The sequence below is a fragment of the Euwallacea fornicatus genome, chromosome 17 (assembly GCF_040115645.1).
Source record: "Euwallacea fornicatus isolate EFF26 chromosome 17, ASM4011564v1, whole genome shotgun sequence".
Classification (NCBI taxonomy): Eukaryota; Metazoa; Arthropoda; class Insecta; order Coleoptera; family Curculionidae; genus Euwallacea; species Euwallacea fornicatus.
This window is the reverse complement of record NC_089557.1, coordinates 2,822,153-2,966,331: the sequence shown is the minus strand read 5'-3', so window position 1 is coordinate 2,966,331 and position 144,179 is coordinate 2,822,153. Positions and strand designations below refer to the sequence as shown.

The 144,179-nt window shown below is 37.6% G+C and overlaps 2 protein-coding genes and 2 long non-coding RNA genes across 4 annotated transcripts in view; 1 reads left to right on the top strand and 3 right to left on the bottom strand.

The window, feature by feature from the left end:
* Positions 1–23,224: 23,224 nt before the first annotated feature.
* Positions 23,225–100,570, bottom strand: LOC136344394 (cell adhesion molecule 2-like). Its single transcript, XM_066291813.1, has 7 exons — positions 100,294–100,570; positions 59,075–59,367; positions 55,937–56,154; positions 50,806–50,941; positions 25,870–26,003; positions 25,592–25,814; positions 23,225–24,184 (listed from the first exon to the last, which is right to left on the bottom strand). Exons 2-7 carry the CDS (start codon positions 59,133–59,135, stop codon positions 24,099–24,101), a joined length of 858 nt encoding a protein of 285 aa, XP_066147910.1. The 5' UTR covers positions 59,136–59,367; positions 100,294–100,570; the 3' UTR covers positions 23,225–24,098.
* On the bottom strand, positions 72,860–77,509 carry LOC136344443 (uncharacterized). Its single transcript, XR_010732961.1, has 3 exons — positions 77,174–77,509; positions 74,176–74,318; positions 72,860–74,120 (listed from the first exon to the last, which is right to left on the bottom strand). It is a non-coding gene; the product is annotated as an uncharacterized lncRNA (long non-coding RNA).
* LOC136344522 (uncharacterized) lies at positions 79,471–80,327 on the top strand. The gene is made up of 3 exons (XR_010732976.1): positions 79,471–79,777; positions 79,832–80,037; positions 80,092–80,327. It is a non-coding gene; the product is annotated as an uncharacterized lncRNA (long non-coding RNA).
* A 5,244-nt stretch (positions 100,571–105,814) lies between the features above and the next one.
* Positions 105,815–144,179, bottom strand: part of LOC136344391 (titin homolog) — a 40,254-nt gene continuing 1,889 nt past the window's right edge. Inside the window, exons 1-8 of the mRNA XM_066291810.1 lie at positions 139,937–144,179; positions 136,608–136,679; positions 118,105–134,307; positions 109,029–116,279; positions 108,665–108,718; positions 108,361–108,465; positions 107,529–107,574; positions 105,815–106,939 (exon numbers count right to left, since the gene is read on the bottom strand). The exon at positions 139,937–144,179 is cut by the window's right edge and continues 1,889 nt beyond it. Of these exons, the coding sequence (XP_066147907.1) occupies positions 106,861–106,939; positions 107,529–107,574; positions 108,361–108,465; positions 108,665–108,718; positions 109,029–116,279; positions 118,105–134,307; positions 136,608–136,679; positions 139,937–142,304 (26,178 nt within the window). The 5' untranslated portion in view covers positions 142,305–144,179 and the 3' untranslated portion in view covers positions 105,815–106,860. The remainder of the gene's footprint in view (positions 106,940–107,528; positions 107,575–108,360; positions 108,466–108,664; positions 108,719–109,028; positions 116,280–118,104; positions 134,308–136,607; positions 136,680–139,936) is intronic.

Genomic DNA, 144,179 nt, shown 5'->3' with positions numbered 1-144,179 from the left:
AGAAGAGTCGTGGGAATCCATCGAAACTGACATGATTTTGAAATTAGTAGAATCAGTGTCAAAGTGATGCCAAGAAGTTATAGCTAAAAAAAGGTTTTTGACTCATTACTAATTTAAGTTTAAAATTTTCAACAATTTCGCGTCTTATTTTAGAGTTTTTCTACTTTTGTTCCGATTTATTATTTATATTTTGGATATATCCTTTACGTCGGGTCGGTATCTGTTAAAAATATCTCATGCATTTACATATGTAAATTGTATGCGTAATAATTTCCAGATTCAGTTCGGTGCAACGAACTAAATTTTAAATTAATAAAGTTTCTCTGCTCTTGTCCAGTCGTGTAAATTATTAACACTTTTACAGGGTCTCTCAGTATCAATAGCACAAAGGAGTATTGGCTGTTGTAGGGAACAATAGAGTAATTCGCAGCGTTTTTTCAGCTCACTATATGTTTTTTTCTTACAGAAAAAACCTGTTTTCCATTAATTTTCAAAGCCATTTTGAAAAAAATGAGGTTGAAATTTGGATTTTTATGTCAAGAAAACAAAATACACTCTGTAACTTACCTCGACAGCCGTGTAAAAACACAGCACGCAAAGCGAGCTTTGTGAAACAGTTCATATGTGCATATACAATTTGTTGATAGCAAATAAAAAAACCTGATAGCGGTTGCTAAAAATTGACTTTACGACTGTTTCGAAATTTTTTTTATGAGCTTTTCAGTAATAAATTTTAGGCCACATTCCAAATATTCCAATTTACCGACACGGAAATGGTAAATATGCATTTTGTCTACGGAATGGCTCACGGTAATGCTCAACTTGCAAGACGAATGTATCCAGAGCGGTTTCCCCCACTAAGTGTCTGCAAACGTCCAAACTTTTATTAATATTCACCCGAGACTTTGTGAAACTGGCAGTTTCAAGTGAACAATACATATTCCTGGAAGTGTACGATAGTCCGGACAGTTGAAATTTAAGAATTGTTCAGGAATAAAATAGGAAAAGGGCCTCAACTTAGTGCATGCAAGGGAACCGACTACTACTCCTATGACTGCGTCGAAAATTTTAAAAACTTAGCAACTTTAGCTGTTTTCATATACCACGCGTGATGGTTGTCATTTAAAGATATTTCTCTCGCAGTAGATTTTTGCTCTTAGTTAGGTATCTACCTAATTAGAAGTCACCCGGATTTGCTAAGTAATGTATTTTGCACAAATAAAGCTCTGTTTCCGGATAACGCGATCGCAAATTTAGTTAAAGAGAAAGCACTGACTAGATGCAAATGCGCACTTGTGGAATGTGATTTTAAGTTCACTGTGTTTAAAAATTAGTAAATAAGTCGGTAAAACCTCTCCAGATTTCGAGAATAAGACGTTTTAACTTTGTGGTAATTTTAAGAAATTTTTACAAAAAATTTACGCAAAATTTTACTCTGGACATATTGGCGAAATTGCAACTAGAAGCGAACTCTATTTTCGAGTGTTTTGTGAAATTTTGGACAATTTTTGTATTTGGTGCTTTTCGCATTTCTATTTTCGATCACTCCAAGGTGGAATTTGCTTATAGTTTCAAATAAAATTTTTCTCACCTCTGGGGATTTAGCAAATCGTTCTTGTCTGAAGACCGGAGCGTAATGGATGTTGATTTCATATGGCTTGGAACTGAATGATTTGTTTTTCCCCGATATAGACATCTTTCGCATAATGCTTCTTCCTCGGAGTTTGCTGCTTGCAAGGTCTGTTTTAAGTTTCTGAGATGGTCGCTCATGCGAGGAGTATTTTCTAACCCAGGTAAGCAGCGTGCCTCGCCTGCCAACGACGGAGGAGGCTTCGTAATTGGGTCTCCTTCACACCATCGGCCTAGGATGGTGAGATTTGGCAGCAGCGGCCCCATTAGGAGTACCACTTGAAAATTTTCTTGCAACTAATGGCCGTCTGGTACGACTTAATGACAACATTGCTGCCACTGGCACTTGGGGTTATAAACAATTATATAATTCCAGTTACGCTAATCCATTAGATGTTCGGTTCATTAGATGCGTCTCCTTGCAGTTATTAAACGAGGTGTCTATCAATATTTTAAACGAGATCGTAATAAGGTTTAATATAATACCTCAAGGTCTTTGTTTTACCATTGTTACGTGTTAAGTTAACGGGGCCTGGCATTTTTGGGACGTATTATGTCGGCAACAAAGGGCCGAACGAGTAGCTGGGTGCTAATAATGAAGTTCTTTTACCCTTTCTATTACACTGTCACAGTCTTTTAATTTCTCTTTTGAGCTAATGAATATCCAGGGCCCGGCTTTAAAATGATTTATTTTTGCAGATAGACAGGGTAATCTTATCTGAAGGACAAGGTTCCCGGAAAAATTAATTAAAACATGAAATAACTACCTACCGTGCAAGTCAAAGGATTGAGATTAATATTGCCGCGCTGAAGGCGTTAAGCCCTATTTGCATTTTATTATGACTTTAAAAATTAGCCTTTGGAGTCCGTTTAGGGTGGGGGCTTCAGTGATGAATCTGGTGCCATAAATAACGTTTATTAATAATCCAACGGGCTCCTATTTAACAGTAACTAATTACTCGTGCTCCCGAAAACGCCATTTTCAATAAACGATTATCGCTTCGTCCCCGGAAAATTATAAAGCTAATGATTTTCTCGTAAACTCCATTCAACGAATCAATTTATTTTCATTCTGTTATCGGAAAAGGATTTATGAATATCAGCTGCCTGTTTCCTGGCATTAAATGGTTATTATCAGGGGTTTGCTAATATATCACCTCTAATAAAAAATGATGGCCGTGCATTTTATTCGCACTAGAAATACCGAATGGAGTTTTATATTTTGCTCGAGCTTAAATTCCCCACGCTCAAGAACTTAGCATCTTTTATAGATCAATTTCCTTGTGAAAGTGTGCGCATAAATATTTTACGATGGTGGCCTCATCATTAATCAATGATGAGGCCACAAATAGAAGTATAATAGCCACAAACGATGCACCACAACATTATAAGCAATAACAACTGCAATTCACAAGATGTTGTATCGTCCCCTGGATACTTCACCAAGCGCACTGGAAAGATCGAGTTCGCCACATACACGACACGGGGGAAGTACTATTACCATTTCATCGGACGTATCACGAGAAGACCTAATTTCCAACCCATTTTTTTATGAAATTTTTTTACATTTACAGTCACACAAAAAAGTATCTGTACAACCGGGAAAAAATTCTGTAAACCGTAACTTTTGACTGATTTTGTTCAAATTTTGTATAATGAAAATTCAAGCCGAAACTCAATTTGCGTAATTGAGCAACTTTTGAAAATTAAACTTTTAGAGTGCTTTCCAGCGTTTAAAAAACTCCGTTTTGAAAACTTCTTGTGCGGTGGAAATTTTTCAATGTGGTTTTAACATTCTTGCAGAGAGGATTTTTCTTCATATATCCTGAAAATTTGATCAAAATCTAACAACAAATAAGGGAGTTGCAGCTTTTTAAAGTCGTCAAAAATGTCAAAGTTTCGCCATTTTGCGTGAAAATCGTCATTCTTTGGCGTTTTTGAAAGGCTGCAACTCCCTTATTTGTTGTTAGATTTTGATCAAATTTTCAGGATATATGAAGAAAAATCCTCTCTGCAAGAATGTTAAAACCACATTGAAAAATTTCCACCGCACAAGAAGTTGTCAAAACGGAGTTTTTTTAACCGCTGGAAAGCACTCTAAAAGTTAAATTTTCAAAAGTTGCTCAATTACGCAAATTGAGTTTCGGTTTGAATTCTCATTATACAAAATTTGAACAAAATCAGTCAAAGGTTACGGTTTACAGAATTTTTTTCCGGCTGTAGGGATACTTTTTTGAGTGACTGTAGGTACATCCAAAAGCTCACAATAACCCGAACACGAGGCGAAGAAAGTTTACAATCGTTCGGGCGTCGTTGATCGTCATACTTAGAAAAACAGATTTATTGCTCAAAACCGAGGTTTTTTCGATTTAAAATAATTTCGAAATTTTGTTGTAGGTTACAGGGCTGGTGTCGCTTTTCAGTTCTGTTGAGCCACATTCTATGGACATTGTGACCGTCACTGGGATCTTTTTGATTGATCATGCGGGACGCCGCACTGCCCATAGTTTCCGAGTTCCTGAGCTGTTTCTATGAGGCAAAAATAACTAACAAACATCCACCTTAGACCTCAACAATAAAACGTCATTCGAACTCGATTTGCATTGCAAATGTCCATTCTGATTATTTTACATTCCAACTAATTTTATTACGGTTCCCGAAAAGTCGGATTGTTTGGCTCCCTCTTAATTGCGTGTTAAGTGAAATATGATGATGATTTTCTCCACTCGCCCCTGAGTAATAAACGTAAATAAATAAGAACAACGTCTCGCAGCTAAATGAATTTTCAAAGTTTCATTTGAAAGCATTTACTTGCGGATGCCGTATTTTAAGGGTAAAAATTGTTGCTTGATCGTGAATCAAGTATGAGCATTAAAGTTGAAACCAGTTTTCGAAACACCCACAAATTAATATGAGGCATTTATAATAGGACCATTTGAATATGACAATTTCGAATTGGAATATATGGCCCAATCCGGCGTTGATGGAGGTTTTTATTTTATAATTCCACACAGTATTGTCGAATAAACTCACTAAATATTGACGAAAATCGGTTTTGATCCAGTCGCACACACTGGAAATATTGAGCACAATAACTGAATACTAAGTTGTGATAAATAGGATTTGGTGCATCATAGTTTTTTTGGTTTGGTCGTGTGTACTCTGGCCAGTAACGATGCCAAAGCTAAAACGAGTAACTTAACGTATTTTCGGTCCAGAATTTTTCAAAGAGTGAATCGGAAAATTTGGAAAGTGGTGAAAACCTCGGCGACAAGTAACGAAATATTTTTGCAGCCCTAACTTCCTCGTACGATAAATGTTCTAATACGGAACTTTAAAAAGTCATTTGGAACTCAAATATAGGCTTTATTGATTTAGATATATTGCCGGAACGATCGGGGAATAACATCATATTTTACTTACGAGAAAAAGAACGATTTAACTACATTGTTGTGGAAGCGATAACAGGGATATGGCTTTAAATTAATCAGCGTATGGAATTTTTAAATGGAAATTTTGATGTGCACGTTTTTTATGGCCTCAACTTCAAAGGAATATTAATTTTTATTAACCACAATCACAAAAACTCATCAACTCACTCAACAAATTCTGTTTGAATGGCCAACATAAAGTGAACTGAAAACGTGCGTCAAACCTATTTTTTTAGGAGAAAATGCATTTTTTATTAGAAATTCAATATTCAGCAAGCTCTCTCGGCTATTTCCCCGTTTCAAATTAAATAAAAACCATTCTACTTCCATATTTAGCTGGATGATTGTGGCATTATGGACAGCCATGTTCAATTTTATATTGATAGGCAGCTCAAATTTAAGTATTAGCGCGATAGTTAAATATTCTGATTGACTTTATTCCAATTATTCCATTGAATTTATTCCACGTTTTTTAGTAGAACGGTCAAATTTGCCAAAAATGTAGGACATTTTGTGGCCAAAAATGTGTTGCTCTGTCTTTTTTTTTTATTAAGAATTCGAGAAAGTAATAACGTCGAAGTTGTAAATACACTAACTTTCAAAAAAACCGCAACACCAAGAAGAACACATCGTACACGTTTGAAATTCTGGCATTACGTTGGGTCGGGCAATAGATAAAAACGATCAAAATATCAAAAGAAAATTATTGTGAATAATTGAAAAAATTTAATAATAATTTAATAATGGGTGGTATCTCCTCTTAAATTAATACATTCCTGTAAGCGACGTGGCGTGCTTAAAATTAAATTGTCAATATCTTCCTGTGGTATTGTATCCCAGGCAATCTGCACCTGCTCGCGGAGTTCATCTATGGTCTCTGGAAGGCGAGCTAAACGTTGAAGTCTCCGACCCACTATATCCCATACATGCTCTATTGGGGACGAATCTGGAGACCGAGCTGGCCAAGGCAAAGTATCCAAATTTTCAACTTCAAAATACCTCAAAGTATCGTTGGCTACATGTGGTCGCGCATTTTCCTGTTGAAATGTGCTTCCAGGATGGTCGTGCATGTATGGTACAAGAACCGGTTCTAAGATACTATTAATGTACCTCCGAGCATTTAATCTATCATAAATGAAAACAAGAGGAGACCGACTACCATACTGGATGGCACCCCAAACCATGACACCTGGTGTTAAACCAGAAGACGCCTTTCCAAAAAGTCCAAATTTAATCGCTTCCCTCTGCGCCTTCTAACACGTAACCGTTCATCAGATCGCCCTAAACAAAATCGGCTCTCATCACTGAACACGATTCTTCTCCACTCATCCACCCATTGCACTCTCAGATGACACCACTCCAGTTGGGCCACCCTGTGGTTTCGTGATAATGGAAACCGACGCATAGGATGATATGAATTTGGTCCAAAACTTCGAATTCTGCGATACATCGTACTAAGGGAGACCCTTCGATTTAGGGTGGCTACCCAGTCAGCACCAAGAGACGGAATTGTTTCAAACGGGGTGCCTGTCGCTGAACGACGAAGTCGCCGATCTTCGCGTCGGTTCGTCATTCTTGGACGGCCACTACCACGATGACGATTTACTGACCCTTCGCTGGATCAATCTTCTCCAAGCTCTTAGCACTGTTGATGCGTTTCGATCCAATCTACGTGCAATTTCGCGGAAAGGTAAACCTGCCTCATGTACACCAACAATTCTTCCCCTTTCGAAGGGAGTTAACTGCCCATAAACTGCATTTTGGCGTACACGAGGCATTTTGCACTACCACACATCCAATATGGTACTAACAATAATACCTTTATCGCTATCCGCCTGTAAAAAAATTTGCAAAAAGAACGATCGTCACAGATGAAAAAGTAAAGAAAAACTTCATATCGCATTAAAATACGAACTTGAAATTTTTATCATTTTTTCCTCTTTACAAGTTTAAAATCATACCAAAATTTCAGATACATACAATGCGTTCTTCTTGGTGTTGCGGTTTTTTTGAAAGTCAGTGTATGTAAAGTATATATTGGAATATAGTCGAAATTTCGAAGTAAAAATTTGTTAGCGGAACATCGCTGATACGTCCATTTAGTCCCGTTTAAGGGAATATTTTGAAACGTTAAAATTGTGGAGGGCGGGACAAAAAGTAACATACCGCGAGGACAAAAAATTGTACAATATTTTCACGGCGAATTTGTCGAGCTTTTCAAATCTGCCAGATACCATTGTAACCATATATAACCAATAGTCTTTAACCTACTGGTACTACCGTGATTATCCACCTTCCCTGTTTGAAACCGGTTGGCCATATCAGGTGCTCATTGCAATGATATCGTGAAAACTCGTGATAAAATTGAACCAGATAGAAACTTTTTGGCCGAATTCACAAGTCGGGGGACCTGATTCATGCCTGACTTTTCAATGTTCTGTCCTTTCGTCTTTTTAGGCTACACTCACATATGCACATGTCTTCGGGCACGCGCAGCACGATCTCGGCATGCTTGCGACGTACACACTCATCCCTGACGAAGCCAGTAAATAGAAACCTCCCTTTATTAAGCCCGAAGTTTAATACTGACGTTAAATTTGAAGCTATTTCACTCAGTGCAGTATGGAACTAAATTAATGACGATCGTTTTCAAAATGCGACTATTCATCATTAGGTCTACAAAATTATAATCTAGAGAGACAAAAACATTGCATGACATCGAGCAACTACTTTCATATGCATTTTAAGTCACGAGGAGGTTGTTTATAAATAGTAATAGGAAACTTTCATAACCGTTATTTAAATAATAATTAAAGAAAAGCATGATATTTTGTATGTGGGATATCGAACTCCGTTAAATTTCTATGCATATCGTATCGTTCAATTTTCTTTCGGTTTAATACACCAGGTGCTTAACGAAAATACGGTGTTTTTTCAAGGAATGCAGGTGAAATGGGATAGTGAAAGAGACCTTATTGCAACTTTTTTGAAAGTGTCGTTTGCGAAGATATGGTTCGCTTAAGTCGGAGCCTCAGAGTATAGAAAACACATTTTTAGTCGTGCCTGGGCAGTGGCTTACCTACCACTACGTCACTGAGCAATTTAAAAGGAAAAAGCTGCGGACCCCTATTTTTTCTCACAGTAAAACTTACTCTTCATGCTTTTCGTCATCAAAGAATGAATGAATGTATAACGAATTAGGCAAAAATTCTACAACTGATGGTAAGCACTTTGATGTGAAAACTAAACTTTCAAAGTAACCCCCTGTCCTCACAATAACAGTTTGAGAAATAGGCACTTCGCACACAGTTATTTTCACTTCGCGCACTCACCATGGGAAACGTGAACGAATGGAAATAATGAAACAAAAATCGTCGCTTTAGAATGAAAAAGTCATTTTGGGGCCCTGCTTTACGGCGCATTAGCTCCTTAACGGCACTTCAGGAAAAAGTTGTAATAAGGTTTTATGATAATTTGACTTGTGTGTACATACAATCAAAATGGAACCACCTTGCGAATTTGTGTCCCAAGGATACGTTCAAGTCTTCCAGAAAGTAATCAAAATCAGATTTTTTTATTTTATTTTTTTTTCACACCCGGCGTTCCGGATCGAAGCGGCTCCGTGCTTTATTTAGAGAAAACCTTTTTCTGACTTTGACCTAAGATATATTCGCTTTTCCGTTGCAGCTCGGGGAAACACCTTGTATGTGTCGGTAGCTAAATAATTATTGCGCTTCTGTGCAACGTCCGGAAGCGGGCACATAAATTAGTTGTGTGCTGGCCGGGAAATATGCGCAATTAGTTATGTGAAAAACAGTGAATCTTTCTAAGAATCTAGCCACTTATTTACCCCTTTTGACTTCAATATGCGCGCTTGACTTATTTTTCATATAAAAAATATTCAAGTCGGCATGCTATGCTATTTACGATATTAGCGCTTTTTATGCGCCAGTCGCATGGGTTCTTATACGTAAAGTCGAAGGAACGAACGATCCACTGCTGACGTGTAGACGACATTTAATGTTAGTCTGGGAGAAGCGATCAGCAACACTGAATTCGTCGTCGATACTCGAAACTGATAAACCTTAAATTACAATAATCAATTTCAACAAATATAGTCGAAATTGCTGGACGCCCAGAACGTACAGCTTAAACGTTCCGCAGGTGACTACGAAACGTTTAAATATTTAAACACTCCTTAATGAAGATAATTTTCAGTCTTCGACGTTCCTTTTTGAATAATTTATAAATTTTCATTATTTACAGTCCACAAATAGAGAAATATAATTCCTGTCGGCCGATTTGAACAATCCAGATAACGAAATTGCTCGCGTGACTCGAAGACACTCATTAAACGAACGCAGCCCAGGTTCATTTACGTCCGAATTCAGGGATTTATTTATTGCATTGCATTTCAGAGAGGGCTAAATTAAGTCATTCTTTACCATTTTGATGCCCCAAGGTGCGATCTAACTATAGGTAGAACGAACTCCGGAAGTAATCCCATTGTCTTGCCTAGATAAGATTTATATTACAACTTTCTTTCTTGTAATTAACTTTTTTACTCGCGCCCCAAGTTAAACGGCGCAGCATAAAGCAAGTTCCCTTACCTGCCCTGATATTTTTCCATTTATTATTATTCATGTTTCGCGAGCGACTTAATAGCGTCTGGCTTTTTCTGCCATTTTTCCCCCACGTCAAACACTGTTTACATGAAATTCAACGTCATCTCATTTGTCACGTATCGGAAAAGTGGCTGCTAAAAAGAACCATCTGTTTTTGACAGAGAGCTTTTCCAAGCTCCACGATCCGTGGATTTTAGGAGTGATCTTAAGGAAACTTGTGGATAATATATTATCGCCCCTAGCTGTTATAAATGAGCGAATGTTATGCGTTGCATAGTGTTTGAGTAATGAGCTACGATGTTGGGCTTTGCTCGTCGGACTTCACGTCATAGAAATGGAGATCCGAATATGTTTTCCATGTTTCTCGGAATTGGATTTGGAGTAGAGAAAGTGGTTCGCTGGGCTATCTATCATTGGTCTGAATGGGACCAAATTGAAATGCTCGTGGAAGGAAATCTATCTTTGATCCTTCATTTTACTACTTCAATTTTTAACCAATTTACATACACTTTGAGACGATTTTTCTTCCCGCGGCTTCATTTGGAGTCTCGCAATAGCCCGCAATGATAGTCGTTGTCTTCGACGTTCGCGTTTATGGTATTTTTTTAATTTCAGGAATTCCATTTGAAGTCGACGTCCTCACGTCAGCTGTACTACGTCTAGGAAATTAAGAAATGAGTCATCACGACACGTCCCGCAAAAAAAGGGCCAGAGATGCACATGCGGGCGACAACAGCGTTCACAATGTCGCTGAATGGTCAAAATCAAAACTTGGTGTCCAGGCAGGCCCTGGACGTAGGACATTAACGTGAGAAGTCGGTTTTTATTTTCTTGCCCGTGCACGGATTATCCAATTGAAAAACTTTTACGTGGTACTCAAGACCCGCTATCATTCCGCAGTGTTTTCACTTTTCCAGTTACAGCCGCTTCAGCTCAAAACCCTTAGAAATTTCAAAAATTTTGATGTCCCGCGTGACGGCCAGAGGCCACGATTGTTCAGAGTCAAGAATTTATATTTGTTTAGTTCTGGCCTGGGCTCTGACCAATCGTGGCCGCGAACGGTTACACGGGACATTCAAATTTTTGAAATTTTCAAAATCCGCTCTAGTTGAAAGATTGAAAAAATTCTGAAAAAATTACCTGTCTTGTGTTTTATAATCCCCAATCAAAAGTTTTTTAATTGGCTAATCAGTGTCGGCGTAAAAAAATTAAAATTAGCAAAAACTAACATTAACCTTTAGTCGTAGACAATTCTATGTGCGAGGAGTCGCATCGTCGGATCGATAATAGGAAAATCCATGTAAATTTCAAAATAATCTAATATAATATTATCGTCCTCGTTCGTTTACGGGAAAAATTTTATCTGATTTTTTTCAAGGTTCTTTTATGAGAGATTTGCTCGTAAAATGTGAAAAATGGTTTTGCACCATTTGCGAGATTTTTTGAAGAAAGTTCTTCTAAAATCTGTATACTTATAATGCTGCCCAGATTTCTTCCTCAATTAAATCACTAGCAATCGTCACCTTATCGTCTAGAGTGACGTTATATAAACGAGTTTTGCCAAAACGATTCTATCTTTATTAAAGTTTCTTAAAAAATGTTCTACACAACAGCAGAGAAAGTAAACATCATTCATTGGTACTACTTTAAAAACAGTTGCGATTATTTGAATATTTACTAATTTAGAAACAGACTTAGGAATTTTATGTAATGTTTACTAACATTATTATACAATGCATTATTTTGTTGATGTTGGTTTAATTAAAGAAAATATCAGGGCAGTATTATAAGTTTGCAGAGTTTAGGAAAGCTTTTTCAAAATATCTCGCAAAGTGTGCGAAGACCCTTTTTCCTATTTTACATGCGAGTCCTTTATAAAAAGAGCTTCAAAAACGTCTAATACAATTTTGCCATAAAACGAACAAGAAAGATAATATTAAATGGTATATAAAATTACATGGGTTTGTCCTACGATCGGTCTAGTGATGCAACGCTCTATATAATATTATATATAATTAGATACTTTAACATTTTCAACATATTTAGTCACTAGATGGTTTCTCGAGCGTCAAGACATTTCTCGCTCCCTTTTATGAAGGACCTGTCGTAATGGCCCATTTCGTCATTTCATAGACTTCGTATACCGATGAGGTTTCTCGCACCTCGAATTTCGGATGCATGGGACATGGTGACATGTTTAGTTTTCGAATTTTTGTCTTCCGCGTAGGAGCAGACACAATATCATGAAAATACAAATTATGAAGCAAATCTGCTTGCAAAACTTACTCTTTTTTGATAGAGCGATGGGAAACTGCAGGTCGAGAGTGCGTTTGCTTCATCAGCGTCTTTTCTCTAACTAAATTTGGATGATAAAATTTTAATTTATGTTTGACTTTGATTCATCTTTCAGAGCAATCAAAGTTGTCATAGGCAAAAGATAAAATACGACAACTTTGATTGCTCTGAAAGACGAATCAAAGTCAAATAGAATTTAAAATTTTATTATTCAAATTTGGTAAGCGAAAAGACGCTGACGAAGCAGACGCATTTTCGCATTTGCAGACAGCGATTTTCAGGTCAACCTGTCCAAAAATATTTTTCTATCCATTTATCCCTTATCCTGTTCTTATTTACGGCTAGTCCAGGATTTTTTAGGGAAAAGTCTTGGAATGTCAATCTACGCTACTCTAAAGTAGGTGGAGTATTCAGTAACTTTTTATGTCGTCTCTCAGATTAAGAGTTCTTTACAAATCCCCTCTAAAAGTCAGTGCACATTCCAGAAATTTACGACGAATTTTCGTGCTTTAACAATGAATTCTTCTGCATTAAAAAATTGGAGAAAATTCCGGTTTAAAGCAAGCCCAGAACTTACTAATTTTAGGAGCATATCATAAAATCTCGCCATGGAGCATTTTGGTTGAGTGAATTGATGACATCCGCATTTTGAATTTCTTTAAGACTCAAAATCGTAAGAAAATTATTTTTAAAAGTGATTACTGTTTGCTAGAACTTTTGGCTTTTCCGTACCTGAAACTTTTCTGTACACACGGATTAAAGATTTAAATCGTGAAGTTCTCACTGTTTTTAAAACTTCGTGAACCAGCAGACACGTTGTCCTTCGTTGACTTTGAAAGCTTAGAGAATTCGCTACACAATTCAAGACTTGAAAAGCTGTATGTGGAGATTCCCTCGTGACCAAGAGAGGGACTTAAAAAAGCTAAACTTTAAGCAAAAAATAACTGTCTTCTCTTGGATGTGACAACTCAAAAACTGACTGATTTTGAGCCGCGGAGCTACATGAAATAATGGACATAAATATATTAAATTTCGTCTGTAAATTCGCCTGTATTTGCAAATATTACCTGAACCATGTTGAAATTTCCGTAATTAGTAGTAATACTGAGATTTGCTGTATTGTAAATTACGGCATAAATACAAGAAAACGTTTTCGCTAGACTGAATCATCTTTTCATAACCATCCACACAATTAAACCATTGTGCAGCAAAACTGAAATAACCAAGAATTTGTGCTCAAAAAAGAGGACTGTAACAATGACAAACTTGGAAAAAGCATAATAACTCAGTCGCATTGTTAAGGAAAATTTCTGTCAATCCCTAAGGCTACGAATACGTTCCCCAAACAAGCATAAATCCCAATTAAGAGCCGTATTTTGCAAAAGTAATATTTATCAACTGCAGTTCCGAGTTTTCTCCTCGGAGAATCCGCTCAAATTATAAATTATATGGCTGTGAGTCTGAATTTTCTTTAAGGACCTGCCATGGTCGAACTAGAATATCTGCATCAGCATCAGAGGTTTGAAATTGGCTTACGTAAATTCGACTTGATTAAAGGTAATGATATAAAAATTATACATTCCAAAAGTATTGCGTCGGTTTCAAATTTGGCCTTTTTATGCTAAGTTTCCCCCTACTGAAATATAAAAAAATACCGAATTAGCCGCTATAAACGCAGAATACAAGATGAATGGAGGGAAATTTGTCGACACGAAATTTAAGGGCTATTTCAAAGGGTTCGCCAGTACAGGTATAAATTTAGCGAGTGCCTCGAATTTCGAGGGTTTCCTCCAATTTCATTCCTTTCTTATTTAAATTATTCAATTTTTTACGCCGTTTCGCAAAAAGCCCTCTCATTGGGGATTATTCTCGCCCTCCTGTGGATAAATGAAAATTTATGAAACATATTATCACAAATGTAAACTGATTTCGCCTTTTTTAACTCGCCTGGGGCGGAAGCTAACAATTTAGCCGAGAGACCCAATTCAGATTTCAATTTCCTAACCAACTATCAAGTCTCTGTCCTTCTCTCAATCCTGCTCGACCACGCGGCAGAATTTCAATTCTCACAGTCCACTAAGCATAATAAGAAAATTTAATAATCTGATAAACCACCCGTTCGACTCACGACGGGGCCCCTCGAAAAGACGATAAAAAATAATTAAGCCCTGCCCTGCTCGGTCGAAAACTTTTAATTTAAAATAGGAATCTGTTAAGTAACCTCTTAACAAACCCGGGCTAAATTTCGCGGAAGGAATTAGATTAATGCTGCCACTGCTAACTTATAGAATATAAAAAAGGTTTCTTCAGACCGGCTCTAAGGGCCTAAACATACTACGCGACGATGTGTCACACTTTTTCTATTTAAGTTTGGTATTTTCGGTATTTACGCAAAAATCGGTGCGATGGTTTCGAAGTGGATCATAAAATTACAAAATGGAAATTTCCGAGCAAATCCGCTTTGCGGCCATGGCATCGGTTGTGAAGTTCTCGAGTGAATTCCATATGGTGGCATTGACTCACATTTCAAGACAAAATATCATTTTTTTGCTTGATTTCTCGAACTGTCTCCGTTTTGTGACCGTCTCTGTGCTCAATTCCATTCTCTATCCATCTGTAATAACCGGTGGTAATAAGTGTACGTGTTGGATTTTTATTTTATGGATTTTCTGCGTAAACGCGAGACATTCCAGAACTAAAGCATTTCTCTGCAGAAAATATATCGTCTATTCAATTGTACTTTTTCAAATTGTGCAGCCGCCATAGGTTTGCCATGCAAAGTTGAGTATTTACACTGAATCTAGATTTCTTTATTCACGGCACAATTTATGCGGTCGTTTTACTGCCCAAGTGTGATAAAACCAGAAAACAGCTTTTTTACATCAGTGCAATTGCGAAAGCGCACTAAACCTGTTTGTAATACAACTTCCGTGTTTTAGATATACTTTTGTAGCCCTTATAAAAGGGAAATATACGGTCTCTGCCGAAGTTTATTGCTGGAATCCCGTTATCTTAATTAAAAAACTTGATTGTTGCATGCATAGAGAAAGTTGTAACTATTTATCGTTCGGAAGGAATCGTCCAATTGGGCGCTTAACGGAAGATTTTAATAACCATCACAATTAGGAGAAGTTATTAAGGAAATTGAAAAGGGCCAATATGTGTGCTCCGAGATACAACTTTCATTCGTTGAGTAATGAACTTTGATCAAAATTTTGAAAAAGGTCCCGCAGCCAGGGAAAATGTCCCTTACGCTTTGTAACCGTTGGTTCGTAATATCATTACTTCTGAGAATCTGACGCTAGGAAAAAACTAAGTCGATACTAACGACGAATCGGGGAAGGACAACACAAAGCAGTGGAAATAAAAATCCCATTTTATCATTACATTTAATATCCACATCGAAATTAACAATAAGGTTCAGAACTGAAATATTCATAAATTAATTAATCAATAAAAATTGAAATGTAAAATATGCTCTAAAATTTAGCTGGAAATTTCACTATTATTGCGACATGAGGTAATTGAATGGTTAATGGTTTTATATGTGATTGTCTTGACATGCCTCGTATTTTTTGGATGATATTTGAAATTTTATGAAATTGCCGGCAGAAACAAAATTGCCAGAAATCATGCATGCAGGTTTGTTACACTGGAAGCAGCTTGAATGCTTTTTTATGGTTGTTCGACAAAAAATGTCCGATCTATATGAAAGCTCTCCCCGAAATTTTACATGCACGAAGTGCATATTAGGCTTTTTGGGTTTTCTTGCGCATCACCGTTTTAAAGACAAGTACAATACGATTTTAGTAGTTTTTTACTTAAGAATTACATACAACGACTTACAAAAAAGTTATAGGACATATATATAACAACATTTATATAACCCATTTAAGGTCGGATATATCGACGTATGTGGTGCGTTTTGTTGGTGAACAAAAATCTGAGTAAATATCGCCATAATTTTCCCGGCGTGCAAAACTTTGTCGGAGTTCCACGTTATTATCCGAAAGTATAATTAAAAATCCAAATTAAAGTTTTAATTTTAATACCCCAGATCTCGAGAATTTAGCTGTAGAGGACCCACGTTAATATGAATTTTTTATCCTAAAATTCTCCAAAAATTAACCCCTTAAGGTTTCCACATATTTAATTAACACGTTGTATTACGAGTCTAGCTAGGCGAATCTGAGTTTACCAAAGGATTTGTTTGTGACGATCCACAGCTGCTATCGTCAGGTATCGGCTATAAGTATCGAAATATTTTGGGGTCGATGTTTAAATTACATTAGATCATCAATTTATCATCAGAGGACGAAAAGTTATATTGAGCCGATGGAACTCCTCACCTTTGTATTGACAACGTAACATCGATACCCATACTAGCAAAATGCTAAACTCTCAGATCCTGGAACAATGGTAGTTCTTAATCCGCCTAATCGATAATCGAACCAAACAGCCACACTCTCCTAGATATTAAATTTCTCTTTTGCTTATCGGGAACAATGCGGCCGTGGCTTTCATAAAGCCCAAACTTCATTTTGTTCCATTCAGGACTGACTGTGAGTAATAATTAGAAGGTTCATTTCACAAAACCAGGAACATAAAAGCCGGCATTAGCTCGTGGGAATTTGACATGTGCTTTAATTGTTTATAACACAAGATCATCATTCATGCTAAAATTCGTTCTCGATGATCATAATAATTAGTGAAAATTTTCAGTTACCGAGCGCCTATTGTGCAGCTTTTAACGCAGCCCTTTGTTCGTGGTTAATGTAGAGGTCCGAGTAAGGCACTGTCCACTTACTGGATGGTTATACTAAAATGGGTCTTAAGATAAGCAATTCGCAATGGGATATGTCTGATAACGGCCATTTGTGTGCTGCCAGCGTGTGATTCGATAATGTCAATAACAAGATGTCTATGTTATTCCATAAGCAGCATGTGTGCAGGTATATGTGTATATGCCGCATTGCAATTTCGACCGAATTGTATTGTATGGAATTTTTAATATCCTGATTCTCTTTCAAAATAGGAAATATGTGGCTGAGCAGGGTAGTTCGCTATAGAATGAAGTTACGTAAATTTTGTTTAGACTGAATGTGTTCAATGCTCATTCTAATATTCCTGGTGTAATCTACAAAACAAATCAGAAATTCCTACTATTTGATTAAAATTGATGGATCTTGATTCGCAAAAAAACACTTGATTCCGTACGAAGACAAGGGTGAAAAATATTTAAATCAAGCAATTGCGTCTGACTTTTGACTGCAATTTGTGGAATGATGGACAGCAACTTTCCAACACTTCCTGCTACATTAAGCCAGATTTATGCCCTGGAGGCTTGGACATCCAAAATGGCCGATATCGGCTATCTAGGTCATTTATCCCAAACATCAACCTCCTCCAAAAATTAACTCAATTTCCTTGCCCTCTGATATTTTGTATAGGGCGAAACCTATCAGCCCATTCATTTGCTTTTCACATTTCGCAGGTCGTCCTAACGATCTGTAAGTAATGAGATTTATGAATGTCCCGATAAACACAATTAGGTTCGTGATACGCAAAACAGATTGACAATATCGACCTAATGGATTCAACACTGATATATCCGTGTGTTTTAATGCCGAACATCAAAATTATGATAATACGTGCTTGGGGAGGTCGTAAATCAGTTTTCACATTTCCACGGATGATGGGTGGTCTCGATATCTAATTAATGGACGCTTATTGTAGTGTGTTATATGTCGGTAAGGGCCTCATATATTCTGTTGGTCTTGAAATCGAAATGGGAATTTCTATGTAGAAGATTGTTAGAGGAGCTCGTGGGAAAAATTTGAATAAGAATTCCCTTAAACTCATGATGAAAATTTAATCGAAAGAGCTCGAATGACTCAGTTGCCTGTAAAATGTTGAAAGAAAAACGTTAAATTTGCAAATATTTAAAGTATTAGTGTGTCACCTGGAGGGAAATAGGCCTATTTCCTACTTCGAATCGCTTGAGAAAGGGAAAAATACTTCGTTTGGGTTAAATCGTGCTACATGAATCGAATTAGCACGCTGGCTGTTTGGGTGTTGAATTTTATCTCTTGGGAATTTTTCTTGGACATGCAAAGCTTAAACTCCCTGCTTCTTCTCCGTAGCTTCTCGGCGCCTTCTCGCTTTTTCTTATGCTCTTCTGCTTATAATTTATGAGCTGAACAGACATTTTCTCAAATTCTAGACCGGTTCTGGGACTCACACAGCAGGTCCCTTTAAATCTTGATGCGTTCTTTCCTTTTCCTTATCTTATCTTTTCCAGTGCCTTGATTATCGATCTTGTGAGGTCCAAAGCAGCTCAATAAATCGCCTTTTTGGATAAGTGTCCCCATCTCTTTTGTCGCCATTTTTGATCTGGAAATATGTTAGGGTTTCTAATTTATAGTTGCTTTTTCCCAAAAATAGCCTCTAAGGCTCGAAATCGACAGGAAAAAAAATCCTGGAAAGGTACGATATGGTCTTCGACTATAACTAAATTTTGTGATTTTAGATTCTTAAGTTACTTCATTTTATTTAATTATTTTTCATATCATTCCTATTCGTCAGAACTGGCATTGAACAACAAACAGTATAAATTTGACTATGATCTAGGAATTTACAAAGGAAAGGCAATCATCTATAGTACTCCTGATATTATATATTAGAACAGAAAATCGACCACCATTTATTAAATTGACATAGCGGTTCAATCAGATTAAACCTTTATTATAGAATACACAAAAACAAGAGAAATAATCTGTTACTAGCGATAAAAGTATCAAGATTGACCCTAGCAACAGGAATAATGTTAACGTTAGTAATCAAAAAATTATAACAATAATAATAATAACGCAGATGCTCACAAAATTGGAGGTGAATGGTGACATAATCTAGGTTATGGAGTGTAGCTTTTTAACTTACCAGTGGGTTTGACCTTTGGACTAAACTATAGCCTGTCCATTAGTGATGCAGTCACCAACGCCAACATAAAACTGAGAAAACCTTTTCCACGTAATACGTCTCGAATTAGCCTCAAATTGCCTGACCTCGTCCTCTAATGGATACGGCTTTGTCCTATCTATTGGATGTAACTTACCATCAAACTGTGAATTATCTACTCTGCCCCACATAATAACAACAATAATCTTTATGTGATATATGTTCAAGTGAGATATATTATGTTGTGTGGATTGAAGTCCCACATTTATATTGTTAATGTGCAAAAGAAAGTTTGCTTTAGATACTTATTCACCATAGTAAGAAAAACACTTATGTAAAAACATTTTAAAATAAAAAAAAAGTCTCTCTATCTGAGATGGGCGCTCAAACGAAGGTTTGATAGGGTCGATGTACCATAAGATAAAGGTGTTAAAATAGAATTGAGCACATCCTGACGGGTGTGAGTACTGTCCTGTCGTATTTCAGTTGGGGATCGAAATTATTCTCTCTGAGCGAATGAAATCAGTTTACCCGATAATTTTTCCATTGGTGTTAAACTTGCGGGTTTCTTATTTCTGCTGAAATGTTTACCAATTTTCTGCACGCAATGATGCAGATTTGGCTCAGCATTGTGAAATTTAAGAAAGGGCTGTATACAAACTTTAAAAATATTGACGCCTCTAGTATCGATTATGCGGGTAAAAATTTGCATATATTACCATAACATAATAAAAGACCATGTTTCAATATTACCACATATTTAATCCTTTTAAATCCGTGAGAACTTAATAAATTATTTTACAATAGTCCCCGTACTGGACTCATTCATCCTAATCAAACTTCAATGGTCTCGTACTGCCTCAATTGCATCTGACCCTCTCATTATGCAGCGGCTCACCCTAACTCCTCGCTAACCGCAAACTTTAAACTTAATTTAATTTCCTTTCCGCCACGAAACATACACATCACACACAAGGGTTTCCTGGAGCCAACTTGAAAATAGGTTTAGTCCGAAGTTGCAAGTGACCACTTCACTGCTTAGATAACTTTATCTCTGTAACTGTAACAACACGGTTAGCGAATACCCATTTGCAACCGCACTGCTGCCTAGTTTTCAGCGGTAGTTTGTGCTTCGAAACTGCCGGTCATACTTGTTAGAAATTGTTTTTTAGAATAGGGTTAAAATAAAAATAAAAAAGAAGTTTCCATTAAATTTATTTTCAAATCAAAACCACATTACTGCGATGTCTAATGGTCCAATGGGTTAATTTCGTATTAATATCTCTAAATGAGCTTCCATTACTGTGATATCTCAATATAATTTGTTGACGAGCATGATTTAATAGCTTCGAATATTAATTGGATGTTCAGGCCCTAATTACGTTGATTACAATTCGGTATTAGAAAACTCCCGCCCCCCATCGCTTTGAAAGATAATTTTACTTTGCTGTTAAAAGCAATTCGCTTCATACATTCACAAAAGGGAAAACAAAGGAAAATTATTCGACCCAGTTTCCATGAGGCACATTGCATGTTTACCCCTATTACCAGCTAAGGTTTTCCAATAACGATTGTGCCTAATAAATTACCTCATTTTTCTATTACGCACGTGCTATTATTACGTAAAAATTCGTTTTGCTTTAATTCGTTTCCTGGAATTCATTCATATAACGTTCTAATTCAATCCGAATATGTAAATATGCTTTATTACTTTTCACTAAATATTAAATCATATGACTTTATATTCTCGATGCTGTTAAGGTTATTATTGGTAGTGCTAGGGTTGCTGGTGACGTTGTTGCCAATACAATAACGAAGTCGGCTCATCAAATCATTTTAGAGTTTGTAATATTCTCATTTTGTGATTTGCGATTCGTTGCTTTATTCAACCGACAGTTGTTCCTCGTCTTCAATGGTGTTTAAATCTGATTCACCTAGCAATATCACAAATTTATCTTTTTCCGCTGTTGCGGTTGTAGCAATCGCTGTAAACCCTAGCTCATTTTGCCATTATTAATATCGCTATTTAATCGAATATCGTCGGTATAAAAGGCAATAAAAAACGAGATTTATCGTTAGCTCGACGTTTCCCTTTTATTTAAAAGCTTCCGCAGGGGTAACAAGACAAACGATGTACAATACAGAACTATCATTAAACATCAAGTAAAGGGTCAGCCAATATGAAACCATCATAATTCAAAAATTCATAAAATACACATTTTAAATATCCCGAAAGTTAAACTTACATTAAAACCTTCCAGGGGTTGAGCAGTTTTACCCTAGGGACTGCGTATAATCTATAGGTTACAATTCGGTGGGCGTCAATATTCCGGAAATCATTCATGGTTTTTTACTTAAAGTGGAGTTCTTCGCTTCGTAAAAAAGCGTGAATAATTCCTAGGATATTGACGCTTACCGAATTGTAATAGGTATCATTATTCATGGAAAGCTCTGCATAGGGCAAGTTTGCTCAACCCACGGACAGTTTTAACGTAGGTTTCATATTTGTGCTTTTCAAATATGTGTAGTTTATCAATTTTTGTTCTGCTCTATGTGCCTTTTCAGTCCCGAATACGCTTTTAAAATTAAAGCGAAATATCGACCTAACTAAAAAACTCAATTTCTATTTTCCCCTAAACCTCCGAAGTCCAATTAAATAAATGATCAGAGTCACGAGAACCGTCCTGCTATTATTACCCGAAAAATCTATGAGATGAACGTAAAGGTCAAAATTATCTGATTCAAATGACTAAATTTCGTATCCACACTTTATGTCATTCGGGAATATAATTCATTCAGATTTAGCCTGAATTCATAAGAAACTTCCATTCTCTACAATATCCACTAAATTTCATGTATTAAACATAAAGCAAAATTTTAATTAATTTCGAAGCGTATAACACAGAGAGTGGAGAATACGAAAATTACATTAATTCCTACTCGTTCAGGGGATGAGGGCAAAGTTCTTTAATTACAACATGTATATATATTGTAATTATTTGACTTTCCGTCTATTACGATGTATAATTTATAATCTCTTGGCGGCGGTCGCTTTAAATTTCAAATGCACGCCGTCGGAAACGACAATAAGGTTCATGTTTCAGACGAGTATAATGTGTAATTTGCATCCCAGTGGTATTTGATTTTCGAGTTTAAACTTAAGATTAATGACTATTTTTTAAACCGTGGTCGATTATTCAGCAAAATTGGTTTCGCCACCAAGTTGCCGCACGAGCCGCATTTGACCATATCGATAATGCAGAGGTGGTAATTTAATAGGAGCATATTAACGAATTCCCGATTCAGTGCCATGCAAGTCACATATCATTGAATTTAGGATGCCAGACTGCGAACGTAGTTTCTAATTTAACCCATATTCCCTACGGAATATTGAGCCGACTATCAGCGCATTTAACAGCTACATGTGGAAATGTCAGTTAACGGGGATTGCTGAATCGTTTCTCTGAAATATTCATGCCTTCCTTATGCACCATGTCTCCGTATTATATTCAGCTACAGATTTCTAATGGAAACAAACGAGTTGTTGTTGGAAGGAGCGGCGAAATCGTCAAGGTAAATTATCCCTGAATCTAGAGAGGCTCGTAATTAAGAGCATTAATCAACGAACTAATATGCTACATCTGATTATGTTGTTTGTGGTCGGCCTCGAGTTAATGACAAGTGATTTGACAATGGAGGGTTCAAATGCATGCCGGATATGGGCCAAATTAGTAGCCACTCCGGAACTGTATGGGAAATAAGCTGCTTTGCATATGCACAAAGGTCTGGGGGGCTTTTTGAGTCAGCGCTACGTCAGGATAATTGGAGTTTGATAAGAGCATTTTGGAGAACGTCGTATAATGACTCACTTCCAGGGTAAGGCAGAGAAATTATTGATTTGCTTTGTTCTGAATGTAAGATTCGGATCATATGATTGAGAATTTTATATCGGGCAATATATTACTATTTCTTTTAGTTTTGGTTTAGTACAGCTCTGTACCTTGCGATATACATTGTGCCCCAGATTTTACGTTCAACCCTTCTTTCGAAAGTCCACTGCGCTTTTTCTTAACACCTGGAAACTAGAATGGTGAGTGGCATAATTTACAGCAGGTAGTTTGTTATACAAATCTATGCATTTCGCAACTCGTTGCGTAAACACACAGCCGTTCCTCGAATATTATTTTTACGGTAGGAGCTACGTTTTTATTATTATTTTTGGCAATTTTATGATCTCCACGGCGAACTCTCAAGCGATCGCAGAGAAGAAATAAAACACATTGTGAATTTTAATGCACATCACACCTTTATTTCCAAGAAACTGTCCGCTGATGTGGAAAAACCCATAAACAACGATATAATAAAACTAAAAAACATTTTCGTTTACATTTTAGTCTAAAATGCCGTTTGTATATTATATACAGGTGCATAAAGCTTAATAAATTCTATATAATAATGTATATGGATATTTAATCTATAGTGGGAGAGAATTGCGCGTAGAGTTTTCTTATAGATTTTAGACACATATCACCCATAAAAATTTGAAATACCTCTTTTTCTAAATGTATTAGATATGTATACATTATAATTAATCGCTTACTCAATGGCAAATTATAGTTTCAGTAATCACATAGATAATATGAAACTCAAATGAAGCGAAATTAACCTAATTAGCTATGAATTACCCTATCACAATTTCCTTGCTGGATCAGAGATTTACAATGTGTTATTCAGAATTTATATTTACAAGTTATCTCACATTTAGCTTTGTTGTTTAAAAAACGACTAACTTACCTAGTTTACTTGCTAATGGGACATGAAAGTCGAGAGTGCAAACACCTTAAGTGAAAAAGCCCTACTAGTTTTATACTTTTATACATTCGATGGGGAAAGTTAGGACTAAAATTGTATGCTACAGGTGACTTTTCCTAGATTGTCGACAATATAAACTAATTCAATCAAAAGGACCTAAACAATGTTACATAACAATAATAATATATAAAAATATTACATCTTTACAATAAAGTTCTGTTTGTTCCTGGAAACATTTTCCTTGATACTGTGAATTTGCCTTTAAAACTTTTTTTAGGTTTTAACTTAAATTTTAGTCTTACGAGGAAATCACAATGGGTGAAAATAGTACCGAAGGACAGTGGGAGATTCAGAGGCAGGGGAGTATTACTATACTTAAAGTCAGCAGGGTAAGTAGGGTTCTGGCTTCTATGCTTGAAGATGACGAGTTTTTTACTGAAACAAACAAAACTCATAGATATAGAATGAAGTTGATTTTTTTTTAAATAGCTGGAACCATTTTCTGCCGAGCTATCCCATGATTCGATTGAATTTACTCCTCACAGCTCGTTCACAACTACGGTGGACATAATTGAAGGCGATGAGGATATATAGGATCGTTCGGAACTACTAATCACACCTGATATCTCGAAAACAGTAGGAGATGCGAAGTTGAAGTGATCCAAATAGAGATCCGGCCACTTGTGAACATTTGTGATATACTGGATCAGGTTATGTAAGACGTTTAACAATGCAGAAAGCGCTCCCCACGGGGGAAAACCTGAACAAATTGCAGCTGAAGAAATTTAAGACAAAAAATTCAAGTTTTTTATGGGTGTTTTGAGTGATATTTCACAAACCATAAATCACCTTGCAAGCCACGAAAATTGAGGGTAACGAATTCGTCAATAAATAGAGGTCTTTCCATTAAAGTCTCACGGTTCTCATCGGTCTCTTCGCCATAGTCTTCGTATTACTTTGTCTCGTCCTAAGAATTGAAAATCCATAAAATTTAGAACGTTCCCGTTAAGTGAATGAAAACGATATTGGTTCATTTTGATCAGCACGGACTTAGAAATATCTCGAAAATTGTTAAACATCATATGAGACTACGTATGGATTTATTCTATCTTGAGAGTGGTATAATCAAAAAACATAATGCAACATGGTATCTCATTCATGAAAGTGTTCACGTTTCAGGCAAAATAAATGAACAGTTATCGCTTTCTTAAGTTCTCGTCTAGCGGCAGAGAAGTTGACTTCTGCCATTACCTCCGAGATTACCTCATCGCCTTTACTTATATCTTAAAAGTCTTGTCTGATATTGATTTACTGCACAAACTTAGAAAATTATTTTAGGCTTGTATTTTACTGAAAACTTTCGCATGAATACACTAAATGAACTACTAGCACCCTCTTCAATTTACAACACTTCAAAATATTCGAAATAAACAGACTTATCTAAAAGAGCATTGTGTCTCGAAACTCTGAGACTGAACTTTACTTAATTACTCTTTCGCTTTTCTTTTAATCTCGTTAATGTTTGAATTAAATAATCTTTTAGGCTTTAGAATTCTTGATGCCCGAATAAATTAACTGCCGAGGGCGACCTTATACATTATTTGCTCGCTCATTCCTAGTGTATGAAGATAAATTAGATGTAATTGCAAAGCTCTGGACTTACGAAAGCTCTGCGAAACATGAGGAAGTCTAGTTCTGGAAATAACTTCCCCGGGAGTGATCTTTCTCAATTAAAAACGCCATTAAATAAAATACTTCGGAGGTTGCCAATTAGACTAAAAGTGGAAGTTTTAATTGGATATTGATAATTACCCTGGAGAGAAAGATTTTTATCTGGCTTACCGAGTAAAAGGGCTTGTCTCATATCTTTCACAGGCAGGCTATGCACCACAGTCTCACTATCGTCACTGAAAACTGGTAATATCGAAGCAACGCATTTGATTTTCATGGATCCCCCCAGAAAATGGCGGTTGTTAAGGAAGAATTTAAGTCCTAAAGTTGCAGTTACCAAGCCCTTTGAGTGGCGTTCCTCTGGATAATTTATCAATGCCTCCGGTTTCTGGATCTACAAATAATTGCCCAATTGTATTTGATGTTGAAGATCGCTTTGGAGCACAAACCTGTTGCTCGTTGATATACCAGTGAAGAATCGAAGCTGGTCGACTCTGACCAGAAGTGCAGTTGAGGTTGACCTCGTCTCCTATATTGTACTGTGCGTCCATACCTGTGATTGTGGGATCTTCATTCGGAAGGGCTGCAACAAAATTATTGCGAATTTAGTCATTTCTAGTTACATCCTTAAAAGAGGGAATTTAATTTGTTTTTATGAAATTCTTATAAATTCTTTTCTAAAAGGGAAGAGGATAAAAAGGTTTCGATATTTTTAAGTACGATGAAAAGATGTGGAAGTTAATAAATATAACTGGAGTGGGTGCTTCGAAAAGCCAGTTTAAAGCAAAATATTGGAGCAAATCCGATTAAATTGTCCAGGAAATAGAATCATAAAATACTGTGTATCTAGTATGAAAAGTAACATATTCTCCAACGACGATGTAAACTGATAGATGAAGCGCAGCCAGGTGTGGTACGTATCAGAGGCCGAGAATATGATTTTCCTACGAGTTGCACATAACGTTTTTTATAACATTGAAAATTAATTTTAGTTGTGTAAATATGGACCATTCTATTCGGAGACGAGCCAGCCACAGGGGGACATTTCGTAGATTGTTATATTTCCCTGGTTGGTAAGCCATGGACATTCCCGGCTGCATATGAGCAAAACCCGGATCTACCTGATAATTGACTAAACACAAAAAATTAATCTGAAAAAAGCAACCTCCGAAGAAATTAAAATAAATGCGAACAGGAAAAACTTTGAAGACCCGGAACGTCGATAGTCGGAGTTTCCCGGTCGGAACTAAGAAGCGACGAAACTCGCAACGGAGAGACACGGAGAAAATGCAAATGATGACAAATCGCACACACCGAACAAGCAACCTAAAATTTGAAGCATATAATACAGGGTGTTTCCCAAAGATATGGTGCAAATCTAAAGAGATATTCCACGAGGTCTAGCAGGTCTTGAGACATTCGTTCTGCCTGCAGAAATTGGCAAAAAAGTAGTATCTTGCATCTCAAAGACGGGATTATGTCTGAAGTGTCACAACAAGGTTTTCCATCGAGCGGCAGGATAAGCTCACTCACTCTGCATAGAGTAAAAAAGAAAATTCGAATTATCTTAAGTGTGTGCCACGTGGTATATTTTTTTCTTTAAAATTTCCGCAACTCGTCAATTAGAAAACATATTTTCGGACAAAACGATCGTCATTCCGAAGGAAAGAGACTCAATGAAAATGATATCCCGCCGAAAATCGCCTACAATAAATTAAAAGTTGCTCGAAATAAAGTTCTCGAAATACTTTCAAACTTTTCATTTTAACTTGTAACCATAGTAAACTTTTCTCATCAGGTAAAACAGCTCGTTTTTGCTTTTTGTATATCTTTCGCAGCTAAAAACGGATTCCATAAATTTCTCTAAGTTCTGACAGCTATTCGGGCCGCATATTATTATCTCGACCGATTCACCCGGCACTGAGACTTCCTCCATATTTCACTAACTTTTCCGAAGATTGTTTGCAATTACACTTGAACTCACGCATACTCAACATTTGAATAACACAAAGTAGTCTACGTACCCCTAAAAACACATAAAATTTTAAGTACGTTCTCGCCGGCGTGGAATTGAACAAAGCAAACAGGGTTTCGTGTAAAAGTCGATTGTATTTCATGTCACACGACGTTATTAACCCTGAGAATGACCGATCATTCCACTTTATGTTTCGTATCAGTACAATCGGGTGACCACGCAAGCCTTCCCACCCCAAATAATCCCTACCTTCCATGTAATAACGCATTATTTTTGCATTAGCGGTAGGTGTCAAAAGCTTTTGTACGACACTGTATAAAGGTTGGCCGCCCCACGTGGAGCTATGCGTATTTCGGGATGATGAGGGTTCCGACTTTTTGAATAACGGGCTTTTTGTTTGCCCAGTTTATTTTTGAAATTTCTTTGACTAACGTGCGTAATGCCGACAAAAAAATGAGATTAAAGCTTAAATTAGTTATCTTGGGGGCTTAATCGGTTTTGAAAAGTTCCACGGCCGATACCAAGGCAGACAGCTTATTGCGAACTCGATTTACGGGGAGACTTTACTATCACAACCGTTTTCTTAGGGTAATGAAAACTAAAAAAAAAAAACTGTCAAAAAATTTTGGACACTGCTTTGCGACAGCTTGAATTAATTATGAAACGGTGTCGTCAGCCCTCTAATTAATATTTAAAACACCTGAAAATGATTGAATTTTTTTGAAAAAAAAGTTGGTATGAAAATCTCGATGAGTTTAATGTAAAAACAATATAATTTGAATTTGAATTGAACTGGATAGAATTGAGAAACGCTTCCCCGTGAGGATTTTATTTTTGGAGTAAAAAAAAATTGACCTTTTGCGTAATCTAAAATAATTAACTGCTCCTTCATACAGGGCACTTTGCACTAAGAATTATAATCCCGAAACAAATAATAGCGAGAGTAAGAGCTCATTGGGAACGGTATTTAGTAGCTGTTTTTTTAAATTTAGTTTTAGTTCAGGCACTTAGTTTTTCGTTTTTCGTCGACGAATTTAATTGCAATTCCTACATTACGAGAAATTCTCATTTAAATAATTTAAAAAAAAATTCTTATTGATGTAATAAGTGTGGAATGTGAGGTTTCACGAGATCGATCGGTAAATAAGCGAGTCCACAAAGGGTTGTGCGGGACCGTGAATTGCCCATATTTATTTATTATAATTTGCGGTATTGAAGGAAGTAATCTAATGCATGTAAAGTAATTTTTGGATGACGTATTAGTCCAATCTCGCAAACGCCATAAATTATTAATGACACAATTTTTCTACCAAGGATAATAACTGTTGTTTTCAGGGCTAAAACCGTGACACGCCCTAGAAGTTTTCGAGAAATGACGTATATTAATTTTATACAATTTACTTCTATATATAACTTCCGGGAATATTATAATTAGACTCGTTTTTCCATACATCTTTGAACCAAATTGAATAATTCGCATATGACCTAAATTTATTTATTACATGTTAATTAGTTTTTCCACATCAAAATTTAACATGTACAGTTATTGTATGCATTGAATGACTGCAAAGTACCTTTTGCAACCATTCTAAAAAGCGATAGAAAAACGGGTTAATTATGACATGCATAAAGCCCATTATTTACCTAGCGAGTTAATCGGCCACAATGTCGTCATCATCCCTTGCTGTTTTATTTATGGTTGCCATGGAAATGAACGTCAAATGAAACATCACGATGGATGCGATGGTTCAAAACGTTTTGCTTTTTTGTGTTTAGATTTTATTTATTCTTAATTTTAGTAAGTGATCGTAATTTCATAAAATCTGGCATATACAGTGGTGGCCATAAGTATGGAATATTTTTTGAAACTTTATTTAGCTAAAGGACCTTTACTTTTTTTCTTCCATTCCGGTATATTTAAATTGGGATAGGTCAATTCTACATTTTAAACCATACAGTATTTATAGAATGTTGCTATCAAAAATTTCACCGATAAACAATTTTTTTTAGATGGACAAAAGTATGGAATGTCATAGATTTAAATTCATTTTGCATTTAGTATTCAGTATTGAGTGTTACAGTTTGGTAAAATTTGAAGCCGAAATGGTTAAAAAAATATATCTTTCGGAAGATCTTCGATCACGAATGTGGAGATGTCAAATAACGGAGTCAATCAGAAGGACATCGCAAAGACATTTAATGTGAGCCAGGGGTGTGTATCGAAAATTTTGAGGAAGTTTAGGGTATTCAACGCCGTAAAAAACCATCCGAAAACAGGACGTCCCAGGAAAACAACAGCCCATACAGACCAACGTATTAAGATTATATCCTCCAAAGATCTCGAAAAATCATCGCGCTTAATAAAGGAAGAAATTACAACTAATAGTGGTATTGAAATTAGTGATCGTACTGTGAGGCGTCGTCTATGTGATACTGGATTGTTTGGACGATTGGCAGTGAAGAAACCATTAATTTCCAAAAAAACCGGAAGGCCAGAATTAAGTTTGCACGCTCAATCTGTTTTGGACATCCGAAAAATGGAAAACCGTCCTTTTCAGTGACGAAACCAAAATCAAACTGTTCGATTCGGATGGAAAAACTTATGTTCGGCGACCAATAGGGAAGAGATTTGATCCCAAGTACCAAAAGCTCATTGTTAAACATAGCGGTCAAAGTTTAATGGTGTGGGGATCTTTTTCAAGATCTGGAGTTGGCCTATTAGTCAAAATTGATGGAATAATGGATCGATTTTTATACAAAAATATCCTAGAGCAGCATATGCTTCCATTTGCCGAGAAAGAAATGCCACTGGTATGGCGGTCCCAACAGGATAATGATCTTAAACATTCTTCGCGGTTGATTGAAAATTGGTTTATTGAAAAGCAGATAGATGTTATAGAATGGCCTTCACGATCTCCCGATTTAAATCCCATCGAACATCTGTGGGACCGTTTGAAACGAAAAATTAGACAAAGACACGTGTCAAATACTGAAGAATTGTGGAGGATCACACAAGAAGAATGGAAAAACATTTCTTCCTCAACGTGCCAGAATCTAATTGATTCAATACAGCGTCGACGTCAGGCTGTCCTAGATGCTAAGAGATATGCCACAAAATATTGAGTTTACTTAAGATGACAGGCTCCATACCATTATATAAAAAATATTCCATACTTTTGTTCAAGTGTAATTTTTCATTTTCATTTTTCTAAAAAGTTTTTCAATTAGAAATCTTAATTTTACGTTATAATTATAAGAAATTAAATAAAGTCCTTCAAGCATTTGCGTAATTTTTGTTTAATACTTTTTAATAAATATTTTATCAAATTCAAATAATATTCCGTACTTATGGCCACCACTGTACGTATGTGCTCCGCGGTGAACTGCTTCAGACCCGCACGTCTCTAAATTTGACCCCCGGTTCATAATAATGCATTTCATCACCTTGCTTTATAACGTGGTATTTTTGATACTTTTGAAACTTGAATAATGCTAACCTTACAAGTTTTCAGTCACATAAATTTAAGTTTCTCTTACACCATTCCGTTAAGGCATTTACAGTAGGGCCGGAATGAGACACTTCTTATGAAATATTTTCCACCATTCATCTGTGCACTTTTCCAAGGACTTGGAATGTAATGCTCACGTGCTTCAAGGAGTTAACATATGGAAGACAGCGAAAGTAAATTAGAAACAACTTTGAGGAAATAAATTTATAAATAGAAAGATTTCGTGTTCCGGAACAAACCTAACGTGAAAAGTTATCACTAAAATTTATTACGGGAATCTTTATGGCTGAAGAATTTATAACCAGAGGGAATACGCCCAGCTCGCTGAGAAGTTTTGTTTCTGCTTTACGGCCGTTTTTTTATTATCGCGCTAATTCCGCCTTAAAAATATTAATGTCCCAGTCTATACGCTTCCTCACAAATTAACGTTTTGTATGAAACCAGTCACGCGTTTAAGGAACTTTCCTAGGAATCGTTTATTTATAAGCCAGACAGCAGAATTCCTCATAAATTTTCTACCTCGGCCTAAAATTCCTAATAATAAATTAGAATAATAATCTTGTCCGTTCGTGTGCAAAGGTAAGCAGCCGCTTTCCAGACTTGGTAATAAAACAGCTTGCTTTATTGTGGTCATTTGATAAGTGCGAGAACTGTATGACAGTCACGCGAACTTGGAAAATATAGTACATTCAGGTCTGTCCTTAGACCCCTATTTTTGTCATTGTAAATGATTAGCGTTACTTGCAGCTTTTAGGGAAAGCTGTCGTTTTTCCTAAATAAAGGAAAATTTTGAACGTAAGGTCTTTGCCCTCAAATTCAGAAACAAATCCTCAGAACGTATCTAATGACGCCCAAGACTTTTATGAAAATACTACTTCTTCTCGTGATTTCCATCGCGACGTCCTGACACTCCTCAACGAGTCAAACACTGCGAAGAGAATTTCACTCGATCCGTAATCATCACACCATTCTACCTTGGGAATAACGTTTTCGAGACTCGAGATGTTTCACAAACTGCACCACTGGAAAGGTACTAGCAAGACCATGCAGTGATTCCAGAATCCAGTGAAAGCTTACGATAGTCCTCTTTCAGCACTTTAGAATATGACGTGAATACTGATAAATGATCAATATCGAGTCTGATAAATGGGCCAGCCCTCACCCCGAACACTCTAAAATCACTAGTTCCATTTATCTCTTAAAAAAAAATACGCTCAGTAATATTGAAAGTTCCCTCGTGAAAGTTGCCTTCAAAACTTTTCTAATCAGAGGGAAACCTCTATTTTGTACACCTTTTCTTCTTTGGCGCCCCGTAATGACCATGGGCAAAGTTTCCAGGAAGATCTATTTAAAATCGTTTTGAGGTAGATGACTGAGTTTGTTAGATGGATTTGCCCAACATCATTCATCTAACTCACAATAATTGAAACGTCTAATTTCCCTTCCTGTTCAAACTTTTCTTTCCATAAAAAGATCTAGACTGTAAACTGGCAAGATAATGGGCGAATTTCCCGTTTGAAGACGGAAATAAAGAAGTAGGTCCCTTGACGTCTATAGGACAGGAAAGCCCTTGTATTGTAAGCTAATTAACGCTTTTGTGTTCTTTTTTCCCTTGGAAAGGAGTCCGGAAAATTGAGTCAATAGGTACTCGCAATTATTTAAAGAAAAGAAATGTTCCTTGGCCCTTTTCCCTCTTTGTGGCTTTCATTTAGAGATTAAATTTTAAAGTGATAAATTCACCGTTTCACATGCTCCAACAAATAATTGTAAGTTCAAATTAGTTAACACCAACATACACCATTAAACTGAAGCTACTCGGCCCTATTTTTGCCCGCAACTTAACCCACATTAGATATTTACTCTTTTGAAAGTTCCATCCCTCTAATGACCGCTTTAACATCGCGGAAAGAGCAGTTTTACTGCTAAAATGCAAAACTAAAATTTCCGAGTGTTTAACGATTATGCACAATTGCTTGGCACAACAACTTTAGTCCATCCTTAATGAGGTCTGCTCCTAATAGATCGTGGGAGGGTGGTCCAAATTATGAAGGAGGCACAAGATTTAATGAAATATTATCTTTCAAAGGTCGTATTCTGCTGGTTTGCGCGAGCAAAGATAATAAATACGGCCTTAATGGGGTGACATAGAAAAACTACATTTCTTCGAGTTACGTGACCGGCAGGGTGGTATTGCGTATTCTTTAAGGAGACTTTCCCATTTGCTTCTCGTTAACTTCCTTTCAAACATTTTTTGTAAAGTTCGAGCTGGAGAAAAGGGCCAAGATATGTGTAGAAACAAATAGCAGACGAGAAAGCCGATACCCCCACCACTGGAGATTAAAAGCAGGCCCATTCGTGTCGCTTTACTCTGTTGAGCTTTACAAGGGCGTGCACTTGTCATTATCTGAACTTTGTCATTGAACCGGCCTTGTTCGTCCCTTCGCTGGCCCGGTGCACACATTTTTCCCACCTCTGGTCAGCTTCGTATGTTCATATTGAATAAGTGCTCACACGAAGCGGTTTTTTTTTTTTGTGAAAGAAAGCTTTTATCTCGGTTTCTTTCTTGCGACAGAATCATCTGGAGGGATTCGATGAAACTAAGGTTGAAAATTAAGTTGGAGTTCGACAACAACGCCCTGACATAGAAGATCAAGTTGATATATTTTCGTCAGGAATACAAAAAATTGGATAGCAGATATTCGTTTGCCATTAGACCGGCACAAAGCGGCCCGGAATAAGGAGATCTGAAATCAACACTTTGAAACTACTTTGCATTGCTTCTAGTTCTCTGTCCAATTCGACACTCTTTTCCACCGCAAGTCATTTGCACTTGAAATTGCAAACAAACTTTACACTTTTTTAGATGTAATTTACATATTCAACACAGTGGAGGCGTCTGCTTTTAAATAAATATCTAACAAGACTTCTTCTCAGCATTTTCTTATTTAGCATGCCATTGGAGTCGCTTCTAAAGCCAAAGGCACGCAGCTCCTTCGTAGAACATGGCCCATATATTATTAAGCAGCTTTATTTGGATTTAAATTCGCTCTTAATGGCCGTATGGTATTTGTGACCCAAGGCAGTTTAAAGTCGAAAGAACTGCCATTACGTTTTAGAGCGGTTAAATTAAGCGTGCATATGGAAGTCGAAAGAGTGTTTCTGTGTGGTAGACTGCATATTTTTACATTACGGGTCTGTAATGGAAACCAAATACGTGGTGTTTGCACAGTTAAGCACTCAATTTGGCCTTCTGGGAAGGACAGGGGGGAGAAGGCGGCCATATATATGTGCGATTTTTCCCATTCTTGAGTTCCAGAATGTACGGTGTGTCCCTGTATAGGTGGAATGGACGAGAGAAGTAAAAGGTGAACAATTGCCGATTGGCATTGTCATTTCCAGGCGTTGAGCTTCGATTGATTAATGCATGATGCCAGTTTTGAAGATTCAAGTACACGCTGAAAATGTTGAAAAAACTTTTTTCGAAGATTGACAAATGAAGAGTTAGTGGTCCTAACCGCGGGTTTAATTTTTTATCTAGTTACATAATAGATTTTTTTTACATGATGCGTTGCATAATGCTAGTTAGCTACTTTGATAACTCAGTAAACAATTAAGACCAGGAGCGACGACGGTTACTGTAATTCGACAGGTACTCAGCGCACTTTGCACAAATTCAAACTTCTGCCTTGTTGGCCGTCGTGGATCCCCGAATTTTTTAAATCAGCACGAGGAAAGCGTCAAATTGCCTCGGTGTTTTAGACCATCTTGAGTAAATGCCACCATTTTTAAGAAGCAGAAAGGACCTTTCTATGACTCATTATTTTATGGCAGAACCACTCTAACCATACTATTTTCTTTCCCCACGTTTCTCCATATCTTAACCTTATAGATCCATCTACTTGACACACAGTATATCTCGAAATTACTGACTGTAATGGAAACCAAATACATCGTGTTTGCACAGTTAAGCTCCCAATTTTTCCTGCAGGTACGGACGTACAATTTTTCGATATCTTGTGCCATGGTGTTGCATTGCTATAAACAAGGGATTTAAGATCTACTTCTGGAGAAATTTGTCTCAAAAATACCGGAAGTTTAATTAATTCTCCCATATACTCTGGAGAATTTCTGGGATTTAAACCTACAAAATTAAACTCCTTTCAGCCGTCATCAGTAATTTAAAATGAACTAGCCTCATTAAAGATTGACCAAAGTTATTCTGCAGAGAAGTTGTGCATAGACACTAAATTGAAGGAAACTTGCGGCAATTTTGCATTTTAGTTTTCAAGCTGCGGATCTCGCGAAGTGAAACTGTCATTAGGAGAATGAAATTTTAAATAGAGGAAAGATTTAATGAGCTTGGGGCTGTACCTAACCCAAAAGCTATTAATATAATAATATCCTATAATGTTGGTTTGTTAAAATTTTAGTAATGCTTTTAGGTTATAGAGAAGGCAATTTTTAAAATGAGCATAGATTTAAATCTAAATTGTTTGCGTATTTAGCTGGCATTTGCCTCCAAATGGCCGTTTCTCCGCATAAAACTAATGAAATCTTTGTTTGAATTTCATAGTGAAACATTAAAACGTGCTTTCGACTGTTGCAAAATGCCACTCTTTATTAAAAATATTTACCTATATATTTTCACTAATTGTTTTAAGCAGATCTGTAGCTTTAAATTTTAATTTCAAGTCTGGAGCAACTGAAAAATTTAGGTCTAATGGCAAACAGAGTGGATTCGTTTTTTTAAGTAATTACATTTATTGACTTAATTCTCTGGCAGTCTTTGTAGCGAAAAGAAAAAGGATCAAAAAAGTGTTAATTAGCTTAGGATACTAGGACTTTGTGTTCTGCAGACGGTAAGGGAACTACGTTATTCCGGCTTCAAGGGAGAAATTTGTCCATTATCTTGGGGGTTTATAGTCTGGCTCGTGCTACAGAATGGGAGGTCATTCATATTACAAGGGTTTTCGGGGCGAAAGGAAACTAGAGATTTCAATTTTGCATGCATAATTTTAGGTAATTCAATTTCTTGGGATCAAGATTGATTTTAGTTTATTTTTCAACGCGTGGAGATTAGCACGCATCACATGCTCATTAGCTTCATTTTGATCCAGACACTGCATGTTTTCTAAACCTCGCGGAAGTCCAAACTTCAGTAATTTTATTTATTCAATGAAATATTAGGGAGGCAAGCAAAAGTCAAAATTGAATTGTTTTTTTTATTTAACTAACAGTTGTGTGCGCCTTCATATCGCGTTTGCTCTAAAGTGGCCGATATTTTATTGTTGGAGGTCGGGATGCATTGGTCTTCTCCGACTAACATTAAGCACGAAGCTTTCGCTATTTTATTTAAGAAACGCGATGTTAGTGCGGGTTCATTCGACGAACTTCTGGTATACATTTTATCTGTCAAATTCTCCATTTTGAATGTAATCCAGTTGTTCTCTAATTTACCTTTTCGGGGGTCCGCAGGGTTCCCCAATACGCATTTTCGCACCAAAGAGGGTGAACGAAAAGTTCATGCGAGAGGTAAAAGGTTTTCCACGAAAGAAATTGAAAAAAAAATCACGTTAGAAATTTCGAATTAGTGAAACCTATGGACCTTCAAAAAGAGAATTAAAGAACGCCAAAATTAGCAATTCATAAGTCAGTTATACTCCAGCACGCCTTTGATCATGATCAGAGAAATAAAAGCGTGAAGTGTACATATTTTACTTAATGAAAACCGGTATGTGGCCTCTTGTTCGCCAGACAAGAAGTCAACTTCGAACTTTTAAAAAGTGCACTCTAACAGCTTTAACTAAGTTAAGCGGCAACGCAGTTGAATTCTGTTAATTCGGGCTTCTACAATGATTTTTTTCTAAGTTTTGAAGACGGTAACAGGTTTGTCACCGACACATTAACAAGGGTTTTCGTCCCAGCCCTTATTAAATGGTCGAAGTTATTCTCAGTTGGTTTTGACTGAAGGTGGTTTGCGATGATAGCGCTCCAACAGCCTCTACTTGCGTGTGTCGTGTGTAAGGCGTTCTTGTGAATCAAGAGAATAGATGGAATAAAATCATATTTAGTTCGAATAAACAGCTAACTTGGTTGTACGTAAAATTACAAAAAAAATAAATTAAAAACTTTTTTAAGATCGATTTGATGACTTCGCTTCGATGGAAACCATGTTGCACAATTCAAACATCAAATTCTATGTAAATATCTACTTTCAAATAGATTCAGCGCATCAGGATCATTAGTTAGCAAAATCGCTATGATAGATATCGGCTCTTCGAGAAGACTCAACGATCAACGTCAGTAGCGGAGGCATCGGCAACAAGGAGCTTCAAAATTGCCAGACATTATGTTCGTCGAATCTAGCGTTTGTGAAAAATTACTTTGTGAGATGTCTCCCGCATGTTTCCGAGCCCCTTTGAACGTCTTTAATAAACTGTACCAATATTAGAAGAGACGCTCCTAGGAATTTCCAGTTAATTAAGCATTTCCAGGATATATTTTTTCCGAGGCCCTTAGTCTGGGTAAAATTAGAGAGATCAAAGGAGAGCTCCGCTATGGATACCTTTCAACATCATTAAAATATCTTTTCGGGGCAATCAGTGAGACTCATCAAGTTTAATCTAAAAAAAACTACATTTTACTCTCTACATGCACATGTACAAAACACTCCACAATTCCGCCGAATCGTTTTGAGTGTTTGTTTGGGCACTGCCAGCCGACTAATGGATGTTTTTGATATTCCTAATGTGCATTACGTTAAATAGACTATCAATTTGGGCTGTCTGGTTTACCCTGACGGTTCATCTATTTCACCTATGGAGCTCCAAGTAAATCGAGTTCATTGTATTTAAAATGATAAATTGAGAGTTACGTTTGTGTAGAACTTTTATTGCATTTGTATGTAGCTTTCACATCAAAGCCAATACAGAATGTTTTGATGGTGATTTACGTCAACGAACGGGCGAATATTTAATTTTAAATTGAATTTGACAGTGCCGCAGACGGTGAATTTGATTGCAGTGGATTGCTTTTTGTACGTTTTTTACCCAAAGATTCTTTCTGCGATGATTTAAATTACTCAGCAATTTTCCAAATGATGTCTACATTGACGACTCCAATAAAGCTTATTTGATTACTTTCGACCTGGGCTTATATTCAGTCTCCGTTAATACCGTTCAGGGAAACCGAGGTCTAAAGATTGCTGCGTCTCGAAAACTGAAAAATCGCCGTAAAATTTTCTGGAAAAATTGGGAACTTACTTTCGCCGAAAGACCTCTGCAGGCTCGGTCCTTGCAGAGAAAATTTGAATATCAATTCTGAATCTGGAAAAGCTGCGCCGTAAAAAAATCCTCAAACTGCTCCCTTTGTACCTAATAAATTTCTTATAAATTAATTAAAAGGCAATATTTGCCCACTTTCGCCCCTCGTAATTGAACTCGGTGTTAGATAAATATGGTATCGAAGTTAAGCTTCAACTTTTCTCTCCACAATTCTTTTATTGATTTAAGAATGACGAATTCTTATTTTGCCTAAATACTCGTGGAGCCCACTTAAGGTAAAAAATACTTAAAATAAATGGGAACTACTTCAACGAATTTTTATTTCAAACACGTGTTCTATTACTTGCGGTTCGTTCTGTATTTTCAACTTAAATACATTTACTTGATGTTAAGTTGGGAAATTACTTGTTGATTTAGATCTTAAAAATACCTATTCAATTTTGTCTGTGCAGGCCTTGCTTGTATGTAACAAGGGCCGAATAAAAAATGCTCAATCTATGGTTACCGGTCGGTTTTGAGGAGACGAAGTGTAGCAGATAAAGAGATGCCCTGTGGGTCGGCGCTCATGTGGCATGTTGCCCATGCACTTTAACTCAAGTTCAATCCAGTTCGGCCCCCCGTTGCCGCCCCCTTAAGACGATCTCGCGCACATCCCGCCGAAAGGTCGTGAAAATAATATTATAAGTTGGGGATTTCGCAAAGGGCCGATTCCTCGCACACCAACAACCAGTGCACTGATGTTTCTTTATCGGAATGTCGATTTTACCAGATCTGTAAATATGAAACCGGAATCTTTAAATAAAATGTATAACTTAGCTGGGCAATAATTATAAAAAATATTTTATTCGAAATATTTCCCATCGTTACATATACATTTTTCCCATCTCTCTGGCAATTTGTGGATGCCACGCCAAAAGAACTGTTGTTCTTTTGAGGCGAACCATTCATCGAGCCAGTTTTGAACTGTTTCGTAGAGGTAAAGTGCTGTTCTGCAGTGCCCTGGAGTAACGCTTAACGGCGGTTCCGGGGCGGAAGAGGGGAGGTGGTTTTAGTGGGTAGACGGGCGACTTCGGCCATTCCGGAAGCTCGAATTCCACACTACCTGGCCCTAACCACACCCTGGGTCAGGTGTCTTTAGAAGATTTCCACCTCCTTGCAAAGAAAAAAGAAAAAAAAATTGCTGTTCTGCAAGAGCGTGTCCCATCGATGCAAATAAGTGATAATCGGATGGTGCTAAGTCGGGTGAATAAGCCGCATGCGATAGTACTTCCCAATGAGACGTCCCAATCGTTTCCTTCACCAGTTTTGCAGTGTGCGATGGTGCATTATCATGAAGTGATATCACCTTGTGTTGCCGTTCTTGATATTCTGGTCGTCTTTCACGAAAAGCTCGATGCAAGTCCATCATTTGTTGTCGGTAACGTTCAGTATTAACTGTTTCTCCAGGTTTTAGCAGCTCATAACAAATTACGCCTTTTTGATCCCACCAAACACAGAGCATTGTTTTCCGTCCATACCGATTTGGTCTTGCTGACGATGCTGATGGTTCGCCTGGAGTTTCCCATGATTTTTTACGTTTGGGATTCTCAAAATAGATCCATTTTTCGTCACCAGTCACGATTCGATGAAGAAATGACTTTCTGTTATACCTGGTAAGCAACAATTGGCAAGCGATTTTTCGATTTTCTTGCCGTCTTTCATTGAGTTCATGTGGAACCCATTTTCCTATCTTCTGAGTTTTTCCCATAGCTTACAAACGAATGGAAATGGCTGCTCGTGTCACATTTAATTGGTTCGCTAATTGTTGTTGCGTTTGAGGATCGTCCTCATCTAACAAAGCTCGCAACTCGCCGTCTTCAAACTTTTTCGGTGGTTTTCCACGCTCTTCGTTGTTGACGTCAAAATTGCCACTTTTAAATTTTTTAAACCACTCACAGCACTGTGATTTTCCAAGGGCGTGCTCACCGTAAGCTTCAACAAGCATGCGATGTGAATCTGCAGCCGTTTTTTTCAAGTGGTAACAGAAAATCAATGCTGTCCGAAAATCGTAATTTGTAGGCACAAAATTCGACATACTCAAAGCTATTGCAAACTCTACTGCAGTTGTTAAGAATTATACAAATATCCCTGAAATTAATATCTGAGGACAATCGATCTATTCAAACACGATTTAGTTAAGGATAATTTAAGAATTCTGGAATGTATTTAGTTAGCCAGTCGTAGTATAATCAATTTTGTTCAGGTTTAGTCTAGGCGATACCCTGAGGTTCTAATCTATTACTCTGGAAATATTTACAACCCTTTGTTAGTTTTTCGTCAAGGAACGACGTGAATGGACTTTGAAAGGACAGTTAGTTAGGTTTGAGACTTGAACACGAAGATCACGCATCGCAGCTCAGATGGTAACTCACAAATTATACCTGTCATTATATTACAATCAATAAAGTTAAGTGCAATAGTGAAGGTTACCATCACAAACAGTTTCTCTGAGACTGCAAAACTCAGAGTGGTCCTCCCGTATTAAGCCGGTGATCTACCAACAAACCGGTCAAGAATTCTGCATCTTATGGGACCAAAACGGCAGTATTGAACCTGTATTGTTATGATTTGAAAATCATTCTCAGATGTAAATAAGAGATGTAGTACCCTAACAACACGATGAGGTAGTACCTATATTGACCACTAGGGACATTTGGAGGCAAATTCCGGTTTCGTATTTACAGACCTGGTATCTCCAGCACGTATGATAGCCATGCCAGTGGCCAATGCCAGTGGCCCACTAATCTGGGGATATTTAGAGCACGATTTTCCACACTTCCTGTTTGAATTCCTCCCTCACAACCTAAAACCTCTTTCAATTATTTGATCACATTGTTTAACATTTCCAACAATCCGGCGAACTTATTTAAGTGCAAATTCCGCGCGTAAACAAAAAATTACGAATTCCGAGTAACGTACACAGAACCGAGAAGCAATCCGAAACGAAATCCTTTAAAATCGAAGTGCAACTTGGAACTTTATTGGACTTCGTCGCACTTTTTTCGATTCCATGAATAATTCTCCGGCTTAAATAAAACTTTGGAGTACTTCAACACTCGATACTCTCCCCGATGTTGATTTATATTTTTATCGGGCTAAAACGGGTACTAAGCAGATCCCTCAAATGTATGGGTGTCAGATAGTTCAATTGGGAAATAAAAGTAAAAGAATTTTTCCATTAACAGAGAGGGTGAGCAAATCCAATGAATAGGAAATTACTGCGGGCCGAGATGAAACACTGATGCTCTTTGGATTAGTTTTCTATCCGACTCTGAATGCAAATCGTCGCCTTTCTATTTGTCTTTTTTATAGTTGCGATAAATAAAACTTAAAGTAAAATATTTCCCATCACACGTTCTCCGCAGTATAACCCCATCAAATTGACCATTATTTGGAAACTCTCAGAGAGATAAGAATGGAGGAAACGGAAAATATACGATCCAATACTTCTTATACATAATAGCTAATATCTTCCAATTTTCGCAGTTGGGAATCGACCCTATTTTCTCCCTATATCGGCCTATGCTTTGTCACAATATTTCATACAATTTGGGCGTAAATATCAGGAAATATTCGTATATAAGGGTATATGCAAGTTCATTTTCCTTTTGGTTGGTGAGAATTGAAAATTAGCTTCGTCGGATCTAGTTTCCTTTTATTTTCGATCAATATAACCCTAAATAGAAATGCTACGTGGGGTAAATTGATAGGTAAAATATATTAGAGCTGCAACATCCATTAGTATTTCAACGTAAATATTATCAATTACATGCCATGGTAATTGTTGAGTTCGCTTATTATTTGGTAGAGAGATTCATTGCATGTTGCTGTTCTAGCACGAACTTTCTTTTCTCTGCCGAAGAGGTTTCAGTGGAGTTTCGCAAGCGTTCGGGAAATCCACAAATCTTCTCGAAGGCATTTGAGGATGTGTATAAGTTTCAATCCCCATGATACTTTCCATCATTAAAAAAAATAAACGCACTTCAGCTTGCTGTTGCATAAGTTTTGGTCTATCAGGAATTGAAAACCTCTCGTTTAAGATTATTTTCGGTCGAGCATTAGACGATGGGTCGAATGCAAATGGACGAGGACCGGGTACGAACTAACGCAGGTGTTTACTGGACACGGAGTGTTCGGGAAATACTTGCACAGAATAAAGGTTAAAGAGAGTGACGGCTGCTGGTTCTGTGAAGAGCCAGGAGTTGCAGACTCCCCAGAGCACACAATCTGGGGATGTCCAGAGTGGGAGACCGAACGGAATGAGGCCAGAGGAGCGGGACTCAACCTGGACCGAAGGACAATCGGCTATGAACTCGTAGAGAGTGAGTGTAAGTGGAGAGCGTTTGAGTGCATGGTCAAGAAGATCATGCGCAAGACGATTGAGCGGGAACGGTACAGAAGGACAAGGACGGAAGCATAGAGAGTAGCTTTTACGACCGGGCGCCCCGAAGGAATGCCTACCAGGCGATACCGGGGCCATAAGAAGAGAGGGGGTGGTTTTAGTGGGTAGGCGAGCATAGGCTCGAATCCCACACTACCCGACCCGCAGCGGCCGGGTGTCTTTTTGAAGATTTCCACCTCCTCGGGCACAAAAGAAAAAAAAAAAAAGGTTGTTTTCGGAGATGCGCAGTTTCTGTTGAATCAACTCCCATTTTTCTCGGAATACACGAGTTGAGTGGGGAAAACTTTAATTTTGACGCGATTTAAAAAAAAATGAAAATGGCGTTGTCCCCATGTCACAAATTAAGAACTGAATTAATTTTGTTTGTTAAAGGCTCGTCCAACATTACAACACTTTAACTGTATAAACGCTTCCTGGGAACTCTAACGAAATAAATTAAGGCAATAAATTTTTACAATGGACTCATGTTCAGCATCGCATTTAGTAGAGCAGGTTTACTAATTAACATTGATTATGAATTGAGACAAGTGTCCGCGTTCAATTGCTCGTGTTAGGTCATACTCGTAACCAGGACGTTGATCATTTTATTCCCATTACTGTCTCACGTATAATTCGTGTCATATTGCAGGGAAAATCCCACTAGTTGCATAAAGTTATGAATTTCCTACCTGACTACGTAAATAGTCATTATTTTACACTATCCAGGCGGATCTGTTTACTTTGCACTGCCCTGCACTGTTTTTGCTGATAAGACGAACACTACAGTATCTGATACCATTATGTTGTTAGATAACCTTACCGACCTCTTACTTGAGATCTATCGCTTGACAAATTACACGAACGTCCGCAATGAAGCATAATCTTACTTAAATTATGCCTTTTCCTTTTTGACTTGAATTAATGTTAAACAAACAAAAGAATGAGAATTATCTCGATCTTCCACACATCTAGTAATTTCGACCTCTCTTATAAAGTTATTGTTACTTATAGATTAAACGAGAGAATGAAATAACGGTATATGTATTGTACGTACCTACAGAAATAATAGTGCATTGTTCGTGTGGCAATGAGCACGAAATACCAATATTCTGTTTGCACACGAGTCACAGGCAAGTGTGGTAAGTCATGTGAACCGGAAATGGTCATTTTGTGCCAGTTGTGTACGATATTTTTTCTGTGACTATAACAACTTGTGAAAAATGAAAGGCATTTATTGCGCTAAAACTTCAAAATTGGAAACAGTTGGCACCAAAATCATCGCCGTACTTTTGATGTTAGTTTCGTCTCGTTGCTTTAGGTGCCGGTACGAGGCCGTGGGAAACGAGCTTATTTCCTTCTCGTTGCGCGCGCAACCCATAAGAAATGTAGGTATACGGAAATCGAGGTTGTTTCAATAAAATCTTTAAGTTGCGATACAGGGTAAAATACGGTGCACGTAAATACTTTCGTTGTGGTTGCTATAGCACTCGTTGAGGCTCTTCGTGATGTCGCCTCAGCTATTATCAATATTACCTTTAAATTCCAGTTCATTGTCCAATGAAGACTCGATTTACAAAAGATATCTAATCTGGTGAAAAGTTTCAGTTTGCCAAATGCCATGAAGGGAAAAATAACGCACGTGAAACTTAAAATGGGTAAAGTCTAGGCCCTCGGCTATCAGAAAATTGCCAGTACCTCTCGTAAAAAATTGTCAGATAAATGGTAGTTTTTCCCTTAGCCCGTAGCCAATATTCCCCCTGTAATGAAACATGACCGTTAACTGCATCTGCTCAGAGCGGTGAGTATAGTCTACGCCAGGCAGTATGAATATTACGGTTAATAAATTACTAAAATGTCTGCATATTGACTTTGTGTACAGTTTTCCAGTACAAAACGATTAAAATAATAGCAGAAAAATAATATTTTTTGTGAAATTAAAAAATAAAATCCGTCCCCAGCATGTTAACAATATTGACAGACAGTAAAATTGACAAATAGACATTGTTGGTATGTTGCGCTAAAAATGAGTTAAGCACGTGTTAAAATGCGAATAATTTGATTCACTGCTTACTAAAGATTTGTTGGTTAAAAAATCAATAAATTTTGTCCAAACTGAATAATTTTACTAGTTTGAGGTAAGTCAAGTGAATTAATTTTAAATTCACCAACGTGGAATATTTAACATCGAACATACTGAAAATTCCTTGTTGTCAAACCACACCGAAATCTCATTTTTGTCAATTCGAATTCGCATTGACAAAACAATCTATATGAAATTTGATTGGGGCAGTGGCTATCTTTTTGCAAACATCACAATCATTATAAAAATGGAATCGAGCTACCCTCACTGTTTAGTTTAAATCCAGGGATTGTAGCACAGGTAGTTTGTGTACCGAATCCTGAAGAAATCATAATGTATTTTTCCTCTGTTGTAATGCTTTTCGGAAAAAAAATTATTTTATTAATCTATTCGAATGCGAAATTTTGTGTAAAAATTGCTTCCTGGCTTTTTTTGCCTTGGGAGCGAGGTCGTTGATTAATTTCTTTAATGACTTGATTGATGCCTGATCAGGGAAGATCGATTTTTTGGAGGCCCACGCTTTTTACAGATGTTTTCTCTTATCAAAATTAATTGGCTCCCGCAGACGAGCAAGCGTTTCATTTATGCCAAGTTACTTTCCCGTCCCGTGCAATTAGAATGGCCATGCGGGACAATAATATTTGACCGATGTCCAAAGTAGAGAAGGATAACGTCAACGGGTAATCCATTTTTTTCGCACGTGTCGTAGGTACTCTGGCCGTTTGTCGACATCATAGGCTGTGGAGGTTCTCCGTAGTCCCACTAGATACGCCGTGAGTCATAGATGACTTACATCAGGGTGATTTGCGTTCATTCAGGGATAACGAAGGGGCATTGTTGTCCTTACCAGGGGTTTGAACGTGTTCACCCCCATGGACATTATTCGAAATGCAATGCGGTATTATGCTTTTGATTGCACTTTTTACAACCACTTGACCTGCATTCTTGTTCCAGATGTCTTGTCCGTAAACAGTTACTATTCACCTTCTGCTTTCGGATTTCATTATAGTTTTCGAGGGCATTGTTGAATAAAATGATTCTCGCTGCAAATTCAACACATTCTGTTAACGTTTTCAGCTAAAGTATACGAACAAATTTTAAACCGATGGGATCCGTTTCTTTTTTCCTGTCCCCTGTTTTCCATTTTGTCTTTCGTGATTGAAAAGTTGGGAAATCGCGAACCGCTTCCACTGCAAAACATTTATCAGTTAAAAATTCGATCAACTGGTCAGCGGTGGGCGACTCAGTGTTGCACTCTTTTCGGTCGATTCGCGATTACTTTTATCACCAAATCTGCTTAATATTATCGAGTTTAACTTCCAAAAAATACATATAACGTTGCTCTGGAGTTAAATTAAATTTATTCGATGCTTCCGTGTTGCACAGAAAACGTAAACGTTATTTTCGATTTTTGCTTTTGCAAACAAAGATCGCTCGCGTGTTTACTCAATGCACAGGAACTTCATGTTACACATGTGCACGGTTAATTTTTATAATTTCAGAAATATCCGCGAATTGATTGTTCAAGTTAGGAAAAAGTTGGTTTTTTTTTAAGTTTTATACACTTTCGAATATTTTTATGAGATGGTATTAAAAAAAAAACAAATGAAAATCGGAGTTCGGCAAAATCCATTAAAGTACATTTTTTTTTAATGGGGCCCCTTATGTATTAACGGATATTTGAATTCTGCCAATGTTTTCCTTTTCAAAAAGCTCTAATGTGTCACGGTTCGCTCCAGTAGTTTTCGATGTATTTGAACTGAGGAAACGGACATGATCAATAAGAGTGACAGACGGATTCGAGGCAGTCATGAACAGTGGATTCAGATGCATTAAATCCTTAAAATAAAATAAAAGATTGTTAGCATTAACGACGTATTTCCCTATGACGAAACATATTTTCTCAAACTAATCAAATTAACACAAAAAAAATTAAAAAAAAAATATATATGTATATACAGGATGAGTCGGGAGGATCGTGCCAAACTTCAGGGGCGTGTTGCACATGAAAAATAAATGTAAGAAAACTCAAATGTTGTTATCCGATTTTCGTTTGTTTACAAGTTATAGCGTAAATAAAATTAAAACATAAAATTTAAAAAAATTATAAATTTCATAAGAAATTCCATAAATGAACGTTTGGATATCATAGTAAATGTTCAAAAATATTGCCATTAACTTCTAAACATTTTCGGCTTCGTCTATGAAGAGCATTCGTTGCGCTCCTGATTGTTTCATGTCTTTCTTTAATAGCAGCTGCAGCATTTCTAATGCGTTGAATTAGTGCATCTTGAGTGTCCACTTTCACTCTGTACACTTCAGTTTTAAACCAACCCCACAAACAATAGTCTAGTGATGTGAGGTCTGGAGACCTTGGAGGCCAACTAATAGGGCTACCACGATCAATCCAACGTATTAATTTATGGAATTTTTAATGAAATTTTTTAATTTTTTTAATTTTATGTTTTAATTTTATTTACGCTATAACTTGTAAACAAACGAAAATCGGATAACAACATTTGAGTTTTTTTACATTTATTTTTCATATACAACACGCTCCTGAAGTTTGGCACGATCCTCCCGACTCACCCTGTATAACTTCATGTAAACTGTGTCGTTTCAAACTTGTATTTGCAATAAAATTTGAATTTACATTATTTAAATGTTGTATTCACTGTTCATTTTTATCTCTTATTTCATTTAAGTCTGCACTGGTATCGTTGTAAACTTCAGTTTTTAAGTAGCCCCATAAAAACTATATGCGATATGCCCGGCCTAACAGCGCGCCCCGTTTTCTCGACACATTTTTTAAATTGAATATCGAAAGCTACTGAGGCAAACCTCGACATATTGTACGTTTTTGAAAAGGGAAAAAGCGGAGAAATCTAAATGTGCATTAACATATAGAGGATGCCGTTAAAAAAAATCTTACTTTGATTAATTTTGTCGCGGCCTGATGTTCATTTGTTTTTTCTAATACCATATCATAAAAAAATATACGTCAATATACAAGACTTTTGTACAAACAATTCCGTCCCAGCTTTGACAATAAGCCCTCACTAACTTGTCAAATTATAAAAATTCACCTTGCCCCTTGTCAATCCCGAATTCGCTATCAGGGGTTTAATGGAGATTTTCAGAAAAACATCCAATTTTGAGCCAGAGTATTCAGAAATTACCATAAAACGTCCATCAGAGTCTTTCCGACTAAGTGAGTTCGGATTCGCCCAATTAATGTCACATACACTGTGGCCCAAAACAGGTCGTTTGGACTTACACCTAACTTGTGTAAGTGAATTTAACAAATTTCGGCTTTAGATTTGAAAAGACCCTTACTAACGGTATTGATTTTTTCGACGGTTGACCTGATATATTGATTATGCAGTTTAATGGGATTCCTATGCAATTACTTACCCAACTAAATATTTAAAGTATCCGTAGAAGAAACTATCCGGCTGTGGCAGAGTTTGAATTATTAAACCAGCTCTTCAAAACAGGCCACAAACCCGTAATCGACTAAAGTCAACAACTTTAATAGAGTCTTAAAGGAGCGATATAATAGCAACTATAAAACGTTATATAGCACTAATAAACCATATATTTGGGAAGCTATAAAATATTTGAGCAAATACCACCAGCAATGAAATAAACATGGAAGTTTATGTTGGTTTGCGTGATATAAAGAAAAGAGGCCGGGAAGGTAATATTGCAACCATTAAAATGAACGTGTAATAGTGGCCGATTAAAAGCTTAATACCTTCGTGTGCATGTTTATATTTACATCGGTTAATTCTCCTGTATTGAACGCATGAATGTTTTACACGTAACCCAAATAAAGTTAAAATTTGTTGTTCCAGTAGGGGGTATAATTTCTCTATAATGGGGTAAGTGTTGTAAACTGAGGAGCTCGCAAATAAATCGAATTTGCCACTCAGCGCGAATTCAAAGTATTTCTGATTCCGAACAATGAGAATCAGCACTAACGCTCCATGTGTAAGCAATAACGGTATTTCTCCTCATCTCCACCCCTTTAAACAGTCATCCTCAACCTCGGTATAATATCAATTAATAGCAAAGGGTTAATTAATGGAACAATTTGTAATATTGCCGATTCAAAAGGGTATTCGAGCGGCAAATGGATCGAATTATAACTGGGATCATATTTTGCAAACAGGTTTGAATGGGACGTATTCCGTAATGAGGCATAATAAATTGTCATTATTTTATGTTATGCGACATGACGGAAGCATTTACTAATGCCAATAGTGCATTATTATAATGCAATTTGCTTTGGATTGAGTATAAGCGGCGGAAGATTAATAAGCTATCAAACACCGAAAAGCGACAAATAAATAGAATCGGTACATCGGGAAATGAAAGGGAACCTCCCTACTAAATAATTTATTGCTGCAAGTGGGTCTTGTAGATCTTAATCAGCTTTTACGAGTGCAGCATTTGCTTTAAAATGAGTATAAAACCTTCATTTTTGCTTTTATACATGGGCCGATCGTAAAAGGAACCTAATTTTTATATCTTGAGAAGGTATAAAAAGGGGTTTAAATCTTGTAGAGTTTGCTTTATTGCCCACTTATAGAGGGAGGCGCTAAGATAGATCGTTCAGGGAATTATTGCAATCTACATTTTATATGCACACATCGTGTAAAAAGTAGGGTTTAAGTCGTGATTAGGTAATTTTCCTTGGGAATTCCCCGTTAAAGGATTGCAGTGTGGCGTAGGTGAAGCTAACGGCAGCTTTCCACCAACAGAATTCGCGTTTCGTTGTCAAATTGAAAAACACGAAAAACCCATGCAAAACTCAATACTTTTTTTTTTCCACCTAGTGAACCACAGTTTGTTCGAATTGCGATTTTCACTCCGTTTCCGTTGGAAATTCAACATACTTTGTGAGTTCGTATCTATGTCCAGAGAAGATTTGCAGATATTTGCCTGCCGCTGGTCGGTACTGCAATTTTCGAAACGTACATTCATATTTGTTCTTAATACATTGTAGTTCATAAATTGGTCGAAACTCGTCGTATCTGCTCCCTCGTTATTTCCATTAGACAGACTGAATTCCAAATGATAAAAACGACTGATAGAGACCTTTTGACGATACCGATTCACACATTCGAACATGAAGAAACAACAAAGGCCGTTTTACACATTCAAGATGTTTGTAAAAAATCACAGTTTTGCTTGCACCTGTTTTCAAATGTTTTTTACTATCCGGAACTGGCTTTTTCCATTGGAACATTCAATATTCATCAGCGATTTATGTTATTTTTTCTTTATTGATTTTCCAGGTAACGCCCCCAACGTATGTACATATTTGTAATATCGCCATTAGGTCGACATGCGTGTCGAACCATAGGGCTGCTGAAGAAATTATCCAAATTACCGAGAAGTTGCTGTTCCAGTGCTTTTAGTAGCTTGCAGTCAAAAACAGCAACCATCAGTCACAATGTCTCAGTTAATTGCAGATGTGTTTCAGAGAGCCATTTTGACTGTAATTGCTGGTTAAGTTTTAACTTCAGTTTGAAAAACACTTGATCTGAGAGTTAATTTTTAACGTGCAGCTGTCGCTCCCTAACTAGACATTACAGAAACGGTCCTAAGAATGAAATTATAAGAAATCCGGGTGCTCTGAATTAATATTCCAGGCATTTCTCTGAATCCAGGATTGTGCTCTGAACGATAATTTCTAAGAATGTCTGAATTAACGAACGTCATGAAATATTTATTTTGATTACAAGATTTATGGTTAATAAATATTTGGGCTTGGGCTTGAACTGGAAGTTTACAATTGATTATAACCAGATTTCCTGGATTCTCGTAGGACGTTTTAAAACGGAAATCTACACAATTTAAATATAAAAAACAAATCTGAACTAGAACAGATAGAAACCGATCCATATTATCGGAATCACCCAACTCGGCAGGACCTCCGATCAAACATCTGCGTGTTTCCCGATTAAATATTCTGTTTGTGTCTATGTAAGTAATTAACGAACACATATTGTCACGTTTTGTTAAAAATGCTTTTTTGAAAATAATTCTTTGTTAAAATTTCCTTTTAGTGATGAGAGACATGAAGAATAAAAATTATGTAAACACTTACAAACTACTTCCATTCGAGCTTCACTTTGTGCACTGGCAAAAGATGGCGCTTCTGCTGACACTTCACACCGATAGAGGCCGCTTGTCTTCCAGTCGACGTGCAGAAGCACCACTTTCCTGCTGTCCGACTTGGTCCTCTGCAATTAAAAATCGTCTGCGTTTTAGTCGAGTGCCATTTGTCACCGTATGAAATTAAGTCGAGAGGGTTGGCGTTAATTAGATGGGGGTGGAGTGCGGAGTACTCGCCAGGGACATGTTCACATGTTCGTGAAGAGTTATACCTATTAGATTTATAGTAACGTGATTTTCTGTCCCTGCAGGTCTCCCAAATGTAATTTACATTTTTACTAACATCTTTACGGACTGTGTCGCAATCGACTTCCCCATGGAGAAATGGGAATCCCGAGAAACGTTAAGGTATAAAGAGACGTTAAAGAGATAAAAAAACGCGTTTTTCGGTGATGAATTCCAGTTTCGACTGACAAAACTAAGGCTTATTACGACTTTATGTCTCATTCTGACTCTGCGTTTAATCAACTGAAGCATCCCGCAGGCCGGTCTCGATCCTATTAGATTTCGTCAGTTCGGTTCATCTTGAGCCAATTAACCGGAACTGGAAATCGGCAACGTCAACCGCAAGTGCGTTTGGCATGCAGGAGAATATCCGACCAGTGCCATCTGCCGTGACCTCTTAAATCTTTGAGTGTAAGCAGCAGGGGCACCTGGCTAATAAGCGCAACTGCTGCGACGGTTTCCCAGTATTTAACCCGAAAGTTGGTTTGCATCCAAAGCTCTCCCCTAACCCGGAACTAACCTCAAGTGTGTTCAATGTACTTAAACTAAAACTAATCTTTTCTTGATTTTTAACTAGCTTCGAATGGTTCTTCTTTTTTTTTTTTGTTAAAGATTTCTGAGTGGTCTGTGACTGTCTTGGATTTCCCACGATTTTCCCGAGAGAAAAAGAGCTAATCTGAACTAACCCTTGTGTCGATATTTTATTTTCTTTTGGTTTGTTTGGCTTGTTTTGGTTTATTGGCATAAATGAAAATCCGGCGAGGGAAGAGATAACAGGGATAATTCTCGAATTCCTTTGTCGGAAATAATATTTTCTTTTAGTCCAATTTTATAAATTCCGTCTGGGGACAACGCAATTTGTCGAAAATATCGTCGCTGGCAATATTTTATCAAAATCTTAAAATCGTCTTAAGAAACTAGGCGCAATGCCGGCTGTAGAAACATTAAAAAGTAAATAAATCGGTGTGTTATTGTGAACGTGACACACAATTCTAATATGCTGAATGTTACCAAAAAAGCCTGGATATTGGGTGGATGAATCTCTAAACATGTTATTAAAATTTGAAACACGTCCCTAACAGGATTGGTGCTTGTATTTTATCGTTCGCCTCAGGTATAATAAATTAGCTCTGATCGACTAAAATGTGACCTGAAATAGGAAGTGTCATCGATTTTCTCCAAGCACTGCAGATTTATTCCGACTTACGGGAAACGTTTCACCTGCATAATTTTTCTAGAATAGATCGAGAGCTTCGCAGCTTCATTTGTTTCGATAATATTAACTTAATTTCAGTCATCCCAAGGCTGATTATATTTTCTTTAGAAATTTCATTAAAACCGCCCCTCGAGTGCACTTTATTAAATTCACCCCGAACCATCAGCGACTCAAGGGACATTACTTTGACCCGCAAAACAAAAGTGAGAAGTGATATTTTAGTCACGTGCTAAAATTGCAGCCTATGTTTTGCCATTTGTCTCATAATGGTTCAGCCTGATCGAGAAGATGTGACCAGACTTCAGAACTTCACAACTCTCCATCCTACTATAATTTATTGATTCTGTGGAGAGCAAAAAAACGAGGCCCTGCTTTTCGGATGGAAAAGTTGAGCCATTGTAAAGGGAACGTATTAAATTATTGTCCCTCCCACCTATTGGCCATTTTGGCTAATGGCCCACAGATTCATTAATACTCTGTAGGGTTAAGTAATTAAAAATTTTAATGTTTTAAATGTAGTCTTTGCAATTGCAACAACGCAGAGCAGACTAATTGAGATTGCTAGTCTGGCTGCCAACTGTCCCCCCGCTATGTTAATTATAGGGTGTGAGAATACATGACCTGGACACTTAGAGCTCCCTGTGAGTACGTGACTCAATTAATATTGCGGCTCTAATTTAGAGGGAGAGAGGAGCACAAGGCTTTGTCTGCATTATCAGCTGGGAAAAACCTTGTTTCATCTGTAAATATGGTTCTATTAATTTTTTTTTTTGAAGTCGGCGCAGAGGAGACGTTTGTAAGAATTTTTAGAATTTACTCCGCGGCGTCACTACGGTCATTATCGTTGGCCACATTCACATTAAAATCCCCACTGAAAACGACAGGAAACGGCGCTTTCACAGTGAACAAATTACGTCCTCTTAATCTTGACCTGAAAGGGAGAAAGAAGTTGCCTCATCCCAAATTAGCATTTCTCAAATAGGCGACCCTGTACTTCATTATGTGCCTAGATAATACTGTTAATGGAAAGTTTATTGGGAATTAATGTTCTTATAGAATTCACCAAGTACTTGGTGCGAATTAGAAGATATTCGACCAATACAAATTCCAAAAAAAAAACAATGAAAAATGCAAATAAACCGTTTCCTGGAAGGAATTGTTTAGTGGTCTAGCATCTTAAATATAATGCCTCGCTTGATAGGCTCCGAGAGTGGGTGGTGGATAAATCAGAAATATCCCAAAGATGTGAGTTGGAGTCTTTTTAAAGCTCAGAGTTGTCAAGGCGAAAAATAAAGCTCTGAGAATTGTGTGAAAAAAAAGGAAACAATGACGAATGGCTGTTTCCGCAACTCTATTAAAGGATTCAGAATGAGTGAGGACATGCTTAAAACTTCAGGTTAGTTTTACTCTCCTGCTGGGTGACATGATGAAAGAAAAAGTAATTACATCAAGTCCGAAAGACGGACTGCACAAATATATGGGTAGACAGTACCGAGTAGTGGCTTCTGAACAGTTTACAACTCCAACACCTGGTAAAGGAACCATTGGCTTTACTACGCCAAAAAAAACTCAGGGAAAAAAAAACTTAGCTAAGGCCCTGATCAAAATAGTTAAAAGTAATAAAAGTAGACCGTTCGAGTTTCACTTTCCTAGAAGGTCGCTCGAACCAAACAGAAATGGGTGAATCAAAAATGAGTGAAATCAGCGAAAATAACATCTAAAATGACCAAATTAGAACGCAAAAGGGGATATATTGAGCTGGTTTCGAGTCCCGCATTGTTTGGGGTTGTATATCAGAAGCAGGGAACATGAGAGAAATCGAGGAGCCATCAAGAAGCCAACAAAGAAGAAGCGGGAAGTTCATATTTCTAATATCCGAGATAAAAGTCACCAACTACATTACGTAATGATAGACTGTAAATAATCTTCTGGAATTGCCTCCAATAGAGTTTCCAATAATTTCCAAAAATGCCTTTAAAAATAGCAGGATGTCCAAAAAATCTATCAAAATTAAAATGTGCCAAGCTGTTTTGGAGATTTCTTGAAAATCCTATCGGGGTACTGAAAGTTCCTTGACAAAACCTCAGCAAAACGGCACTTTTTGGACATCTTAGGAAGTCGTTGAAAACCCTGTCAAAACCAACGGAAATCCCAAAAATTTCAAAAAAATCACGGCGGGTTTGAAAAGAATGTTAAACTATCTAGAAATTTTCATGAAAAAAATCAATAGTACAGTTCAAAATTTTATTATAAAATTTACAAAATCGCAAAACCTTTATATATACAGGGTGTTTCCTAACTACGTGTAAAAAATTTAAAGGCGTAATCCTCGACTGATTTTGAGTCAAAAATGTCTAATAAAGATACGTCCGCAAATGCCTTGGTTCCAAGATACAGGTTGTTGACTGAAAGACGTTGAAAAAGGTTTGGTGGTATTTACTAACTTATTTATTGTTAGTTTTTTTTGTTACTTCCACTACTATAAACAAGATAGTCGGTGTTATTTTGGTGTTTTACTCTCTAAAGTGAAAGAATTCAGATCTGTGTCCCAAAAATCAGATTATACCTCAGTTTTGAAAATTTTTCAAATGCCTAATTACACTAATCAAGAAATGGCCAATATGGTTTTTGTTTACGGCCTTGCTGATGGTAATTGTCTTTTCTAAAATTCAATCACCCAAATTGAGTCATTTTGGAAATAAAATCTCTTTTTCTTGTTAGATTTCAACACCCTGTATATTGGAAACAAGGCATTTGCGGACATATGTTTATTAGACATTTTTGACTCAAAATTAGTCGAGAATTACGCCTTTAAATTTTTTACATGTAGTTAGGAAACACCCTGTATAAATGGATTTGTGATTTTTGTTGTTGCCGATGCTTCTTCATCTATTTAGCTTTGACGGTCTTGGCGCTATTTTATTAATATTAAAGCAGCTTACAGGTATGAACAAGGCGATAATTTTTATAAATAATTTTCCTGCCATACTGCAAATTAATTTTGTGGAATATGTCTCCCTAAACAGACGAATTACGACCCATAAACATCATCTCAACCTTTAATGGAATTTTAAGAAAACCCTCCCTTCTAAAAGACGAAAACGACACTCTATGACATTCTATGCAAGTCCCCAAAGGCTCAAGGCTCAATTACACCTGATATTTACGATGCCATAAACTTTTACGGTAAATTGCATGCTGATATGTCGCGGAAATGTGAAAACGATATTCAATAAAACGTTACCTTTAAGTCGATGGCTCTCTATGTTTCTACTTTTAGATATTTAGCTATTTAACTCCACTTTCTCTGAAGTTGAGATCTATTTTTTAAATACCTTATGGTTTTTTACTGGTTAATTGAGATGTAAGCTGAATGTCAATTTATTCTAAGCCCTTTTTAAATTCTTCTTGAACGAGCTTAATAGGCTAACGGGGTAGATTCTACGTCTTATGGAGACGCTATTGGCAAATTAAAGGAGGATTACGTAAAAAGCTCCTCTGGCAGGCGAAGAAATATATTTTGGGTGAATACTTCTGTTACTTGTTGTCAACTCAATGGTTTGGATAGCAATCGTTGTTTGGGTTGATGGTGAGAGGCATTGTACTAATTCTGAGCACTTACATCAACGGTGACTCCCTCCACTTTATAGGAGTTGTCCGGAGGCCTTGATTTTGGCACGTATCTGTAGAATTCCTCGTGTTCCTTGTACCATTTGACAGAATATAAGCTGTCATTTCCCAGGTCGTAATCGCACTGGAGCTGCGCATTCTCCCCTGGTACTTTAAACTGCGGTACGTTCACTCTTACCCACTTGAGCCCACCGCTACCTGAGTGCGCCACTGAAAAATAATATTTAAAAAATACTACAATTATGTTTCAGCTGTAATAAATTCGATAAATTCAGTTTTATGGCGCTTTGAAAGTTTAATTGGATTAATACGTGAATCATGAATGAATTTAGTGTGTTCGAGCAGAATGTTTTGCAACTCCATAAATAAGCGAGCTGAGTTTGGACAGCTAATTGGATTAGGGAGTTGTTTCACGTTTAGATCTCGTGAAGGCCTCAATAGAACAACTTTTCAATCAGTCAGAAAGGCTGCACATCGAATTATGTAAATGGAATTTACAATAACTCCCCCGGAGATTATTCGTAAAACTGGAACAAAATGAGGGTATTACGTTCAAACTAAAACCCTCAAAGTGTACATAAACCTCAATTACGTTCTTACAATAGCCTCGCCGAATAGCTGCTAATTATTTGAGGGTGAATTATTAATATTTCTCATTGTAGCCGCAGACGTTTGCTAATTGGAATTGTTCTGAGTAGTACAGAGATTGATTGTGAGGCTGCAAATATTAATTCATGTTTCGACATTTCATATGGCATTTCCATTGTACATATTGATAGAAGTGGAAATAACATAGTTTTAGGTTAAGCCGAAACCATGTCTGACTTTAACGAAATTGGGGGCGTAAGCATTATACGAAGAGTTGCATGTACACTGTATGATTGCATTTTAAGTTCTGCGAAGTTCTGCTAAGTTCTGCTGTTACGTTCTGAAGGCCTGTTAGGAAGGTGCCTCACTTTTCGCAGTTAGTTTTAACTGAGAATATTCTGCAATTCCGCCGTTACAGCTCTTATTTATGCGGAAGGCGTTATTCCGATCCAAAATAAGAGGTAAAAATATATTCTGGTAGTTGCATCGTGATAAAATCGTCCATTGTTGCTCCATTTTGAATTCAGTTACGATATCACACTGAACACTAAGATAATGTGCTTTTAATTGGACTCCCATATAGCCTCCTTTCGGGATAAATAACTAATTTTATGCGAACGATTCAAATGGAAATTATGATAGTTGTTGGAATTTATTCTCTACGAGACGGAACTTTAAAACTCACTTTTTAAGCTACCACGTATGTAATGCCGTTGATGCTAAAACATGCATATGACTCCGTATTTATGCGCGTTTTTCTCTGCGCATTTAGAAACTGTAATTCATACACTAGAGACTCAAAAAGTTAATATCTTGATGTGGCATAATCATTAGTGTCGCTCGGGAATATACAGGGTGTTTGATAGATCGATAGGAAGCTTTCAATGGCAGATATGCGGGGTCATTTTGGATCCGTTTAACAATATATGTTCTTACGCAAAGTCTCATCGTTTATGGAATATCGGCCAAGGGAGGAAAGTAGGGAGGGCAGAGCAGAGGGGCAAGTAAATATTGGAAATGGAAAGTCTCATTTCGAAAATTAAATGAATTAATAGTAGTAGTTTTTAAGTTAGAACTAGCCCTATAATTTTTTAAATGATTTGTACTTATTTAAATTTAATGTTGCTTATTTTCTTGCGGTAGGTACTATTTCCATTGGTATTTAATTTTGTCAAAATATAACATATCATATCATAACATATCAAATCAATGAAGAGGTTTCTAAGATTATTTAAATTTATTGAGCTAGTGCCGCATCGGAGAACACGTTTTTTTTTAAATAAAAGAATAAATTACAACCAAAGTATTTTGACTGATTATAGTAATAATTTTTAATTAAATTCGAGTTTACCTCCTTATTTTGGGTATTAAGATAATTTCCAAAAATGTTTCCTATATTCCTACACCGGGAAGAGCTTAACAAAAAAAAATGACTTAGTTGCATCAAAAGTCAATCATTTCGTATAGCAACCTAAAAAGTCTGATATTTTAGAAATGATGAGACTTTGTATAAGAATAAATATGATTTTATAGATCCGAAATAGTCCCATCATTTGCGAATTGAAAACTTTTTATCGCTCTACCAAGCACCCTGTAGAAACCCCCACAAAAATGGGTGCCACGAGGGAATTTGGAAATCTATACCGATATCCCCCTAAGGGCCGTTTCGTGCTATAGCGACACTCACGTTCCACTCAAACAAAGCTCAAAACTCAATACATTGGAAAGTAATCAGTGTGTTCACACTGAAGTGAGCGCCACGCTCCCATGCATTCAAATGGGAAGCGCGCTAATTTGAGCGTGAGCATGAGCGTTGCTTGACTCGTGGCTGCATTAATCAAGCATTTTTTCTATCTGTATCTTTTAGCATCGACATCACCAGCAAGTTGAAATTCATGTATACGAAAAGGCATCCATGTGTAACATAAAATTTTCGATGGAATGCATTTTTTATTGTTATGCCCGTTTCTGTCTCAAAATTGAAACTCCAAACTTTGTAAGAAAAAAATCGCGATTCTTCTGGAAACGGCTACTCGCTAAAATATATCGAACCACGCACGCTGCACCTTTAAGTTAGCTTCCCCATAATGAACTGAAAAACTCAAAGAAAATCCATTTGTTTAAAAAGAATATCCATAAGTTTTAAAAGTTGGTATCTGTGATGATGAATATCATTTCCTCAAACACAGACTTGCACCGGTAACATACCATACCATTCGCTTGATTACACAAGCAAAAACCAACTTTCGGTTCTCGCCAAGTTGGATCCGCATTTCATCTCTTCCAGCTAGAAGCTCTATATAAAAGCAACCGCTAACGCAGTGCTTTTGCATTAATAACGAGGTAATATACAAGAGCGAGCCTAATTTGCTCTTTGTAACCAATTCTAGCCTTTCAGTTGTAGTAGCTGCATAATTAAATCTCTTAGCATCATTTCCCTTTATGCGTGTATCTCAGAGTGTATGTTGCCAATTAGCGTGCCTGTCTGTTTCAAATTGACTTCATAAAAGGATTGAAATATGTAATAGTAAGTTTTACTCACCCCGTAGAAGTGCAGCTGCAAGGACAAGCCACCAGGGAAGTTTTATTAAAAAAGATTCCATCTTTTACGTCAGTCCGAATCGTTTCAAACCACATTAACACGTAAAAACCACTCGCGTTCCCTATTGTTACAGCCTCCCTCCATGTAAATACAGCTTTTGTGTCAAGTAATTCAATTTTCCAACTCGCACAGGCCGTTTCCCACTTTTTTCCTTTGTCCCTTATTAAGGCTTTATGTTAGTTACGTTACAGCGTTGAGGTGGCCCAAGTTCCCGCTCTCGGCATGCCCAAAATCTGGAAGGAAAATAAAAGTTGAGTCTCCAAGTTGTCTCGTAAATTAATTTAGGGTCTCATCTTAACTAAGTTCAAGGTTGGAGAAGTTGGAAGAGGATGCTAACAAACTTTCAAACAAATAAAGAAGTGAATATGGAGCGGATCGGGGGACAAACGGCCCGATTTCAATGGTTTCACCATCAAAGCGTTACAGCAGCCACACATTACACAGCTCGGAAACGTCATATTCATTGTTTTGCATTATCCAGGCTTTAAACAAGTAAAACTGGCGATTGAAACCGTTTCAGCTTTTGTCAATCATCGGGAGGTACAGTTCGCAACTTGTTGCTTTTTGTTTGAGCTAAAGCTTTCATCGATTTGTGTTAATGGAGTTTCGGTTTTCTGCTTTTTTGTTTAACTCATTGGAAAGCATTTTAAGTAGAAAAAATCTTGCAAAAGGGATTTATAATGAATTTGATTTGTAATCAAAATGTTTTCGTGGGTGTCCGAAACGGTCATTTCCACCATCACTTTGGGGTCAAATAAATGTTTTGACGAATCGTCGCCAATTACGAGTAATTTTATCGGGAATGTGCAAAATAGTGGAAACGTTTCAAACAAGGCGTCTTTCCTACCAAAATGGAAAAAGAGACGCGAAAGGGTCGCAAGCTCTGGGAGCTTCTTGCAATTTTCCTGCTGCGCCGATTGCGCCCAGCATTGACCTTCGGCAAGCTCTCGAGTCCTCTCGATTCATGGAGCTTCTTCGCAATTAATGGATACTTGTGCAACCTGTATCGTCGAAAAACCGAACGAGATTTACATGGTTCGATTTTCTTAAGCCACTTCTTTGCCTCCCCCGTATTCGCATATTTATTATCCGCCAGACGAATCGTTCGTGAAATCGCTAGTGACCAAACGAAAAATTTAACATTAACACAGGCCGATTTTTATTATTCTGGCCACAAAAAAATTATTTCAACCAAATATCAGTGAACCGAAAGGAAATTCCCCGGCGGCCAAAAGAAACTCCGATGATTATACAGATTCCTAGGAAAAAAGTCCTTTTTATTCTTCGAATCAAATAAACTTGGAAGTGGAACGATCGTTAATTGGTTTTCAGTGAAGACGAACAACGAAGGGAAACAAAGGAAATTAGATAACCCGGAAATACTGAGGCCAATTTGTCATTATTCCTTGCAGAATTTAGTTTCAATTAATAAAACAATTATATATCTGTAAAACTCAGAGCCCGATATAATTAATTTTGTTATGTGAAACCTGATGTGCAAAAGTGAATATATGGACTGGCATAAAGCCGAATCAGCAAATCGGATCGTTGAAATTAAACGATGAAATGTGATATGAAATCGTATTAAGCGAATGTTAACCGTGTTATGGCTTTCGTAATTTCAAGTATCGTTTTCCCTATTGAATGCATTTGAAATAACTAAGCCAATCTGGAATTGGTGGTAAAGCCAGGGCTGTATTTAATTTCATGGCTTCTGCCAGAGTTTTTGACTCATGTTACCTTTAAATTTGCATGATGTAATATAAACAGTCATAAATGATACATTCCTACAGAGCGATCGCGGCCCGAAACCATTTCAAACAATAATGAAACTTTTGTGGAAATTGAGTTGTGGAGGCATCAAGCCGTGTTAATTTGTTTAGGTCAAAACTGACGTGGTTAATTGGCCTTGTAACGTATTGGGAATAACTCCTGGTTGGAAAATGTTTTGTTGTTGTTTATTTCAGCCATAAGTCCGTCCAGCCGGATAATAATGAAAAAGACGGAATAATGTTTTGACATGGTTCTGATAATAGTACGTCAAAATACAGGGTGTTTTGGAAGGTTGGCACGAAACTTAACGGGGCGAAAGTAGAGCCAGCAACGGTAAAGAAAGTTCCCATGAACGTTGGCGCGACGGAGCACCGTTAGCGAGATATGGTCGTCCAAAGGGGTCCTGTCATTTATTAGGTGTATACCTATGACTCCACGTTTTTATTTCTAGTTCTATTTTCTTTGAAAAATATTTTTTTATTTAAGAAATTTTATTTCATTTTTTGCTCCGTATTACCAGCTTTCTATTTATATATGATAATTGCTATATGACCTTTTAAAACTTTTCAGTTAAGGTTTAAATATGTCCAATTTTGTGCCGAATAAACATCATTTGCGGCGAAGCTTTGCTCTTCCTTTTCCATCTTAAGAAAAACGCCACTGCCGCTCACCAAATGCTCGTTGAGGCTTATGGCAATGATGCTGCATCTATAAGAACTTGCCAACAATGGTTTCAGCGCTTCAAATCAGGTGATTTCGACCTCAGCGACAAGGAGCGTGGTAAGCCATCGAAAAAATTTGAAGACGAAGAACTGCAGGCTTTGTTGGACGAAGACGCCGCGCAAACGCAAGAACAGCTCGCATCTTCCCTTAACGTCGCGCAGAAAACGCTTTCGGTTCGTCTTCACGCTATGGGAAAAATTCAAAAGGAAGGAAAATGGATGCCTTATGAATTGACGGAAAGGAACAAAGAGCAACGAAAAACGACGTGTGAGATCTTGCTTGAACGTTTTCAAAAAAAAGTCTTTTCTACATCGTATCGTGACCGGAGATGAAAAATGGCTTTACTTCGACAATCCAAAGAGGAAAAAATCATGGGTGAGCCCGGGTGAGCCAACAACTTCGACCGCAAAGCCAAATATCCACGGGAAGAAGGTATTGCTCTGCATTTGGTGGGACCAGCGCAGCATACCGTATTACGAGCTTCTCCAACCTGGCGAAACAATCACTGCCAATCATTACGTCCAACAACTAGTGCAGTTGCGTAATCAACTCGCAGTAAAGAGGCCAGAATGGGCGGATCGACACGACAAAGTCATACTGCTTCATGACAACGCCAGGCCTCATGTCGCTCAACCAGTCAAGAACACCTTGAAGGATTTCAAATGGGAAGTCTTACCGCACCCGCCATACTCGCCAGATATCGTCCCGTCGGATTACCACCTTTTCCGTTCAATGGCTCACGGTTTGGCAGAGCAGCGCTTCCAGAATCGCCAAGAAGTCCAAGAATGAATGGATGCTTGATGAATGGATCGCTTCAAAACCGCCTAATCTCTGGGAAAACGTTGTCATTAACGATGGAAATTATTTTTAATAAACATTGTTAATAAATTTATACAATTTCAAGCAGTTGAAAATGCGTAAAAAAACGCGGAGTCATAGGTATGCACCTAATAGATGTTCCCTAATGTTACCACGTTTTATTAAAGAGTACATTAAGCATACATTTGGTATTCGATGGTCTAAATCGCACGTGCATGTGTACCATACTTTGCTGTTTGGCATTTGCTTACTGAAACAAAGATTACCGCAAGCACAAAACCTCTTTAAAACATATTTGCTGCCTTTGTTTCCGGGATAGATAAGCTGCTCAGCGGGGAGACTTTTGAGTTTTGGAAACATTTCACCTTCTAACCGACTGTGAAGATAATCCCTTTATTATAGACGAGACGTTGTCATAACTGGGACTTAAAATCGATACCGCGTACAACAAATTGCAAAGAAAATCCACTTATACTTGGCAGAGAAGTCACGTATCCATATGAGGATTGAAAAAAAGGCGAAAGTAAAAAAATACGTGCTCGATCCACACTTTAAAATTGCTCACGTTTCAGTCCATTAATCAAAGGGGATTGAGCATTTAAACCTCTTAGGTCCCCTCTCTGCTGTTCAATTAAATTTCAGTTAAATTTGATTTTCATTTTCTTTCTCGCCACTTTTTATTTTAAAGCGGTTATGTGACTTCATTGCAAACGCCGCTCTTCTAGTTTATGGGATTTTAAATTAAAGTTTTAAAATTGAATAAAACCCCGGCAATCTATGAATGTCATTAGTTTGAAAAAAACCTCAATTAGCTTTTGATTTATTTGATCCGTTTGAACGTTAATACCGGGATTTCTATGCAAATATTATTCTCTCCGGCATGATATTCGTAAAAATCACGTTTTTATGTTGGATTGTTTTGCATGAATCTGCATAAAGCTATTTTTGCTACAGCAAAGCCTAAATCAGGTCGGAAACGATTAAGTTCTGTTGATGGTTGAAATTCCTAATATTTTTCACCGGTTGGAAGTTGAAGTGGACGTGACGCAGTAAGGTCGATGATCAAAATTTTTGGGCGCGCCGGTCCAAATGGCGTTTCAAGGAAGTTGATAAGTTGAAAATTAAATTAAGAATACATGCTAATCCAATATATAATACATTCATGTCGTCGACTTTATCATAAATGTCGTATTAAATTTTGTTTCGTTTCACATGACACCCCATGCATTGTCTGTTTTCCATACATGGAAAACATGCAAACTTTTATAAATCACAATATGTACTTTGTGCGATGTGTCATGAGAGATTGATTTGAAATTGCTTTTAGGGCAGAACGCTGGTATTTTCGCCGATATTGATGTTTCACATAAAAACATTTCCTAGACGCCCCTTCACTTTGTTCTAAGTACGTCAAAGAAACTTCCGATTAAAAACTCTGAGGCTGATTATCTTGTACTAACTTGCTAATTTTCGTTCACTTCTTTTACTCCTTTAAAAAACTTCTTTTCAAACTAATTAGGAAACTTAACGTTCTTTTGCAAGAGGACGTTACTTTCTTCGACTAATTATCTGATACTTTAATAAGTATGTATCTACTCTCTTATATACTGCGAAACTTTCTCAAAATTATGAATTATTTTATACACAACTTCTAATTATGAATTATTGATCAAAGAACTACTTTTTGGAAACTTTTTCAAAACTAGAAATACATTCGTGCCGCGCTCCATTTGGAGAAATACAAATAAGCTTAATTCAGACTCGTTTACTTAAACTGTATTTTTCTTAATTTCCTTTTTCCTCTCCTTAAATCCATTTACCATCTTGTCTTGGGTGTTATTATTTACCGTTAATTTTGCATCCCCCGCAGAGACAGTACTATAAACCAAAGGGTATTATAGATGGAACCCAAACAAGAGTTTGCGAATGTAATAAATATGCAAATATAATCTGCTTGCCTCTATTAATCGGTTCACTAAATCTGAGGCTCTATGATAGATATGGTGTATGTATATTTTCACAACCGACCGTTATTCCCGTATAATTCATGGCCAATAAACCGAAATGGTTATTTCGACCTAAATAAATTAATCAGGTTTAATGCCTTCACCTATTTAAGCATGGCCGGGAAAAATTATAAGTGCATTGAAAAAATAATATTTTGATTATTGGGTATGTTGTTTTCGAGTGAGAGAATTCGAGATAATTGAAATTAATGCATAAATGAATAAAAAATAATACACATATAATAATTTGAATGGTTTTATGGAAATAATAAATATGAATGGAGGTTTAAATTGCATATTTCAATTTCAATTAATGAAATATCAAACGATATTGTTCCTCCGTTGAAAGCAGCATTTTGATTTTTCCTAAAGTCACTTTCGGTAAAACGCATAAGATGGGGAAATGCGTAACAATAATATTGGGAAAATGTGCATGACAAAGATAATTTTACCGTCAAGCAGAAACGGACAGTAAATATCTTGAATAAAAAGTTGCTACATTATTACAATTTACCAAGATGATCATTCATTCAAGTCATAACTCCGTTATTTATGATACACAATTATTAATGAGAGTGAGGAATTTTACATTTGTTAAATGTCAATGATGATAAATCAACAATATTATGTTCTACTCCTGTTATTTCGTCACAGTGGCATTAAAAAATTGTGAAAATGTGAGATTTGCCAGAATTTCCAAAAACAATTATCTCAGAGATCTTCCGAGCGCAAGTAAGATAATCCAAATTGCACTCTCATGCTTAGCTCCTTTATTAAAGAAGGTTAAAAATTTAACAGACGTAATTTTTACTTAAGGGCTCCTTATTAAGGCGTTATTGTAGGTTCACGGTCCGTTGCTGTCAGCAACGGGCCATAAAAATAAAATAACACCCGTAGGTCGTAAACTCATTGTCTTCGCCGTGGAAATTAAGATTTTCGCAAACACTTTCGATCCGTTTGTGCGTAAAAAGATTTTACACCACAGGTGAAAATAATATTTTTGTACTGAATGGAGAGGGAAAAAAAATTTTTCCAGTCAAACGTGAGTCTCATTGTTGTCGATCCTATATACAAGATAAAATAAATTTACCTTGTCTTGAGAGAAGTGTGTATGTTCAAGACACCCAATTCTTTCTAATAAATAATGGATTTCTGGCGGTATCGCAAAACCATAGAGGCGATGACGGACTACTAGGAACCAATAATTTGCGTTTATATATTCACAGTCGATGCATGATATATCAAGTCACAAACACAAACTGGATTTTCCCGATTTTACAGTAAAAATCGAACTGTTACCCATGCATCATATTCTCTGACAGGCAGACTCATATGCCCTACGGGCTAATACCCAATTTCGTTTTTACGGTCCATTTAAGCCCTGAATCTATCTGCTTCATTTGACTGATTGTCGATAGAGTTACTGTTGCTATGAGACTCCAGAAAGGAGTTTTATACAATTATAGTCTTCCTCGACTTACAGGAATCGAATTAAGAGTTTGGGGAAGTGACGGCTCGGCAATCGACTTTAGGTCTAGAAAATATTTATTCTGAAACTAGAGAACTTAATTGAATTTGAAGTAAAGTTTCCAAAGTCTTCGATACCCGAGCTTCGATCGCTGTAAGTTGACAAAATGGGTTTTAAATTACGCCTCGAGTTCAAAGGTTAATGGCAGAAGAACGTCTCAGTTCAATTTCACTACTCGCAACCCTGCTTAACTTACCGTTTCATATTCATCGAGATAAAATATCAAATATTAAGGGATATTGATTCGGTTTTGTCAGACTTATCGAATAACTTTTCGAACTTCACCCAAACTCAATTAAGGTCTCAAATTTAAAACTCCGATCCGAGATTGAGTGGGATATTCTCTTCGAGAAAAGTTAACTAAGCAAGTAAAATTTCAATAAACTATCCGGCTAGGGTTTGGAATTTTAACAGGATAAGAGTTCGGAGCCCGGAAACCTGATTAACAGGTCTTGTTTAACAGGTTTAGAAGCTTGTTCCAGGTACGCTCTTAGCAGGCAGCATTTTTACGTTGAAAAATAGTTTACAGCTAAGTGATGTGGTTATTGAAAGTATCTAACTCACATGTGAACGAACAGTTCACTTTTTACACTCTCATCTATGATGTTCGAGAGATATTGGAATTTTAAACGTTTAGACTTTGAACGTTGGGAGCTTTGGGGATTTTGAATTTATTTTAGAGGTAGCTGCGTGACTTTTTCGAAAAATTGGGGAGATTTTTTTTTATTTTTGGAAGTTTAAAAGTTTTAATTTGAGTTCCGCCTCATCCTCGGCGATCTGATGCGATTTTTCACTGCAGTTTTATTTTCGGTGATTTTCGTTCAAACGCACAACCGTCATGCACCCAGATAGGGTTGACACAACTTAACGGACTTATTTGAGACTGCGGGGGTCACGTTGCATTTGCATGTCGCTTACTAAATTGATATTTTAAATCAGTATTTTTGAAATTAAAAAAATTAATGACATTTGCGTCTGTTAATTAGTAGAGTGGAACCCCCCAAGAAAAAATTCGGAAGGAATGTGAATTTTTCCTTGGGGGATTTCACTCCACTCAATAAGACCTTGTGCCAGTATGGGCCCAAGGTTGAAGATGCTCAAATGCGGATTTGAGCATTGGAACATTACCTTCTTGAATCCAAACGCGAGTTATTTCGTTTTCAAATAATTTCTCTGTTGCATTGTTCCCATCCCTAAGGCGAGATAATTTATTTATTCACGGTTTCGCGCATTTATTCGAAATCCACTCTTATCTTGGCATAAACTTAAATTACGGTAAGAGATTTGTTTTATCCGAAATATTCAAAATCTGTGGAGTATTAATTGCAGGCAGTGGTTAAATTTAAAAGGATTTATAGTGGGTGTCACCATGGAATAACCCGGAGTCACGATTATTTATTGCCCCTAGAGCTTTGGTCGTAAATTAACTAGAATAATTAATTTAATAACGCAGATCATGCGTTACATAAATTTGATAAATAGTTTTGTAACGTCTAAACTTAATCTTTCACTAACTAGATGTATTCTTGTGCTCACCCTAAAGAGTGAACACATTAATTAAGAAGTATGTTTATCTAGATTACGTTTTCTTGAACACACAATATATCGACTTAATTTATTACCCTCCTCGTGTGTGAGTTATAAATTACCACCTAGCACCTTCTAAGGTTTGCAATTAAGTTTTCTGAAATATATATTCATTTTGAAATTTACCTAAATCTACGGACAACCTCGTAAATTATACTTTAACTGCTCACATCTAACCTTTACAGTTGCGATCTAAGCATGGGGCCGAATTAAACTGTGAAGGCAGTGAAACGAGTTAATTTGTAGAGGTCAAAACTAATGAGCTTTATTGGCTTCATATCGTCTCGTGAATAATTGCGGGTTATGAAAATATAACCCTATTATGAAGTTTCGAATTTGCTGGACCGATGAGTTAAAGCAAACAGATTAAATTTCCATTTATATTAAATGTCTGGGTGAACCCGATTATCATCTGCGTTATGATATAATATAATTAATTACATCGATTAATTTATTTTTTATTAAACATTTAGTAAAACTAATTAGTGCATTATTTTATGATTTATCTATGAACGTTTCTAGGATTAATCACCAACGAAATTGGATTTGAAGTACCCGGCTTTCCTGGTAGACATTACTCCTCCAGTTGCATCTAGAGCTGCGTCTACCTGCAGATTAAATGCACTTTAAGGGCTGTCTGGAGCATTATTCCCTTTAACTCTTGAAACCTCTGACTTTCGTGCAATCCTGTAGATTTTTAAATGTTGCGAGCAAACGAGGCACAAGCGACAAGTCTTGTTGGCACCGTTCACAGATTTTCATTAATGCTCAGGATTATGCCGTGAAATGTGATACATTTTGAGACATCGCATTCTGATAAGTGAAGGAAAAACTGTGCTATAGAAAAGTTCCGGTAGGTATTTTTTCTACAAGTGCGATTTGGAAGTAAATGCAAAATTATTGATTTTTAAACCACTACTTTATACAAGAAACCCTGTTGAAATATCATGCACAATTATGTTATCTTAATTTTGATCATGTAAGTGCAAAACAGGGTCGGGCAATAATCCTGCAATGCACTTTAAACAGGAAGATTCTATGGATTGTCGGTCCGTCTCACCGCTTATTTACATAAATCTTTCAAGTGACATGGAGATTTCTATTTACTCTACGCTTTCGTGATGGAAAATTTAACAATAAAATTTTAAACGACCTCTGGAAACTACGGGTTTATAACGCCTCCGTATATTTGTTTCCATAACCGTTTTATAAGACTTATAGCAGCGATTACTAGAAAGCCAATGTGTATATAAAACCTTCCGTCACCCGTCTTATAAACGTGTTATCTCTCAATTTATATTTTGTCCTCCGTAGAAACCGCTTTAAACATCAAGCAATTTTAAACAAATTGTATATAACTAAACATTGCAATTCTGATTTCATGTGTTTACACGAACTGTTTGTATTTGTGTTGCTCTACGACCCTAAAAGGTATATTTTCATGAGAATATTTATTTAAAATTCATAACGGCACTCTTAATAAAGGTATTTCTGCATATGTATATAATTCGGTGTAATCAATGTTGGATATCTCTAGAACTAAGGTGCTAGAGATGCTTATTTTACCGAATTACATATTCAGTCCCATGCAAGCAAGAGGGTCATGCTCACAATAAAAATTAGCGCGTTAGGGAACTCGTCTTATGGACTATCGAAATGTATTCTATTGTCACGAAGAATTTTTTACGTCATATTAGCTTCAGTCATGCAACATCGCCAACAGTGTCGTTTTATGATTCTTGGAGGAAGTGAAAAACAAGACGCTGCATCATACATTGTCAAGAAAGAAAGAAATATTACGCTTTAAATGGACAACTACATACAACGCGCGGAAACACTTACAGAACTTCTATAAAATTACACATTATTTTCAGTGGAACAATATAACAGTCCCCACACATTTCTAACACTATCTAAAGTCACACGACCATAAATCCTTGAATACCTTTATCCCGAGATTACTACAACTGTTATAAATGCTTTATTAAAGAGCTTTAAGAGGTTTATAACGGTCATCACAATTCTTACGTTTTTATTATTACACAAGTTTAAATTTTATAGGGAAATTGCATAAACTTTGCCACTCTCACTATAATCAGAATAACGTTCACCTGGTATTTTCATACCAGCGGGTCAATGTTAGTGTGGAAATTGGATTATGAGTTATGTAGGGCCTCGTTTTTTATTTTTTTAATATTTCACAGAAGCCCTTTCAATACGATCGGTCAAAGTGTTCTCACACAAAGAAGTTTATTCTCTGGGTGTGTCCCCAATAGAGAAATTGGAGTAAAGTCAAGAAAAATCTAACTTGAATTTTATTTCCAGTGCCTGTATAAAAATCAAACTTTATAAGGTACCCATCTGCAGTGCACAAACACCAAAGTTTAAAACCGAATCGGATGGATTTCCCCCGAATAAATTGTTTTATATTAGATCTAGTATAATAAGATTCCATAACTTCATCCAGTGAGAAATATTTTCCAAGAGGACGGACGAATATTTCTAACACTTTATTTGAATCATCCAACAATGGTCTCATTTTTTAAGCTTGTCATTTTATCACTCGTGGAATTATCAATCAAGTGAAAAAACCTGGGAGAGGCGTTAAATTTATTTATTGAAATGGCTTGATAACTAATGGGTCATTAATGTTGACGCGAGTTTTCCAATAAAAATACTTCGAAGGAAAAGGGCTGAGACCAGACAGAGTAATTATAGCTAAGTACGTATACAAGTCTTCTTTCACAATGGAAACATTATGGATTTTTTTACGATATTCCTCGGTTCTCGCCGTATTCGAAATAATATATTATCATTCAAAAATATCTTCAAAGTATCAGAAAGGTCAAACCTTTCTCCATTGTGTCTGTAGGCTTGTTGGTAGGTCCTCTGTTAAGTTTTTTCCTCGCTGTTCTATTTCTTCGTTGCTTCGCAACATCTCACCTTCACTTTCCTGTCTAAATGTCTTCACATTCTGGCCAGTTTTAGTAGTTTTTGTTTATGGGTCAGTTTAACTACTATGGCTAAATCCTCTTACGTTGCTTTCCGCCGAAGCGGCTTTAAAGGGGAAACCTGAAGGTACTTTTAAAATTGGCATCAAGTTTTCTCCAGGGAAATCGTTATTACTCCGAGGAACCTCCACATGCAAGACAGTTCATTATTCTTATTCCATTATCCGCAGTCATCTGTCATAGTAGGAAACTAATAATGCACTAATGTTTGTCTAATTATTGCTTGAAATACATAACGTACATCACGCAATGATTAATTATATGTTATAAACCTCATCGTACGTGTTAAAGTCCAATTTCGGGTTTTAGATTATTCTATTGACAAGCCAACAAATGTTGGGCTTTCCTTTCATGACAAAGGTCCAACATTTTTCAACATAAACACGTGACGTAAATAAGGGGACTAAGAGAAAATATATGACGAGGATAGAGCACACACGTTTCTTGACACACGTTCTCTGTATCATTTATTATTAACTACCGCAGGCGACAAAAACTTTCGGCCTAACCCTCAAGTGCCCTTTTATTCCCAAGTTGTACTTCTGGCGGTGCCAGTTTTGGGAAACTTCGCCAGTCGAGCGTGTGCTTATTTCATATTTCAGAGACTTTCGAGTATGGGATGAATTATTTTTCTTTCTTTTTCTGAATTGCAAATTTCCTATATCGCAGTGCGTTAGATCGGGCTAGAGAGAAGTGTAACTCCTAAGTGGCGTTCTTATTATATGCACATATATTATACATGTACAGGATGCTAGGGAAGTAACTTTCGTTATTTAACCAATGATCGAGAACAGTATTTTGTACGAAAAAGTCCTTACAACAGGAATCGAAAATCTAATGTTTTTTTCTCAAAATAATGTTATAGTTCGTAACCGAAAAGTTATGATAAGCTTGAAATTTTAATAAAATGACGAAAAACGTACTTAACAAATGTTGATTGTTGGGCGTGTAACAAAAAAAAGTTACGATCATTTAGTGATAACATTTCTAAAAGCAATTCGAAACCTACTTAGTATCTAACAATACAAGAAAAGTTGCCTTAAGCGGCAACGCTGCACTGACTGTGCCCAAGGAAACGGCGTTTATTTTTGTTATGATTTCTTTTTGCAATTCCTCAACATCCAATACCCAATCGAACCTCACCTTTGGTTAGTACGCGAATTTATTCGGGTTCGTCAATGGTACCTACATACACGTGACAATGTGCTTTTTACGCGAGTATCATGAGACGCTTTTGATTTATGGAGGGGCGTTGCAAAATTCCGAAAATTTTGCTAATCCTTATCCGGAAGGCAAACTTCCAGCTCGGCGAACGGAATTTTCCATCGTGCGCTCCAAATCCGAACACCCGGTACATGACAAAAGTTGACCCACCCTCGCTCCTCGGTTGTCATCCTGGAGGACGACTCGGTGCATTATCTAATGGTAACAAAGCTTTTGTTGGAAACTTCTGGTTTTTTAGGATATCTTTTATCTGCTTTTTAACACTCGTGATCAACACGGATATTAAAATGTTTAAATGGGCGCGGATTTTTTGCTTTTTTTGTCGTCGTTTGATTTACTTTGTGTGTCGTCAAGAACTTTACGTAGCCGCGCGTTCGGCTTGATGCTCAAGTACGAATTTTGTGTTTACATTAACGTGATATTTCCATTATTCTGTGTTAGTATTATCGAGCGTCTACAGTAAAATTTTAAGCAATTTTTCTTGCGAAACGAACATCCGTGTGCTTCGCCGTTCCTTGACAATTCCCAGTTCGAGTCAGTTCGCTGTCCCTCAACCCTCATTACCTAATAATGATTGCACAGACTCGGCAGTTCCTTGGATTTCTTCCCTCCACAGCTATCTAATCCTCTTCCTTCATAAATATATATGGTATGCAGAAAAAGGACTGCTCATCAATCGTTGTCAATCATCGATGTCAGTTATCTGTCGGAAAAGTGCCATAGTGAGGAGATTTTCAGAAAATCCGGAATATTAAACACCTCACGGAGAAGGAGGGAAATCATAATACATATATTTAGACGAATTTCGCAATATCATCCGCTAAAACTTTCACAAAATTTAAACGAAACGTCAGAGATAATTGGCTATTGATCCATAAATAAAACAAAAACAACGATAAGCGGAAACTGTATAACCGGATAATCTCATTTTCTTTATTATCTTCTGCACTTCGACTTCACCAAAATCTAATTAACGACCGTTCCATTTTCGAGGACTTTTCCCAAAAACTGAGTAATGCCTACTTAAAGCAATTTATTATTTTCCTTTAAGCTAACAATTTATCGATTTTGTGTCGGGAGATAATACAATTACTTATGTCGTTAAAAACGTCATTATCCTCTCCCTTTTTCCCACAAGAGCAAAGTTGATTTAGATCGGATGGTTTGTAATGTAATTTCCAGGCATCACCAAAAGTTTCGCATCAGAGTTTATATGTTTACATAGTCCAGAGCTTAATTGACTGCAAACTGATAGGTTAAGGGTACCTACCTCACTCGCTAATTGGTTCCCGAATTATAAATAAGTTGAAATCTGCTCTGCTGATCTATTTCTGAACATGTCCATTGTTATCTTGATATATTTCTTTCATCATGGTTTGAAAGTTTGTTATTTTTTTTTTGCACAATACATCAACTTTTGTTGATTTGCGAAGCAGTTAAGGCCAACAGTTTTGCAAACTTAACTTCGGAACTGAGGTGCTGATAATTAAGTTTCATGGCCTTTCAGCTTTCGGCTCAAATCTTTAAACTTGCTAACTCAATTAGGGAAGCCCGATAAATCAGTATTTTTCACTTGAAATGAAAGATTTTAAAGTTTTGCTGCATTTTCCACTCGTAATTCTCTCAAGTCGGATTTAAAATTTTTGCTTTTGCAGACTTATGCAGATTTTGTTGGTAATCTCTCTTCTATTTGAATATCACAAGAGAAATCTGCCAATCTCATACATTTTCATATTCGAAATTGACTTGCCCTCCGCATTATTTTCACTGGCTCTTGTTGTCGTGTAATCCTCCGATTTTTTGGTGTCCTGGCTTCAAATTCAAAATTCATAAATATTTATTCGACATCAATTTTGATCTGACTAAAATCGTGGAATTTCGAACCAGCGAAATTGTTTACGCAAAACGATGCACAAACAGTGTTTTGTGAGCGAACTTAATCTATAATTTACATGCCAATTACCATAGCCCCTCATGTTAACTTTATTTAATGTCCTTCCGGCCTACCTAATTTCGCTCCGACCTATTAATATTAGACTTGTGTGAGGAAGGACGGTGTTTGTTTGCTTTGCCAGGTGGGTTTTCCATAACATAATTACTAAGTAAATTTTCATTTTTTGAACCTGAAAGTGAATGATAATGACGTGATGCGAGCGAGACTTCGGATAACTCGGTTGTCCCTTGGGGTGTTTTGGCACTTCCAGAGAAGGAAACTTAAAAACCATGCTTAATTATCCTCAGTGGATTTTAAGCGAATTTGGACCGTGGAAACCTCCTCAAGGACAGCTGTGCCCGTACTTTCTCCTTCCCATGCCCTATTCCATGTACTTGAGATTTTCTCATTACTTGCACATAATCCTACTTTTTTACCGATGCAGACCGACGTCCAGTCTAAATTGCATTCCATCTGCCCGCACTTCCTTCTTTAAGTGCTCCCAGTGTCCGTCCCACCTACTTGCGCCCTTCTTGTTATGTACAATGGCCAGCAAAAGTATTCGTACACCTGTAACGCTCTTAAACAAAATGAAACAATAATATGATCATTATAACCGTACAGCGTATAATTACTGTTGTTCTAAACGGCAACATGTAAACAATCAATCCATAATATATTTTTTTAGTAAATCATATTGCTCGTAAGTACTATTGCAAAATGTTTACAAACATGTCATAAAATTCGCTTGCAACAGTATTCGTACATTCGCGTCGGCACACAAAAACAAGTCTGAACCTGCAAGGGAGGCGATCGTATCTATGGATATTTATTGCTAAATTATACAAGCTGGTAATGGCAAGTGAATGTGAGCATTAGATCAGGAATCAAGCTAAAAAATAATTGTTTCAAGGCGTAATTGGCCGAGAATTGAAAGAAACGACAATTGCTGAAAGGAGAATAATAATCAGGTTACATAAACAAAATAAATCAAATCGAAAAATAGGGCAAATAATTAATAGGAGTTTTGCAACTGTTCAAAGCATTGTCAAAAAGTTTAAAAATGGAAACTCCGTTGCTAATTGAAAACGAACAGAACGACCAAGAAAAATGACCATTAGAGAAGAGAAAAAAATTGTACGAGAAGTCCAACAGAATTTAAAAATAAGTGCTACACATTTGGCTGCAGGGGTTGAAATGTTTTTTTTTTAAGTAAGCTCCGAAACTGTACGAAGGATAATAAAATAATGTGAATATTGTTCAAGAGTGCCTGGAAAGAAAGCTTTAATTTATGAAAAAAAAAAAAAAACAGAAACGTTTACAGCTCGCAAAACAATATTGAAATACCTCACCAGATTTCTGGTGTAACGTCTTATTTTGTGACGAAAGCAAATTTAATATATTTGGTTCAGATGGTCGACAGTTGATGGAGTGAAAAAGAAGAGGAGTTTTAAATCCCAAAGAACCTGCAGGCAAGAGTAAAGCATGTAGGTGGTTCTTGCGTGGTGCGGGGCTGCGGGTCAGCCAATGTGAAACTTAGCGATCATTCCAGGGATCATCGATGAACTGGTTCATTTGAATGTTTTAAAAAACAATCTGAAACATAATGCTCAAAAACTAAACATGTGTGGAATTAACTCATTTTACCAAGACAACGATCCCAAAAACTCGGCGAAAATTATTCAGAAATGGTTAGTACACAACATACCAAAAATTGTTAAGCCTCCACCCTCAATTGCCAGACCTCAATCTCATAAAAAATGTATGGTATGAATTGAAGGAAGGAATCATAAAGCGTGAAATAAGCCACAACAATGACTTAGAAAGAATTTTGCAAGAAGAATGGGTGAAGATTGATCCTTCTGTAACACGGAACTTGGCCAAATCGATTTCTCAACGCTTAACAGCTGTTATATTATTAAAGCTAAAGGCCATGCCACAATATATTAACATTATATATCATTATATTATTTTTAATTAATTGCATTATGTATGAATACTTCTACGGTCTAATTTTATGACATATTGGCAAACATTTTGCGGTACTGCTTATGAACAATGTGATTTAGCAAAAAAATTATTATATTGGGTCGTTCGATAATTAATGTCGCATTTTTTATGTTTTTTTCAAAGTGAATATACTTATATTAATAATAAATGTTAATCAATGATGTAGTGGCCATCTTGGTGGATGACCTTTTGCCGTCTTTCGGCAAGTTGGAAAATTCCGCGTTCGAAAAAGCCTTGATTTTTAGAAGTAAAAAATTGATTTAACTCATTTTTAACGGCTTGATCAGAATAGAAATTTTTACCATTCAAATGATTTTTGAAAAGAACGAAACAAATAATAATCTGATGGCGCCAAGTCAGGGCTATATGGTGGATGAGGTATCGGTTCCCAATTTAGTTTCAATAATTTTTGACGCGTTATTAAAGACGTATGGGGTCTAGCGTTATCATGATGGAACAGTGCCCCTTTGCGATTGGCGAGTTCAGGACGTTTCCTTTTGATTTCTTCGTTCAATTTCGATAGCTGACGACAGTAAACATTCGAATCAATAGTTTGGTTTCTCGAAAGCAGTTCAAAATAAAGAATATCCTTGTAGTCCCACCACACAGACAGCAAAATATTCTTTTGATGAATATTGGCTTTGAACGTCGATTGCGCAGGTTTATCTTATTTGGTCCATGATCGTTTTCGGACTACGTTATCGTAGACAATCCATTTTTCGTCACCCGTTATGACTCTTTTTAGAAGTGGGTCGTTTCGGTTACGATTCAGCAATGAATCGCATATGTTAATGCGTTGGGTGAGGTGAATTTCCTTCAATTCGTGAGGAACCCAAACATCCAATTTGCTAACGTACCCGAGCTTTTTTAAATGCAGAGAAACGGTTGAATTCGACATGTTCAACTTTTCTGCTATCTCTCGAGTTGTCATGCGCCGATTAGCTCAGATTAAGGCCTTTATTTTATCGTTATCATTGATGATTAGGCGTCCAGTGTGTGCTGCATCTTGGACATTAAAATTTCCGGAACGAAAGCGAGAAAACCAACGCTGGCACTGGCGTTCGGTAAGGCAGTTCTCACCATAAACTTCACACAATTTCTTCTGAGCTTGTACTGCATTTTTGCCCTTTCGAAAGTGAAATAATAAAATGTGTCGATAATGCCCACTTTGATTGTCCATCTTCAACTTAAATTTTAAACAACTTCTTGTTTACTGATTACGTTCAATTTTCGATCGAAAAAAGTCTAAAACATAACCTTTAAAATGGCATGTAATAACATAAGCGACGAGACCACTACTACTCGATACGTATAAATTAAGCCATCTATGAGAATAAAATGACATTAATTATCGAACAGCCCAATCGATTATTTGTTAAATGTTGCCGTTTATAACAAAATTAACTAGATAATATTACTACATACCGATCATATTGTTATTGCATTTCATTTTTTTCTTTAGCAACTTCGAAGGTGCATGAATACTTCTGCCGACCACTGTGTACGCGTCCGTAGTTTCTCCTTAGGGTGCTCGTAGTCTGCGTTACATTTACTGGCGAGTTTCTCATTATGTGTCCGTAACGTCGCTTAATCACCGATGTTAATCGATCTGAACCCTAAATTGTGTTTCATGTATGATACAAATTACGAAACATTTTATCCATGTCACAGGGTGTTTAAGAACTTATGCCCTATACCAACATTAATTATAACAATATCGATGATAAATAACCAGGAGCGCAATATTAGTTTTCAAAAGAAAAAATGTTTACTCTCAAAATCGACGAACGAAACGTCAACAAATTAAACGTCAGCCGTGCAAAAAATGGGGTTATGTTTAGACGTTCAATTCTATCTTCATTCTTTTTTAGCACATTAAATTTACACGACTTGTCATTTCCCGTAAGGCGATTCTCAGTCGTTACGTTTTGTGACGTGGATAAAAAGTTCCGTCATTCGAGCCACACGTTTGTGCATGTCGGGTGCACGTCACCTGGAATGCACTTCGGGGGGACAATTTTCTTAAATAACATCTTGCATATGTTTATTCACGTCGAATGTCTATTCATGCCCCCACATTGTAGGCGCTCACGTGGACAGTTCCTCGAAGCCATCGAAAAAAGTTTTCAATTATGAAAGATCTGACACTCCCCCTAATTTGAAATTCAAATCCCCAATATCACTGTCTGCATAAGATTTCATTCCACTATCAATAACGATACCATCCCTCGGCAGAGAGGTTTGGAAATGCTAATTCCCCTCGCTAATCGTCTAATTGTGTCTGCTTATCTTCGGTTTAATAACAAATCGCTCAGCGATAGGTCGCGCAAAAGTAAACTGCGGTGAAGTTTTAGATTTACCTATCCGAAGTAATTTAAACACTGAGGTGTCAGGGGTAAACGATTGCAATTAGCATTCGGCCATTTTCGGCCCGGTATTATCCTCCAATATTGAAATGTCAATAGTGCGGTTGGTTACGTTATTAGCATTTCAAATACCCGAGGTATAACATCCAGGATTAGGGCTCAAGTAACAACGATCCGGTTGTTGTTATTTGAGGGCGGTCAGATATTAATGGCTTGTTGCTACTCAGTCACTTTTTCAGGAAATTGGAACGAAATCGATTTGGAGAGTGACAAGCGTTTTATTTTCAGCCCGACAATGTTGGAGGAATTTAATAATGGTGATGTACAGTTTCGATTTGATGCTTCTTTGTTTGATTGGTAAACGTGACGCGAACTTTTAATTGGGATTACTGAAGCGGTTCACTTTGTGCCTGTAAATAGCTCGAGATTGTCAGATTGGCCTGGATTACCTGCATCAGTTGTACACATTTCGTCATGAAGTTGATTTTTTTGTTGGCAGCGAACGTCCGAACGAAATAAAACCTCCCTCCTTCATTTGAGGACGGCGAAAATCGTGACTGTTCCCCAGCCATCGCTAAATCGTGACGGTTATTTTCGAGCGGAGAAACGTCCATTGATAATTCGAAAAAGTACAGTGCCGTGGCAGAAACCGTCAGCGGTGGTGAAAAAGACGGCGCTGCTGAGCTGCGTTTTGACTCGCGCCGCGGCCGTCGCAGCTCAGCTTTCCTCAGGAATTGCGCCGGGCTCCTCTCACAATCTCGACTGTCGGCGCTAGGTGTGACCGACCTTGCCGACTGAACCGTCCCGTCCGCACTCCGCGTCATATGACGTGCAGGAGAGAGAGAAAGAGAAATCGCTCTGCGCGTCCTTTTCTAGAAAAAGTCCCAGTCGGCCTTACGCGTACTGTACAATAATAACTGAATAAAATATTCACTGAACCGGAATATTATCGGATTAATGTCGCCGGCGCATTTATAAAGCGCGATTTAGAAAAAAATGTACGCACTTCATGAGTCACATTGCAAAGTGTAAATAATAAACCGAGTTGTGGCGATAATAACTGGGATATGAAAATTAATTAATAAATAAAAAAAAGGTGAACTGCCACGAGGCACTAATTAAACAAAAATAGCAATGTGTTATCGACAGTACCATGCGCAAAACCGCCGGATGAATAATCGACAAAATGTTACGATTGAGAGTCGCCTTACGCAAAATGTCAAGTCGTATAAATTTAATGTGCTAAAAAAGAATGAAGATAGAATTGAACGTCTAAACATAACCCCATTTTTTGCACGGCTGACGTTTAATTTGTTGACATTTTGTTTGTCAATTTTGACGGTAAATATTCGGTTTTTTGAGAACCAAAATAGTCCTCCTGATTATTTATTGTCGATGTTGTGATTATTATTATTGTTGGTATAACGCCCAAGTGCTTAAACAGTCGTTGTAAGGAGCTTATAGCATCTCTTATCAACTGCTTTGAAAGAGAATTGGAAAATAATGGACCCTTGTTACCATTGAATTTAGTAACGGAGGAAAAGTGAATTTTAATATTTTGAAGTTGAGTATCATAAATTCTTGTTTTATTTAACGTGTCTCGAATACACTGAACTTGAACTTGTCGACCGTAAGTGAGGTATCGGCAGCAATGAATGGCAATGTGAGGCTGCATTCTCCAAGTTTTACGTTTTCCCCCATATCATTGTGTTTTTAGCCATACAGAATTTATTTGGGGAATTGCGAAACCTCACTGCAGTAGACCCATTGGGAGGAATGAATATTCAAAAACCCGTGTTTCAAACGTGTAGTACAAAGCTCTTCGCACTGTCAAGCCAGATTTGTGGAGAAATTCTACACGACTTCGATTATTATATCGCGAATTTTGCCTTTTAAGTGCATCCTCGATCATGAATTTAACAGGTAAATTTCGACACACTTATCATTAAATTTAATGCATTATATAAATTTTTTAAGAGACGTTCATACTCAGAGACGTCATAGTTATTGAGCATGATATATTGCTAATTAGATAATTGCCTCGGCGAATTCCTGCAAAGCAGTTCGGGAGAAAGTCTCTCGCTTCATATAGGATCTTATCCTTTATATTATTTTTCAATCGCAAAAACACATGATATTCAGAGTCAAAATATTTTTCCAGAACATGTCTTTTTTGTAAAAGATTTTTTTTAATAAGGCCCCAATAAAGCTTCTGTTACAACTCGACTTGAACTAACAAAAAACAGATATTTTGGAAATTGGTTAGGGAAGAAGCCACGAATTTGCCTCGTACAGCAAAATTGGTTCCATCTTATAACCTGCCCGTAATGCGTATTACCACATAAAACTCCTGATATATTAGCAAATACACTGATAATCAATTGAATTTCCGTTGAAAACGACCTGTCATGTCCTCATCTCTAAACCATTAAATTTCATAAATACACGCTGTTTTACGTATTGTTTCCAAACTTAGGATCATTTTAGCATGTTTGCCAGATGTGGCTTTCTAACCCCATGAAAGTTGAAAACTATTCAATAACACTTTACCAAGTAGGAAGATTGTAAATATGTTTGCGCTTTTATGCAAACACAAAACGATTTTGTTAAATATAAAAGAAGCCTCCAGGCTCCTAAATTCCTTAAATTCTCACCGAAACTTCCATTAACAATTAATTTATAAAATTCTTTGATATTTACATTAGATTTACGAAATAACCGCGGCTAGATTCCAAGCACTACAAAATGCGCGCATTTACAGACTGATTTGTGGCCCTCTGGACCTCATTTGCATCAAGCTCACGAATGCAGTTGGTTACACGTGTGTGTAATTCCTTTTTACGGTTTGCTGGTGTAACGTAAACTTGGTCTTTTATCTTGTCCGACAATTTAAAATCCGGTTGGGCCAGATCAGCAGATCTGGCGGGCCAACCCCCTGGGTCGAAACGCCTAAACCAACAGTCGTCAAACATTTCAAAGAGCTACTTCGTTACCTCCCGTTGTTTCCGTTACTACGCATTACCTCGATTCAACCAACTTCCTCTATCGTGTGGTTACCGAGAGAGGGCAATCCCGAGGCATTGAATTTGTAACTCTCTGTATACAGATTCTTTAATATACAACAGCCGGCAACATTTGAGTTATTTCGCAAGTGGACCGGATTAAAACTAATAGAAAATTAGCACGAAATATTCCAAAAACTTTTGAACTAATATTAGTTCTTGCAGAAGCTCCACTAATTAACTAATTGCTCTTGCATATTCCTGCAAAGCAGCTTGGAAGAAAATCTCTCCTTTCATAAAGAACTTTATCCTCTCCTCCATCTGCTTTACATATTATTATAAAATCCGCGCCTTAGTGGAGTCCCTTAAGAGAAAACCGAATTTACCTAAACTTCGAGTTAAAAGCTGCTAATCCTTGTAATCCTTGGCGAGAATTTGAATTTGTATTTCTATCGGTCCTTAATGGCTGTGTAAATTAAACCTGGAAAAAATTAAGCACCTGAAATTATATTATAAGAGATGTTGGTCATTTATCTCTGCTCTCCACTAAAAACCAAAAGCACACCGTAATTACTTTAGAATTCCCAGGCAGATCGTTGTTTTTACTTATTTTGACCTAAATTAAAGGGAGAAAGTATTAAAAAGGATTATCGCGTGGAAAAATGCGGGAGCCATTCTACGATAAAAAGGCGATAAGGACCGTTGGAACCATTACCCGTATTCCTTTGTTTCCTTTTGCTTAATTTGCCTTTATTTCCTGAGCTCAAGAGGCTCGAACATTGGATTAACCATGGATTAGGATGAGGAATTTGCGTCACATTTTGTTTAGTACATGACACTTTTCCTATTTAATTAAACCTTTTCACCTTAATCTCTCTCGACGATTGTCTTCAGTTTTCCAGAGGTGCACTTTTAATAAATGAAATCATGAGCTTCCAGAAAAAGACTCCCTTTGTCAATATTTCGGCAGTTTGGTTCAGGCTTCCTCGACGGTGCCTTCGTGATACTATACGAATACCAACTCTAGAGTCGTCCTCCCTCGGCTATGTGGATGAATTTGAGTCGTCAGATGATGAGGATGAATCTAAATAATCAGATGGTGAGGAGGAATCTAAATCATCAGATGGTGAGGACGAATCTAAATCACCAGATGATGAGGACTGAATCATCAGAGAAGGGGGATTTGGAATTGTGAAGGTTTTCATTTATTAGGTAGTTATACTCGCTGTCTGTGTCTATAATGGCGTCATTGACCTCATGGTCTAACACAGAATGTTCTATGCCAGAGGATGCTCCCCTAGTTCTCCAACGAGCAAGATGCGACAGGAACTCCGATGCATGATGACGCGATTTCTTAAATGAAAGTGACAAGAATCTCGTTCTCTTCGCCTTCGTCTGAGGAATTGTCGAAGCCCTTCGGTTTGAGCAAAACTAGGAGTTTGATTTTTTACTGATACAGCTGGGATCGACTCATCCTCCGTTTCGTGAGCACGCACATAGTTACTATTAGTTCGAACCCTGAGCAATTAAAAGTCGTATCATCATCTTCAGCCTCAGGGGCGACTCATAGTTTTTCGTTCATATAGAAATCAAGAAAATATTTTATCGCTATGGAACGGAGATAATAAACCTTCCTCAGCAGACATCGCACAGATAAAAGTATCCACATTCTCAGCATTACCACGGCTGTCAGGAAGCCCCGAAGACACAAATAATATCTTCGCATTATGTAGAAAATTTGCATTATACTTTGCAATAATGGCAAACCAGTTTGATGCAATTAAGTATCCAAATCCTGCGGCAAACTTTGATGCAAATATTTATGAACCTGGCTATTTAAAACAAAGTTGGGAAGTAGTTTGCACCAACCGCCTATAAAGCGGCCTGTAGCAAAGTTGCAAATTGAATACGGTTACGTAGATGATGTTTGGTGGCTCGTTTAATTATTGTTATGAAACACCGCAAATTTTCCGTGTATATCTTGGAGCTATTTATTTTTACAACCGATTGAATAATGCATATTTTAATGGTAGTTTCTATGACATAAATGTATTATATTATTTGCGGCTTAGCTATTCAGGGTTTAATGTTTGGTTTTATACTACTGAACCATGAAAAGGATTTCGTGCAGGAGGTTACTTTGAGCGGTTTGGATAATTAAACGAAATGTTTTGTTGTCAAGCCGTTTTGTAAATTATGATCGCGTTTTAATGGGGTACAGGCCCCGGTAGTAGATACGAATAGTCGGTTTAGATTTGAATATTTAATGATTCAAATTAGAAGTGGTAGCAACATGTAGATTAGGGTTGTGGATAAGTAATAAGATAACATTTTGCATTATATTCATATTTTTCGGAATGAAACGTTGGGTTGCCTTCAGTAAGAGCTTAATCGATTATCAGAACTTGCCAACGGGCGCTAACAACAGCAGCAGGAGGAGTTGAAGAAGCGACGGCAACAATCGAATAATTATTCGTTTAAACGAATTTTGCTTGGCAACTTACCTACTTGGTCAGATCTAAGAAATATCGAAGTGGTGCAATATGTAACCCTTGTTACCGCCCATCGTCCCACTCAAAATAATTATGACAACGGTACCGCCTGCAGGGGAGTGAAAAAGCATTTTCTTGTGGCAATTTACGACAATAATGATAATTGTCTAACAAAAATAAAGTACAGTTCGTTTATTATGATGAAATAGATTTTTTCATACAAAACGACGTTTCTTGGATTTGGAATATAAATAAGATATTCGCATTCCTAGACGACAGTATAATGTCGCATTTTATTGAGCATTCTATTAATACCAATTAATACTACTCTATATTAAATTACTTTGTTGACAATATTCCCATTATTAATTCGAGATTACTATGAAAACTAATTACACGTTCGATGTATAGAAGTTGAAATAGGACAGTTTTGTGATCAATTATTGATTTGTGATTAATTGCTTATTAAATGTAATCTTATGTGGTGAATAAATTTCGATCTAATGTATCGAAGACGTGAAGGAAGGGACGGTCATTGGACAGAATATACAGTAGTGGTTTAACGCGAACCCACGACTTTTCCGAGAAAACCATAGTTTCCAAAAAAAATAAATGTTTGGGTCCCCATTCTTGGTATTTTTAGACCGATTTATTTATAAATCTCTGACTAAATCCATATCCGGGGATGGTTTCAGAGGAATATATTTTTTCAACAGAACGGTACGCACTTTAGTATTCAAAAGCTGTTAGAAAATGGCAAAATATTGTAACGGCCGGCACGGCGGCCCGATCTTGCCCTGCTCAATTATAACGTATTTTTATTAATAATTTAGACTGTTTTTTTTAATGAAATATAATTGATTAAATTTTTGTTGCAATATAAAAGTATAATATTTTGCAAGGCGCATTCTAGTTTTAGGTCACTACGTTATATTCCATGAATATAAATTAATTATGCGTATCAAATATTAGCAATATTCTGAAAACATCAATATTCAGGTATTTTAATCATATTATAAAAGGTTCATTATTGAATATCCTTAATTTGATTTCCGGCAAAAACAGAATTTGTGTATTGTTCCCCACTCTCCGAATATCGTGCAGTTTATTAGTTTTATTGCAAATTAGTCAATGTTTTTTCTTTGGACAGAGGATATTGGTAATGTATATATTTTGTGTAGATATTCGCCATTTATGGATTCAAACAATGGTAATAGATTTCGCACAGACGTGTGAAAAAATTGCACACTCACTTTAAACAACTTTGACAACTATCGTCCATCATGGCTGAATAAGAAACGCCCTCGCGAAAACTCCCAGAAAGCGTTAATTAATTCAAAAACCCGAAACTTTTGAAGGTCTGAAGCAGAAAATCATCAAAATCCTTTCATAATCCCGGCTGAGATATCAAAAGAGAAATAATTTATTTATGTCAGTAGCATTAAGCCTCGAAATAAAAATCGAGATTTTATGTAACTCCTCAAGATAGAGGGTAATAAGCAATTTGCAAAAGATAATGCCCCAAAGCTCCGTCAATAAAAGGGTTCATAAGAAAACAAAGGGCTTGGCACCCCTTTAATGTACCCGGGCTTAAAGTTTGAGACAAAAGGTAGCTCTAATTTAATATCCAGGTATTTAGGGCTTGCGCCAGCTACGCGTCGTAAGGAAGTGTTGCAAATAGTGCAGAAAATTTAAAATTTATAACTCAAAATTTGCCTCCGTTAAACTTGTTTATTACTGAGGTATAATTTTACAATTAGCAGTGTCTTAATATTTCCCAATACACGAGCAGCAGTGTTATATCTCGAAATATTATGGAAATCGAGATGCGACGAAGCGTCAAAATAATGAAATATTATTATAAGGCTATGGCAAATTAGTCCTCCCCCAGGAAATTCAGTCAAGCGCGAAACCGGAGATGTAATAGGGAGCGAAATATTCCGGGCCCTATTAGACACTCCCCAAAGCTTAAGTTAAAATCGTTAAGCTCTCCCAGCTAATCATAAGACTAAGATTTGGTGTACGAGAAGTTTAGGGAAGTGGAGATTTATCGTTAGAGCCTCTTGGCGAACGCATTATTTACTTTTTCGAGATGTTACTTTTCCTCAGAATTTTCTCTTCTGTTATTGAGTAATACGAAGATGTGGACTTGGAAAAGGTGGAATTGCCTCGAAACGTGGAGGAGAGTTATTAGGAATTATTATTATCAAGAGCTCGCTTCTGTCTTATATTTAAACTATAAGGGGATCCTATAGAGTCTTCTTAGCAGCGATTCGAAAGCAAGTATTGTCTTTAACGAAAAATCCGTCGTTAAAATGGCATCTTCGCTACATAGATTCCCGATTTACCTAAATACATAAGCAATGAATCCCGAGTAACGATGACAATGTGTACAAATCCAGCGATGATAAAAATAATTACAAAGGATTAGAGTCAACTGATAGCTCTGTTGACTTTTTAATAGTCATTTATTGCTAACAAATGTTATGAGGGTGAAACTTATCCAGTTCGCTTGATTATAGTTGTTGTGAGGCTAGGAACTATGTCCCTTTTGAGTACTTATAAACTTCCAGATTTCAAATATCAAGTCTAATCCTTCTATTGACCATCACTTGCAGAATGTCTCTCAGTCCCGAAGTTTAAGGAGAAATTGAAACAAACAAGAGCACGTCGGATAATCCGGCTTGGCTTCTAGGTGCAGAGTTTCGAGAAGTTTAACGTCGATTAATTAATCCCGACTTAAATTAAATTTGTATCGCTTTAGTTTCCCTATGTCACTCTGATTTGATTAATAGGGATTTGAACGTTTCTTAAAACTTTCTCAATGTTCATTTTTTCGACACTTAATTTAATTTTCCTTCAGAATGTTGCAACTCCTCCGTAATCTGGTGCATCCATGAGCGACGTTAAATTATTATTATTTTTTTAAGTTTTAAATACATATGTGCAGGTGGTGCAAGTTCACTCCAGTAGGATACTATTCCAATTTAATACAAAGGGATAATTAATGGCAAATTCTGGAAGCGATTCTCACGGGTATGAGCAGGATGTGCCCTTGGATAACTGGATAGTTAATTGTTGCAGGTGGAGCGATTTATTGCTAAGGTGATAGTGGTGATGCAGGCACCAATTCGTTGTAATGAAATTTGTCCTTAGATTGTTTTTTATCGCCGAATAACGTGCACCCTCTCAGCTTACGGTGTTGACAATGATTACATTTCGCTTCCATCTTAACGCACCATTGAAACCTCGCTCCAATTCAAAGTCAGTTTTCTCGCTAACTAAAAGCTCGATTTCAATATACATAGAGGACCACAAGCTCCTCATAAATTCGTTAAAAATTGAAGGAAACATTTTTCACTAAAATGCTGGAACACTTCAAATATTGTTTTTAGTTGTGCACGTTTAGGTGTAAGAGGCACGGATGCAGGGTTGTCCAAGTAGTAGATAAATGTACCTCTAGTTTGTTCCATGTGGAACCTCATGTGTATTATGACTTTTTTGAATTTTTTTGAGAACCTCTGAAGATATCTCATGTTATGTGTCCGTATCAAAATTCAACAGTTTTAGAACAAAATACAAAAAATAGAATTAACGATGGAACCATTAATACTTGAAATATGACAGCGCAAACTACTACAATCTAATGTATTAAATATTCGAATGCGCCCCGTTGACTTCCTGACAGCGAGCAAGCCGCAATTCAAATTCCTTAAGAACTTTTCTTATCATTTCAGGAGGTATTTGTTGAGCTTCTTGAGCAATTTCATTTTTAAACTCGTCTATATTGTTGGGCTCACTCAAATAACCCTGTATTTCAGATGACCTCGTAAAAAATCCGTATGGGCGAAGTCAGGCGATCTGGCAGGCCACCCTAAATGGCGTGTTAAATGACATATGTTCAGAATTTGTTAATGAACTCAAGAACGTCATACTATACATACGTGGTGTCCCATGAGAAAAATATGAAAAATGACTTTTATCTACGGCACAGTTAACTGCATACGTATCTATTAAAAAAATGTTTGATTCAATTTTTAAAGAATTCGTGCGGGCCGTTCGGTCCTCTATGCATATTTTATGATTTGATGGTTTTTCGGGGTGTTCTAGTAAGTGGAGGAAACCAGGTTTCTAGAACTCTAGTTTTAACGTGAAGTGTATCATTATTATGATCATAAATCTGCTGACATGAACTATAAAGAATTACATCCTTAAGCATATGCAAATGTAATATTATAAAGCATTTTTAACGCTTCGGGGTGCAAATTTTTTTTAACTTAATGGATTTCAAATACATGATAAGAGTAGGTTGTCACCACTTATAAACATACATATTCATGATTAATGGTGCATTATGTTCTTGGTAATTGCATGTAATTCGAAAGTAATCTGAAAGGCATTTTTTCCTTCATCACGTTAATTTTGTTATTCTCGATATCCTATTCGTACTGTATAGCATAACAAGGTTAAACATCTATTTCATCACAGTTCGTGGCGAATTTAACGATTTTTTTCCGAGGGTAATTATGAGTTTCTTTCATGTACTTTGCACGAAAACGCGATGTCAAATAAACCTAAATTAATAAATATATTTTAACTTCAAATTTTGATGTAAAGCTAATTAGAATTCAAATGAAATTGCTCGTAATTAATATTATTCACAATGTTAACTCCAAATCCATTTTGAAGCACACAATCGCCGTAATTTCGTATGCAGGTATTATTGTTTCCAGAGGTTCAGCTTCCCAATTTAATGCATTCAGCTATTTGCAATTATTCTGTAACACGACCTTTACAATAGCCTTTATTGGCATTTTATGCATTACTCTCGAAGAGAAAGAGGCTAAAATTGCATGAATATCTATGTTTAGCCTCAAAGCTAAGCGCAAAGAAATGATTCGTCCTTCTTCTATAACCGCCACAACTTTTCAAAGGACTTAACGATGATTTCCTGCTTGAGACCCTCAAAACCTTCCAAAGCTTCTCAATTAATTAACTCTTGAAAGCTTTCGAAAGTGCTGGATTATCCTTATTAACCCTGATTAGCAGCAATATTTCTTTCCTTTCAGAAAGAAGTTCGGACAAAATCACTTTTTACAAGGCGAAAGTTCATTTTACGGTTGGTTAGATCTTCACTCAGATTTAGATCCTCAAATCGTCTTATGAAGAGACTTTGCCTAATTGTTTCTGGTAAGGTTTTAGTTTATCATATACCCGAGTGAGCAGCTTTAATTATACAGTGTAATGGTGTAAATTTATGAGGGGAGGATTTAATAGGAACGACCTCATCGATTCTGCGGACCGGGTATTCGATGGACGCAGACTGCGTCAAATCGCGGAAAATCCTAAAACATTTTCCTAACGCGACGGCAACTAATTAATTCACCCTCAGGAAATTCGCCGAAGCGTGAAACCTCGAGACATATAAACGGAACAAAATCATTCGAACCCCTATTAGAAACTCCCCGAAGTTTCGGGGTTAAAATCGTTGAGCTTTCCTTCTAATCATACGGTTAAGGCTTTACGTGCAGCAAGTTAAACTTTCTTGTAATTTATACTTATGGTGAAGACGCTCTTAGATTTTGCCTTAGCAACTCGTACCACATAGTACCGTTAATGCGAAAATTGAACTTTCCATTTGGGCACCCCATATCTGCACAACAAAGCTGTCCGTTTATAGTCTGCCATACATTTATATTCAAAGGGTGATTCGACATAAAATACATCCTGGCTTGGTGGCGCGGAGGCAATTTATCAATCGTGAATTTTCATATGCCTTCAACGAAAAAATATACCAACTATAGAGGGAGGTTTCGGAATTGCGCATTATATTCATGGACTTAACAATAATTTCGGGGTAAAACTCCTGGGTTTTAGCTATTATATTAATTTTCTCGAGGAAGTAAATTACATACTTCCACACAATAATATACTCAAAATAAGCAAATGAGTTTAATTTCACGCCTCGGTTCGTTCGAGTTTTGCTTATATTATACGTAGACATACTTTACAAGTTTTGATATTAAATTTAGGTCATGTATAAAAGTACAAATTGCCCGTGGATAATTTAAATTTCTTTGACAATATAAAATACGAACATGAATTGAAAGCTACATATTAAAATTACTCCCATAAACACAGGGTGTTCCAAATGCCATTGAGGTATCATTGCTGTCTCCCTAACGATCAGCGCTACGAGGTCGGTTAAATCAGAGGAAATGTGTCAAACTTGGGGGCCAGTTATTATTCGGGGCAAAGAGTGTTGCCAACATTCTCTATTTCCCGAGATATTGGGAAAAATATGAAAATGCCAAAGTTCAATTTCGAAATCGAAAACTGAGGGTTTTCCAAAAAAATGTTTCGTACAAAACGACGACACCACAGCAGTTTTCAACGATTTGGGGTAAAACTGACAAGCATCAAGGTTTTTCTTTATGAATGTGAACTGAACGTTATTACAAATGTGAACATTAACGATCAAACGACACATTTAAAAACTTAAAATAGTAAAATATTTTTAAAATACTAATGTTCAAAATGACTCTGAATGGAAATTAGGTCAACTATAAAAATTTGAAAATTGCTCTAGTCAAGAGCTCAAAAAAGTATAAACTTTTTGTATGAAATATTTTTTTGAAAAATCTTTAGTTTTTGATTTACTGTGAAAATTAAATTTTGGTATTCATCAGATTTCTCCCAATATCTCGGAAAAAGAAGGAAAAGTTGGCAACACTGTTTATGGAATATTAACCGAACCTGAAGTTTGACACGTCTCCTCTGATTTAACCGACCGCGTAGCTCTCACCTTTTAGCAGATAACGATGGTATCCCATGGCGTTTGGGACATCCTGCACATTTTTAGGCAGAATATGTTGGGGATGGTGACGTTCCGATGTTATCAGTGAGATCAAGGACGATTTTCTAATTAAAAAAGAAATAAAGTAACAGTTTTCTTCCACGGAACTCACGTCTAAAGGGGCTTCAATTCTGACACTATGTCGGAATTACGCTACAAAGTCTCTTTTATTACGCTGCGTAGAAATTATTATAGATATTTTTATTCGCTTGAGAAAAAGCCTTAATGCATGACAATCTCTCCATTATTAATCGGCCAAAACTAACTTCTATCTCTAACAACCATTCATAGGCGTCATTACGAATCCGTTTCTCATAACACGAGCATCTTCAAAACTACTTCACATTGCAGTTCCATTGTGACAAAGTCAGTTCACTCCTATTCAACTCAACCTCACATCGCTACACATATCTCACAATACTCCAACGGAATCAATGGCTGTGTTAGTCCAAGTAGCATAGAGGCTCATTAAACCAATCCTGGAATAAATCTCGAAAATTGAAACTTAAACCGCAACGGAGCGCTGAATATGAAGACATGTCTAGAATTAGAATATCTCTGGATGAATATCCGTAGGGGCTTATTAAGATTCTTATTAAGAGAGTCTCTGTATGTCTGGAATTAGAGTTCAGACTTGTTACCCCATAAACAATAATTGTTCGAGCATGTTTTACTAATCAATATCATCATCATCGACAATGACCACTATCCATTAACGTGACAATCGAGGACAAATGATAAAATTACATTAATGACAGTCGTCATACTCCGACCTTATCGGCTAGAGATTGACTACTAAGTTCATTTGACAGAAAAATCGATTATATTCTTTTAATGTTGTGCGGAGGTTCAGGTAAAAATAGTCGCAGTTAGTGGATAAATGGAAAAATCACTTGATCGAATGGAGGTTAATGGAGTGGTAGAAAATGGGGGATTTTGATGATCTATGGATTTATTGCTCAGCTCATGAATGCGGATTTTGACCAAATGACAATCGAATTATTAAATGGTTGTGGTTGACCATGATTTATGAATTGTGAATTTATTTGAAGCTGGTTTTACTAGTCGCAATAAAACATATTCACCAATACGGTTAAATTCTATTACTAAAAATAAGGCGTACATTGCATACTTTCATCGGCAAAAATGTAATACTTTCATTTATTTAATCTCCGATAGAAATATGGTCCATAAGAGGTATTTTTGTAATTTTCCATATAAAAATAATTGGGCGCTGAATTAGATTGAAAAATATAGCGACTGTCCAAGCGAATCCTGGATATCGGAGATTAACATGGACCATCGGTTTTTATGTTTTTGCGCCTGCACCGATTATCCAACCGAAAAATTTTTACACGAAGGTCGTAGTACCCAAGAGCGGCCATCATCATGCAATTTTTTCAATCTTTTAATTAGAGCCGTTTTGGCGCAAAAGACGTCCAAATTTCGAAAAGTTCAATGTCCCGCGTAATCGTTCGAGTCGACGATTGATCAGAGTCGAGGTCCGAATTAAACAAACACGAAGTCCCCAACACCGGAAGCGTAAAAACGCCATGTAAAATGGATTGTTTTTTTGTTGTTGTTTTAGTATGACCTTATATTTAAACGCAACAAAAAGAATTTAAAATGAATAAATTGAACAACTAACTACATGTATAAAAAATATATATTCAAGTTCAACCAAACAAATAAGTGAGCAAAAACAAAGAACTTTAACATTGTTTGCAAAAATATTTATAGCTAGTGCTCACAGAGACCACAAACGAATCTGACCAATCGTTGCTTCGGACGGTTACGCGAGAAATTGAAATTTTTGAAAAGTGGTAGCGTGTCGAGCCAAAACGGCTTCAATCCGAAGATTGGAAAAACTGCGAAATGGTAGCCGATCTTGAGTACTACGACCTCCACGTAAGAAGTTTTTTAATTGGATAATACGTGCAGGTGCAAAAAAATAAAAACCGATTTCCCACGTCACTCTCCCATGTCCAGGTTTCGCCTAGACACCCGGTACAAACCGGGCAGACCACACGTACATACTCCCATCCATTGAAAAATTCTCCAATTTCCATGGATACCACCGAGTCTTCGTATTTCCAATTAAGAACTGTTAGTCTTAAGGAAATTGCTGAATGATTTTTCATACTCAGAACCCTGAGAATTTCTGCGAGTTTTACTGCAAAGGCACTTGATCTTAATCAGTTATTCTCTAGAAGCTTAGAATAATTTTCGCCCTCATGAACGCGAAATTCTCCGATGATGTATGAATATCTTTTTACTTTCGGACGGATATGGGTTGATATTTTGAATTACCGTTTCTTCGAATACTTTTAAAATTAGCTAATGTAGCCCACAAACCTCGAGAATATTTCTGTCGATATTCGAGTGCTAAAAATGAGTTGTAGTCGTAATTTCGCTAGCACAACTGCCGTACATTCCTCGATGCGATATACCACAAAGAGCGGCCACTCTATTCTGTTAAAAATAACCAAAAGTGAATTTGAAAATAAGAAGTCCGAAAATCCGTTCAGTCTTGATTTCAACTGACATCTTTCTACCCGACGAAGATACATTCTCTCGACCCTGACTGGCAAAAACTATTATAGCGACCAAATCAATTTTGTCATTTTCATAACGTCAGTGTAACGTGTCTGCTGCTCTATCATATATTTATATTCAAAAGCCGATCGCACATAAAATACATTTTGGCCTCATGGCATTTACGTAATTTATCTTACACATGGTGGGTGCACACGTTCGATCCATCATGGAACATATTTTTAGTCGTCCAAAAAACTTCCCATCGTGCATTATTAAATACTTACAAGGAAACTTGGTTTGCAGTTAAGTTTGACGTCTATATTTCCATTTAAAATTGAGTAGTTACACAAATTGATGCACTCACAAAGAGCGTTCAACGACTTCCTCAATTTGCAAAGAAAGGGGCGTTTAAGGGCATAAATTTCGCTGGAATCTCGAGGAGAATATATGTTATTAGAGGAATCTCGCTGAAAGTATAAGTTATGCTATCAGTATCTCGAAACTTAGTACATGAATTCCACTTAACTAAAGGCGTTTTTCATTTTTCCCGTCCAGCATTTCCGCTAATTTGCTATGGGTTTAATTTCACATTTTACACTGAGACATTGAATTTCAAATGTGACTCAGTTACGATTAACCACCAGTAACTAAATTTATTAAAATTAACTTGCATTATCACATTACCTTTTCGCTTTGCCTCCAGCTCATAATTTCCAGTTTGCTTTATGACTAACTGAAATCTTTAACATGCAAATTATGACCTACTAAAGTTCTCCGGTTTTAATTTAGGTAGTCTGCATTGCAACAAAGAGAATTCTCAAAAGAGTTTTCAAAAGGGGGGTGGTTACTTCCTCGAAGTTTAGATTTTTTCATTATCCGTTGAAAACCTCGGATTCCGAAACTGAGAGAATTTAATTACTTTTAATATATTATTTAATAGTTCAGTGAATGCAGTTGGCAAATTCCAGTTCAATTAATAGAGGCGATACCCGTCAGCCGGGCGAAAATTAAATGCTAATCCCTAACAATTTAGATATTTAAAATACATGTAAATAGAGTCGTATCCAGGATAATTGAACTGTTTCCCGAATTTATGCACTCAAAAGTTGTTAGTATGCAAATGTTGCAAATAAAACCTTTAGTGCATCACACGTGATAACCGCGCTGGATATACGCATTATATACAAAGTATCTGGAGCCCCACTCTGACGTAAGCACAAAAACATCGCAATCACTTGAAGCAATTTACAATTTACTGCTATGCGAAGGTTGACAATTTAATAGATTTTTAAGGAAAAATCTCTTTTTAAATGCTTTGAGTGATTCCGAAACAGCGGGGAAAAAATCCACGACAGACTCGGTATATGGCAATTTGCATGTTGAAGAAATGCGCCTCGTTTCCCCAATAGGCGGATTTCTAAATAAAATGTTTTGCGCATTGTGAAATTTATTTTATTTTATTTTTTCAAATTAATTAAAAGACACATTTTGTGTGTGTTTTAATTGAGCAGTTACAGCAGCAGCGGCGGCATAAACGAGCAGTCAGAGTAGCGGCGTCCACAGCAAAATTAGCAACGATGATAATTAATACAGGGGGGTGCTATTAACGTGACAGTATCGCGTTGTTTCATTTTTGGTTATAGAAGATGTAACATTACGTTAATTCCCAATGAAAGAAGAAACGTTTAACTTAGGACAATCCGTAGCGTTAGCCATCGCTAATCATTTTTGGAACTTATTATAGGGTCCACTGGCACTTTCTCTTACTGGAAAACGCGATTCACAGTTGATCGAAATTGAAGACGTTGATTTGTGAATGGTATTTCCAGTGGTGCTTCCATTTATCCTGATATATTTCACCTTTACTTGAAGACCCCTCGAAATTAGTCACTAAGTCTCTATTAAACTTTTTTCGTCACTTAGATCTCTTTTCACTTTAGATCAATAAATCTTAACGCTTCTTATCAATTGCAATGGAAAAACCTCTTAGTTTTATTCTTGACCCTCTACAAACCTCTAACACATCTCCTATCTATCTAAAAGTGAAATTGGACCCTGAAGCTGAACAGAAATTTATACGTTTGCACAAGTGTGAATAGAAATTCATATCTTCATTACGTCAGGATTGATCAAGGGTCTTTTATCAATTTTACTTTAAAAAATCGAGACGTTAAGTGAGATTAAGAATGTCTTTCTTCTCGTCCTAAACTTGCAAGAGGAACTTAAGATAAATCACGCTCCTTGCCCGGCGATTTATTCATAATTTACCATTTTCAGATTGGTTTCTTAGCGTTTTGCGAAAGTTATTTGATAATGCCTCGATACGTTTCGGGGATCTCTGAGGACAAGAAATTCCTCGGTAAAACACGAGACAACATTAAATAATTGCAAGAGATTGATTGGACAACGAGGAATTAATTGAAGATTTTTCACCAAATCATTAACTATACAAGGCGTCAAGTTCTTCCCTCTCTATAGCCAAACTGATGATGCCCCAAATCAACGCTTCAATTGAAAATTCTCGCAATCAAAGTTCTGTCCAACAGAGTGTTCGTACTGAGCCTCTTGTTAGATATAATTTGGATACTTCTCGCTTCTGTCACAACCAGTGCTACCACTCTTACTACCAAATTTCACGACACGAACTCTACACCTTCCCATAGTAACGGTCAAACTAAATTATCTCTCCGCAATGTTGCTTGTTTCCATTCCTGCAGCAAACTTTAGGGTCCCCAGATACTGGACAATTAATCGACTCAAGGGCGGTCAATATGTCCTTAAACGGATTATCTGTGTATTAATTTTCGTATGTGCATCCCTGGAAGTTCGAGACTTCAGTCAATATTGTTTCGAAGTGAAAAGGACTTAGCGGGATCTGTCGTAGTGATCCTTTCAGATTTGCGGTGAATATAGGCCTGAACTTAAACTTTTGCTGGAGTATAATAAACTGGATCGCACGTTGTTAACTATGAAATTTAACCAAACATAATACACAATACGACACCCGAAACTATTCTAAACCAAACAGTTTATTTTAATTGCTCGTGGTGAAGGTTTAACTTTGTAATTTAAACGAAGACACGAGAAACGAGTGGGATAATGATAGCAATTAGCATAACCCCAACCGTGGGGAGAACAATAACAATATGGTGGGCAATCTTGTCGGAATTTCAAATTATACGGGTGTGGAATCTTAAGATTAGTGCTCATCGTCTTGATCTTTAAAGGGGTCAAGTCTCGGACATTTTAGTTGGTAATCAAGTGCAATTTGTTGCCGTTCGTTAACCATATATTAGAAGCATGCAGCTGCTTCGAAGCAATCACTTAAGGCTTTTAAGCCTGTTTGCTGTTAGCTAAATAATAAAGAATTTGCATGCTCTTGGGCTACATTGCATGTCTTTTTAAACTGATGGGCGCTGACCTTAATTTTGTTGATGAGGCTTACGGGAACACACAACAATTTTTAGTTTTCAATGGACTTACCACGGGATTTTCTGGCAAACATGCGAAGGGTCAGTAGCATTTTCCATTAAAGTCGATTGAATACCGGTCATTTGCATCCATACTCTTCATTGAAAGTGGTCGGGGTATTTGGGAATTTAACCAACACGATTTTGATACCGACGCGGTGAGTAGCCGTTGCCCATTAGGAGGATTTCTTCTGTTAATTTTCAACTATAAATGTAAGTTACGTGTTCGATGACTTCCTGAGCATTTGGGCCAACTGAACTCTTCCGATGCACTCGATTCATTTCACATCTTATCACTTTCAGTGCGATAAATTATTCCTTCTGGAATTTAAAGGGAAGTTAATTTTGGAATAAAAACCCCTAGAGTGGGCCAGTTCATCCTATCTGCCTCTGAATATGAAGTTAGACTGAAAGGTCTCACGGGACATTTTCCTCAACTTTTATACATTTTGCGACATGATAATTCTCTATCAATTTTATTGCAAAACGCTTCGAAGCGATCTAGTTATTCTCGATAAACTTTGAACTCACCTCGCCCGTTTATCAAACGAAACTAGGAAGATTCAAAAGAAATTCTCACCCTCATCGCACCATGATTCATTAAAGAACTTTCGCGTTCAAATCGAACAATATTGATCAATTCTACTGCAAAAATCTTTGAAATTAAGTTGTTATTCTCAGTAAACTTCCAGAATACTTATTCTCCGCAGTAATATTAAACTAAGCTGAGAAGTTTAAAAAGATATTTATGAAAGATCTCTACTTTCCAGATCGATAAATCCTGATGTTCTTTGTCAGTTTTACTGCAAAACTCCTGAGATGAATGAGTCATTCTCTATAAACTTCCAGGGCGCTTAACCTCCGCATGCAGGAATGTGCAATTAATGTACTAACTAGGTACTAAATATGAGCCGTGATTTATGCATTATTTTTTACTTTCTAATAGATAAATTCTCATATCGTTTCTCAATCACTTTGCTTTAGAAACCAAGGTCGGATGGGGGACTTTGTAGTCAGCCTGAGTGTGGCAGTCGAGTGAGAATTTTAGGGAAAAATTATGTACTCCTATGAAACGACTGGAATTTTTCCTATTAATTCTTTTTCTTTACTTAAAAATTAAATATGGCCCTTCTCTATGCGCATTTTTAGACACCAAATTTTCAACACTTCCCCTCCCTGGCTCGTAACTATCCCGGAAATAATGTACCGCGACGCTCTCCAACGTTGAATGAAACCCTCTCCAGAAAAGAATTCTTAGTTCCTTCGGACTTAATTGAAATATTTGACATTCCTAGCCCTAAAACATTCCAGCACCAACTTGCAAAGCCCCTGTTTTTACCACTAAGCAAGAACCAGCAACGATATGATGCATATTATTATGAATTGCCCTTTGCGGTAGTGAAACTTTGTAAACCAAGAATTATGGCCTAGTTTATTGGTATTTTGTCCTTGTGTTCATAAAGTTAAAGGGCGCGGTTAACTCTAAGAAACTGGGGCTACATTCTCAGAAATGTCCGGGATACTTCAAATGCGAACGTCTTCATAGGGATCTCGACAACGGTAAAAGATGCAGGAATTGTTGTAGTCTTTATGCCTTGCCGCAAAGTTTTAAAATGGTCTAAGGAAGACCGTATTTATGGGCAACCATTTTAATTTTTTATCAATCTACTTGAAAGAGTACTTTATTGGAGAAGTTGGGATGAACCTAAGGGCAAAATCTGGCATTTCGACGTTTTGCAATCACCATAAACTTTTTATTAGAAACGGGGACGAGGTGTGTTTTTATAGCAATTTCGTTGGATAAAATATAGTACAATGGTAGGCAATGCAATATCCCATACAAGATGAAACTAATGTTTAGTCGATTTGCTCATAGGTGGAGAAGTCTGATAACCATGCGAAGATGATAAGTTCTTTTATATTAACAGATTAGTTCAGTCTTGGGTTGGCGTTACCGACCTGCTCTGCGGAGAGCCAATAACGATTAGTAGAGGTTAGTGAGCAAGTCAAAGCTTACTTAAGCAGTCAGAAAATGTGGGTAAAAATATGAGGAAACCTTAGATTTTAAATCAGAAAAAATACGAGTTAGTTCTTATATTAAGTTGGACATTTTATATAATCACACTCCGGCCTCTTTCTCTTCGACTCTTTCTCTCTTTCTCTCAGAATAATGTATTCATTTAATGAAATATTCCCCATAGAGAGAACATAAACCGGGTTTCTGTGTCGAACAGTCAGGTAGCCCGAAATTTCCTACCAATAAACTTGAAAACTTCGGTCTTAGCCCGTAATTTCCCAACAAACTTTCGAACGGTGGCGTTTAAGAGAAAACTCTCAACTTTACGCCAAATTCAATTAAGGTTTGAAGTAGGTACACAGAAACATTTAGTCAGGTGAGATATAGCCATCGCTTTTCCTATTAATAAAATCTCGTGACTTACAAGTTACACCAACCTTCGACGACTTAAGGGTTGACTATTTAAGTTTCAAACAATTTTGGTGAATTTATGGAGTTTTCTGTGAAACTCCATTTTTCCCCCGAGGATGAAGTCTAAAAAGTATTTATACCCAGATTTATCTCTTCCACTCTCCATTAAACCCCCTGTTCTTCGCCTATATGGCAATCCATGAAGCCTATCCGGTTGTGCAGTTATTCGCAATAGACAAAGAGAATAAAACTTGACGGGAATCAGCTTTGGCCGGGAAACCATTTCCAGGGAAAGTTTTTGCGAACACTCAAATAAAACAATTTATGTAGTTGAATGCCAACTGTAAAGAGTGGAAAAGTGTATCTTTAGGTACGTAGAAAAGATTAACTTATCGAAGGGAACTTTAAATCTCTTTCCCAAAGAAGCGAGGCCATTAGTTAAACCAGATTTTCGAGTGGAGAGCTCGGACCATTCAGCCGGACTTTTAGGGTCTAGCCATTACACAGATTCTTTAAAATCCGTTTCAAATTACATTTAAGTTATCGTCGATTTATACAATTCGGGAATAAGTGCAAAGCGGGATCCCCGATAGTATGAATTGCTGAACAGACAAAAGTGGAGGATTTAGAAGCGTATTGGGAAATATCTTTAGGAGATGGATTCTTTTTGAAAGTGGTTGATGGCTTAAGAGGAACATTAGTATTTGAAATATATGCTTGAAATGCGGTTTTGTTGCCAAATCCATTTAGTATTGATTTCGATTTTGAGATACATACTTGGAATTGAATTTATCGATGATAGTGGCAAGGCTCGCCGAGAGAAGAGAAATGTGAAAACTCCGCTAAGAACCGGGTATTTCACTATTCGATAATGATTTTAATCACTGCAGATTTTACCACGATAAAATTTCTGCCCACGTCTGAGAGTCAAAATTTCTGCAAAAGAGCCTTCAATATGGACCATTTTGTTTATGAAATTCTTTTCCGAAAATAGACATTTGTAGCACTCGTACTGCGCGCAATCTTGCCTTACGCGCACTTGTACTTATCTTTTCATACTACGTCATATTGCGTTAATATATATTGTTCCAAAGATAATCGATAATTTTCAGTATACTTGCTATATCGTATATGAATAAATAAATTGTCAGATTTTTATAACAAACTTGAAAGCGATTTTACTGGCAAAAAATCTCAACAATTTGCCCCCTGATATTTTAATCATAATTTCGATATTTTTCCATTCCGTCTACAAAGAAATATCTCGTCTCAACTGTTAATTAAAAAACGATTGCCTCGCGCATGATTGTTTTAGAAGCCCTGAAGCTCACTTTGCATTCCATCTTTTGTCCCTACCATTTCTTTCGCTCCAAAGAAACTTTTTCTACAATACCTTTTATTATTCAGTTTCAACTCCTTTGCAACTCCCACAGAGCAATTTTCACCTCATGCAACAATTCCCACAGCAACTCGCAATTACACAAAATGATCCCCGAAATACACAATGCGGAGCACAACTCGCGCCGAAATTATCGCCAAACGCTGTTCCCAAACGACGCAAGAAAACTTCCTGGCGAATGGCGCAAAGTTTTCGCGTATCTGCCCGGAAAAATAGCCGCAAACGCAGGAGTTTCCCAGAAACTTCCACGCTAAACTGCAGGGCCAACGCTTGAGTTATCCGTAGTTTCCGGACGTGGAGTACCACGCATGCCCCGATATTTTATTTACGTGTGTATAACAGTTGTGTTAATCATTTCTGAAAGTTCGTAGCCTCAGGTGATGGGCTGTTGGTTCATAATTTCGGACAAAATTAGGGTTCATGTTTTGTTTTAGAAAGGCCCTTTTTGCGAGAGGCTATAGGCCGCTTTCATACAATCCTGGAGCAGGCCTAATAATGGTCCATTGGTACAAGTATTGTAACCTGAACATTTACACCTCAGTATTGTTTATTAACTTTCCTATCCTGCTAGAGGCAGCAGCACGAGTAACTTCAACAACCACAACAGAAGTGTTTTTATTGATAAATAACAACTGAGTGCCGAATAATTATTTTTAACCTTTTTTTTTTAATCTTTTGCCATGCGAAGTGGTTAAAAAACGTAGCGCCTTTCCTTTTTTGCCATTTTCAGATTTATGTGCCAGCACGTTGTGTTCTAAGGGCCCGTAGCTTTCGCTTCAAGTGTTTGAATATTATGTTATACATGCCCGTAGTTTTTTAACCCTGTGTTTGTAATTTATTTCATCGACGGTAGTCACTCTGCAAGCTGTACATAAGCATTGTGTAATTTAATTGCTTATTTTCAGGTCTGCTTCGAAATTTATCTTCCCACTGGAATGGTTTCAGAACGTGTTTTCTTTTCGTTCGGTTGATGTTTGAAACGTTTGAGTTTATTACATATTTTTAAAAACAATAAAAATATATAAACATTTTGTTAAAGAAAACATGGCGTAACCGTTGCAAAAAGAGGATGGTAAAATATAAAATCAAACAACAACACAAACGCTTAAGTGATATAAAAACTTTACTTGTATGAGTCTGCCCTACTTCGCATGTGTTTGCCCTTTCGACATTTTTTCCATACCCGTGTTCAGTTTCGTCTCTTCGTAATTGCAATGTTAAACCATGTGAACATTGCGACATTATTTTTATGGTCCCGGAACTCTCCATTCAATTAAGAAACTTTTTATAGACAAACCCTTCATTATTCAGTTTCATCTATTCGTTTAAATGTAAATCGTTCTTCGAAAAAAAGGCATAAATATGTTAATTAGTGGCGTGTTTCGCTAAAAATTTTGGTCTTTACCTTCTTTTGAATTATACAAAATGTCTTTCGGAAATTAAAAGCAACTATCACGTACCTTTTTGATAATTAAGCAATTGAATAAAGTCATAAACGTCTGCAGTTTATGGTACCACTAGCACAGATTAATCTCGTTCGTGTCTACTCGCATTACGCATATAAATTCCATTAGAATCACTTTCTGACAAAGTTATTTTTAAATAAATTCCTTTTACTATATTAAATTCCTTTGATTTTCCTTTTCATGGCATATATTAGATTAATAATAACATACGTTTGAAGTAATTTTAATTACACTGAAGAAACCGGACAACTAAAAAAATATATGTATATTTAGATACGTGGTGTCGCTCGACATATTATTGAATTTCCATACTAATAGAATAAGCCAACGTTAATAAATTGCCGGAATTTTGAAAATTTAGACATAGTAAGACATAGCAAATATAAAAGAGCACATCGAATGAATAGAGGAAATTCGTATGAAGCACCGAGTTAGACACTAAACTAAGAATGTACAAAAATTTTGTTGCTTATTCTTCTCTCTGATTTTTTAACTTAAAAAAAATTCTTTCTGTCTCTGCACTTCAGCTCGACTTTATTCCCATGGTTCACTGTCTCTCTCCATATTCATCCTTTATCTCAAATTTAATTTTTCCTTTACTCCCCGGCGACATCTCACAAACATATTACAAATATGGTGGTTAATGTTTCTCGCCAACTACTTTTAAATTGCCTGCCTCTACTTTTTATGTCATTTCTTACCTGTAAGGTGCTTTCTCCCTCTTTTGGAAAATGCAAAGAAGGTAGTTTCTCTAATTAAAATGGAATAATAAAATTTTAAATAAGGTTTAATTTCTATTCACCTTTCAAATACATCCCAATGGTAATAGAAAAAACATTGGAGAAATTGAAAATAGCAAAATCGAAGCTTATAAGCAAGCACGGAGTTGAAAAGCAAAAATGAACAGAAAGGAGGGTATTCAAATCGTGAATTAAACTGGACAGGGTGCGTATGATACTGCTGAGCCAAACTTAATACGCCGAAGCTTCATTTTCTGGATGCTTCAGCGTGAACGTGCAATCAAAAAGTCACTGCGAAAATTGCATAACGTAAACAACTATTGTATGTTTATAAGTTACGTAACAGGAAGAAATATCGCATTATGATTTCTCGACAATCTTCGAGAATCAAATCGAACTTTCCGGTAGAAACCTCTCCAATTAATATATCACATCGTTCTGCACAAAAAGCTTTCACTATCAATCTTAACCAACAAAATCCCACTTAACTTCATAACTTTCTATACGAAATTAATCTTAAGGAGTAGTTGAAAAAGAATAGACGAACTTCTCAGCTGAGATTAGGAAAAGTTGAATTATACGTATTTGAGTTTATTAAAGGAAACTTACCGAAGTGCAAATAAATGGTGGTAGCTGAAATTTAAGAGGAGTGTGTATGGAGAAAACATGATTAGCACAGTCTCAAACGAAGCAACACAGGCAGCTCCTATGACAAAGCTAATATTATGGTAATTAGGCTTTGTTAGCCTGATCTGCAAATTATTATCCTCCAAAGTGTATCCTCTGCTGCTTTCCAGATACTGCGACACTGTTGTTATGAGGTGGCATTATTTAGCAGCCAACCAGTTGCCGCTAAAGGCCTGTGAACATATATCGTGCTAACATTTAAACCTTGTATGAATTTGTATTCATTATGTTATTATTTATTTGCCCCCAGTTTCCACGCTATAATTCTACTTGAAGGCTGAGACAATAATGGCTTAAACATAGTTGTGGTTTGCGAGTGTAGATTTAATCTTACTAACGTTTTAATTAAAGATTTAGAAATTTTTATTCCTTTCCCCGTTCGAACTTTTTCCACATTTAATAAAACATTTTTAATTTTTTATCGCGAAACTTTAATTCCCATTCACATTCGAACGTACGCTACGTTTTACAAAACATACGTGTTCCTTTGTTCTTCATAATGTAACATTTGTTTGTTACTAATGTCTCGCCACACTTGTGCGCTCTCAGTGGAAATTTAATATCATTGACATAAACAAAAACTGTTTAAGCTGCGGCCGGTTGCAGAGGTTAATTAACGTGGGCTGTAAAGTGGCAACAAAATGTAAAACAACATGATGTAAACTGCGTGCGACTATAATTCAGGGGGCGCGATAATGGAGCCCATAACCGCTTTAAAATTAACATCGTCGTTGTGAAGGCGGCCCATATTGGAGCTTTTAGAGGTTTTAGAGGATTTAATTACTTTAGATGTTTGAGAAACAAAAGTGCGATTCGTCGAAGGGGGAATTCTTGAGAGCCGTGAAAATCCTCAGCATTACCTCCCAACTCTATCCGGTACACGTGGTGATTTCGCGAGTAGCAGCCGTTGGAGGATCGTCCTTCTTGTTGCCCGAGTGAGACTATGCGGGAGAGTTAAAGTAAATGGCACACGAAAAGTTCTTTTAAGCTTTGCAGGGTCGTAAAGGGCAAAGGGCGAGCGTGGTTTTGGGGTGACGGCTCGGGTTTGTAACGCGCTCTTCCCGTGGTAAGCTGAGCAACGTCACTCTGAAGCTTCATGAGTGCAATTTGCACGATCTTCATTCGAACACAAGAATCAACGTTAAAGTTAACTAGTGTCTTGGGAATTAGAAGAAACACGTTAATCCGACCGGTGCAGATTGGTGAAGCTCATCAAGACCATTAACTCGATTTGCATTTTTAACACCATTGCTGTTCGAGTTCCCGAGATACTGATGTGTAAAACCCGAAAAATGGAAACAATTCGACATTTTCCTCTCTGGAGATTTTAATCGACCCATATGCATCCTAATGAATTGTCGTTTTTTAAAAAACGCGCTTCTCTACAAATGGCCCAATCAGCACGGCGTCCTAATCTTGTCGAAATTTAGCGCAGAGATAGAGGTAGGGGGTGTTGATTTCAGATTTCTCGATTTCTTTGGGTGATGTGCGGGTTAATCGGAGTAAATAAAAAAACAATCGCGGAGCTTCGATTTTTAGAAAAATAGAGTTGGTGCGTGGGCGAAGTAGCCCCTTTCCCCCCGTTCGCACGGGGAGACCCGCTCGGCGACATCGAAAATGGCACCGCAAAAACCCATTTGGTTCTTAAAATTACGTTTTTCCTAACTAGTTACGTAAACGGTTATCAAGTTTACATGTAGAGAGGTGCACGGAAAATGGTCCAAGCTGCGAAATCGCCGGTTTCAACGGAGTTTAAAAATATTGAAACTAAGCAAAATAATTGATAGAGCCCCATAATTTCAAGGTAAATAACATTTTCAGATCAATGTGGTTTATAGTGGAACAAAACACGTGATAAAACGGGTGTTCACACCTTTTTTCTGCATTCAGCACGGTTTAATGCACAATATTTTACTTGGACGCTAAAAATAAACTACCGGTTTTTATTATATCTACCCGCAATAAATTGCAAAATATTGCGAGGGAAAGTGAATTAACAAACTCTAAACATTGTATAAGCAGTACGTTTAACGATAAATTCTAATTATTTGGCAAATATTATTCGTCTAAATAGCATTCGTGCTTAAAAATAGCCACATAATTTTACTTTCAAGCGTGTTTTCCGTAAAAATCGCATTTGTTCATTTTCATATTTTGTTAAAAGGGCTCTCTGGTGTCGAGCTATTTCGCACAAAATATGATAACGAACTCATCGGGTCCTCAGAAAACGCTTGCCTCCAACGCTACATATTATTCATTTTCATTATAAGAATTTCCAGTGAATACGTTTCACACGTTAGAGACGAATTTTTCACTATTTCTTTTAGGGGATGATAAATTTTAAAAGCAGGAATGATCCACCATTTTAAGGCTTAAGCGTTCCATCTAAAACATCCACGCAAACGATATTGAACGATTTGATTGAACGACAGTCTCTCAAATTTCTATATAAATTACTTTATCGCTATTTCGATTTAGTTTCTCCTACAAAATATTTATTTCAACATTCCCGCTCCCGCCCTGTCTTCTTCAGACTTTCCAATACGAACGATGTCAGAGCTGCGGGCCTATCAATTTGGCCGAATGGCACTCGGGAGGGATTGGGAAAATAAAACAAAGCTCTTAATATACTGAAAGCTTTATGTTTAGACGCTGAAATATTTTTGATACATAGATTAAATAGTTCATATGTCACAATTTATAAATAAATAATATAGACCCCCTTCAGCCCCGCCGTTTCGTCATGTTATTAAAGTTTTTTCATAGCACCCCAAATGGTAAAAACCACTAAACCAACGGGGTTGTAATGCGAGACAGTGGGGTGGAGGGTTCATCAATCATAAAGCTATAGAAATAATTCAATATAATGTTAGTGTGATTATCGATTATAAATAATAAACCGTTTTATACAAATAATCAGGTAACCTTAACTAACGATAAATCGATTTATATAAAAAATAACAGCTTTAACAAAAAGAAACACATTAAGCGAAGATAACTTTACTTACAAACATCGATTTGTTTTTTCTTTTTAATAAAATAAGTACTCTTCAACTACGTTTATTTTCGGTCGCGCCCAGCGCCGTTGCACGATTTATTACTTACTAATACCTACTAATCCTAAATTTATTACTTAAAAGCAGTTCAATACTCGTCCGATGCGGCAACAGCGCTAGGAGCGACAAAATTGCTCCTATAAAAAAAAACAATGAAAATTGCACATGAAAATAATTTGCCTCTAGCTACCTTTTAACTATTGTTTATTAAGTTTAGATTAAATTGGAACGAGTGTTTAATTCGCCAAAAATTAGCGATTTTGTTGAAAATACTTCGGACAGCAACAAGTTGCGTGATGGACTTGTAAATTTTGGTAATAAAGCTATATAGGTAACAACACCTCTTTTGTTGAAAAGTGGTAACTTTAAAATTTTTCGGCAAGCATTTAAACGTTGAAGCTTTCGAAGCGAGTATTAGTGCTTATTAGCTTCATCGCTAAAGTCATCTCTCCACCATCATAGTATAAACAACTAAAAAAGCTCTTATTTCTTCCATTCGATACTAAGGTTTTCGTCTACGTTCGGGAGTATTTATACAAATTTTGATACATCGCTAACAGTTTTATCACTTACTAAATCAATACATGATAAATAATAAGTATAGTCAGTCGTTTATTGTTTGCTCTCTCTTTCCATTTCCTTGAGGAGCTCTTTCATTTCGTCAGATAGTTGATGTTGGTCACTGACTTTTCTGAAAAAAAGTGTCAAATTAAAATTTCTTAAAATATTAACCAGATATCTATTGAATATCTTTGGGGTGCAACAGAAGCAACGTCTGGAGCAACATTTGCAACATCCATTCTATTATTCTTTGTATTTCTTTCGCGTTGACCTTGCTAACCAGCATGTGTAGCACGGACAAGCTCTCTTCCGCTACTTTTATCCAAAATGTTTGATACGGAGTAGTTAATCTAACAATCTTTTATGTTTCTTTGATAAATCGACCTAGTCTGACCTCTAAAAATTCAATTTCCTTTGGGGGCCAACCCATCTGAGTAACTCAAAACATTTTAAAAATATATTTCTTTTTTTTTTTAGTGAGTCTTCTTTCCCGGCCGTGTAAACTCTAACCCCGGGCTGGCGAGAGAAGGAGGGGAAGAGTAGAAAGCTCAAAATGGTAAATTCGACATCCATTCTATGTCGGCATATAAGAAATTTTAAAAACATCGCTCCGTGCTCCAAATTTCCAATAATCGTAGAAGGTACTTAATAATAGCTATTTTATGCCAACATTGCTGCTGTTGCCGTTGCACTTTGATCCAATTTAATGTCACACTTACTTCTGTTTGTCCTTCTCAAATTTTTCTGCGACTTCCTCACTCTCCGCTGCAAAGAGGAATATCCGTTTTAGTGAAGTTGAGTTATTAAAGTTTTTAAAGGTAAGTGAACAATGAAATTATCTCTACTAATATTAAACATATATCCCATGCCTTCATTATTAAAAACATTTAAGTATGTGGAAGGGACTTTCAATGTTTTCAACAAACGCAACTGAGAGTTCCTTTCTTTGAAACGGTGTACGGAATAAAAAAAAATATATATATATTTTATGGAAAATATGAATGGAAAACTGCAAAAAAAAACCGTTATTGGACCATGCGCATTGAACATCGAGAGACTTCTGGAAAATTTGAAAATATCTGTGTGTTTCTTTGAAGTATCTTAGGCGTGCTTATGTGATTTAACTTATACTTATTCAAAATTGATCAGCCTCCTTCAAGGTGAAATCAAAGTATATGCAAATTAGGCTTTTTTTTTGAAAAGAACGTTGCACAGCGGTAAAGCTTAGCAGAGAGTAAATGCAATTTTTTTTTCCCAACGGATTAATTACCTGAAAATCTTTTGCCAGTGAATCGATTCGTTAAACATTCTTATGGATTTTACAGGTCTCCGCTTTTCTACTTAATCTTCTTAAAGAGGTCAAAGAAACACATATGATAAGGGGATAACAAATATACGACAATTAACTATACAAACGAAGCAGCACTGTCTTAATCTCCAAAAAAAGTCAAATAAAAAAAATCGTAATTCAAGTGAGATGAAGATAATGCGACCCCAACAAAAAGTGTCAAAATGTGAGGTGTAAATCTGGCACGACGTTTATCTAGCTACCATATCGTGGCATGTTAAAACGCCAATCATGTTCCCTTAGATTAACTTCCGTTTGGTCTTCCATGCTGATTTCGTAACGAAAGGGCCTTCTACGGGTTACCGAAGCTAAGGCATCAAATAACATGTTTAGCTCGACTAGTGTCTCATTATAATCTAGATATATGGGCAAATATACGTAGAAATTGAAGACGAGAATAGAAACAGCTACTATAAACAAAGCTGTGGCTGCTCTTACTAGAATTGTTATTCTAGTACTAAAAGCCCTATTAAAAATTTTTTTTATGAAGACAAGAATGTGGTTTACCTTTGAAGGATGAAGTCGCCGGACGCGCAGCTGTTGCTTGAGCAGGCTCCTCACCTATAAACCGAAAACTCATTAAAGGAAACATTAAATACCAGTCCGCAAACGCATGGCCCACAAATCATTACCACACTACATCAGTAATTAAAAAAATAATTGGTGGACCAAACCAAGGAAATTTTAGTAAGTTAACGGCATGCTTACTGCGGAACGCATGCAAACCCAAAACCAAACCGACTTACCAACCAAAGAGAAAAAAGTGAAGGTGCGATGTAACAACAACTCACTAAACCAATAAAAACTGAAACTAAACACTGGGCTCCTATAAGGGTCTTTTCAACAAATTGAGGGTTTAGTAGCAACAAACCTGCACATGAAGCTAGCAAAGCACTTTCTGAGCCGGGCAGCTCAAATTTCTTCGTAATAGTAGTCCGAGTCGTCTCTTTTCCATCTGAGATCTCCTGGGTGATCACAGCCTCAGCAGTGGCTCGGGTAATAACCCCGCGATCTTGAACAACTTCCGGCCGATTCAGATCTCTGAAATAATCTTCAATGCTCTGCCCCTCTTGGTCTCCTTTAATAACAAAACGCTTCTGGACCACTTTTTTTGTGTGCACATTACCAAATTCATCCACCTCTTGACTTTCCTGCACTTCTCCCCCTTCATCAAATTCCTGCATGAATTTGCGTAGTTGCTCATCTGCGTCAGGACCTGTGAAGGTTACCCTGCGTACCTCTGGGGGAAGTTCCACCTTTCTGTGCACTACATGAGAGTAAAGTGGATCATCCAGGGGCTCTAAATGTTCTGATACGTAAGGTCTGGAAGATTCTTCTACGTACTCAGTAACACGTCTTCCAGAAAAGTCTTCATCGAACCAGACTTTTCTGGCGGCAGCCCCTACGTCCACCATCTCTTTGGGGTCGATGGTATCAGTGGAAGAAACCATGGTGTTGGAGCCTCCGCTGGTAAAACTGCCTGAAAACACTGAGTCGGTATCGTATTGCATAGTAGCATGAGTCGCAGTGGAACTAGTTAGATCGTCTCTGGCAATATCATGCTCTATCTCCTCTCTAGCTGACGAACTAAAGTCTTTGCCAGTGCTAGCACTACTATGGTCATGACCAATTCTTGAGGCGTCCTCATCGATGGAGTCGGTTTGAATAATATTAAGTCCAGAACTAGTGGCCTGACCCAACTCTAATGAGTCACTGGACACCATGTCCCGCTTCTCCTCTCGGATCTCTATAGAATCTGACATGATATTATCGCTTGAATGTTTTTGAGCTTGGAATTCAATTGAGTCTGTACTGGCAGTCATGAGATCACCGACAGGAACGGGAGCATCTAGACTATCAGCACTATCCCTTCTCTGCTCTTCTTCTTTATTTAAGTCCAAAGAGTCAGTAGAGGTCACCATTACATCATCTCCTTCCTTCCACTGAACCTTGATCGTGCTGACCACCGGACCATCCAAGTCTAACTCAGGCACTTTGGAGACTTCCTCTATAGAATCTCCACGGCCCAACGACTCAGTTTTTTCCACTTCCTTCAAGTCAATAAACCGCTCAACGTTAGATTGGGCCTGCTTGATAATGGCATCAATCTCAAACATACGCTTCTCATAGTCTTCTTCCTCATCAATATCAGCGATCTTCTTCTCAGTACCAACAGTCTCGCAACTCTCAGATTCGGAAGCAATGCTCTCCTGACCTTCATCAATCTGAATCAATGCTGCTTCCTCTTCTTTAGCTTTTACCTCAATTTTGTGGGCTTGGATACATGCGTGTTCGAGACCTTCGAACTCCTTAAGGGAGTTTACAGAGATGTCGTCTCCAGTGTTGTTCTTGCCATGATGGAAGCGGTTTTTAGAGCTGCCGCTACTCGAAGAATCTGATCCTTGTCCTTGATGGAATTTTCTCATTTCTAAAGACATTGCTTGCTCTAGTTTTTCGAATTCCTGTAAGCTGTTCATGGAAATGTCATCTTGGTCTCCAGATCTTGTGAAGTATTTTCTGCCAGCAAGTACATCATAGTCTGGAGTGCTGGAGTAGGAATCTTTGACACTTCCGAGGCTTCCCCCAGATTCTTTCTGAGACCCATAACTAGACGCTGCAAAATCATTTATATCCTCCTCCTTGATGTCCTCCAGAGGCCCGCGTTCGAACTCCATCTCGTATCCATACCCGGCTGCAATCATTGCAGCTTGGTCTCCTTGGAATTGCTTCTCAATCCACTGTTTGTTAGCTTCAAGCTCCCTATCATACTCATAACCATATTCTCTAGTAGATGCAACTCCAGATCCTTCAGGACGAGGCGGACTGTCTTCAAATTCAAAGCCCAAATCATCCATTGAAGCCCCAGCATTACCGGTTAAAGGTGTCGGAGCTGAGTGAGCTAAATATTTTTCAATTTCCTCGTCGTGCTTTTTGATCTTTTTGGAAGACTTATCAATTTTTACACTCTGACCCTCAGTGTCGAACTCCTGAGCTTCTTTTCCGACTTCTTCAATAACGACAAAGTCATCGATGATATCTGGTTTCTCTAGCATTTCAAATGAATCACTACTATGAGAATCAGCATCATTTTCTGCAGATTTATGTCCCTCCACTACGGTGGCCATATCACTGGTTGTCATCGAATCTGTGATTACTGAGTCAATAAGCGCCGACTGCATCATTGAGGAAGTGAGAATGTCATCTTCAATTCGATCTTCTGCTGCATCTTCATTGATCTTCTCCAAACCTTCTTCAACGTCAGCGGTTTCATAAGAAACCTTAACCAAACCTTCTTCATCACTCGCATGCTCAGATTCAGGAGTTGTGTCAGTTACTGTGATATTAGGAATAAACCCAGGGCTAATATCCCGCATCTCAGCTTTCTTCTTTTCAAGCTCAAGTCTCTGTTTCTCTCGGAGCTCCAGCTCCCGTTTCTCCGCATCTTCATCTTCCAAGATAGGTATGATTTGTTTTACTTTATGAGCGGGGGAGATATGAGCCACCATATTGAAAGCAGCTTCAGCTTCCGCTTCTTCAAAACTAGACTTTTCACTTGAGGTAGTACTAGATTTTCCATGAGAGTCTCTCTTTTCTAAAATGTCCTTAGATATATCTGTGGTGCTGGAGCTAGAGCGCTTGCGCTGCAACTCCATTGCCACTTCTTTAGTCTTCTGAGAAAATTCTTCTTCTAGGTCTACTAATTTGTCATCTTGAGGTTCTGGGGATTTTGGACGATCAAACGGTTCTGTTGGAAAGGAACCGGTAAAATCTGGAGATTTCATGGCGTCACCTATCTCGGATTCCGCTTTATCTGAAAAACTTGATGATGAAGGGCGTTCTTTGTCTGTGAGCTCATTCTCATCTATATCCTTCTCCAACTCAATTTCTTCTTTTTCTTTCACTTTTAGATCAGACGTACGAGGTGGCAGTGAGATGCCAATCATAGTACTTTCGGTACGCCTATGCCCCTTTTTCTTAGGTTCTTCTGTATTTTTACTAAATAAAGTGGCACCTTCAAAAGTTTCTGAAGTAATCTGAGTGCTGGCGCTGTGCATTCCATCCTCCTTAACCGATGAAGTAGTCAATGTGACATTGTCTATTGACAGATCTGAATGAAGTTGTGGTGTAGATGTTGATATGTCATAGCTCTTTTGCAAAGTTGGAGTAAGGGGTAAGCTCTCTTGACTTCCTCGCATAGTCATTTCATTGTCCTCTAGACTCAAATGCTCAGAAACACCAGTCAAACTACCCTCGTGCATTTCTATCACAGTCCTCTGAGCTCCTGTGCTAGATGTCGTACTAGAGGCGCTCATACTGAGAACGCTGCCCTCATCAAGGCTCTGCCCATACCTCTCAACGATGTCAATATGTTCCAAATGGGGCGAATCTTGAGCAAAACCTTTAAGCTCAGGTTGGAAAGTCATCTCAGCTGATCGCTTCATTTTAAAACTCCCATCAGCTTTGGCATCTAAGTCGTGATGATCCTCTTCTGAGATGTCTATAGATTCGTTTACCACATCTGAGTCTGTTAAATCAGAAATTTGCCTGCCATGTCTGGTCCAATCAGAGATCTGATCTGCATCATCCAACAGGAGTTGTTGATCTATTGAATCTAAGATATCTCCTTCTATGTCACTGGTAGATGGAACTAAAGTCTCGGATCTCTCAGAGACTTCGATGCTACCCAAATGTCCAGAGCTTTCACTATCTAAACTCTTCATACTTTCCTTTGAGCTCAAACTGCTAATTGCTGTGTGATACTCAGTGGAGGTCAAATGAGATTTAGCTGAGTATTCTTGAGTTGATGTCATAGCAGTTTCATATTCTGAAGAAGCTGCAGCTACTATTCCTTCAACATCTGAAGAGCACGGTCTACTCCTACCACTATCCATTTCAAAGCTTTGGTAGTGGCTTTCTCCAGAACTTGAATAAGCTTCAGCTTCCACTCCAGAACGTCTATCAGGCTTCAAGATGCTACTACTGCTACTACTGTCCACATCAGCTTTCCCTCTTCTGAGTATCACCTGAGTTTCTAGTTTTCTATCTGGTGATTTTCCAGATTCAACACTAGATTTTGAGTCCGAGCTAGAAGTGCGATGGACAGTTTCAATTTTGGTCACCACAGTATCAACATCGTCTTTCAAAAGTTTCGCTGCAAGCTCTGAATCTTCAATGGTTTTTGAGGACGTGGTCACAATTTTCTCGTTACTTTTGTCTTTGGTGATAACATAAGACTTTGAGGTAAAATGCTGCTTATCTACGGTGACTTTTGTGGTAATCTGGGTGCCGTCCTCAAGAGTTTCTGACTCTCTCAGATCTTCCCTCAGCTTCATTTCTTCCTTGTGAGTCTGTTCATCATGCCATGTGTCTGCACTACATTCAATCTCTTTTAAGAGATCTTCAGTAATCTCTTTTGAAGATCTATTGGAGGATGATTTGCCACTGATTTGTGAATATTCCTCAGCTTCTGCTTTTACTTTTGAAAGTTCCTTTTCCATGGTTTCGCCTTTGATTTCAGTGAAAGTCTTCTCAGAGTCGGACTTGTATCCTATATCTGCAGCAATAACTCCACTAGTGATTTCAGCAGTTTCAATGTTATTACTTTTCGATAAGGCCAATTGAGAGACACTTACGTCAATGCGCGATTTGATTTTAGCATGCTCCTCGGCACTTGATTCAGATACAGTTTCATCTTCTTCAAGAATTACATTTTTATGCTCTGCACAGCTTCGTTCACCTTTAATTGATTCAGCGATAAATGTAGCAGTCTCTTTTTTAGTGATGTTCGCCTTGCAGAAATCATCGTAAGACTCAGAATCTTGTGAAAATCTCTTTTCGGATTTATGGTGTTCGTCAATCTTTTCTGAGGACTCGGACTTGTCATGGAACTCCTGGTCTCGTAAATCATAGCCCAGGTCTAAATTGTGGATTTTCTCAGCCTCAAGTTGATCCATTTGCTGCTCTAAAGTGTTAGTGTAGTCAGCTAATTCAGCTCCACTAAACCTCAAGTCCTCATCAGTGATTTCCATGCTCGAGGCTTGAGTATCTCCTCTGGCCAATTTAGCAAGTTCCCGTTGACGTCTGGCTAGTACTGATTCAACTAGCTCCACCTCTCTTTCATCTAAACCATTAGTTTCAGCCAGATGCTTAAGATAGCTGGACATTTCTGGATCGAACATCTGCTCCGAAGCTTCAGATCTACTCAATTCTCCTCGATTCTGCAATTCGGTTTCAATTTCTTGGATGAGCTGTGAAGCTATTCTCTTGGCTTCATCGGGATCTACCTTCATATGTTGAAAAGTATCTAAAATTATTTTTTCAATCTCGCTATGACTTTCAGATTTAATTCTTTCTGATGCTGCAGACTCTGATTGGTCCATATGGACCTCTGAACCTAGGTCAGATTCGTCTTTTAATCCACTACTGAGGTCTTCTTCTCTATCTGGCGCTGTTTTCTGCTGATGGAGTTCTTCCAGAGCTTCTTCGAGCATAAGCTCTTTGAGCTCATCCAATGTTTTATCGTCTACTTCTTCTGAGACAGCTTTTTCTATTACGATATCGCGAGCTTTGAGTTTTTCACTCAGTTTTTCATGCAGTTCTTTCGTGAGCTTTTCAGAGATGTTTTCTTTAATTCCAGCAATTTGTTGTTGTTCAGAATCGATTGAGGCAAGTGTTTCTGGGTCTGGAATAGAGTTTCTTTTAACGATATGATCTAATTGCTCTATTTCATCTTCTTCCTCACTTCCCATCATTACATTTTCTTCAATAGTTCTTTCAGTTGTAGCTCTTATTGCAACATCTTCGAGAATACCAACTTTCTCTTCTAGATTTGCGGGAGTTTCAACGGTGGCTTCCCAGAGGGTATCTTGAATGTACTCCTTAGGCTGTTTGATAGGTTGATCCGAAGACTCAGGTAATTCGGAGTCTGTTGATGTAAGCTCCAGCCTATCTATGGAAGAGTCGCTTTCCTCACTGATTCTTCGTTGTTTTCCTGAAAGGGTGACTGTAATTTCAGGGATTTCTTCGTGAGATTTTTCTGAACGCTCAGTTTCGCTTTTGTCTAGATGAATTTCGGCAGCTCTAAGAAGATCTCCAGACTCAATGCACGACTTCTTTTCCCCATGATCGCTTTTTATTGGAGTAAAAGAATGATCTTCCGAGGAACTAGGGCTGCCTTCATCGTCTGAAACCATTTTTGACATTGCTTGATCTACAAAAGTTTTGAGAGCACACATGCGTTCTTCTTGCATTGCTGCTAAAGTTTTCCTCTCAGGTGAACTTCCTTCTTCGTTGTCTGTGACAAACTGCTCTTCAATCAGATCTTCCTTTATCTTCTGCTCGTACTTTTCTTTAAGTTGCTTCAAGTTTCGAGATACTTCATAAAGGTCTTCAGTAGGCAATGAGGCTGAGCGTTCGTAAATCGACTTTCGCTGTGTTACTGGAGGCGCAAAGACACTCATTTGCCTCTCTCTAATTTGGGGTACTCGATCTTCGATTTCTGAGTCAGAAATGACATTCTCAACATCTTCACTATCAGAAATATATCCCGTATGTTCGATGAACTGACTGCTGCCTTTCTGAGCTCTATCTGAATCCAAACTATCGTCCTTCTCTGGTTGACTATCAACACTATATTGTGGTTTGTCCAGAGTTTTTCTATCTAGAGGAGGGATGAATGAAGCCTGATACTCAGACAAAATCTTGTCCGAGGACTTTTCCTTTGTTTCTGAGTCTACAGATTCGACTTCAAGACTGGTTTGCAAAGTAGCTCTAGGTTTTGGAACCGGTGGTTGTACAAGCTCATGCACTGAAGTCCTCTTCTTAGCAATAACACTTTTATCCGCAAGAGAGACTTCGTGAAGGCTCATGCGTTTATGAGCAGTCTCCTTGGTAACGTTTTCCCAGAACTTTTTCCTATCTGAATAAGAGGCGAACTCGTCTTCGTCATTATCGAGCAAATCATCCCTTACGGGGGATAAAATTTTTTCGGGTTTGGGTGGTTGGGATTTAGAGAAATCTAACGGCATGTCTGGTTTAGTAGTGCGTGGTTTTGGTTGGGGTGCGGATGAGTCAGTAGTTGTTAGTGATGGAGGCTCGGCAGGTATTAGTCCGCAGCTAGTTTCTAAAAAGATGTAGTTAAATGTTAGGAGGAGCTCATGAGGCCACTAGGAATACTTAAGTTAAGCGGGTTGTTGTTGTTTTCAAACGAAAGATTTTGAGGATTCACGGAGTGGCTTGATTTAAAGCTACTTGACTTCGACTTAGTTCAAGCCAAATTTGAGGTTCTAGAAGTCAAGTCAGGCCAAATAGCTTCATTCGCAAGTACTTGATATATCAAGTACGAGTAAAAATTGCTTGAAATAATTCCAGTCTGATCCCTTAGTGGTTGCACTAGTAAATTTTAAAAAATTGCTAATACCGGACAGTGCAGCTTCTGGTACTTAAATGGGTGCGGGAAAGTATTTCTTTTCACACCCAATAGAAAAGGACAATGTCCTCTCGCGATATTCACACTTTCCAGGATTTTTCAAAAAATGCAGATTTTACAAATTTGTGAACCTCAAGAATTGAGAATCTTTCAAAAATGTCGTGCAAACAGCACAAAATTGTATGGGAAAAGTTGCTCTATCCAAATTGATTTTTCAAATTTCTGAAAACCGAAAAAGAACGTCGTCTTTCAAGTATCGCATATTCATAATCGAAAAATCGGTTGTCAGAAAGGTCCTTTAAATTTTTTTTCTTCAAAGAAAATCGTTCGATATTTTAACTTCAAGGAAAGCAACATAATTTCTTATTTTCGTTATGAGCGTTTTACCGATGACATTTTTCTTAAAAAATCCCCGTTAAGTATCAAGCGAAAATTTGATAATACTTGATATCAAATCAAGCATTGCTGTGTACAAACCAAGTCAGAGAAAACGTCAAACTACTAGACTTGATGAATCCCTAGACTAAAAAACTTACCATCGGGTGTGAAAAACATATTATGAATCTGACACAACATCGATATGATCGATCTAGTAAAAGAGACAAAACCAAACAGAAAAAGCCAAAGACTGCTTGTGCAAACTGGGTTAAAAGTAAGTAACCAAACCATGCAGGAAACCAAAGAAAACGAAAAATAGGGCCCCGTCAACATCCGGGTCTATGTCCTAAGTGCGTCAATTTACCTAAATACTTGGCGTTATTATTTTCTTGGTCTGCAGAAATTACAATATCGGGAATGAAACTTTTAGATAAAGATCTGTCATCTGAGAAAGAAGCGATCGAGCCCTCGATTACGTCATCGTCATCTACTACTGAAGTACTGTGTAGACTAGTACTCAAGCTTTGCACGTCTATATTGTCCGTTGAACTAAAAGGGCTGGATTTCTCTAGCCACTGAGTCACTGCTGTTACAAGGTTCCTTTGGGGGTACAAATCGGTACTACCGAGACTCGTTGACAATCGATCAGTGTGAGTACTACTGGCGAGTGACTCGGTGCTTCGACCGAGGAATCGTTCAGGGGTCATACGTATTATCGTGTCATAAAGAGACCCAGCGGAAGAGGTCATTATATCAGGTAAACTTCCTCTGTCATCCTCAAGGAGCAGGCGCTTGGTTTTGTAAAAGCCCATTTCGGATTTTGCGCGCTTGCTCTGCTTCTTTTTGGGCACCGGCGAACTGCACGGACTCTTCATAATCGGAATTACATCGACTTCAACACCGCCCGGATTAATTAGCTTATCTTTATTTAGAGTGACAGGGCCCATGTAAATAATTTCACCTACGAGGAAGGAGTACCTATCAGTTCATTTATTGCTTTTTCCCACAGATGATAAGGTGTTGAATGCATGCGGCGGTTTAGTTAGAAATCGTGACAGTACTACTTATAATATAGGATTATGCGTGAATGATGAATTAGTGAGACAAGAATTTTTTATTAAAGCAACGTCTAAAAATCTACCTTTGGGAAGTTCTAGTGCATCTGCCTGACTGTCTGGTGTCTTTGACTCCCAGTCGTCACTCTTTGAAAATGTGTTCTCGTCCCATAAGTGACTATACTCTTTCTGGAAGTCTGATACTTCCTCAACGCTGATTTGGGAAACTAACCTTTGAAACTCGTTTTCGCGTTTCTCTTCTACATCGGGAGTGGAGAGCTGCTCGGCTTTGCCAGCATGAGCTTCTTCCTCCAGCAACTCTGAAGCCATTCTCTCAAACTTTCTTTCGACTCTTCTGAGTCTCTTTTCTTTAGTGGAGCTATCATTATCTCGCTCCAGTTTCTCGAGTGAACCTAACGCTTTGTCCAAGTCACGCAATTTTTGTTCTATTAACTCTACATCCGCCTCAGAATCCTTGGTTTGTACAGGAAGCTTTTCTACAGCTTCCTTAACATTCTCTAAACTTTTATCCTCTGCAGCCTCCTCCAAATTCTTAGTCAAATCACTTAACAAATTATCCACCTCGTTCTCTGTTAATGTTTCTAAAACGTTAGACCTAGTACTATCACTCCTTTCCATTAGTTCCTTCTTGGCACCCAAAGGATCATCATCCTCAGATTCAATATGGAACAAGGGTTTTTTACTATGAGCAACAACCTCCACTGGCTCAGTCACAATATACTCTCCAGCATCCCCAATATCATACTCGGAAATATTCCTAATTTCAACCACGTCTGGTCTATCTCCTTTGGGATATTTCTGAGACACAGCTCTCCTTGGCAAGATTGGTGATGTTACATAAGCAGATGATACAGCAGTTGCAACAGAATCAATGTCAGCAGGCAAATTTGAAAGATCTAAGTTAGCTTCTGTAATGCTCCCTCTAGAGGGTTCAGGATTTCTGATTTGACCCCCATAGTCGCTTACGGTGCGAGGAATTTGGGTTAAAGATAACTGAGAAGCTTCAGCTTCTAGGAATTCTGTTGTACGTTGCTTAATTTCGCCCAAAGGCAACTTACCAACTGAATATTTATCATAGGGATCCAGGAGGAGTGATGGGTCATCCCTGGGGAAACCTTCAGAGGACTTTACGGTTATTTCTGATATCTTCTTTTTGGAATAGGTAGTATCTTCGTGTGGATTGAACGTTGATTTCAAATCATCTATGGCAGCTTCAACAGTTACAGCCTCGTGTTGTAGAGAATCGTCTACAGATTTCGTGACATCTTTCGCTTTTCCAGAAATTTTGTCACCAAACTTTCCAAGAAACCCAGATTTTTCCTTTTTAGATTCAGATTGTTTTTCATCCTGGGATTTAGCAACTATCTTACCTAAGAAGCTTTTCTTTTTTGTTTTCTTTCCGTTGTCATTAGCACCCCCAAAAGCCCCATCACTTTCCTTTAAAACTTTTTCCGCTGCAGATTTTGTCTCAGAGATGAGATTGTCAACGTTCTTTTTAGTTTTAGATAACGCCGACTCTTCTTTTTTACCCAAAGATGAAGCTTGATCATGAGCAGCTGTAATTAAAGCAGCTCCGATTTTCTTCGCTCCCACTTCTAGCCCAACAGCTTCCTTATCAAACACCTTTTCCATTTCTTCGAAATGTTCTAAACTGCTATCAGTAGGTTCATCTATGGCTTCCTTTATATATTCGCCTGATTCAACTAAGCGAACCCTATCTTTCTTAATAGCATCAAAAGTATCTTTAATTGTCTCATCAGCCTCTTTTGTTGTTCGAGTAATCTTATCACTTGTTTCGGTAAGGGAACTTTCAGACTTTATTTTAACCTGTGTAGGATCTTTAGCAGATTTGGAAATTTCCTGAGCGAGACAAATAACTTCAGCTTTAGCCTTGTCTATTGTGTCTTTCACATCTTTGTTTATTGTGTCTTTCACATCTGCTGCCTTTTTCACACCCGCCTCACCTACTTCTTTGAGTCCTAAAACTGCCTCTTGTAGCTGAGCATTAGCTATCCTAATAGCTTCATCAACTTGGCATTCAGATTCAACTTTCACGTGCTTTTCTTTTTCTGAACTCCCTTCAATAAGATCCTTTGTTACGTGCTTAGATTTTTCTTTATCTGATTGCAGTACCTCAGCTATTTTTGCTTTAGTTGTGCTGACCCCATTCTTAGCATTACTGGCAGCTTCGTTTATGGTGTCTTCTGCAACTTTAACTTCTCCAGAGAACTTACTTCCTAGTTTGCTCAAAAAGCTGCCAGATTTCTTTTTAACTTCTTTGGCGTTTTCTTTTGCAACAATTGCACCGTCATCTATATTTTTAGCTGCAAAACTAAGTTCATCTTTTACTACGTGGGTGCCAGATTTAGCATCGGCTGCAGCTGCTTGTAATTCTTGGTTAGTAGCTTGGATATCTTCAGTTGTTAACAAATTTGCTGTTTCTAAATGATATTTAACCTCGTCTTGAATTCTTTCTCCGCGTTCACTCAAAGCTTTCTCAGTTTCCGCAAAATTTTTCAAAGTTTGGTCTCGGAAAGCTTCTGCAGTTTCAGAGGCTTGATCTGTGATTCCTGTAGTTATTTGTACAGCCATAAGTTTATCAGTTTCTATCGAATTAGTCGTGTCGTCGGCGGCATCTTTGGCTTTGCCACTTAGTTTATCTCCTAGCTTACCAAGAAAGCTAACGCTCTTCTTTTTGGCTGGTTTGGTGTCGTCTTTTAGTTGAGAAGTCATGCTTGTAGCCTTGATATTAACTTCTCCACCTCCTTTTGTTAGTCCTTCTTTTAATTTATGACTATCAGTTTTAAACGCTTCACTGTTATCTCTAGCTGATTCTTTGATAGATGACTTAATATCACCCACAGCTTTTGCAGAATATTCAGCAGATGTCTTTGCAGATTCCAAGACGTCATCTGCGTATGATTTTACTTCTTCTATAGATCCTGCAAGAAATTTGACTTCACTTTTTCTTTCATTCACAGCATCTTTAGATATTTCTTTGACTGTGTCTGAAGCACACTCAGTATTTTCTCTTTCAAGTTGAACTAAATTATCTACAGAATCAACAACTGCACCACTTGCTGTAGCCAGCCCTTCCTTAATACTTTCTGCATTAGCTTCAACTGACTTTTCAACTTCTTTAGCTTTTCCTGAAAGTTTATCTCCTAATTTACCAAAGAAACCTCCAGTTTTCTTTTTGGATTCTTTAGCTCCATCTTTAATATCCACAACAACTTCCTTTGCGCTTTCTGCATATTTTAATAATGACCCTTTAGCGACTTCAATTTCGTCTTTGCCAGAGTGTTTAGCATCAGAAACAGCTTTAGTTGAACTATCCACTGCTTCTTTTACGGAATGTTTAATATTATCAGATGTTTCTTGCAAGTTTTTTGCAACAACTTTCGTGGATGATTCTAAAGATTCCCCGGCTGATGTTTTGGCCTTCTCTATAGATTCTGCAATAGCCTTGGCTTCATTTTCAGCTCCGTCTGCTACGTCTTTCGATGCACATTTAATTGTGTCTGAAATACGTTCAGCTTTGTCCTTTCCAGCTTCTAATAAACTAGCAGTAGAGTCAACAACTGCACCAGTTGCTGATGATAATTCCTCTTTAACCCCTTCCGCAGTTGTATCAGCAGACTTTTCAATATCTTTTGCTTTTCCCGAGAGTTTGTCTCCAAATTTCCCAAAAAATCCTCCAGTTTTCTTTTTGCCTTCTTTAGCTCCGTCTTTGATATCCAAAACAACTTGACTTGTCTTATCTGCAGCGTTTGATAATCTACCTTTAGCTACTTCAATCCCATCTTTGACAGCGTCTTTAGATTCTGACGTAATTTTAGCTGAATTATCAACGGCACTTTTTACAGAGTCTTTAACATTGTCGGTTGTCTCTTGAAACTTTTTGTCAATAGCTTTCGAGGACGACTTTATAGATTCACCAGCTGATGTTTTGGCATTCTCTACAGATTCAGCAACAGCTTTGGCTTCACTTTTAGCTTCTGCTACTACATCTTTTGAAGTGTCTTTAATTGTCTCTGAAGCACGTTCAGCTTTGTCCTTTCCACGTTCCAATAAACCAGCAACAGAATCAACAACTGCACCACCTGCCGATGAAAAACCTTCTTTCACTTCTTCTACAGTAGCTTCAGCAGATTTTTCAACTTCTTTGGCCTTTCCCGAAAGTTTATCTCCTAATTTTCCAAAAAAACCACCAGTTTTCTTCTTGGCTTCTGTAGCTCCATCTTTGATATTTGCAGCAACTTCGCTAGTGCTATCTGCAGCTTTTGACAGTGTGTCTTTAGCTGCTTGAATTCCATCATTAACAGAATCTTTGGCGTCAGAAGTAGCTTTAGCTGAACCTTTAACTGCTTCTTCTACAGAATGTTTAATAATATGAGATGTTTCTTGCAATTTTTTATCAACATTTTTCGCGGATAATTCTAAAGATTCACTAGCTGATGTTTTGAAATTCTCTATAGATTCACCAACAACAGTGGCTTCACTTTTAGCTTCTTCAACTACATTTTTTGAAGTGTCTTTAATTGTCTCTGAAACGCGTTCAGCTTTATCCTGTCCAGCTTCAAATAAACCTGCAGCAGAATCTACAACTGCACCACTTACTGATGAAAATCCCCCTTTCACTTCTTCTACAGTAGCTTCAGCAGATTTTTCAACTTCTTTGGCCTTTCCTGAAAGTTTATCTCCTAATTTTCCAAAGAAACCACCAGTTTTCTTTTTGGCTTCTTTAGCTCCATCTTTGATATCTGCAGCAACTTCGCTAGTGCTATCTGCAGCTTTTGACAGTGTGTCTTTGGCTGCTTGAATTCCATCATTAACAGAATCTCTAGCATCATAAGCAACCTTAGCTGAACTATCGACTGCTCCTTTTACAGAATGTCCAATATTTTCAGATGTTTCTTGTAATTTTTTATCAACAGCTTTTGCAGAAGATTCTAAAGAGTCCCCGGCTGATGTTTTGGCCTTCTCTATAGATTCAGCAATAGCCTTGGCTTCATTTTTAACTTCTTCCACTGCTCCTTTGGTAGAGTCTTTAAGTGCTTCCGAAGCACGTTCAGCTTTATCTTTGCCAGTTTCGACTAAACTGGCGCCAGATTCAACAACTACACCACTTGCTGATGAAAATCCACCCTTTACTTCATCTAGAGTAGTCTCAGTAGATTTTTCAACTTCTTTTGCTTTTCCCGAGATTTTGTCCCCCAATTTTCCAAAGAAACGTCCAGTTTTCTTTTTAGCTTCTCTCGCTCCATCCTTAACATCCCCAGCAACTTGGCTTGCCTTATCTGCAACGTCGAATAATCTTTCTTTAGCTGCTTCCACCCCATCTTCAACAGCATCTTTAGAATCTGAAGCAATCTTTACTGAACTATCAACAGCACCTTTTACAGAATCTTTAACATCATGAGTTGTATCTTGCAACTTCTCTTCAATAGCTTTCGATGATGAGTCTATAAATTCACCAGCTGATATTTTGGTTTTTTCTATGGATTCAGCAACAACTTTGCCTTTACTTTCAGCTCCTTCTGCCGCGCCTTTTGTAGTTTCTTTAATTGCCTCTGAAGCACGTTCAGCTTCCTGTTTTCGAGCTTCCACTAAGTTTTCAATCTCAGTTTCACCAGCAGTAAATCCTTCTTTAGCATTATCTACAACAGTCTCCGCCGTTCTCTCCACATCTTTTGCTTTGCTGGTAATTTTTCCTCCCAATTTGCTTAGGAAACTTCCACTTTTCTTTTTAGCTCCTTTTGCACTCTCTTTGATATCATCAGCAATTTCATCCACATTTTTAACAGCTTCGTGCAACTCATCATTGTCTGATTCTGTGACTCCCTTTATAAATTTACCTTCGGTTGAAACTTTTTCATGGAGTTTATCATCAACAACGTTAGCAGTATCACTCAGGTATTTTTTAGCGTTATTTAAAGTTTGATCTGCAGTTTCTATAGCTAGCTTACTTTCTTCTGCTAATATTTCTCTTGCATCCCCAACATTACTTGCAAGATCTGTCGAAGATTGTTCAATTTCTTTCTGACCCGATTTAGCAGCATTGTGTAAATCTTCTGCAGTATCTTTAGCAGATTTTTCAACATCTTTAACCTTTCCACTAATCTTGTCACCGAGCTTGGTGAGAAAACCACCTGTCTTCTTCTTCCCTTCTTTGGCAGCATTTAGAACCTCATCTTTCGCGTTATCTGTTACCTCACTGATTGCTGTTGCACCATTCTTCAAGCTCTCAGAAGTTTGCTCACCTAAATATGTAGTTTTAGATTCAACAGCTCGTAATGTATCCTGTGCGTCAGGTGCCACTGTTTCTGCATCTTGTTCGGCCTCTTTAATCTTACCGGTGATTTTATCACCAACTTTACTTAAGAAGCTGCCAGATTTTTTCTTGATTTTATTTGTTCCTTCTTTAATATCTTCAGCAACGTCTGCAGTTTGTTTTGTGACGTCAGTTGTAGCTTTCTTTACTTCATCTGCAAACTGCTTTGATGAATCTTCAATATAGTTGGATGTCTTCTCTATTCCTGCCTGCGTTTCTGCTGCAGCTTCGCTTACATCCCTCTCAATAGATTTGGATTTTCCAGTTAATTTATCACCCAGCTTGGTAAAGAAGCCCACAGATTTCTTTTTTGAATCCTTGTTAGTTTCAGAAATATCTTTTTCTGCCTCAGTTATGGTGTCTTTAACGTCTTCCTTCACATCTGTAACAAAACCCTTAGCTAAGACCACTTTATCGTCTACTACAAGCTTTACAGCTTCAACATCTGTCTTCATTTCGTCACTGATGAAGGCTCTCTCATTCGCCAAGAAATCATGGTGGTGCCTGGCATGATCTTGTAGTTCTCTACTCAAATCTTCAGTTTCTTTATATTTTTCATTAACTTTCTGAACAAAGGCTTCTCTTTCTTTAACAGCAGTTTCAGATGTGGCTTCAACTTTTGATCCTCCTTGTTCTTTGACGTGTTCCAGCTTAGAATCAAAGCTTTGAAGGATGTCGTTTACAAAACTAGAGGAACTATCTTTGGACAAAGCATAAATACTATCGCTATCATCTTTCACTGTAGAAAGACGCTTCTCTGCTTCTGAGAGTATTTCGTTGGTCAATTGAGCCGATTGGTTTTCAATATCTTCATTAAATGCCACTCTCTTATGATTGAGTTTACCCTCAACTTCATCAACTTTCTGTGACTCATCCTCTAATAGCTTGATTCTTTTGTCTATGGCTTCATCAAGATCTTCCAATTTCTGGTAAGTTTTTCCAGCAATATCGGAGCTCTCCTGAGATTTTTCTTTTTTGTGTTTCTTGAAAATCTTCTTGCTTATCTTGGGACTCTCCCGCTTTTTGCTGAATATGCTGAAGAGGCCTGATTTCGTATGTTCCTCGACCTCTAAGTCATCCAGATCAGTGACCATTACAGGTTTAGTATCTTCGTAATTGGTGACCTCAGTGGTAAGGAAATTCGTGGTGTCTTGTAAAGTTTTGATAGTTTCAGGGCTGTAATGAGTGGGTTTCTGTGATGACTCAGCAAGGTCTTCAGATTTAGAGAATAAAGAGAAGAACCCTCCACTTCTCCTCTTCTCTCGCTTCTCTTTGCGCTCTTTGGATTTTTCGGCTTCAGTTTTGTCCATGTTTTCCTTATCTTCTTCACAAGGTTTTGAACTTGCATCCTCAGATTTCTGCTTCTTTTCAAACATCTTAAACGGACTGCCACTCTTCTTACGTCTAGGCTTTTCAGGTACTTCAGATTGAATCACTGTAGGTCTAACATCATGAAAACTGGCAATTTCTTGCTGCAAAAAGACGTTGGTATCAACCGCTGCGTCCTTGCTAGTTGGAGTAGCTGTATAGATGTCTCGAGTAATAGTAGAAGGAACATTCTCGTAAATAATCTCAGTTTCTGTAACAACCTCTTTGTCGGCGGCTATAGGGATGCTGCGATCGATCACTCGAGTTTCAAATGAGAAGTTTTCTCTAATGAAGGGTTTCGAGACGTCTCGTTCAAGAGCATCAGCTTCTGCTTTGGCCTGCTCGATTTTGCGCTTAATATCTTCGTCAAGTTCTTGGACATCCTTCATAATATTAGGGTCCACGACATACATTTCCTTTGTGACACTGATGATTTTATCCCCATGATCTGTCGCCTCCTGAGTGACCGTAGTGATCTTCTTACCTTTAAAGTCATCTTTCCAGATAGTTTCTCTATTTTCCGCAACATCAACGACCTTGGGTTTGGAGCCCCTTTCTGTTGGTTTAGTCTCCTTTGAATGTTTCTCAAAGGGACCACCAGGTTTATCAGTTACTGGTTTCACATCATGGTAGCGGTCAACTTCCCCTTCAAGGAAATCTTTGCTATCATCTTTACTGGTAGCTGTAGGCTCCAGAACTGCTTCCAAGGTCGTTTCTTCTTTCCTTTCACTCACAGATTCCTCAGGTTTCGTTTTCTTCTTTTTCTTGTCCTTTTGAGGTTTTTCTTTATCGAGCGAAGGCTCGCGATCTTGAGACTTTCTTTTGCTAAAAATTCCAAAGAGCCTGCCGCTTTTAGATTGTTTTTCCTCTTTGATATCAGGAGCAAGATCAGGTTTAATAATCGGTCGAACGTCATGAAATTGTGCCACTTCCTCCCGTAAGAAATTACTGGTAGTGATCATGTCCAATAACGCACTCTCTGAGAGTTCTGGAGGAATATATGTGCTTTCCTCAGTTGAAAGTTCTTTCTTAATTGTTACTACTCCATCATTATATTTGTCTAATTCATTATTAAGGAAGTTTGTAGTTTCGGGTATCTTCTCTGTGGGTGATGTATAGAAGGTTGAAGTACCTAAATTTTTCTCTTCTGCACGTATAGGTAATCGTACATCATGGTATTTTTCAACTTCCTCTTTGAGGAACGAGCAGGTGTCTTGCATATCTTTAATTGCTTCGTCAGACAGTTGTTTAACTGACTCTTGGTCTTGTGACCTCTTCTTTTTCTTAAACATTTTAAACAGGCCTTTGCTCTCCTTCTTCTGCTGTTCTGGAGATAAAACCTCTGAGGTGAAATTTGCTAAATCGACTTTCACGAAGCCTTCAGCAACTTCGGTCTGCTCTATTACAGGGGCTATAGGTCTCACATCTTGGTACTCAGATACTTCGGTTTTGAGGAAATTGTCACTGTTAAGCATGTCTGCTATGGCTTCCTCTGATAATCGAGGTGTCTGCTCTTTGTCAACACTTGAAGCACGTTTTTCTCCAGTTTTCTTCAATAATCTCTTGGTAGGGTGCTCTAGACTTTCACTGTGCTGTTTCTTAAACATTCCCAATATTCCTTTAGGTTCTTTTTTCTCCTTAGGAACCTCTGAAATCTCTCCTACTATTGGACGGACATCGTGATAGATCTGGATCTCAGTCTTGAGGAATTCTTTAGAATTGTTTATGTCAGCTAGAACTTTTTCTGACAAAATAGGTCTCTCTATGCTTTCTCCCCTCTTCTTTTTGTCTTTTTCTGGGGATTTAAATATTGCAAACAAACCCTTCTTCTGATGTTTAACTTCTGGCTCTGAAGAACCTACAACTGCTGTTACTACTGGTCTAACGTCATGAAAAACATCAATTTCTTGCCTGAGGAATGCATCGGAATCTTTCATTTCCTTAAGAGTTGCTTCTGAGAGAATTGGTTTTATTGCCTCCTTTTCAGCGCTGCTTGGCCGCTTCTTCTTTCCTTTTTCAGGAGATTTGAAAAGTCCAAAGAGGCCTTTATGTTTATGCTCTTTTTGCTCTTCAACTGGACGTTCTACCACAGGTCTTGCATCATGGTAGATCCTTACCTCTTGTTTTAAAAAGTCATCAGAGTGCTTCATATCAAGGAGAACTTGCTCAGAGAACAATGGTTTCTCCACTTGCTTCTTATCCTTTTTGGAAGCGTTCTGGCTATCTACAGTATCATAGATGATTTCCACTTCTTTGATTATGACAGCATCTCCAGCACTTTGCTCGGAAAATATCATGCCTTCTCGCTTCTTGTCTTTTTCTACAAATTTATGAACACCAAAAAGACCTTTGGATTTTTTATGGTCCTCTTCGGATATTTTTTCAACCACAGGGCGAACATCATGGTAAATATCAACTTCATTCTTCAAAAAGTCGTTGCAATTATTCATATCCGCCAATACAGCTTCTGAGAGTATCATTTTAACTACTTTAGCATCTTTTTCAACGGGTTTAAAAAATCCAAGAAAACCTTTTGGATGTTTATGGTCTTTTTCTTCGGTTATCGATTTCTTAATCTCAGTAACTGTAGGTCTCACGTCATGAAAAACTAAGACTTCTTTTTTGAGGAATTCCTCAGTGTCTTGTCGCTCAAAAAGAGCTCGTTCTGGAGAATCCTGCTTGTCAACACCTTTCCTCTCTGGTGACCTCAAAATGCCAAAGAGGCCCTTGGACGATTCAGAGTCTTTCTCTATAGCAATATCTTTAAGTACTATAGGTCGGACGTCATGATATAAATCTACTTCCTTTTTCAGAAAATCGTTCGATTCTCTCATATCCAAGATAACCTGCTCTGTAAGGACCCTCTCAACACTGCCTTCTTTCTTCTTTTTGGTCTTTTCTGGAGATTTGAAAAAGCTCAAAATACCTTTATGTTCCTTATGAATATTTTCTTCTGGTTTAGCAGCAACAACTGCTCGAACATCATGATAAAGATCTACTTCCTGCTTTAAAAACTCGTCTGATTGTTTCATTTCAGTGATAACAGCTTCAGAGAGAGCTGGTTTTACTATTTCTTTTTCAATACTCTTCTCCTTCTTTTTCTTTTGTTTTTCTGGCGATTTGAACAAACCAAAAATACCTTTCGATTCTTTATGAACTTTTTCGTCAACTATTTCAGTGACTGTGGGTTTCACTACTGGCCGGACATCATGGTAAATCTGAACTTCTTGTTTTAGGAAGTCATTTGATTGTATCATGTCTTGAATCACTTGTTGTGACAAGACAGGCTTAACGAGATCTTTCTCGACACTTTTCTCCTTCTTTTTTTTCTCTTTATCCGGAGATTTGAACAAGCCGAAAAGTCCTTTAGACTCTTTAAGGGCTTTTTCTTCACCAGCTACAAAAGGTTCTTCAGTGATTTTCATAATAGGTCGAACGTCATGATATTTATCTACTTCCTGTTTTAGGAAGTCATTCGACTGATTCATATTAAGAGTAACTTGCTCAGACAAGACTGGCTTCACAATCTCCTTCTCAACACTTTTCTCTTTTTTCCTTTTTTCTTTTTCTGGAGATTTAAAGAGGCCAAATAAACCTTTAGATTCCTTGTGGACTTTTTCTTCAGATACTGTAGGGTGTTCTTTACTTGGATTCACTATTGGTCGCACATCATGATATCGATCAACTTCCTGCTTCAAAAAATCATTAGATTGTTTCATTTCGACAACAACCTGCTCTGATAAGACAGGTTTCGCAATGTCTTTGTCCACGCTCTTTTCTTTCTTTTTCTTTTCCTTTTCTGGTGATTTGAACAGCCCAAAGAGATTTTTAGATTCCTTATGAGATTTCTCTTCAACAATTATCTGAGGTTCTTCATTTGGTTTTACTATTGGACGTACATCATGGTATCGGTCCACCTCCTGCTTTAAGAAATCATCTGATTGCTTCATCTCAACTACCACCTCTTCTGAAAGAATGGGCCTCAAAACCTCCTTCTCTACACTTTTTTCCTTTTTCTTCTTCTCTTTCTCCGGAGATTTGAACAGACCAAATAAACCTTTAGACTCCTTATGACCTTTCTCTCCAGCCACGAATTTAGGTTCTTCACTTGGTTTTACTACTGGGCGCACATCATGATATCGATTAACTTCCTGCTTCAAAAAATCATTAGATTGTTTCATTTCAACAAGAACCTTCTCTGATAGAACAAATTTTGCAACATCTTTCTCTACACTCTTTTCCTTCCTCTTCTTTTCTTTTTCTGGTGATTTGAACAATCCAAAAAGACCTTTAGATTCCTTGTGAGATTTCTCTTCAACAATTGTCTGAGGTTCTTCATTTAGCTTAACTATTGGACGTACATCATGATACCGGTCTACCTCCTGCTTTAAGAAATCATTTGATTGCTTCATCTCAACTAGCACCCGTTCTGAAAGAAGGGGCTTTCCAATCTCCTTCTCCACACTTTTTTCCTTTTTCTTTTTCTCTTTCTCTGGAGATTTGAATATGCCAAAGAGACTCTTAGATTCCTTATGTGCTTTCTCTTCGACGAAGAATTGAGATTCTTCACTTGGTTTCACCGTTGGACGTACATCATGATATCGATCTACTTCCTGCTTCAAAAAATCACTAGATTGTTTCATTTCGACAATAAGTTGCTCTGAGAGGACAGGTTTCGCAATATCTTTCTCCACGCTTTTCTCCTTTTTCTTCTTCTTCTCTTTCTCTGAAGATTTAAATAGTCCAAACAGGCCTTTAGGCTCCTGATGAACTTCGTCTGCGGCAGCTACTCGCGGTCCTTGATTCAATTTTATCACAGGACGCACATCATGATATCCATAAACTTCTTGCTTCAAAAAATCATTAGATTGTTTCATATTGATAATAACCTGCTCTGATAGGACGGGCTTCACAGTTTCTCTATCTACACTCTTTTCCTTCTTCTTATCCTTGTCTGAAGATTTGAACAGTCCAAACAGACCTTTAGATTCCTTGTGGGCTTTGTCTTCAACGATTACCTGAGGTTCTTCACTTGCTTTCACAATAGGACGCACATCATGATATTTATCAACTTCTTGCTTCAAAAAATCATCAGATTGTTTCATATCAAGAACAACCTCTTTGGATAGAATAGTTTTCGCAATCTCTTTCTCCATACTCTTCTCCTTGTGCTTCTCTTTCTCTGGCGATTTAAACAGCCCAAACAGACCTTTAGACTCTTTATGAACGTTTTCTTTCTCAGAAACGTCGTATGCTTGACTTGCTTTCACTATTGGTCGTACATCATGATATCGATCAACTTCCTGCTTCAAGAAATCATTAGATTGTTTCATTTCGACAACAACCAGCTCTGATAGGACAGGTTTCGCAATATCTTTCTCCACACTCTTTTCCTTCTTCTTCTTTTCTTTCTCTGGTGACTTGAACAATCCAAAAAAACCTTTAGATTCCTTGTGAGATTTCTCTTCAGCAATTATTTGAGGTTCTTCATTTGGCTTTACAATGGGACGCACATCATGGTATTGGTCCACTTCCTGTTTCAGGAAATTCTGAGACTGCTTCATCTCAACTATTACTTGCTCTGATAGTACGGGATTGACAATTTGTTTCTCAACACTCTTCTCCTTTTTCTTTTTTTCCTTTTCTGGTGATCTGAACAAGCCAAACAATCCTTTAGACTCCTTAGGTGCTTTCTCTCCAACAACTTTTTCTTCACTTGGCTTGGCCACTGTATGTACATCATGATATTGATCAACTTCCTGCTTCAAAAAGTCATCGGAATTTTTCATATCAACAATAACATGCTCTGAGAGAACAGGCTTCACAATATCTTTTTCCATACTCTTCTTTTTCAAAATTTTTACTTTACCATCTTCAACCTCCTGTAACGATTTTTCAGTTATTTTTGGTCGCACGTCATGATATACCTCAACTTCCTTATTCAAAAAGTTTTCAGAGTTCTTCATCTGAGTTACAATCTCCTCAGACATCTGCTGCTTCACCGGCTGTTTTTCTGAAGACTTGAAAATCCCAAACAACCCTTTAGACTCCTTTTCTTGGCTACTTTCTTCAAGTTCAATGCTTTTGCGGAATTTTTTCTCTGGGGATTTGGAAAAAATTCCTCGCAAACCTTTCTTGGTTTTCTCTGGAGATTTTGATTTCTCTTTGGTAAGGACTGGTCTCACATCATGGTAGTTGGCAATTTCTCCCTTTAGGAAGTCATCTGAGTGGTTCATGCTATAGAGAACTTCGTCTGAAAAAACTGGTTTGACCACTATCAATTGATCTTCATCTAAAGTGACTACAGGACTTGTTTTTGTAATTTCGGAAGGTTTCATTTGCTGGCTAATAGTTATGCCTTGATCTGTAGATACGTATGAATCAACAACGATTGTGGAAGGCGATTTTTCATAAGTGACTTCAGTTTCAGTCGTAGTTTCCTTTTCGCTAACGATCGGGATGACTCTGTCAATGATTTTCGTTTCTACTGAGAAGGTTTCTCTTACAAATGGTTTTGATTTATCACGATCTGGCGAAGAAGCATCTGCCTGAGCTTTCTGTATTTTCACTCTAAGATCTTCGTCTAAGGCTGCCATATTTTCAGGATCAATCAAGTACATTTCCTTTTTCACAGAGACGATTCTATCCCCATGATCACCTTTTTCTTGGGTGACGGTGGTAATTCTACGACCTTTAAGATCATCTGATATAATATTTTCTCTGATTTCAGCCTTGTCTGTAGGCTCTGATAGAGGTTTTTTGCTGCGAGTTTGAGGAATCGGCTTCTTCTTTTCTTCTGGCGCTGATTTATAAGCATCAGTTTCGTCCTTTAATGGAGATTTTTCTGCAACTGTTGAAGTTTTTTCTGGTTTTGAGGATTCTGATGAATGAGGTCCATCATGGTATTTGTTCACTTCGTAATTAAGGAAGTGTGTGGTGGACTGCATATTAGCCAAAGTTTCGTTCGATATATCTTGAGATATTTTCTTGGGTTTCTTAAATCTGCCCAAGAAGCCATCCCGATCTCGACTCTTTGATCTATCTCGACTCTTGGAGCGGTCTTTGCTTTTAGAGCGAGCTTCTTTTTGCTTTGACCTCCTTGAACGTTTTTCTTTAACTTTCTCTGAACTTTGATCATCAAGTTCTGCTGGAGAAGCAAGATCTTTGGCATCTTCGTAATTTTCAACTTCACACTTAACGAGATCTGTGGTATCTTTCACGTTTTGAACCATTTCTGGTGACTGAGGTTCTGCGACAATATCCTCTTTCTTGCCTTTCTTCATGAAAAGGCGCAGTAAGCCCTTTTTGTGCTCCTCAGGTTCCAGACTTCTCTCCCTGGATTCTTCTCTATCCTGCTTCTCAATTACCTCCTTGCGAGAGCTGTCATCTTCAGAATCTTCAGTGTCTTTCGAAGATCTAGAAAACTTTCCAAAAAGATTGCGCTTGACTTTGCGCTTCGATTTTTCACTATCAGACAATTGCTGCATTTGCTCGGGCTGTTCTATTACAGTTTGTTCACTGGCTATCAGGTTTAGAGTAACAGTTTTGGATGAATCTTTCGTTTGAAGAGGTTCAGGGACTGAAATAAGGTGCTCAGGGGCCTTGCTTAGTATTGGTGCTTCTATAGGTTCATAGAAGTGATCTTTGACTCGCGGAGGTCTTAATGGAGCGTCTTGAATTTGCGCAATTGGTTTCATGATGCTCTCTTCTGGTAGTATTGGGGATTTTCCAAGAAGCTCCTTTTCGATTACCTCGACACTTTCATCTATGTTCAAAGTATATATTTCGCGGGATTTCTTTGGAGATTCCTTTCTTGTGGGATCGATTACAATGGTGAACTCTTCTTCTTCCACTGCTGCAGGGGCGAAAGTTTTAATGATTTGTTCATCTACAACTACCGTTTGGACTTTTCTCGTTTTAGGAGTTTTTGGCTTATCCTCCTTGGTGGGGAGTTTTTCCCTTGATAAGGACTTGGATCTTTTTTCTTTTGTTGGGGATTTTTTTCTCGTATCTAGAGTCTTAGAGCGTTCTTCTACGAGAATCGGGGAAGAAGATAGACCATTGAGGTCTATTTCCGAGGCAGTTAAGGGAGCTGCAGGAGGGGCGTATCCTGGAGGCTCATCTCCAGCCTCCATATAAGGAATGTCATCGTATTTTCGGTCTTGCACCGGAGTGGGAAGTTTAGGCTTTCTAGGGGGGCGCTGAGGGGGTAAATCTAAAGAATGCGATTTTAACTTTTTATCCTTCTTTTTCTTTTCTTTCTTTGGCGATCTTTCAGAATCCGAATCGGAAAAATCTGAAGACCTACTAACGAAACCTTTCAGAGTTCCGAAAAACCCTCGTTTGGGTTTCTTTTCCTCTGGGGAGGTTACAGGTTCGGCTTTAACGATGTAATGTTGCTCTGTATGCGGATGATACGGTTCGGCGCGTGACTCAGACAATATAAAAGCGTTAGTTTGTTCTAGAACGGGTTTCAAATTGTACGGAGAATAACGTTCTGGCCCTACGTCTATTAGCGACATATCCTCATTACTAGCTAAATACTGTGCGGTCGAAGTCGGCTTTCCTGCAAGAACATGCAAATTCGAACAAGCCATTCTAACTACCTTAAATCAAAAAAGGAAATATTCTTACTGCAGGGTCAACCAGTTAATGCATCTGTTAGTGGACAAAAAACGCAATGCACTCTTTGGTTTAGCTTTACCTTTCAAGCCTTCCGACTGGGGCAACCAATCGCAATAGGCCGGAGTGGGGCGGAGAAATGTGGGAGATACTGAGGGTTCTTTGAAGTCCTCATAGATTGGATAGAAAGGAGGGTTGGCGTAGAGATCGATGGTGTGATCGAATTCTAAGGGGAACTTTTTATTCATGGTTGCTATGAGCTCGGACTTGCTTTTGGAGAGCTCTTTGGAGGAAGCCAGATTAGATGATTCTTCTGTCGGGGTTTTAACGAATAAACAAGGCAGAGTGAAGGTAGGTTTGTTTAAATCAGACTGAACATCGGTGGTTTCAGCAAGTAGGGAGTTGTGGGATGTGGATTTCGATTTGTGGAAATCTAGGAAGCTTGTCACTTTACTACCAATATTGGCGAGTTTTTCGCCCAGTCTTGTGGGAAGAGTCTGACTCTTCTGCTTTAAACTTTTTCGTGCCTTCTGAGGCTCATCTAGAAACTCCCTGACAGAGCGAAATTCTATATTTTCCCTTCCTCGATCCACAGTTTTGACCATCAGCTTAACTTCAGCCTTTACCACCTTCTCAGTTGAAAGATCATAGGTTCCTTCGTCAGGGCTGGTACTTAACGAGGAGCTACTACCCTCGGATGAAGACTTGGAAATCCCCATTAGAGGCAGCTTTTCCTCTAACTCCACTAAAGGGTTTACTGCAGGATATGGGTATTTCGGGTTTGAATATAAACTACTAAGCATGCTTAAGTTTTCTTCGTCTTCTTCGGGAACAATACTCAAATTCCTGTATGTTCCTTCCCACCAAACATCACTGTTAGAATCGTTGCTTTGTAATCGATAGCTAAAATCATTAACATTTTGAGTGTCTATGGGTTCATAGTCATTTTCCTCAGGATCTATGCTTTCCCCTTGTAAGTAGGTGGGGCTTTCTGAGACATTGTCATTTAGAGACTCGGCAGATGCTGCAGTTGGTTTACTAAATTGCAAAGTATAGTTACTGGTAAAGGGTTTTTCAAATGCAGCATCATCAAAGTACTCCAATAAGTTGCACACCTCATCTCCCTCTGCTGGTACTGTCAGAACCTCATTGGCCCTATCTCGCGACTCATCATCAAAGTTGATTAAGTCGTATTCATGCTCCTCTTGTTGCATCTCCTCTTGAATCTTGCCAAAAGATACTAATTCGTAGGGGTTCTCATTTTTTACGGAAATCGTGTGAGTACTCTCAAATATTTTAGGCCTCCTCTTGGGCACTCTAATAGACTTTTTAATGGGGACTTCGATGAGGGCATCAGAGCTTGGTATCAACTCCAAAGTATTCACGCACGGAGGCTCCAGCACATCTAAGTCTAGAGCGAAAAGCTTTTGCTCCTGCTGTTCGACTTCCTCCAACATCTGGTCTAGGATTATGTCTATTTGGGAGTAGGTGATTGATTTTTTGAAAGGATAGGAAGGAAGAGTATTGCTAGATGGTTGCGAGGCGGTTGCCAACCCGACTTCCCCGACTATTGACTCTGCAAAAATGCATTAACCAAACTGAAGTAAGAATATTTTGAGTATCATAAGACTTTTTGAAATTGATGAAAAATGAATGATGATTTTCTTTGCTTTCTCAGAGATATTTCTTTAGTGGCATTTACAAGTCAACTACACCTAAGTCTAATAGCAAACACTATAATATAGAAAAGTACAGGGTGACGATTTTTTCTTAGCTTTGATGCTAAATGTGAGTGTAATTTTAGACAAGAAACTCACCTGCAGACTCACTTTTTAAGTCACCCTGTGTCAGCACGTAAAGTTTGGTGCAAAATACAAAAATCCTTGCTCCATGCTCATGCTACTCAAATCTCAGCTGAGTGTTTACTTTTTACTTGAAAAAAAAAAAAAAAAAAAAAAACATTTTTCGGCCCTTTAAACTGAACTGCATTATTGACCAAGCACAGTCGATAATAAATAAACAAATAAATAAATTAAAATTCATTTGTATGCACCAAAAGCATTCTCTGGCTTTAGCTTTAGTAATAAGATTACCTCGACTGAAACTAAACTGAAAAGAAATATAGTAAGATGATCAATGGAGGTGCCCCTAATCTTAAATCCTGTATTATGTACTTTTTATTTATTTTATATTACTTATGTTATTCGTATATTTGATTTGGTGTAAAGTCAAATTAGATCCTACCTTGCTGTGCTGCGTCTTTGCTTATTGATGCTTGGCTGGTGGACTCTGTGGCCCTTCTGGAGGCGTCCCATTCTAAAAATGAAAATTTCCATTTATAACAAGACATAAAAACAGATATTTTAGCTTAAAAGAAGCAAAAGCTCTACCTAAGCCGGAATAACTTTTTTCAATTTATTTCTAAACGAGGGTTTGTCATTTAGACACACTTAAACCTTCCAACGCTTAGCGGAACCAAATATGAGGAGTTGAGAGATCTGAGAGGGGCAGAAATGGAGATAAATTGAAAAACGTTCAGTAACATTTCCGAAAACTTTCACTTACTCAGTTCCATCAACTCCTCCCTGCTCCTACCCCCTAAATACACTCCTAAAGGTCTAAAAAATACTCACAAAACAAAAGTGTATCTCCAGCCTTACTACAATTTGCAACATTGCAATGTCCGAGCAATACTTACTCCCAGCTATAGGTCTTCATGGACAGCTACGACTAGCAAGTACAAGTTAACGTTAATACCTTCAAAGATCGGGACCAAATTTTTCAAGAAGTCAACATTCCAACACTCAGAGTCCAGTTCCAGCCCATTGCAACCTCCTCCTTTGAGGTACAATACCTCCTTATTATCACATTTCTTGGAAAGTTGGTCATACATCTTAGACACACATATTTGATCCAGTTTTCTGAGAGTTGCCTCAGTGTTTAAATTTTTTTCTGCTGATGCTATGACCTCCTTATCCCCATACTTTTCAGGATTCATCCTGTAGCGGCCTCCTCCTTTAGGGTACTGCACTTTTTCCTCCTCATGTTTAGATAAGAATTTCTTCTGCTCTTTGGCCAGGTAGACTTGATCCAATTTTATGCAAGTTACCACGATATCTAATTCCTCCTTTTTTGGGGTCCTCAACTCCTCACTTTCAGATTCCTCAGAGCCCAGACTGCTGTGACCTCCTCCTCCTTTAATATACAAAACCTCCTCACCTTCACATTTTCTTGAGAACTCGTCGTGCACTTTAGAAACACACATTTGATCCAGTTCCTTATGAATATGCCTGGGAGTTGCAATCATGGCTAAATCTTCCTCTGCTGAGGCCATGACCTCCTCACTATCTGTGGTATCTGGACTTTTGGTTCTGTGTACTTTGGGACACCTTACATGTTTCTTACGACTCGGATTGGTTAATTCATCTTCTGAGATATCCACATTCTCTGTATCAGTGAGCTGCGCGTCCTTCTTTCTTGGAACTCTTAAAGCCACATTACTCTTACTTCCTAAGAACATAGCTTTAAACTTAGGCGCCCTTTTTCTACGATTTCCCTTGTCTATAACCAAGTCTTCAGTATCAGTAGCAGCATCCTTCAAATCAGGGCTCTTTCTTTTTCCACTACAACTATCCCGAACTTGAACAACTCCTCCCTCCAACCCCGACAACGCCGTATGACCGGGATTCTCGTAAAATTCTAAAGCATCGAAAGCCTCCTCCACAGACGATAAAGCTTCCTCCTCGGTAGCATTCTCCAAGATGGAGATATCTTCTTCGTTAGCTTCAATACTGTCCAGAGGAAAAATTCGTATTGTTGGAGCCAAAGTATCATTATCCTGAATTAGCACTAAATTTCTAGAAGGAGAAGGCATTGGAATGTCTTCGAAAGCCTGGGTTACTGTTTCGTCTTCAGTAAAGTCTTCTTCTTCTGTGAATTCCTGAGACTGCCTGAACGCCAATGGAATTTTTCTAGAGAAACCTTCATCTTGGGAGCTATCCAAGTTATCACAATCAGTCAAAGGTTCCCCAGAATTTTCTGGCAATGCCAATGTAGAAGCTGGTTGCGAAAATGAGGGACTGAATTTAATTTTATAAGAATGTTCCGTATTATTTGGTGAATTAATCTCAGTGCCTTCAGTGAATTCCTCATCAGTGTCTTCACTCTCTACATTATCCCCATCATCTACAACAACAAAACTGCCCGGTTGTACAGTCGTTTGGACATTATGGGCAGCTTCCTCTACTTCTCCGTAGGCAGCAGCCATCTCCTTAAGCTTGCTCTCCAGAGCTGATTCATCAATCACAACTTTATCTAAATCAGCTTCACCCTCAAGCTCTTCAACGTCAGTTTCAAAGTTACTATCAAAGTCTGGGACTCTCAGAGCTACCTGCTTCTTTTGGGCGACTCTTTTGCATATTGGAAAAGGCAGCTCATCATTTTCCTCATTTTCAGATTCAAATGGAATAGTGTTGCTTCGTATCAGCAAATGCTTAGCTCTACTTCGTTTATGTTTCTTGCGAATTTTTGGAGTATCATCTCCTGAGAGATAAACATCTTCCATATCAGTGCAAGAAGATCTTGAATGCCTTCTGTGTCTGAATCTTCGCGTTTTGGACTTAATCAAATCATCTTCGCTGTTAGAATTGAGTACTTCAATATCAGTGGTGCCGCCATGATCGCTAAAAACCACGCCTAAACTTGATCTGGGCAATGACGGCTCTGAGTCTTCAGACGAAGATACCGGCGATAAGGATCTGGAGTTTTGGAGGTTTTCAGCTACCAAGTTCTGAGTCTTATACAAATCAGGATCGAAATCCGTGTCTGGAATGTCGTCCTTGTCCTCATTGTCAGTTTCGTACTCCTCACTGTTAGTGGCAACTCCCTCATCATCAGACTCATTGTCTCCGTCAGAAAAGCTTCGGCAAAAGCTCTTATGCTTGGTGGCAAATTGGGTTTGAGCTTTCTTCCTGCCTTTAGGCTTTCTCTTAAAGCTCTCGTCCACCACTGGGGCCTCCATATCCAAATCAGCAAGCATCACTGGTACTTTATGCAGTGCAAGATTTTGTTCACCCTCATCTGAGGAAGCCTCAAAGTCCTCAACATCGGTAAAACCAGCATCATCGACTGGAAGCTTAATTCTGAGTTTGCTTTTCTTTACCGTTGTAACTGGGATAGATCGATCGTCTTCATCCTGATCAAAGAGGTCTTCAACATCAGTAAAAGCTTCTGAGAGGTTTAAATGTATGTGATCATCATCTTCTTCAACTTCAGAGGTAACATTTATTGCCGGAACGTCTACTGCTAAGGACATTCTGAGTATTGTTGACCTAAAGGTGGAGAAATGTTAAGGGTGCGAATTTAGAAGCCATGTTCCCATCAATACTCACAAATTAAAAGACGTGGAAGAACAAGACCAAACATGCAACTGAGCCAAACACAATGAATGTTGCACTAATCTAAGCAGAATCTAATCTAATTTACAAGGAATTATACCTCTTTGCGTGGGTCTATTCGAGAAGCCATGCTGTAGGATGACATCGGTATATCAGGCGTCACTGAGGGTGTGTTACCTTTTGTTGTATCATCAGCCTCGTCATACTCAAACTTGAACTTCCTCCTTGGAGGAGAAACCACCTCCACATTTATTATTGGAGACAGTCGTTCTTCAGACTGCCTCCCTGACTCCTCCTGCTCAGCTGTAGATTTTTTCTCGTACTGAGCCAACACCATCTGCCTCGCCAATGTTAAGTTTGGGTCTTCACAAGGTTGCAGACTATCACCTAATGGTATGGGACAAGTGAGTATGTCTGAAACTCTGTGAGCGTTCTCCAGAGACTTTCTATGCCATGGAGAAGTTGGAGAAACAGACTTAATCTTTCCATTAGCCTCAGAGCTGACGTCATGATCAGAAGGACTGCTTGGAAGAGCTACTGACTCAGACAAGCTAGAATCAGTAGTGTCGATCAACGAAATCTCAGTTTCATTCTTTAATTGTGAGGCAACACGTCTAATATTTTCAAATGGCTGACGATAGATAACTTCAATAGAACCCGAATGGTTCTCAGTACGTGTAAACACTTCTGAAGTGATTTTGGCGCCTCCATTGGCGCTTCGCACTCTTATAGGGCTGCCGGGCAAAGATGTAGGACTTGCGCTTTTACTTCCCTCTCTTGGAAAGTTATGGGAGGTAGACATGACTGATTGGCTTCTACCACGGTCGGCAAATTGGACGGTTCGGTCAGAATCAATTTTTTGGGACGTGTCTAAGATATGGGAGGGATGTTTTCTGATATGCTCAGTCAGAATTGTGCGTTTCAGTTTGGTAGGAGAGGGACTAGCTTTGCGCAATTCCGTTAGAACTTTATAGTCAGCTTTACAATATTTGCCCACCTCTTCAACTTTAACAGGTTCAGATTTCTTGTCATCATCTTCAGGCTTCTTCTCATCAGCAGTTTTATGATTCAATCGACTGCCACCTCTAACTTGTTGATTAATATTGTCAGTCTCCTTTTTGTCTTTGGGATGAGCTTTGTCGATCTTCATATCGCGAGAAAAAGTGGACATCATGTATCCATATACTCGGTTATCGTATTTTTTTGGAGAAGATGGAGTCCTGACAACCTCATCATCCACCTTCTTCTTGAGGTAGGCATGCTTTTTAATTGCAGGAGAGTCGCTTCCAGAACTCCTAGAAGTTGCTTCCACGCTGGATGAAGTAGTTGGCCTGCGCCCTTTATAAGCAAGAGACTTTTTGGGGGATTCTGGTGATTTGGAATAGCGCGGCTTTGAAAGCTTCTTCGGTTTAAAATCTGATACAGATTTCTTTTCATCTTCAGAGCTTACATCGGCATCGCTTCCAGTTTTTGATGGTTTAGCTCTTGATCTTCTTGGGCTAAATGACTTTTTACTATCTACTTTTGGAGGAGTACCAGATACAGATACGGGTATACTAGAAGCAATACTTTTAACCCGTCTCTCTGAAACTCTGGATAAATGTACTGATTTTTTCATCAAAACATCGTCCGATTCTGAGGACCCAGGTTCGAAATCTGTCTCTGATCTTTTTTGACCACTTTCAGTAGACTGACCAGAAGGTGACCTGGTCACAACAGTTATTTCAGATTTTGATGAAAGACGACCACTCGACATATCATCTGATGTTTCAGAAGATTTCCGAACATATTTCTTCTCTAGTTGTTTTCTGGTGCCGGTCTTAGATGTAACAATGTCTTGTTCGGACGTTTTTCTTGCCGTTGTTCTAGAAGATTCCGACAAGAATTCCTTTTTCTGCAAGTTTTCCGTAGTTGTTATATTTGATTTAATAGATTTTTTGGTATTATATAATAGTTTTTGTGGGCCTGAAGAATCTTTTTTTAAACGATTATCAGGAATATGTCTTCCTAATACAGATTCCCGTTTATATCGATGACCAACATTTGTTACAGCCTCTCCAGTGTTTGATCTAACGGGGGTTTTCAATTCCTGTCGAACTGATAATCCTTTTTGCACATTCGTTGCTTGAGATTTATGTAGATTTTTATTAGGAAGGGGTGCAATGATTGTACGTTCGTCATCTGTAGACCAAACACCTTTACTATAGTTATTATTTGATTTCGATAACTTATCGACTCTGGAAAATGCGGGAGATTTTTCATCATAGACAGATGATTTTGAATTAATTGTGATTTGAATTTTTTTTTTAGTTGCTGATTCTGGAGTCTGTTTAAAAGACTCAGCTTGGAGCCTAAATAATTCTTCTTCGTCCGTCAGGTGCTCTGAAGAAATATCTTCAATAACAGGAGATTCCCCTCTTTTATAAACAGGACGTTTCTCATGCTCAACTGGCGAATTTAACTCAGCAGTTGATTCGCATTTTTCTCTAAGTGGTAACTTAGGGCATTCCTTGAATCTGTCTACTTCATCAACAACGGGAGACATTTTTTCATCAATGGAAGATTCCAACTCAACTTTACGTTCAAGTGTCTGTTTAATTGGTGATAAAAGAAGCTTTTCCAAAATGTCGACTTTATCAATAACAGGAGATAATTTATCAGACAGAGGAACTTGGGATTCAGTTAAAGGTTGACATTTCTCTGCGAATGGTGATCTAAGAATTCCTTCTGTTTTACCTAAGATGGAAGTAACAGGAGATTTTTGATGACGATTGGCATATTCTTTATCGTTAATGTGCGATTTCTTATCATACACCAGAGATTTTGGCTCAGTAATTGATTCCGATTTATCTGTAGATGGTGATTTAGGGCAATCTTTAGATGCCTCGATTTTCTCAATAACAGAAAATTTTTTACAATTAATTGAAGATTTGAGTTCAGATGTAAGTCGGGATTTCTCAATAAGTTGTGACTTAAAAACCTTCTCGGATGTGTCTAATTTGTCAACAACCGGAGATTTCTTATCATGGATAGGAGATTTATGCTCAGTTAGGGGTTCTAGTGTCTCAGTAAGAGGTGATTTAGCGAGCTCCTTAGATGTGTCTAATTTGTCAAAAACCGGAGATTTCTTATCATGGATGGGAGATTTAAGCACAGTTAGAGGCTCGGGAGTCTCAGTAAGAGATGATTTAGCGAGCTCCTTAGATGTGTCTAATTTGTCAAAAACCGGAGATTTCTTATCATGGATGGGAGATTTAAGCACAGTTAGAGGCTCGGGAGTCTCAGTAAGAGATGATTTAGCGAGCTCCTTAGATGTGTCTAATTTGTCAACAACCGGAGATGTCTTATCTTGGATAGGAGATTTATGCTCAGTTAGAGGTTCTGGTGTCTCAGTAAGAGGTGACTTAGCGAGCTCCTTAGATGAGTCTAATTTGTCAACAACCGGAAATTTCTTATCATGGATAGGAGATTTATGCTCAGTTAGGGGTTCTGGTGTCTCAGTAAGAGGTGATTTAGCGAGCTCCTTAGATGTGTCTAATTTGTCAAAAACCGGAGATTTCTTATCATGGATGGGAGATTTAAGCACAGTTAGAGGCTCGGGACTCTCAGTAAGAGGTGATTTAGGGAGCTCCTTAGATGTGTCTAATTTGTCAACAACCGGAGATTGCTTATCATGGATGGGAGATTTAAGCACAGTTAGAGGATCGGGAGTCTCAGTAAGAGATGATTTAGCGAGCTCCTTAGATGTGTCTAATTTGTCAACAACCGGAGATGTCTTATCTTGGATAGGAGATTTATGCTCAGTTAGAGGTTCTGGTGTCTCAGTAAGAGGTGACTTAGCGAGCTCCTTAGATGAGTCTAATTTGTCAACAACCGGAAATTTCTTATCATGGATAGGAGATTTATGCTCAGTTAGGGGTTCTGGTGTCTCAGTAAGAGGTGATTTAGCGAGCTCCTTAGATGTGTCTAATTTGTCAAAAACCGGAGATTTCTTATCATGGATGGGAGATTTAAGCACAGTTAGAGGCTCGGGACTCTCAGTAAGAGGTGATTTAGGGAGCTCCTTAGATGTGTCTAATTTGTCAACAACCGGAGATTGCTTATCATGGATGGGAGATTTAAGCACAGTTAGAGGATCGGGAGTCTCAGTAAGAGATGATTTAGCGAGCTCCTTAGATGTGTCTAATTTGTCAACAACCGGAGATGTCTTATCTTGGATAGGAGATTTATGCTCAGTTAGAGGTTCTGGTGTCTCAGTAAGAGGTGACTTAGCGAGCTCCTTAGATGTGTCTAATTTGTCGACAACCGGAGATTTCTTATCATGGATAGGAGATTTATGCTCAGTTAGGGGTTCTAGTGTCTCAGTAAGAGGTGATTTAGCGAGCTCCTTAGATGTGTCTAATTTGTCGACAACCGGAGA

Coding starts and splice junctions, on each gene's coding strand:
- LOC136344394 (XM_066291813.1), bottom strand. CDS start 59,135: ATGGAATCTTTTTTAATAAAACTTCCCTGGTGGCTTGTCCTTGCAGCT. Junction 26,004..50,805: donor AGCTCGAATGGAAGTAGTTT/GTAAGTGTTTAC, acceptor ATTTTGTTGCAG/CCCTTCCGAATGAAGATCCC. Junction 25,815..25,869: donor GGTATATCAACGAGCAACAG/GTTTGTGCTCCA, acceptor AATTATTTGTAG/ATCCAGAAACCGGAGGCATT.